Source organism: Vanellus vanellus (assembly GCF_965231255.1).
Source record: "Vanellus vanellus genome assembly, chromosome: 6".
NCBI classification, from domain to species: Eukaryota; Metazoa; Chordata; class Aves; order Charadriiformes; family Charadriidae; genus Vanellus; species Vanellus vanellus.
In genome coordinates, this window is record NC_138911.1 from 51851558 (window position 1) to 51980352 (window position 128795).

Here is a 128795-nt window from a genome sequence, read left to right on the forward strand (position 1 = left end):
TTGTGACAGACATGCAAAATGCTGTATCTGCAGGGCAGGTACCCAGTATTGAGCATGACCTACATCATCCAGAAGTCTTCTGTCTGTGTCACTGCATACTAGACTGGAAAAGAGGGTCCTCTCAGTGAATGCTGACAGACCATCTCCAAACCTCAAACTTTCTGGAGGAGACACTGGACTCAGTCAAAGTTCAGGCAGCTACTGGGGAATGAAACAAATTGCTTCCCGGGAAGATATATGCCATTCCTCCTAGAAGGAAAAGTGGGGTAGAAGTTGAGGAGTTGCTCACCATGGGACCTCCTGGTTCACACAGGCCCCTGAGATGGGCCACTCCATCCCTGTGAGAGGCTGTACCCATTGGCCAGCAGTAGGTGCCGTGCAGTGGGGGTTATGACCTCAGAGTGGACATGGTTGATAGCCCTTTTTATCAGGTCTGTTGTAAAGAGACAGACCACAACCAACTTCATTCAAAGCACTCAAACGAAGCATGACCAAGTCCCAAGAAGGGAACACGATTAGAAATGCAAGGTTGAGTGGAACAGGCAGCACTAGAATGAATGGTGGATACAACACTTGTGCATGGCTTGAAAACTCGAGTCCAGGTACAGGCAGCATTTGCTAAGGCAGTGTAGATATAGCTTCCTACATCATCTAGAGTTCACAGAGTACCCAACCCGAGTTATTTTTATTCTACATCAATTTATTCTACATTGGCATTACAGTTTTTCAAAGCTGCAATTTTATGATTCATCTAGATTGAATGTTATAATAGCAAATCTTTTAAATTAGTACAGTTTGTTTGCACTAAAGAAGTGGGAACAGTCATGTGAAGGAACCTACCAGCACAGTATGGGATTTTTCCTACGTTCATGCCAATTCAAACAGATGTATCAGTCCTGTGCTACCCATTAACATTTTAAGCGATGGAAGATATCATTTGCTGACATACAGAGAATATATAATTAAACAGCTGGCTAGTAAAAGAAACAGCTCGCTGAAGAACATGTTGAAAGTAAACTGCTAATAAATACATTTGGAAGCATACAGTAGGATATTAACTCATTTACGTGATCTAGAGGGAACTATGATTTGCCATAATGAGATACCTTTGGGGTTTTTTGTTTGTTTTAATTTACCTGACACACTACTACAATCAAGTGGCATTAAGGAGGACTTCAGTATATAAAGTCCTGACAAAATAAATGATGTTTAAATAATGAACTTAACCACACATTTATTAAAGTTCTGTCTGCAGTGCCCCAGCAAGCTGGCAAGACACAACCGTATTCCCTCTCATATGGTATCTACTGGGAGACTTTGAATACGATTTTTAGGGACTGGGGGGAAGCATGAGAATTGATGCTATAATAAAATCCACTGATTTATTATGAGCAGAGAAATTAAGATTAAATTTTTTATACTGAGGAATAACATCATCATGGAAATACCTATTCCATTTGCAGTGTTTTCCATTAGAAAGTCAGCAGTTACCCTCAGACATTTCACTACACCTATAGGAGCTGCTCTCAGATACTGTAAGGACAGAGGAGCACGTGATATCGGTAAGCATGTTTTTATATTCCGGATAGCTGGAAAAAGTTGCTGTAGTATTTAGTTCTGCAAAATATTAAGAACATATGCTTACATTTAAAATTTATACGCACGCAAAACCCCCTCTCTTCAGCAATGTGATGATCCTTAAGTACTGTTGAAAGACTTTCATACACATAGTTGCTTTCCTACTTTGAACGCTACATGTGTTCTCCAGCACTAAGTCAGGCTCCACCCCACTGAAGGAGCAAATGCACCCTGTCAATACAGCTTTGGTACTGAAGAGGAAAGTCCTCAACAGACAATGAAAATTCAACACTATTTCCTGCTCCAAATGCAGAATACTTACGAAAATCATGGCTGAGTATTGCTGTAATTCACAGCCAGCAAGAGCAGAACAGCACCATGCACCTGAGGTAGCCACTGACACCTGAAACACTGATCATTTCTCAACGATCTTTCACCCAAAAATGATAGGCGAGATTGTGGGCACTTCCCATTCCCCATATTTACGTATGATGGAAACCCCTGCAATTTAAATAAAAAAATTACTAACATATTTTTCCTGTGTTCAGTCTATGTTTAAGAATCTGCCCATGTCAGCTGGTATTTCTCAATTCTAGTGACGTTTTCTAACACAGTTCCATTCATCAGGATTAACTGCAAAGTATCTTACAAGCATGTTACAGACATGCACAGTAAGTTACCAGTTAGAGGTGGGTGTTTAGAAATAATTATAAACAACAAGGAATACATTGGGTTTCACAAGCTATCTTGATATGATACGTCATTGAAAGCTCCTTGACCTTTTCTCTTTTTCTGCTACCTGTTTAGGAATATTCTCCCGTCTTTCTTTCATGTCCTTTGGCTGTCACAGAATTAAATCCTTCAAACAAAAGCGGCGCGACTTGTAAACCAATGATTATTATTCACAAGAAAATTGTCCCCTCTCACAGCAGTTATCCATTTCTCGATGTGTAAATAGGGAGCTTTTGAGGTTTGAACATCACTGTAGAAGGACAGGAACTTATATACCTCTAAACTTGCTGTCAGTGTAGCCAAATTCTCTGCAACTTGGCCCTGGCAGGAATATTCACGCATGTTCAAACCAACAGCAAACCTATCAAGTCAGGGTTGCCCAGTGCTCTCCAGGCAGAGCTCTGAAGGGTGAGCTAGTGAATAACAGTGCTGTACACGTCTGCCACGTCAATACTGTGGCCTGCTGAAATAGCCATCTTTTGATGGGGCTGGAACAAGCCAGAAGACGTGAAACGTAGGAGAAAATGCCAAAAGCCTTCACTGAAAAGCTAAACACAGAGAATGTAAAAATGGCACTAATAACAAGTGAGGTTCAAATATGTTCCGCATCAGAGGACCTTTGCAATCACTGCTGTGCTACAAAATACATGGCTCAGGTTCATCTCGCTTTGAAACACAGCTCCTCTTGTGTTTCCTGCCTTTGCTGCAAATTTTGTTGCTCACACAGCAGGATTGTGTTGATCTGAAGAAACCAGAAAGCATCTTGGAATAAGTGGTCATCGCAAAAGAAAGCTGTCACACGGAAGCAGACATCAAAAAAAAGATTTCAAGACATGTTTTCTTTTCTCCTTTCCTGTACAGTCTCAGCTAAAGTTACACCATGACAAGAAATCAGGGGGAAGAGCTATCAGTATCTGTTTTCAGAAAAGAATCTTGGCTTCAAATCCAGAATCCTTTGTTCAGAGAAAGAGAAAATTTAGGAACAATCTAAGCATCACTGCAGTATTTATCATCAAACTGTCCATCTGAAACCTGGAGCTCTATTATAAATTACTGCAGAGAAACTGAGTTACTGAGGGAACAACAGTGACCAGACTGTCACTGTTCAGTGATGGATGGGGAATGCAGCTCAAGAAGCCATCAAAGAGCTAGACATTGCCACAGACAACTACTTGCTTCTTTACCTGACAGGTTAATTATTTTCAAAAAGAAACGAGGGCTAAAAGGTGCCGTGAAATACATACTGTGCATTTTTCTTGAACTGTTAGTTTTACTTAATTCTATAATTGTTTTTATCAACAGAACAACTATTGCTTTAGGACTGCGGCTGAAACAGTCTGGTAAAATATGTCTCCACAATCCACAAAGATCAATGGTTAATAGGGCTGAGAAACTTCATTTCTCATCTGCTGCTCCCGGCTAGGAGAAAAGAAAAATCAGGCAAGAAACATCATAACCTTCCTTTATATCAAATTTCCATTAAAGTCACTGTTACCTGCCAGCAGATATTCAAGACTACCACACTGACATTTATCTTTAATGCTTTCTACATTTCTGACATTGTTCCAGTCCTGTCTTTTTTATTTAGTTGCAGTCAGATTCTCCTTCTCAGCTAGAGCTCAGAGTTGAAAACTGCTGACTATATATGTGAGCAACATCAGATGAGAATGTAGTTCTAAATAAATTCATACTTCATTGCGTGCATACTAATTATAAGACACATGCCCACTTTAGGATTGATAGATATGAGCACAAATAAGCAGACAACCCAGCGACTACTGCGCTTTGGAGAGTGGAAGATCTTTTATTTCCAGTCCTGTGGAGAGTGAAAATTCTCAATTTCTGCTTCCAGTACACGTGAAAAAGGCATCTTACAGAAGGCTGTTTAAAATTTGGCCATCTGAATTGTTTGGCAGAAAACCTGAGCTTTGGGAAAATGCAGCATGTTTGCCCTGTAATTTACCTTTTAGTTTCGTGGGGTTTTAAAATATTTGCCATAAAACGGTAGCATTCCTTATCAATCTTAAAGGGGATTTTTTTAGCCTTTTTAGATGTTGACTTAGGTGCATCTGAAACAGTTTCTAAAGGATCAAAATTAGCAGGGCTCGTTAAACAGCCTTTGATCACTCAGACCTGTTTAAACAAACTTGTCTGCTACACTTATGCTCAATTTGGGACCTTGATGACAGAAAGCCACCAAGTAATAGCGGGTGGAGAAAGAAGATACGTAACCTGCTCCTTTATACTGTGAAATGGCTTCACTGGACAGCCTGCCCTTCCCTGCAACTAAATGCAAAAATTCTTAGGAAAGGAAGCAATAGACCCTGTTCCCAGAAATAAAGCAATTTGTGACCTAAGCAGGACAATACTAGAGGGGGTTTTACTACTCCCTGTAGTAGTTTTTCAGCTGTCTCCTTCTCCGCTTCCTGTTCAGCCAGAAATATCCATAGTTCCTGTAGTGCCCTTCTAAATCAACCTTGTGTCAATACACTGGTGGTCCAGAGCTGAGCTGGGATTCATCTTTCTTCTCCATTCTGCAATGATATCCCTCTGTTCCACTGGAGGGGAGGAACAAGCCATTTTTTTTTCTGGGTTGTGAACAACATAACGTCATATAACGAGAAGTGGAGAAGAGAGGCGCTTATGTAAAGAGCAATGGGGTATGATCTCCACTTCTGTTTTGGGGGCAAAAAAAAAAGAAACTGTACAGACAACAAAGAACAAACTTTTCAAAGAAGGGAGAAAGAATCAGCATCCTACTTCTAGAAACTTTCCTTTCAAAGGTGAGCAAAACAGGCTTCATGGAAAAAGAAAAAAAAAATATGTGTATCCATAAAACCCACAAAAACTTCAGAGGCAGTTTTCAAGAACTGCTATGTAACATCCGCCACTTAAGACAGAGACTCCTTTACCATGTCACCTCAAAATATGAATTTAATATGGTGCTTCTGATGCAGCTAAAAAGCTGTACATGACACAGAGGAGCATTAGCAAGTTCACTGCGGGAGTGTCTATACAATGCAGTTCCTGTTGGTTGAGCTAAACAAGTGTAACCTGTATTTGAGCTCTTACCTCATACCAAAACTGGCTGTACCTGTTTGCCCTAAGCCTGGAAATTTATGAAAATGTCAGCCACAATAACAAATCTGTGGCTTTGTGGGTATGCCAGGAACACGTGCTCGTAACAGGACTTCTCAAATGAATCTTTAGAATGCAGTTCAGCTGGACTTGAGCTGAGGGTAGCATATTCCCACAGTCACTCATGTTGAATTAAGTTTCCCAAAGTAATTTTAATTTCAATTTTATACGACTACTGTTTAAGTACTATGGATCCACTTCCTGGGAATTAATTGCCAGCTTAGATGAATGGACAAATCATTATTTCCGCAAAATAGTTAATTCCCCCCTCAACTCTCCTTTTCCTGGTCATTATTAAAAGCAGAATACATGCTCATCAAAGTAAATATAGCAATGAATCACCATTCAGGAGAGCCTTGGGGAGTGAGGGTTTTTGTTTGTTTTTTGTCTGTGTCTTTCAAACACTTGTTTATAAGAATTTGGTCAAAATTGTTGTTAGGTGTGCAATGTTATGGTCATCTATGCAACCACTTGATGAAACCGGGGAGAAATTATACCAAGGCCTTACTTTGGACACTTCTACATACACGTTAATCCACAAAAATATCATAAAATGGTTTTAATATAATTTATTACTTACATAAGAAACCTTATTTCTGTATATATCTATTCCTGCTGGCAGCCCAATCCCTGTTTATGTCTGAGGAATAGCTTGGAAAAAGGATGGGCAGGAGTAGGCTGCTTCCATCAAGGAAATATATTTCTGTCCACTTCCCCAGATATGCTCCTCAGATCTGGTTTGTATGTCAGAAGTTTTACTGAGAGCACAGGACTAGGAATCACAGCCAGACTGACGCCCTTTTAGTCTACCAAGTGCTACATACAAATCTACTTGAGAAGCATCAAAGGGAAGTCTACAACGTATTCCACCAAACAGCACACAGGCCACTTCCCAATACCTACAAAAAAATTAAGATCTGTGGTAAAGACCAAACAAATCACAGCTATGATGTGCCACAGGAAATGATAAGGAGACATCAATGCCACAGCTGATGCCACAGGTCTCTAATTAAGTTGTCGCTATTATAAATCAAGCTGCATCTTGAAGTCCCCAAGCACTAAATGACACAAAGCGCACACATGGTTCTCAGGCCAGAAAGGTTCATGCTCTGGGAGAAGTTCACAGAAAGGAACTGACTAGAAAATAACAATGCCTTCCATCACGTATTTTTTTTTCCCCCCCATCAGTCATATTCATCATCTATGGCACAACTTAAATGCTTTCCCTTCTTTAAACATTATTCTCCTTCCATCACCCCATCTTGTCCCTGAAATATACTTACAACAACTCATTCTAACCCTCTGGCTAATTAGGCTAAAGAAACTAGGGTTTGCTTCAAATATCAGGTTCCCCAAATCATCCTAGTGGACTTACCTGCATCTATTCTAATATAAATCCCTTCTTTGACAGCAGTATGCAGTATTCAAAATCAAAGCTTACTGAATAGTAAAAGCTGGTTCACATCAGCTAAAATTCTTTTTCAGAGACGAACCAGCTGAACATTTCTTAATCGTCATCCAGTCAACCCATCCACCCAGACTTTTCTCCTATGCTTCAAATTGGCAAGTCCACAGTTTAGATCAAAAATTCTTCTTAATGCATCACAATCTGGGATTTTATGAGGGTGAGCTCCAGTTAAAACTCCATCTAATTCTGCTTATACAGGAACTTGGTCCTTCTTTTGAGGCCAAAACCTCCCTACTTTATCTCTTTCTTCTGTTGACAAATCATATACCTATAAAAATGTATCATTCATCAAAAAAAGAAACCATTCTATAAGTCTAAGAATCTCTTTTGTAAGTATTTTGTCCATTTGGCTCTGGAAAGCCAAAGACTATTGGGATCCAATCTTTCATTCTGGGAAGACAGACTCAAGTTTAGGGCTTCCCAAGGAGAAGCGATGGGTAATAGGTATCAGAAAGTTCAGTGTTCCCTCCAAAAAGGAAGCACTGGGTGTATCTTGCCGTAGCTGTGTTCTTCCTCTCAAGAAGCATTACAAGAAAGCGTAGCACGGGTCAATCCTTCCTCTCCCTACCCCTTTGGCTAACCACTGTAGTGGTTAGTCACATGTTTCTACTGTGAGTTTAGTAAAGTTTTTCTCATGTTTTGGTTTCAGTAGGCTGGCAGTTTGCATGCATTATAATGAAATAGTATTTGATGCTCCATAGTTGAGACTGAAGGTGGATAAATTTCATCTGCACTTTTACCCCATTGGTTCACCAATCCAGAGAATAATGAGACTGAACCTGCCACAGAAAAGCTCTCAGGTCAATGCAACAAACAATGGTGTACATCAGAAGTGATTCTATAGCAGTGAGCCTGGGAGGGTCCTTAGTTTTCCGCTTCTTGCTTTTTTAACCTATTAAGGTTTGAGACTAGCGTGGAAGGGGTGTTATTTGCTTCACCTCTGCCCTACAACTGAAGGACCCTTGATAGCAGGAGAAGAAATGAAAAGCAAGGGATGGGCAAGTACTGCTAGACTTTGTAGATAAATAACACATAGAATGGCCTCTCATCCTGCAAACTATCCAAGGTAATGTTCAATCCAAGGTAATGTTCAGACTTGGGAAACCCAAAAGATATTTGGTAGATCTCAGTAAATTATTTACTTTAATTACCAAATCTCAATTTGGTAATTTGGGGGTAATTTTTAGGTGACAGAGGCAAAAAGAAGATATCCTTGCATTGGAAGGACCCAATATCAAAACATGAAGAAAAACCAGCCAAATTGTCCTGTCTGCCTTCCAGTAATTGCAGAAGACTTGAAGTCTATTATGAGCAAATTGTTATGGGAAGAGTTGTGTTGGTCTGTTTGATTTTCCTACATCATGACATAGATTTACAGGTCTCACAACCCATGAAATTTATGTTTGCCAGCACATATGCAGGTTGGTATAGATCAGATCCATTCTTGCCTAAGCAGACTATGCCTGTAATGTGAAGAGATACCCTGAATAGTATTAGCAGAAAAAAAAAAAAAAGCGCCCTGGGGTCTGCACATATTCTCCACCCACTCTACACTTTTGGCAGAAATTAGGAGCCCAGGTCACAGGCTAGTGCTTTGTGCAGCACTTACCTATCAGAGTGCTGCTCTTAATACAAATAATAAGTAGGAAACAATACAGGATATGTAGCACTGGCAGACTTTTAAAGTCTCTTTTTTTTAGGCTGCTTTATAAACTAAGGCTTAATAAGACTCTTAGCTTAAGTTTTATCATGTCCTTTTGACCTGAGAGGAAGGGAAATGTTCACAAGGAAGAGGAATCAGTAGAAGTGAATTTCTCACCTACGCGTTAGAGAGGATCCCAGAATGAGGTCTGACTAGCTTAGGTAACCAGAGATACAAAAATAAGCCTAAAGGTTAGAACTAATTTGCTTATTGACACTTTGATAATTTAGTTACACCCACTTATACCTGTAATGATGAAGCTCTCCATTAGTGGTCAGGTAATAAAGATGGGCTGTGTCCAGGCATGGCATTCCTGTGGCCCTGGACTCACGGTCAGTCATGCTGAGGCTCCTGCCCTTGCCACTTCTCAATTTAGCAAGCCCAGCAGCTTGGGTGAGGTTCAGCACTAGTGGCCTCGACACATATTAACTTTTCTCAACATTGTAAAGCTTATAAGGATTCCAGCATGAAGATGCTTATCTTCATGTGTTAAGTGTGTACGTGGTACTGCCTTGAGCATATCTTTAATGCAATGTTGGCGTTACAGTATTTCATGTTGCCATTTTCAATGATTAACATTTTCCATAAAGTTCTCATAAAGTCAGTTCTATGGGATACTTGAGAGATACTTGGGACATTGATTCCTTTTGTTTTGGTCCCCAGCTCATGTCTGGGATTAGCACAGTATTTCAACTCTGACAAACAGAAGATCCTTGGAAGTGGCTTATGAACTGCCTGGGGACGAGGAAAAGGAAGTCAAGATCTTTAAGGAAGCTCTTTAGCAGTCATGAGACAAAAAAAACCCTTGAACGTCACATCTACGAACATGAATCTGAAACTATAGGCCCATAAATGCCTTTGAGCAGGTTATCTGATGAAAATGGGTGATGTGTAGGTAACTTCAAGCATTAACGTTTTTTTCTTAATTGGTTTAAACTGAAAACAAATACAAATAGCATTTCCTTGCTTGTAATGATCACTCAAGCAGAATTCATCTACCCTTGATTGAATTTTTAAGAAAGATTGTTTCAGTATACAGATTTCCTCCATAATGTTCCCTCTGCCAATAAAGCAAGAGTTTATTATATTTCCATAATTCTCTTGGGAGGAGTTTGGTGGTTTTTTTTTTTTTCTTTTATGATACAGCTGCATCTATGTCTAATAACTTGCAAAACAGCTAAACTCTAGCTACACTGGAGTCACATGAGTTTCCCCACATTGCGTCATCGGCTGTTCTGGGAAAAGTCTCAAATAGGTCCATCCAAAATAGTTACTGTTTACAATTAGTTTCTATATTTCATAAAAAAATGAAATTTTATTTTCTGTTTATGCAAAAAATATCACTTGCATGAAAAAGGTGGAGATAAACAATGTTTAGCAATCACAGGATTAACTGTTTTCCTTAAAGGCATCTACATTCCTAATTGTATTTTGAAACGTAAAAAATACAGTGGGAGATTCCTCTCCCAAATCCAAATATTCATAATGTTTTGAAAAGTCCATTTATTATATATTGGCAGGGTTTGCATTTCAGCCATCAAACCTGTCTAGACTCCAGTTCTAGTATTATCTGCGTTTTCAAAAAAGTTGCTCATGACTTTCCTCCATCACTTCCATGTCCAGGGAGGATGAACATGCCGGTGTTCACCGTTTCAAAGAGAGCAGCCTTTTATCTCTGCTCACAGCACTAGAACTCTAATCCCTCATAACTTCTAATCTCTTATGCACAGGTCATTGCAGAACACAGTTATGAAATCACCTTCCCCTCTGGAAAAAACACTCAACCGCAACCACCCACACCCTACGGTATGAGTCTTTTGTACTGTAATATCTTCTCAGATCTCACCTTTTCAATCAGACAAAGCATAACTGTCTTGCAGCCTTACCAGCCGTGTTCCTCTCCACTTATCTCATGTAGCATGCTAACCCACACACGGGCGTCCTTCCCTCCTTCCTGCCACCGCCGCCAGCTCAAAGCTCTATCATCTGCATTCCCCACACCCACGTGCCCTTTCTACTCCACACCACCTGTGCACAGAAAGCACTTGAGGACTGTGATAAAAGAGCCCCTGAACATTTTGAGGAGAAAAAAAACAAACAGACGGACAAACAAACAAACAAAAAACAGTGAAAAGAGAGCAGGGAAAGAAATGAATTTAATTCACTCAAGAAGTGAGGAGCTGATCTTGCCCTTGAACTCTTCCCTTGCCCGGGACCAGCAGGCAGCCCTGCGTGCCTTTGCAGGAGAGGAAAGGAGGGCAGATGGTGCTGTCAGAGCTAAATACTGCGTAAGCAAATGAAGGTCTCCTCCTGCCTGCCCCAGAGGCAGCTTCAGCGCCAGTGCCACGCTGGTGCGTGGGCAGCAGAGGAAGCGTGGCTGCAGCCCTGCCCTTCCCAGCCCTGCGGAAGAGCAGCGAGTGAGGGGCAGCCTGCCGAGCCAGCCTTGACGGGATGTGGCATCTCAGGCAGTGGGTCCCGATCAGGACACTCACCTTTAGGTGTCTAATGGAACACTAAACACGCGATAGCCATGGGATACCCAGCAAGCACAAGCAATGGACCAATTTGTATCACCAAGACCTAAGCAGACACCTAGTGACTTCTCACCTCAGTACTCCCCTTAGCATGGAACATGAGTTGGGCATCTAAACTCTCACCTGATGAAGGCTTCTAATCACAGACGTCCCAAACTCAGAATGAATCCCCCTCACTTCCCCACCTTTCAGCCACCTTAAGCTCTTATACCATCCCTCTCCTTGTAGCATCTTGCTCTTCATAACACCCCGATGGAAGTCAGAGGCATGAAAAAGTAAAGCAAAGTTGTGGCAAGGCAAGGAATTGCACCCAGATTTGCCCAGTTAATGCACAGCTCTGAGGACTGTCATTTGGCCACTGCAGGCTTCCAGGGCTGGAGTCTGTTCAGAGCAAGCAGCTCCTTCAGAGTTTGGGAATGGCCTAACACAAAGAATGAAACCAGAAGTTTTCAATATTTATGACAGTCCAGAGTGACGGAGGCTGAGATTTCAAGTGCATTTTATGTTTTTGATATTATCTGGCTTCAGATGGGGTCACAAGCAGAGAGAGCTTCCCACGGGGAAGACAATTTCCACAGAGCAGCATGTCTGTCTGCTCTCACCGTTTGTTTCACTTCCCAAGGAACAAGCTGTGTCTAACCTTGATAAAGTTTTGGCTGAGGAAAAAGGAAATATATCCGTTAAAATCGATCCCATAGGTCATTGTAATAGAGAACAAGGGAACGTATCTTCATAGCAAGCTTGTGCAAAGCCCATGGAAATTGAGGCCTACCGGGGCACATCTACACGCAGGGCTGCAGGTGCGCGGCAGCAGGGACACGTATGCTGCTGCTCTCACCTTGTAGCACAGGTAGCAAGAGCAGGGACAGCGCAGCCACATGCACCCCCACACCACTTCGCAAGCCAAGCAGAGTGCGGATTTCCAGGGTTGGGGTTTTCCTCCTTCTTTTAGCACCAATCAGCTGGTGTATATACTTAGTCTTCTGGATCTGTAAGAGCCCCCTTCACCCCCACTTTCTAGGTCTGCTCCTATTTGCTTGTGCTAGCTCTTAGGAAGCTGCTACAGGGATGCTTAACTCTCCTGATGTATTTTTTTAGTGCTAAAAGGTTCACCATCACTGTTGCTACCTTCCAAAGTTCCAGCTCCTGCTATTGGCGGCAACAGAGTCAAAATGTTTCTTTGTTAAATCTAGCAAGGAACTAATTTATTTTAAATTTTTTTCTATTGCATTTTGCACTACTGCCCTGAGCCATCTGGATGATAAGTAGTAATATAAATGATTGTTTCAATTATTAACACTGGTGACCTTTGATAAAATGCAGCAAGGAGGAGAAAAGTATAGCCAGGCTGTTTTGCTAATAGAAATAATCAGCAAGGAGGTCTCAGTGGGAATGGGTAAACGTGGAGCTATATTACCTGCTAGTTTGAACAGGGAGGCGGAAGAGAAGCGGCAAGCAGGAGGAGGAGAATTTGGTGCATGTTCCACTCCTATCTCTGTATCTCATGGTACTGACATGTAAAACGTAACAGGGAGTTTCATGAGACATAAAGCCAAGATAGACACCTGGTATGGTGCAGCACAACAATATTCTTACTTGATATGGAGAAATAAAGCACATTTTTTAAAATGTTCTATGATCCTCAAATAGACAATTAGCTTGCCAGTCGTGTTCTGCAGTATTTATTTTCCTTGGACTGAACCTCTAAGGGCTGCACACCGTTACGAACCACTTGGGTCTTGCCAAGCTTAGTTCAAGTGTTGGGATTTACGACAATGCTCAGGCAAGGGACTGAATAGGTAAGCGATCTTTTGCCCCTGGGGACCATGGCCTTAGTTTGTGCAATGTGCAGCGCTCCCTCTTTTCTTCTTTTGATTGCGAACTCCATGCCGAGTGCCAGGTGGGGGAACTAGTGCAGAGGAGAGAACAGCAGGTTTCCCCCCCACACCCGCTTACATTCACTCCACTTGGGGGGTGAATGCTGTAGCTCTGTCTTAATCTCAGTCAGGCAACAGCCTGAAAACCACCAGAGAGTGAAGATTAGCAAAATAAGAGCCCATTACGGCTGGCTGCTCAGGCGGAGAAACTGCTCAGCTCCCTGGAGAACTTTGAAATTTACCATCCGGTTGTTCTCCAGTCCTCAGTCGACTTCAGCCACGTGGCTTCCCCAGGGGCTCTCACAGCGACTAATGTCGATTTTCTCTAGTGGAGACATCGCTGCCGTGTTACCACTCACTGGATGAAGTCCTGAGCGCTGGCTGGAGCAGGAACAGCTCAGGTGAGCTCCACGCACCCTGAGCAGCAGGATGAAGGCACAGCTTTGCTTCCCTGTGCGTGGAGCCCTGATAACTCAAACACAGAACAATGGCAGACTACTGGGATTTTCAACCTATCTCCAAAGACTTCTGGTTCAGAATTTAGGTGCCAGACTAGCAGTGTACTGGGTGCAATACAGTTAAAGAGGTTAATTTTTTTTTTTTTTACTGAAGTGTGAAAAATCTCTCTTCTCCTGTTGAGATGCATTGGTTTTGCTGCTACCAGTGACATTGCTGCTGTAAATAGCTGTGCTGGAAACAGCTTAGTCCAAGGCACTTGAGCCTCTTACCACCCACAAGCTAGAGCTTTCTCACATGCCCGGTTCCTTTCCCTGGCTCATCCGCTTCCCTAGAGTGCAGCTCTTCCTAACCCAGAGGATGAGGAGAGCTGCTTCATGGCCACTCTCCCCTTCCTCTCCAAACTGAATGAGGAGCACCCTAACGAGACTGGAGTGTATCAGACAGACCATCTGAGCTGACCCAGGCAGAGTGACTTCAGAGAGAGCATATACAACAGCACACCCACAGCTGGCACGGATGCTTTGTGCTGCTGCAGTGGGTCTGAGACACTTGGTAGTAGTTGGATGTCCTCAGCTGAACATTGTGGGTCAGATTTCCCAGATGTGAGTTTTTATTAATTCAGTCTTCATAGTTTTTAGCAGGGAAAGCACGCGACTTGATTTGCAGTGCTAACCCTGCTCTTCCAAAGAAGATAACAAACACTGATGGAACAGCTTAAACTGCACCAGTCTCTTTGACGGTGGGGCAAACACTTGATATATGCTCATGACTCAAAAGTCAGTCTGCTCTCTGAAGGATTCCGCCAAATGCCTGAGAAAGAATTTCACTCCTTTCCTTTCCTGGAATAGAAAACCTTATCAATAGTGCCTTGTGACACTTGGGCTGTCCCATGGGATTGTGAATTAAAGGGGTGATGACTGTCAACAGCACATCCTACAAGGATGCCCACAAGGGTGTCCTGGCAGCACTCCCTCCCCTTCTAACCCGAGCAGGGTCTCTGTCCACACACGAGTCTGGTGATCAGTGACCTTCCCTGGGAGCAGGTGGCAGCTCTCCCCAGCTACACTTTATGCAGCACCAGGTGCTGCAATTAGTTGTGATGTAATTAGGAGTGAGGAGCAGAACATACTTTGCAGGAACGGTTTGGGAGCCTGAGGCAAAAGGCTTTTGTCTATCAGCTGGTGGGCTAAGTAATTTAGAAATCCTTAAATAAGTGATGTTGAGCTCTAGCAAGGGTTCAGATAATCAGAGAAGGAATTTCATCTGTCTCATCTGAGAAAACAAACAACAAAGGGAGGTAATAAGAAGTTCCCAGCGGCTTCTTTTAAAAGAAGTATATCATGAACAACGTGAAATAACATTGAAAGCTTGTGTATAAAAAATCCACACATTCTGACACGGCTTGACTAGAGACTTTCCTCCGATAACAGGACAGTGGAAAAGCTATTTGAAAAGGGGATATTAAGCTATATTAAAACTACTTTAAAAGGTAAGATCCAAGGAACAATGGCTTCGTTGCTGTGTTTCTGATAAGTCCAGACAATGCCTGCAGTTTTCCCCACACTAAAAAGAAAGAGGTGCTTTTCAGTGACTAGAAGAGCATCCGATATCCTCTCACTCCTCATCATGGGAGTCATGAGAACATAGCACAGAAAGGGCAGGTGGGGACGAGCTGCCACCCCAAGAAGGGGCAGAGGAGGAACACCAAGTAGGCACTGCATGGCTTGGCACAGCAGCCACCCAGGACCACTCTCATCAAGGGTTGGCAATAAAGCCCAGAACCACCCCAACACATGCAAGGGCATATTCATGCAAAAAATGATCATCTCATCTTGGTGAGTAGATTCTGCTTTCCTACCATCTGCTAATTGTGTATTTACTGTACAGCGAAGGCTGAAACGTATTAGAATAAGTAAGCAAAAGACCAAGCCATATGGTTTCCAATAGTCCTTTGAATTATCTGCAGGCTCATCAGGAATCACTCAACCATCTAGCTGAACACTGAGACCTCAAGGAGCCAGTGACACTTCTGCAGAGACAATTTTGTCTCTCTCTCCCTTTCCTGTGGGTCCCTTGAGCTTAGGAGGAGGCCAGCATTTATTTCCTCAGCGTTGAGGAATCTCATGCTTCAGAGCCACAGTTAATCACTGCTGCAGAGCGGAGGGAATAGCATGCAGCCATGTACAGCACTAAGCAATGGAGGACAGAGCAGGTTGGTCAACTTGCTTGCCTAAAATCACTTTATCACAAAGCATCCAGCACGAACAATAGCATTGCCACAAAGGACAGCTGGTCCCAGGTGGTATGCTGAAGCCCACATTCAAATGAGAGGGCTCATCCCCTCTCTCCTGGCTTCTCACTACCTTTAGACCTCACCTTCTGGATACTTTGGTCCCTGTGACAGACACTCAGCACTTGCCAGGCACAGTGACAGTACATCCCTCTGGATGAAACAGCACAAGCCCTTTTTTGAAGTTAATCTTCAGTAAAAATGCATGAAGTCCCAAGAGGGGGAGGGAGACAGGCAGCCTCGTGGGCCTGGTTGAAAGAGGCAGACATGAACACCTCTAAATGACATTTTTTGAATTTGGCTCCTTTCATTAACCAAAGGCCTTTGTTGCCTTTATGCCTGCTTAGGAGACAACAGAAGGGAAGTATTATTGTCAAGCCATTCTGCGGCAGGCAGGAATCCACATTAATCACTCCATACTGGCTGCTGACGGTCTCGAAAAAAAAAAAAGGGGGGCACATCCCGCTTTGAACTAGCATGACAGTTAGAAGCCACTTGTAAATTAATGCAGAAAACCTCAGAAGACTATGGCTGGCTAACACAAATGTCGTGAGTGACTCGCAAAATGAAAAAAGAAGAGAAAAACGTAATCAATAATTCAGAAGATTTCCTGAATAACATGTTATATGATGCAATGTGCTCCAAACCCTCATCTCTTTTCTTTCTGCTCACAGCTCACTGAAGCAAGTTAAACATTTTCTGCTCCCCTTTGATGCATATAGAGACAGATAATCTCATGGCAGTGGCATGGCATGATAACATGTATTGACGATACTGGACATGTGCAGCCCTATTCTATATCTCTATTACCATTAGCAAGGGTCCTCAGAGACATATTGCCATATTGAAATTAAGTCCTCGTCCTCCGAGACACAACACTCTATACCTACCAGGTCTGTAAATCCAGCAGTGTAATTTTAGATTTACACAGCTAAGAGTACAGGAGCTAGTCTCTACACAGTACTCCAGGACCTCACTTCTTGAAAAGAATAAAATTTGCTTCAAATATTTTATTCTATACGTAGCAAAGACTATTAACGGTTTTGCTTTTCCCCCAGTCCTTATCCATTAACCCCACAGGAATATTTTCTGAAACTCAATTAAATAATCATATTTAAATTTCTCATTTTGAAATATGTGTTTTCCTATCATCATGCCTACCTAAACTCTTCAGTGAAATAAGTACAGTGCTGTCAGCAGAAGGAGTAAGAAAGACCTACGAACACTGGGCCCTGGAGAGCTACCTGGTAGGTAGGGTTTTTCCCCAGTTGCTGCAGGACCTGTTCTAGCAAATGCTACGCAGGACTGTGCCCTCTTCCCAACTTTAATTAAACTGACTCCTGACATAACCCTGCAGGTAAGCAAAGCTGCTGTGGTTCTCCTTTGGCCTTAATACCTGTCTTCATCTCTGCATGTTTCAGGTCATAAACATGTAAACAGTGTTGAGTGAAAAGACAGTGCAGCTGGAGTCCTGTCAAGAGCAGCAGAGAAAATGCCCAGGTACTAGTGGTCCCAACTTCATTGCCAAATCCCTGAAGATCTGGTGAATCATTAGTCACACCAAGGACAAGGAAGCATATGAAAAATCCTGTCTCTTCAAGTGTTTAGGTATCCTGCTTTGGGTCCCAGAGAGACCTCACTGCTCTAGGGAAAAAGTAGAGATGAAGATTCATCTGGAAGTAGATGTCTCTGACAACTGTTTTCCGCCACCAAATACAAGGAGGATGGATGTATATTCAGGGCTTCACTGCTCACAGAGCTAATCTCAGCTATGGGATATACCTGGAAGGAATTTTATTCCTCATCCCCCTCATTTCCCAGAAAAGAAATACCCTGGCCACTCATTTTTCTAGAATAGGGCTCTTTCAATTGCAAGTTTTGTATAGTATAAATTAAATATCATCTGGATCAGCAAATGGAAGCATAACTCTTTGACCTAAGGAGATACAGGTCCCCACTCCTGACCTGTCCCCTTTCCTGAAAGCGTCACGCTGGCTCTGCCATGCTCAGTTGTCAGCTAAACGTGAAAACACGGTGCATAAAGAGGTCTTTGAAAATGCTGCTTCAATGTCTTTGCTGTTTATGGCTGTAAATCAGAATATTTCCTGCTGGGACTGAAAGGTGAATTTCCATTTCTCTGTTCCTCTTTGCTCACAGAGGTTCACAAATCCCTACATTAACTTGAGCGACTTATATAAGAAGTAAAATTCCAAAGCGATTTACTCCCCTGCTTCCTCTGCATCGTTCATAAATGATTGAAATGTCCTTTGATAAGACTATGCCCAAGCCATTCCCTCAGTTTGAAACTGAGCCAAACATTTACTGTATAGAAATTTCTAACCGAAACATAAATCAGAACTCTTTGGCAAAGCCTTCTGTTCCATGATTAACAGCCTACAGGATTCAGAAATAAAGGTTTTCAAAGCACAGCCTGTTGGAGCTGGGCAAAAATGCGATTCTTTTTTCACTTCAAATCCTTTAAGGTACAATATCTGTAATAGGCCTTGAAAAGTTACAGGATGAGCCTTAAATTTTTCTCCTTGCAATTTTACAGGTGATATGTGATGTGTTCTACCCTCTTCAATTTAGAGAATGAGATTTTTTACACCTAGAAAGGACTAAATCGATGCATAAGTGACTTGATCTCAAAAGCAGCTGATAAACATTAGGCTGATAGCGTGGTTCTACTCTGACAAGTTGCTGTATAAAACCGGTAATTGAACTTGCCCACTTCGTGGTGTGTATTCAAAGCCTTAGCAAAGCAGTGCCGAAACTAAATACCTTCTGCTTCTTCTTCCTGTTAGCCCAGTACAATTAATGCAGCCAAGTGATAGGGAAACAGGACTCAGGTTTTTCTCTGTATTTTATTTGAACTTCACGGAGATCAATGGAGTGGCTCAACCATCACAGGAGTTTAAGCTGGAAGAGGTAACGGACTCCTAAGGCTGACAGAGCTTTAAAAAACAGACCTTCACTATGGCTATTGAAGTAAAGAAATGACTCTGTGTGATGCTCCAGATCAAAGACTTCAAGATCCCAGTTTGCAACAGCCATGTAAAAAGCAGTATTTTCTACAGGGTCACCAGAGGATGAATTGGGGCATTTCTACAGTAATTAAAAACAAACAAACAAAAAAAAAAACAATGAAAGAAGAAAAAGAAAAACAAAACCAAAACCACACAACAAAAGCAGAACAAATCACAGCCCATAAAAGAAGAGGTGCACTAAAGAAAAAAAACACAGACTGTCACTATATTTAGAAAGAATTATGTACTAATAGAAGGAAATATAATGAAGTATAAACAAGTGTGGCCAAGCAGTAGATTTCCAGTTTCAAAGCAGAGTGTTGCTGTATTGCTTAGTTTTTACTGCTGATTACAGAAGTTCAAACCAAATCCAGTTCTCACCGGGAACTGTGATTGAAATTGATTTGGAAGAGAAAGGCACCTTCCATAGGATCTCAATGCAATTTTTTCTTCCTTTGTAGGATGAAACAGCAGAAAAGCTATTGGGTTAAGTCCTTCTGAGCTTATCAAATAACTACAATACAGGGAGAAAAAGAAAAGGAGACTGCTGCTTAAAGTAAAGCTGTTGCCATAAGAGTGTATGGTCACAAAGGACTTCTCTGGGAAGGATGAAGATGGCGAGGTCTAGTTGATGGGAGGGGCTTTCAGGAGAATTTTGAATATCAAGCTTAGAGGGAGGCCTGCTACCCAGAAAGCTCTAAACTGGGTATATAAGGACATCATGAGAGACAAATATGAGGGTCCCCACTTCCTGCAGGATTGTTCCATCAGCATTTGCTGAGGGCAGGAGAGCAGCAGCAGAAGAGACGCTGGAGTGTGCTGAAGAGCCTGCTCCCTAGCTCCAGAGTGACTGGCCAGATTGATTTGGGAGGGTGGTTCTCATACCCTGCTGTAATCCGTTCTTCTGCCAGAAGGTTATGTTCTTCCCCACTTGCCAGGGCAACTGTTACCATGAGAAATCAAGGTCCTGTATCAAAACTAATACATCCCTCAGCTTCTAAGTGTCAAGTTCACTGGATGGCACAAGTTGAAAGGAGTACTTTCACTCTGCATGGGTAACATCTGATATTTGCAAAGACTTAGGAAAAAAAAAATTTAAAAAAGCACTGCAAAAAATATTGCACTTCGCAGGACAAAAGAGAAAAATTCTTGGAAAAAAAAAAAAAGACACTGGACATGTGTAGCAGGACTCTCTGGAAAAAGGGTCCTATTTCAGGACCTCTCTTGATAACTACTTGCTTGCTTCTCAGTTACTTCATCAGTTCTACTAGCCTTTGCAGGACACAAAGGGGTAGTCATGAAAAGACGGAAGTAGTAACAGAGGTGGAGAGAGAACGTTAAGAAATGCGAGGGCTCAGCGCGTTGACAGTATGGAAGGGAGTTCAAAAGGCAGTTCCAAAATGAGTCGCCATTTCCACCTTCAGTCAAAGAGTAACTCAAAATCCATGAGCACCTTGTGAAATATTTTTGGGTGTGGGGGAAACCAACATGCCGCTTTCTAGTTGAAAAGCCAAAAAGAAAGTTCTGCTTGAAGAGAAAGGAGTGCAAACTGTGCCATTTCTAGAGCTGATCTTCATGGCTGCATGTAAATACACACTTTAATGTCCTTCTAGAAATCTGAAACCCCATGACTTCCTGAATACTTGAACTGGGAAGGTGTCTTTTTTTTTTTTTTAATTGAGCTTTTGATTAACTAGCAAACATGATGGGTTTATGAAGCTTTTTGCATTCTGTTGATAATGCACTATCTACTGCAAATTTAAGATGTTATACAAGGATTTAAATTGAACTGCACACGAGGGTTGGGTTTTTTTTTTTTTTTTTTTTTGTTTTGTTTTGTTTTGTTTTTTTGTTTTTTTTTTTTTTGAGACATCCATGGTATTATCTATGTATGTGTCACTTTTCCTCCCAACTTGAAAACAAAGCAGCGGTATGCAATACAGCCAGGGAACAGAAAGGCTAGATATTCACAATACATCACCAGAAGTTAATTCTCCTTCCAGAGAAATATTTGCATTGTGCTACTGTTTTTCAAGTGAGAGAGCAAAGCTATTTTTTGTAAACTCTGTACGCTGTATTTCCTTCTTACAGATCATAGAATGGTTTAGGTTGGAAAGGACCTTGAAGATCATCGAGTTCCAACCCCCCTGCCATAGGCAGGGACACCTCCCACTAGACCAGGTTGCCCAAGGCCACGTCCAGCCTGGCCTTGAACACCTCCAGGGATAGGGCCACAACAACCTTTCTGGGCAACCTGTTCCAGTGCCTTACCACCCTCAAAGTGAAAAATGTCTTCCTAATGTTCAATCTGAACCTGTCCTCTTCTAGTTTAAAGCCATTCCCCCTCATCCTATCGCTACATGCCCTAGTCCTTCCCCAGCTCTCCTGTAGGCCCCCTTTAGGTACTAGAAGGCCACAATAAGATCTCCCCGGAGCCTTCTCTTCTCCAGGCTCAACAGCCCCAACTCTTTCAGCTTCTCCTCAGAGGAGAGGTACTCCAGCCCCTCGGATCATCCTTGTGGCTCTCCTCTGAACATGCTCCAGCAGGTTCATGTCCTTCCTATTTTGGGGACTCCAGAGCTGGATGCAGTACTCCAGGTGGGGTCTCACTAGAGCGGCGTAAAGGGGCAGAATCACCTCCTTTGACCTGCTGGCCATGCTGCTTCTGATGCAGCTAAGGATATGGTTGGCCTTCTGGGCTGCGATCGCACATTGCTGGCTCATGTTGAGCTTCTCATCAATCAGCACATCCAGGTCCTTCTCCTCAGGGCTGCTCTCCAGCCATTCCCCACCAAGTCTGTATTTGTGCTTGGGATTGCCCCAACCCAGATGTAGGACCTTATACTTGGCCTTGTTGAACTTCATGAGGTTGGCTTGGGCCCACCTCTGCAGCCTGTTCAGGTCCCTCTGGATGGCATCCCTCCCATCCAGCGTGTCTACCTCAAAGAGCTTGGTATCATCAGCAAGTTTGCTGAGGGTGCACTCGACCCCACTGTCCGTGTCACCAACAAAGATGTTGAACAGTACAAGTCCCAGTACTGATCCCTGAGGAACGCCACTCGTCACTGGTCTCCACTTGGAGATCGAGCCCTTGACTGCAACTCTTTGCGTGCGACCATCCAGCCAGTTCTTTATCCACCGAGTGGTCCATTTGTCAAATCTATGTCTCTCCAATTTAGAGACCAGGATATCATGTGGGACAGCGTCAAACACTTTGCACAAGTCCAAGTAGATGACATCAGTTGGTCTTCCCTTGTCCACTGCCGCTGTAACCCCTTCGTAGAAGGCCACCAAATTTGTCAGGCATGACTTGCCCTTGGTGAAGCCATGCTGGCTGTCACCAATCACCTCCTTGTTTTCCATGTGCCTCAACAGATTTTCCAGGAGGATCTGCCCCATGATCTTGCCAGGAACAGAGGTGAGACTGACTGGCCTGTAGTTCCCTGGGTCTTCTTTATTTCCCTTTTTGAAAATAGGGGTTATGTTTCCCCTTTTCCAGTCGGCAGCAACCTCGCCAGACCACCACGACTTCTCAAATATGATGGCTAGTGGCTTAGCAACTTTATCTGCCAGTTCCCTCAGGACCCGTGGATGTATCTCTTCAGGTCCCATGGACTTGTGCACCTTAGGGTTCCTCAGGTGGTCTCGCACTTGATCTTTACCTACAGTGGATTAGTATCTTCAGACAGTGATATTCATCTTGTACCATTGCTCTGACATGGGTCAAGATGGTCAGGCCTTAATTTCCTCTTGGAATTTGGAAAGAACATCAGGACAAATACAGTAACTCTGTTGGGCATCGAAAGGTTAGTGCTATAATATCTAACGTTTCTGATGACTAACCTGAAACTAACTTCCATGTACAATAAAGGAAAGGATAAGTCTCAAATATCATTCCTCAAGCATTTGGCTCAGAATGTCATGGAAACACTGGTGTCCTTTCAGGATGTGACATAGAGACCTTTCTCCTTCCTTCCATATGAAAAGTCCCCTGATTTAAGGAACAGAAGAAAACTTACTCTCAAAAGCAGGAAAAGATTGTATTGGAAGTATTACTACGCATCTGTAAGGAAGAGAAGGAGCCACTATTAGGGGAAATATAGAAATGGGAGAGAAAGGAACATGGCACAATCTTCTCCAAACTTTCAAGACAGCTGCCTCTTATTTGGGCCACATGATAGTTCTAGGGATGAATCAGCACCATGCAGTAAAGAGGTCTTCAAAATCTCTGATGCAGAAGCTACAAGAGGTCTCTTAGTTTGGGAAATTAAATGCCATGATAGAAAACTGGGTTCTTTCTTTTATCTCTGCTTGCAAATGCTGAATGAGTCACATAAGCAGGATTTTCTAAGGTAATCAGAATCTGTTTCATCCTCATTTTATGGACACTTACTTCTGGGGCTGATTTGCTAAAGAGCTGGATCCTTATATCCCAAAGTCTGAAGTGCTTTATAATACTAAAGTAAAATCTCAGATTCCCAGCTCCTCAGCCTGAACCCACAGCATTAATGGAAAGACACTCTTTGTGCTTCATCCTCCCCTCTGTTAGAGTGAAGGAATACCACTGCCTTACCTCCCTGTAGCACCACAGAAGAGCAGTTAATACTTGTGAATCATGCAAGATCCTGCATGTGGGTCAAGGCAACCCCAAGCACAAATACAGGCTGGGCAGAGAATGCATTGAGAGCAGCCTTAAGGAGAAGGACTTGCGTGTATTGGTTTATGACAAGTTCAACATGAACCAGCAATGTACGCCTGCAGCCCAGAAGACAACCGCATCCTGCGCTGCATCAAAAGAAACATGGCCAGCAGGTCAAGGGAGGTGATTCTGCCCTTCTACACTGCTTTCGTGAGACCCCACCTGGAGTACTGCATCCAGCTCTGGAGGCCTCCAACATAGCAAAGACATGGACCTGTTGGAGCAGATCCAGAGGAGGGCCATGAGGATGATCCGAGGGCTGGAGCACCTCTCCTATGAAGACAGGCTGAGAGAATTGGTGTTGTTCAGCCTGGAGAAGAGAAGGCTCCAGGGAGACCTTATAGCAGCCTTCCAGTACCTAAAGGGTGCCTACAGGAAAGATGGGGAGGGACTCTTTATCAGAGTTTGTAGTAAGAGGATGAAGGGTAACAGTTTTAGATTTAGATTAGATATTATGAAGAAATTCTTTACTGTCACTGTGGTGAGACACTGGAACAAGTTGCCCAGAGAAGTTGTGGAGGCCCCATCCCTGGAAGCATTCAAGGCCAGGCTGGACAGGGCTTTGAGTAACCTGGTCTAGAGGACGGTGTCCCTGCCCATGGCAGGGGGGTTGGAACTAAATTATCTTTCAGGTCCCTTCCAACCCAAACCATTCTATGATTCTATGATTCCAGAAAGCCTAGTGATTAATGCTAGTGATTAGAGCCCATGAGAAAATATCGGTCTACAGAGCATGGGTGGAACAGATTGCAGTAAATAAGGCCAGGGTGAACAACACTCGATAACTGAGCACAGCACAGAACACACAGCATGATACAGAAACCCCATGACAAGTATGTGGTGACATAAATCACAGATTGTCTCACGGAGCAGACATAAGATGAATTAAGGCACATAGACCATCTTAATTCTGGCATTTCCTAGTTTTGCGAGTGCCTGACTATAAATTTAATAATGAATTTTAAAAAACAAGATAGTACCTGGAATACTATCAATGTTTAATCTAGCATTTTATTTGTAGGGAAAGTTGTGCCTGTGAGAAAGTCATGGTATAATGAAGAGGGAAAGGCTACCCCACTGCCAGACCACATAGTAGCAAGTCAGAGTTAAAACCCTGGCTCAAACACAGGTTGCTCTGTAACCTCAAGATAGTTCATACCCTATACTATAAAGTAGGAGTAATGATATAGGTATTTGTAACAAGAATTATTTTTTACTTCCCAGCACATGAGATCTGGCAAGGAAGTGTTCCACTGAAAAAAAAAAAATATAAAAAAAAAAAGTAAATAAATATTAAACATCATGTCACTAAAAACGCTACCGTTTGTCCTACACTTCCCATTTTCCTGTCGTCTTAGTGCCTCATGGAAATTCTGTGACTATTAAAATACAACACAGTACATAAAAGGAAGTAAACATCCTCTACCCAGAGCTGAAGTAAATAGTCAGGTAGAATTTACTATGTTACCAAAATAACTTAAATTACTAAGATTTCTTATGTGCCCTTACCTTAGCATTGGCTGCTCACATGAAGATTGGACCATTCCATAAAATTCCTATCGGGAAAAGACTATGTTTCCCAAACACGAGCTTGTTTTTTTCTAGAGTTTTTATTAAACGCATACTGGTGAGAGCAGGCTTCAGAGCTGCTCAGAGATTTGGCGTACAACAGGAAAGAATCAGCCTTCTCCTACTTGAGCCATATATGCCTCCTGCTGGCTAAACCGTTTGACTCTTCTCACTTGGGCTGACAAACCGAAGTCAGCTGAATAATATGTTGATTTATTTCACCTGGAAGGAAAAACAATAAAAAAAAAAAAAAAGACGAAGTTCTTATTTTTATTTTGTAAGCCAAATTTTTTCATTTGAAGTAACAGAAGGTTCCTTTCACTTTCAGAAAAAAGTTCATTTTAAACGGAAATGTGACGTTTTGGTTCAGGTTGAAAAGACGTTTAATGCAAATTGAATTTCGCTGGAGCTTTTTACTGCTTTTGTATTTCACTGAGAAGATACTAATTCATTTTGGTTTGACCCTCAAATTACTTTTTGTCTTCCAGAGTTTACCTTTGAACTGAAAGATTAGTAATTCTGTGCTCCAGTTTTACCAAGATTTCTTCTCTTTTCCAGTCTGTTTTTATCACAGGGACTGAGGTTTTTCCATAGGATTTTGCTAGCCTTGTGCAATTTTGCACTTAATGCTTGATCAACCCCATGATCCAAACCTAGTATCCCTTAATCCAATCCACTCCCATTTTCTTTTCCTAAAATAAAATAAAAAAAAAAAAATAAAAATCAACTTTTTCTTTAGCAGAGTTTGCCTCTCTGGAAAACTGTTCTTAGTACCTGTCAAGATATAACAGCATTTTTGTTACCATGAAAAAAAAGGGTAAGACTTTGCTCATTAAAGTACTCAGAAATAAAGTGAGTATTTCTGCCCTCCAAATGGACCAGAGACGCCAAAGAAGGCCCCCCAGCACAATAGAAGAAGAAAGCCCACATCTGTCTGCTCTGCACTGTTTCTCATTGAACGTTGGCACTGCAGCGTCCCTAACCTCTGCCCGTCTCAGAGCCGATACCACGTTCAAATCTTTGCCTGGCCAAGGGACGCTGACATACCTGAGTTTCCTGCTTAACAGGCTGACATTTCAACCAACGTTTTCTGACCTTCTGCACTCCAGATACATATTGATTGTGACACACATTAATGGACATGAAAACCTCCCCCAAAGAGTCTGCAGGTTCTCTCTACGAGCTGGTTTTCCTTTCCAAAGCTCACGAGGCTGTTAAACAAAGTTCTTTTTCTGGCTCCATAAGCACCTGTAGGTGTCCGTTTAATTCTTAGTGCAAACTGACCAGTGAAGTGCCTGACTAACGAAGCAATACCAGCACACACAGAGGGGAAAAGACTGAACTATTTCACTGAGATACATTTTTTGGACATGCAACACTATATGTCTTTGAAATGTTTTTCAGCACCTGAGGACATCCCCAGTGTACTCATTTCCCCATAATCTGGAAGCTCGATGGGAACTTACTATACACGTTAATTACAGATACGTCTGTCTAGAGCAATATACAGAGATGCATGCAGGGGCTGAGATGGTCATTGCTTAACACAAACAGCCTCAGGACTGCAAATATGAGAGTCATCATTGCGTTTATAAACAGTATCTCGGTTTTCTCAGCCTTCGCAGCTTCCCCTCACAGATGAAAAAACATGTAGCAGCAACCACCTCGCAGAGAGCTTAGATTAAATTTACTGCAGGGGGGCTCCTTGCCAGGGGTGTTAATGAGGAGCAGATGAGCAGGAATAGGAAACCCAGGGAGGGATGTGTGACTGATGATGGGCAAGAGAAATTGCTAAGCACCGCCCAAACCTCTCTTGCTGTTGCATTAAATTGGCTTGTTTGGGAACTGCCAAATAAGGGCTAACGAGATCAGATCGCTTCATGCAGGATTACAAGTGGGCACGGCTAATTTATTAGTGCCCAGCCTGAGGGAGGGAGGGAGGTTCAGTCTACAGAGAGGAAAGCACCTATTTTAATAGATCAGAGCAGACTTGGCAAGGCAAGAAACTTACGTGATGAAAAGCAGAAGTGAAAGTATTCACTTAAAGCTCTTGTTAAGCTGTGAAAGATAAAATAGCTTCCTGCTAAAAGCTAATTCATATTTGCAGGGTGAGATGGTAAAAATTTCAAGACCAGCCTAGACTTCAGGGGGATTCCTCCTCTTTTCCTTCCCATGAAAAATCCTGTTATACACCTTCCCTCGAACAGCAAGACTGTGCTGTTTCTTATAAATCATTCTCAGCAGGCAGCCGTGCAGAAGGGATTTAAGGGAAAAAGGTGACAATTGTACCCTACAAGGAGGTTTTGTTGTTATTTTATTGTTTGTTTGTTTTGCTTTTTTTTTTTTTAACCTGAGAAACTATGTTAAATTAATCAAAGGGAGCTTTATCAGAATGAGAAATGGAAATAATATAATTGGCTTCGGAGCACAGCACGCATTCCCCTCAAGGTGCACCTGCTCTCGGAAAGCCTGGGCTGCAGGGTTGAGTGGGCTGTTGTCTTCGAGACCCCCTCAGTTGAAGGATTAAACACCTCAGTGTAAATCCGACAGCACAACTTGTATCTACCTGCACCTAAGGCTGACTGGAAATCTTGTTGTTACTTGGACAGCGCTTATTTTCTTTGTAGCAAAACACGCAGTCCTCGTTAGTGCTTAATCCCTCCGAAGCCTGCTGCTGTGTTCCCCCTGCGGAGGAGGATCCCCTAGCCTGGCTCCCACCTCTCCGCACGCTTTAACAGACGCCACAAGGATTGCCCGAGCTCTTGTTTCTCCTGCTGCAACATCTAAAGGGTGGGTTGAAGGAGGATGGAGCCAGGCTCTTTTCAATGGTTCCAAGTGACAGGACGAGGGGCAATGGGCACAAGTTAGAACACAGGAAGTTCCGTTCAAATACACGGAAACAGTTCTTTACGATGAGGGTGACAGAGCACTGGCACAGGCTGCCCAGGGAGGTTGTGGAGTCCCCTTCTCTGGAGATTTTCAAGACCCGCCTGGATGCAGTCCTGAGTAATGTGCTCTGGGCCATCCTGCTTTAGCAGGGGAGTTGGACTAGATGATCTCTAGAGGTCCCTTCCAACTCTGATAATTCTGTGATTCTGTGATTCTGTGATCTTCGAGGCACCCCCGGGTCTGTGACGTGACATCCTAAAAATGACCTCGTGAGGTTCCTGTCTTTCTTGAACGGTTCTTTGCAAAACAGCCTCAGTTTACGTGCTGTTTTGTTTCTTTTTCGATCCTCGCATTCTCAGCGTGCGCTCTGGAACACACTGGGTACTCTCCTTCACACAAACCCTCGTAGGAAGAAGAGATTTGTAAGCCAAACTCTGTCCTTTGCGGAATTTTCTGTGTCAGTTTTTCTGCCCAGATATTCGTGCAAGGGGAAGCAATTAACTTGCAATTGTTAGATCTGCACATAGTGCATCCAGGGGATTAAGAGGCAGCTGACTTTCTCCTTGCTGGATCAGCTCTGAAAGGTTAACAAGAGCAAAAATGCAGTGTGCGTGTCTTTATTTTCATGGATGCTACCTGCAAAAGCATGAAATGCACAGAAGTCCGGATATGCTCAGTGAGAGAGTGGCTTTGGGAAAGGGTTTTGCTCTGGGGTTTTTTGTTGTTTGTTTCCCACATACCCCGGAATTACAATATTCATGTCTTTTATGCTTTTGGTTGAACAAGAAAGTCAATTGTCTACCTCAAAGAAATATTCAGATTTCTGCTAAAAAGCAGGACCGTGTTGCTCATTTTACACTCTTCTGTTTTTAAAGTGATTCTGGTAGTTCTCAATGAGAGAGGAGGACTGCAGTTTTGGAACCCCACCAATTAACCTATTTGCCACGTTGCGGCTCAGTTTAATAGAGTGGATATCATAAACAAGTCCTCCATGTACACACCCAAGACTCGCAGTCCCAACATGCTCTGGAACATAATACAACCTTATTTTACTGCCTTATTCTTCCTAGTCATAGAATACTACCTAGAAGGAAATAGCGGCACAGGTGCATTTAGATAACTGCTTCAAGTCTTAGATAACCGCTTCAAGTCAAACCTATGGTGTCCATCCATCCTATTTAAATTTGGATCAGTAATGACATTTTCCCAAAAGAGAGAGGGAGGCTGTGCCCAAGAAATACGTCACCCTCAAGAAAGCACCATCAAGAAAAAAATCAGCACCTTGTGCCAGCAGGGAAGGAAGGCACGACCCAGAAGCAGTCTCCTACAGCGGGGAAAGTCTCCTACAGCGGGGAGTCTCCAGCGTCCTCCGTAGAAATGAGCTAAAGCTTTGCCGGAAAGCAGCTTGACACCTGCCAGCCCAAGCAATGTGTTGTGAAATTTGTGTGGGATCCTCCTTCCTGCGTTATTCAGTTTTAGTATGTTAGTTCTAAATTTATTATTTTTTAATGCGACTTTAATCTTTTTTCTACCATGTAACGATTTGTTTCAGAAATAGTTGGTGTTATGCAAAACAGCAGACTGTACTGACAAAATCATGTTTCAGCAAGAATCTTAGTGCAACCCTCACCATCCTGCATACAGATTGTGGAGTGGAAAAAAGGTATTTTGCAACTTGTCAACTTGTCACACATCCAACCTCTTGCTTTTTTTTTTTTTTTCATTGTCTTTCTCAATCACTTGTAGGAACAATTACTTGGGTCAGCTGGCTAGATAAATCAGCTTGCTGGAGGACTCAAAACCTTCTCTATATCCCAGGCAATAGGTCACAAAGTCAGAGCAAACAGCTGTAGCTAGATAAGGTCATGCCCTGGAAATGGAAATTAAGCGAACAAGCAGAATGAGAATGTTCACAGACTAGAAAATGCAAATAACTATTTTTGCAAGAAAAAACACGAGTAATACAGAGTAGCTACAGCAGGTCGGATTAAGAGACACATGCTCATAGGGGAAGAGAGATGATTTGAAAATAGGGGGTGGGCTTTGGAGAAATATGTCTTGACTGAATCAATTGACACACGAGTAGCAAGAACCAGTATGGACTGTGTAGCATAATCAGCATATGAAGAATAGCACAAAAACAGGAGAGATTTTTTTTGCTCAGTCCAGAGAAGGCTTTTCTCTTATTTTTTGCTCAAAGTCAAGGGAAGGTTCAGCCATGAGGGGTCTCTATATACACTATACAGAAGTACCAACCACGCTTGCAGGAACTTTTTGTCATTTGCTGACAAAAGAACCATAGTTCAAGAGTTTGCACCCTCTGTGAGCGCACTATGACTGGCCTGTGTTGCAGTGTCCCAAGTTGATGGAAAAACAGCAAGGCAGCAGGGGAAACTGAGGCCTCACATAGAAGGCAGTCAACGTGAAGGCACCAAAAAAGCTGCAAAAAGGCAAAAGAATTCACAGTAAAAGGCAACCCCAACCTTGTCTGTGCTTCAGAGGTCAAAAAGCTTCACCTCCTCCCTCCTCTCTGCGTTAGTAACTTCTTCCAGACATCCCGGCAAATAATTTCTATGGAGAGAGACTAGGAAAGAGAGATGGAGCCTCCTCGAAGCTCTGCTTCTTGCTTCCCTAGTGACTGGTCACCAGATGCAGAAACACGGCTCAGTACAAGTAGAGGTATAGCCTGAAGTTTGTGTCTCTCTTTTGAAACCAGCCCAGCACCACTGCTTCCCACGTTAGAGACCCAGAAAACACTGCAATCTGGATTGTGAGCCAAAGAGAAAAGGTAGGAGGGGCAAAACCAAGCACAACAATCCGGCAACAGTGAGATTACCAGCTATGCACTGTTTTCCACAGGGATACAGTGATACAGGGATAAAGGGAAATTTAATTACAGCTCCTCTGCCCTTGCTGGCTGATAAGACAACAGAGAGAGAAAAAAAAAAAAAACAACAACAAAACAACAGGAAAAGCGTTTTCATCATCCAGAAGGTCTTTGTTGCAATTTTTTTTTCCATCTTTGTAAAACATTACATCATTAAATAAAGACAATAGCAGCAAAACTTATCAAGATGGTACAAGCACATTCTGCTCTGTACCGTAGTAATGACATTTCTGAAATTGTCCCTTTTCTGAAAATGCCTTTCTAAAGCACCATAAATCTTACAGAGAGAGAGAAAGAGGGACAGAGACAAGAGAGTAGATAGAATGTCCTCACAAGTGGATTTACTGATTGCTTATACTATAATTTGAAGTTGATCAGGAAAAATAGCAGATCAGCATCCCACTGAAATGTTTCCCCAAATTTTAGGAAAGTTCTTTTTCAAATGCAAGGCTGAAAATAACTAATAATGGTTTCTCAGCCCTGTCCAGAAGGTCCAGATCAAATTCTATTAGAACTTGTAAAAAAAATTTAGTCTAAGACTACATTGAAACACTGGCCTGAATAAATTTCAATTGTTGGGAAGGTGTGATCCAGATACAAATCCTGCCTTTTTCTAATTCGAGCTACGACATGATTCCAGGATCTGCGAAACTGCTAAATGGTAGGCTGAAAGCTGGTATGTTTGGCTTACATCTCTCAACAGGCACCGTTAAGCTTTCCTCTTTAAGCACCCAGCTCTTACAGGGAAAAAAAAGAGTGTGGGGGTGGAATATATTTGGGAGATCAAAGCATTCTCTCTCACATGCCAGATATCACCTGCCTGTGATTTGCTCTCAAAGAGTTCAGCCAAGGAAAGTAGATCCTATTTGTCTCAAAAGCCCACCTGCTAGAGAAGTGTCCGCTTTCCCCTGAAAGCACCGGTACTGGTATTTCCTGGTGATAAGACTCAGCTCAGCCATGACCTGTAACCAGAGACGAGGGAGCACAGAAGTTCACATCTACCTGCACGGAGTGGGGAGGCATCACCACTAAAGCTGTGTGCAGGGGTGGGCACGTGCACGTCTTCACACAGGGCCTTTTTTCAACCAGTTCCTGAGAACTCGCTAGTGTTGTGGATGAGACCTGCCTTTAGAGTGACCTTCTCAACCCAGCATGATCCAGCTCACAGAGTATGTGCTGGCTACATCAGGACGCCCCCAAATTAGCTTTCGCAACTGCTTCCTCAGTGTTTGATTTCAGCAGCATGAGTCAACAGTCTAACATCATTATGTACTTCAGTTGCATTGGCAGGAGGAAAAAAATATGGTCCAGCTCACCAATGGCATTAAGGAGAGTAACTGCTACTGGTCATAAAGGAGATGGGGACCTCGGGAAGAATTAGGCAAGCTAAAGGAATTTTCAAATCTGCATTTTTTTGCTGATATATTTCAGGCAGCTATTTTCATACATTAATCTACAAGCCTTTATTTGAGTTTCATAGATTTGTGTTGATTTGCTTTGTCTTTTCATTGATATTTGATTGGCTAAGGAACTGTTTCTGAAGCTGGTACTGATATAATGCCATCCCAGTAAGTGTAAATGGCACTGCAGAGATGAGTTAAAACAGCGGGTCTTTGCTCTAAAAAGCCTAAAAATAACAAGCTAGTTCCACTTTACTGCACTGACGAGATGGGGGCAGATTTTGGCCTTAGATTAGACAAAGCATAGCTCAGAACAAACATATGTACAGGAAGGACTAAAGCAGTTCCCAGTCACCTTTAAAATTCATACCTGTTTAGTAGAAGACTTCTTGCTCTAGGTTAGCACGCAACACAACATAAAGCTTGGTCTTTGCCTGTTATTTATTTTTAGTGGGTGATGGGAAAAGTGAGACTAGCAGACATCATGCAACCTGACAACACAAATAAGCCCCTGAGAAAACCAAAGCTGGCAAACAAACAGCCATGTACAGCATAAACACAAATTCTTCAGGAAAATGCAGGTTTTATAAGGACAGGGTTTTTAACACCCTGGACTCACAGACATGCTTTCATTTATTGTGGGTTAGAGAATTTTGCAGAAAGTCTCTGGCAAAGCCATAGCTTTGGAAGAAGCAGACTTGTACTAGAGACATCATAAAGCCAGACAGCAGAAGCTCAGATGATTTATAATTTCACAGCAACAGCCAAAATCAGATTTCATGAATATAAATCACTGTTTTTCTTATTCACTATTATTTCTAATAACTGTTATTAGAAATAATATTTCCTAATAAAGGGCAATGAAATTCACAGACTGCCACATGGATGAAGATATAAATCTTTTCAAAAACACTATGCAAAATCTGCACAAGTTCAGTGATGGTTAATGGTTCAGGAGGATCCCCAAAGGAACATGCCAGAATTCTCCTGCACAAGACAGTAGAAAGTGGGACTGCAGAGCTGAAAGCTGTAGGAAAACAGAAGCTGAGTTGTCCTCTATGTGTGAGGGCTGCAGCTACGGAAAATACATGTTTCCTTTGTTCTTTCGGGTCCCAATTCCCATGTCAAGTCATATGCTCAGGGCAGGACCTGAGAGTTAAAGTCTGTAAGTCACCCTTTTGTTTGACTTTATATTTTCAGGATACTGTGAAAGGATGTAATTTAGAGCAAAGTTCAGACTACATTTTGCTAATATTTTTAGTAATGGTGGAACAGCCTCACTAGAAATAACATCACAAGTTTTTGATAAGTATTATTAAATGCCAAAGGATGAGTTTTTTAGCCATAAACACACTTGATGTTTGAACTGAGATTCTCTCCCAAGCTGTTGCATACTACCAAAACCGAGGGATGGCCTTTACAAGGAGAGAAGCAATTTAGGACGTTAAAATGTCATTTTAGTTGTCAGACATTTCTATCTGGCCCCTCTATGCAATACACCATTTGCATTTCCCATATTATAATAAAAATTACATATATTGAGGTATTTAGTAGGTAATCATACAGGAGAAAATATTTACTCCAGTAGCAGACTGGCAGCTTTCTCAGCAAGTTTCACAGACACAGAAATGGAGAGCAATGAAAGAGAGTGTTTTGCTTTCATGTAAAAGGTCATCAAATGCTCTGTTCGGTATCTCACTGGGAGTTTATTCAGCATCACCCTCTGTCCCTGAAACTAGCACATCCCAAACCAGGAGTTGCTGAAGACACAGCTGATAAAATGTCAGCCAATGACTCCTGCATGGCGCGGCCAGGCAGAAATTAGAGTGAGACACACACCCCATCAACTAGAATCTGGACAAGGGACAGACTGAGAACTCAGGAAGTTTAGAGATTAAAAATATGTCAAGATTTCATTGCCCTTCTACCCCATCAGAGCAAACAGTTCTGAATTTGGCCACCAAACTTTGCCTCCTCCGTCACATTGTCCATGTTGACCTGTTTTCCATGATTTGCCCGCTGTGCAGCTCCCTGCTTACACAGACAAGACCTACGAGACAGACTTCCGTTTTCCCTGATCCTAATCAGCAGAAACGCTGTGGCTATGACTAAGCCTTATATTTCACATACAGGAAATGCATCTCCCATATCCTTACTGCTGCCTGTGCATCTGTGCAGGACTTTTCCATTACAGGCAAACATTTCTTGCGAGAAAAACTCAGTTGAAGAACAAATAACACTGCGTGCATGATGCTGGCTTTAGTGTTTGGTAACCAAAGAGAAGCGTTAGCCCAATCTGTGTGTATTGCATGCTTTCAGAGTCAGATGAGACGCTTTTGTGAGCCTGATCCTTCATACAAGCAAAGTGCAGGACGGTGTAACCCGGCAGTAATTTAATTCCCAGGACCCAAATCGCGTCTGAGCACTTCTGAACCTTTTCTGGAATTCAAATGCAAATCTAAATTGTAGCTTTCGCTCCTAACTTCCCACCAGGCCACAGTAAAACCCCAGATCTGAACAACATTAAACCTTAGTACATCCAGGTATGCTTCACCCATCCTGGCACTACAGAATTAGCACAACAGGATTCACTGTATTTCTGAGTGAGACTTCACAAGATTTGCGCACTGTGGCACTCGGGGCTGAACTTCATCCCAGGCCTGCCCAAAACTAAGAGCAACAGGAGGGCTAAAGGACTCCGATGCTTGAACAGACCTGCATCTTGCTGGTGTCCGCCTGTGGCCCTGCCTCCAGTAAGCTAAAGCCAGAGCGCAGCCCCACAACTTAAGAGATTCATTGGTGAACTAAGTAGAACTCAATTACTGTTGGATCTCATTGTGTTAAAGCAATCCCAAATGACCTCAAATTTTTCAAACATTGTTTTTTCATCCTTAATTTTCAAACAGATAATGAAATTAGAGAGATGATATGATATTTCAAGTGAAGCGAACCAGGAGACAGAACATACTAAGAACTTCTTTCCTCCTCTGTACTGGTGGAATTTGGCTCACTCCTGCAAATCATGCAGGGTCAGTTAGATATGCAAATATGCATACTCAAAATTTGCATTTGCATTGCCATGCTTCTATTCATAGCCATGGCAATCACGTATTCTGGTGACCAGTTAGGTTTTGAGTTGGCTCATTGCGCATAAAATCTCAGAAACTATCAAAGAAAACGAAGCGTGCAATTTTGTGTATGGAGACATGGGCATGCAGATCCAAAGGTCTGTGTCTGTACGACCCGCGAGTGTCTGTTTGTTTGACTAGCTTGCAAGACTCGGTATGTCTCTGCCGTCTACATCCATGCTTTCTTTACCTATAAGCCTACAGTTTGAATTGCAGGAATATTTAAGATTTTGTGAAGGCGCAGGGAAAGCATCGCTGGTGCAGCCGTGTATCTCTTCCAGCATGCAAAATCTCCTATCTGCAATGGCAAACACAGGCTGAAGCTACAAAATTTTAGTGTGTTTTGCAATTCCCATTAATTATTTTGCAGCCTTTTCTTTGAATATTTACTGTGAAGTCTAGGGACATTCGTATTTCTTATATCCATATGTCCAGACAGCACAAAAGATTTTTAAAAAATGTCCACAGTTTGGTTACATTTCACTTTAGTCTAGAAATGCAGAGAGCTCATGTTTAGATTTTTATCAAGAAAAGAGATAGCAAATGTCAAACAAAGATAGTACCTGAAAGGAAATAAAACAAATAATTCAAAATACTTGCTTAAAAAGTTACAAAATATGACAGCATTAATGGCACTTAAAGCTATAAGCACTTAAAAGATTACCACCGTATTTTTTCTCAACTTCTTTTCCTAAATTTATTTTTTCTTTTTTTTTTTCTGAGATTATGACTGCAGCTTATGTCTAAACCCAAACCCAGCAAAAGGGGGCAGAGAGCCCTGAGATTCTGTAGTTGCCCTGGCCCTCATTTGAATAGCGTATATGCTCTTATGTCTATTTTTAAAAATTCAGATTCAGCTACAGAGAACAGCAGTTTGCTGACATGCAAAAGCTTTAGCTTTCCTTCTGTCATCATAGTCTTACAGCATTAAAATTGAAAGGTTTTTTTCAGTGGTAGAAAGTGTGAATGAGAAATTCTTTTAAAAACAGTTGGCCCACTGTTTTATACACCTAGCCAAATATCATTAAATTATTGTTTCTCTTCTTTTAAACAACATCGCATGAGATGTTGCATTTTCTTCATATGCACTTTCTTGCTGTGACTTTCCATTGAATATTTCCTACACGAGAAAAAAAATCCACTTGTTTCTTTTCCTTTCTTTTATCACTGGTTAGGATAAATACCCACAGAGTTTTTTTCTATTTTTTTTTTTTTTAATGAAAAAAGCAATCCGACCCTTAAATATGTCTGTGTTGAATTTTCAAACCAGCACCCAGCTGGTGGCTGTGTCTATTGACATTCTTCTGGAGTTTAGAAAGATAATGCATCTGATTCAAAAATGGAAAAAAAAAATCTAGCTTGGATCACGTGCCAAAACGTAAACTAAGCTTTACTGAAAGTTTCTAGTTCACTCCGATAATTTCTCCTCTTTTTAATCACCAGGGGAAGGCTTTATGGATGCATACTCCATTACAAAGATACTCTCTTTTTCATCCCTTTCAAAGGCTCTTCTTACATAGCTGCCCTTTGTCTAATATTATGCCACGGTAGGAGCACTCTGGTGATATTGCCATGGTTCAATCTCTTCCTTTGTGTCTTGCCCTGGTAATCTTATACAGGCTGAAATTTCCATGTGCGCAGCTTTCTGTTGCCATTCTGCAGTGCTGTGTTCCTGATTTGTTTTGGCAGAGCAAGCTTGAGTCTTTATGGCACAGTGAAATATTCTTCGATGCTATATAATTCAGACTGAATAAGGAGTCTGTATAAGGCACGTGTCTCAATATATATATATGTATATAAAAACACTAACGTTAATTCAAGTCAAGCATCTTTTACATTTAATTTCTGTCTTCAAGTAACGCATTGTTTTCATGTTCCCTTTCTTTGGTTTCATTGGGGATCACTCCATTCTCCAGGTCTGAGTGCTGCTGGATGCAGTTGGTCAGGACTGCAGTGCTAGAAGAGTTCTCAGAATTACACATCTTCTCCGTCTCCTCTTCCTTTTTTTCTTCATCCAAAGAGTAGTTTCGGAAGGTCTCGTAAATTTTACGCACATCCTCGGGGATCGTCTTTTTGAGGTCCTTGTTTTTCCTTTTGGTCATCTTAGCAGACGATCCAAACTTGTTAATGATGTTGTCCTCGGATGCCCCCTGCCCGTGCTTGTTGAGCTGATCTGACCCTTTAAGGCGCAGGTTGTTAGGCCTGTTGTTGATGCTTTCCTGAGATGAGGCCTTGAAGCGTCCTGTTTCCAAGGCAGTAAAGACAGAGCGCTTCTCTGGAGAGAGCATGTCTAAGGAATGGGCTCGCTGGTCCAGGCCCAGGCGCCTGCGCTCCATGCTCCGGATGGTGGCTGCCCGCTGAAGTTTGTCATGGATCTCCACACTGAGCCGCCTCCGTGTCTCTCTGAACTCAGCTGTGACGTTCGCTTTCCACTCTGCTGCGTGGGCTTTTATTTCTCCAACCTTTACAACAACAAGAAAGAGAAATGAATAATAAAAAAAAAAAAATAGCAAAATGAAGTGAAGTCTTTCGTCTAGAGCTGCAGCACAAGTGCTTTCTTCTCTGGCATAAAATCAGAGACTGGTCCCAGCTCCGGTGCATCTCATCTGGACCCAAACTCCAGCCACAAAGTGTTTACACTGGGCAAGCTCTAAACACACCAACTAGTGACTAACTAATGGCTTATGTGGCATACAACTTGTCTGCCTGTTTCACATTTTGCCACCCCACACATTTTATAGCTGTGTTACATGTTGGAAGGTGCTAATCCCTCCTTGGTTAAGAACAAAAATCCTGACTTAAATGTGAGCGGTAGATGGTCAGGAGTGAGCAAAATTAATCACATATAGTTACACCAATACACTTCAGAATAGCACAACAACCAGTGTAGCAATGCAGTAATGTATTTTACCATATTATAAAGTCATAGAATGGTTTAGGTTGGAAGGGACCTTAAACATTATCTAGTGCCAAACCCCCTGGCATGGGTAGGGATACCTCCCACTAGACCAGGTTGCTCAAAGCCCCAGCCAGCCTGGCATTGAACGATTCCAGGGATGGGGCATCCACAACTTCTCTGGGAAACCTGTTCCAGTGTCTCACCACCCTCATAGTGAAAAATTTCTTCCTGATACCTAATCTAAATCTACCCTCTTCCAGTTTGAAGCCATTACCAATCACTACGTGCCCTTGTGAAATGTCCCTCTCCAGCTTTCTTGTAGGCCCCCTTCAGATACTGGAAAGCTGCTATAAGTTCTCCCTGGAGCTTTCTCTTCTCCAGGCTGAACAACCCCAACTCTTTCAGCCTATCTTCACAGAAGTGCTCCAGCTCTCTTACTATTGTGGCCCCCCTCTGGACCCGCAACAACAGGTCCATGTTCTTCTTGTGCTGAGGATTCCAAAGCTGGACGCAGTACTACAGATGGGGTCTCACAAGACGGAGTAGAAGGGGAGAATCACCTCCCTCGACCTAACGGCCATGCTTCTTTTGATGAAGCCCAGGATGCGGTTGGCCTTCTTGGCTGCAAGCACACATTGCTGGTTCTTGTTGAGCTTCTCATCCACCAACACCCCCAAGTCCTTCTCCTCAGGGCTGCTCTAAATCCATTATCCGCCCAGCCTGTATTTGTGCTTGGGATTGCCCTGACTCACATGCAGGACCTTGCACTTGGCTTGGTTGAACTTCATGAGGTTGGCATAGGACCACCTCTCAAGCCTGTCCATGTCCTTCTGGATGGTATCCCTTCCCTCCAGTGTATTGACTACGCCATGCAGCTTGGTATTGTCAGCAAACTTGCCAAGGGTGCACTCAATCCCACTGTCCATGTCACTGACAAAGATGTTAAACGGCACCAGTCCCAGTACCAACCCCTGTATTGCTCATGGATGGAGCTGTTCAGTCCCACTGAAGGTTCTGTTCAGTGCCACACAGCCACAGAGCAATTAATGTTGGAAATACCTCTTAGATAATTTCAAGTGGACCTCTGACTGATCCAGTCTAGAGTTCATTCTCAGGGACAAATGTAGCTGTCTTTAATGGATGTTTCCACTGCATAGCTGTCCAAATACCAAGCCAGCTGGAGGAGTTTTCAATACATATTCTGAGTAGGCACCATGTGCATGTCCTTAAATGTGTCACTACTTTGCTCTGGTTTACTCCTTTGCATCTGAGAGCAGACTAATGGCTAAGAATAAAGCACCTACATGGCTGCTGTATTGAATAAATATTTCTTCCGAAATGAGAAAAAAGAAGATAAATGATCAAGCAATATCTCATTCAACACAAGACTTTTCCAAAGATCAGCTAAAGGAGAACAGATTCAGGAGTACGATGTCTGCAGGAGCCTACCAAGGTCGGTGGTTTGCTTGGGCTGCTGTAGCCAGAACTGGGTTTCTGCAATCAGTGGTCCACAAGGAAGTCATCTTTGGTTCCTCAGGCCAGATGACCAGGTGTCCATTTAGAACTGTATTACTTGTGGGAGCAGGCATCTCATATCCACCACGAGAGATCAGATTCCCATCTATAGGTGCCTGCTGATGATAAACCTGACAGCCACACTCTGTGAAGCCCCCTTTATTATTGGAGATGTACAGGGGATGTATCGGGCCACAGGTGCCTTCACAGCGCAGATGCCTTCATAAATGATAAATAGCACTACACGTCTGCCAAACTTTGTCTATGACTGCTTTCTGACTAACCCTGGCAGGTTAGCTTTGCTAGTAATGCAGGAGGAGATTGTCTTAAAAATTGAAATTATATTATTAACATCCTCCACAACAGGCTTTAGTTCTAGAGTCATGGCAATCGCCTTCCATTTTCCACCCTTATTTGAGTGAAGCATTAGCAATACCGTCTTTGAATCATGAGGGGCATGTTCTGAGTGAATTTAATCATGTTCTGCCTGATGCTGACTACTCAGTTTCTTCAATTTTTAATAACATGGTACCCAATAATAAGGGGCTTGAATCTAAACCTTTATTCAGAACCGTAATCCCTGGCATAGGGAAAGGTGGGAAAAGTCAATATAAACCCCTGGTTTAAAGGCAGATCCTTGTTTCATAATGAAGAGACCCAGCTAATATCTTCAAACCCTATGCATCTCCGATTTTTAAAGAGAGAAGACTGAAATTTTTATCACAATTTTTTAGCTAGTTTCAGAGTGAAGGCTGGCCTCTCTCATTCCATAATTGCAATCCTAGTGATGTGTTCTGTCTATTTGGTAGTACTGATAGAGGTGTAACAACCTAGGTTGCTTTGGTCATTTTTTTCCCTCCCCTTGTGAAGGAGTTAAAGATCAGAGGTAACTGGATACCAAAGGCAGCCATGGGAGTAAACCATGGGAAATACTGAGTATTGTTCATGCAGAGGAGCATCCTTTTTTAGACAAGCAGGTATCAGGCACTTAAAGTTCTCTTACAAAATGACAAACCACTGAGAAATTACTAGTCATACCTCTTCTTTTGTCTTCTTGGACAGGACTCTTAACCAGTCTCCAATCATACTCAGAACAGCAGCAAAATAGGCAAGGCCAACAAGGATCCAGAACCACACTAAGGGTTTATACCACTCCCGGTAATGGATGTCAGCATTTCCACCTGAAATAAGCATATACTTATCCTTAGGAATCATGAGATGTCAAAATTATGACAAAATATCTGCAATTCTGAGAAATTCCTGAAAGTGTTTCTTGACTCTTGCCAACACCACTGTAGTTCTAATAATAGACGAGAGGCCCGTCAGATGGGAGGAACACAATCTGTTCTTAATTTAAGACTCTTCAAAATTACGTATTGTTCTGCTGCTATGTGACCTGCCAGAGCACCTAGTAAACACTTTTCTTTATATTGCTCGTACTCTGAAGCAAGTCTGAAATTACTGCTTTGATAGTATTTGCAACAGCATGAACTCATTTCCAAGAAAAACATTTAATACAGCTAGTCTTCCTTATTCTGAACTGCCTGCAGTCTGGTAGTTGAGAAACTTTACAGTTCAAACCCCTCAGGTTATAGAGTGTCCAGATTTTTTTGGTTTTAGCTACAGGATTGAAAGACCTATGTGCAGGAGAAAGAAAAGTAGCTTTGTCTTCCTCTCCAAATCAGGATATCTGATAGGAAGCCAAGTGTGCATCAGCCCTGATAATAAGGATGTACTGTCTGCTAAGGTATCAGTTATAGGGGTGCATTCTCTGGCCAGTGACTTGAGAGGAAATATTGATCAAATGAAGCAACAAATATCCTATATAGTCTTCATGCAAGTCTCAGGATGAGCTGGCAAAACAAGCATGTGAGATATTTGGCAAATCTAATGGACTACAAATACCATAAAATAAGTGCGGTAACAGCCAGGCTGCTGCCTACCACAGAATAGAATAAAGAAAAGAAAGCAACCACAACCTCACTTTTGAGACTCCCAGTCCTATCACGGTGCTATGTGCACTGCAAGAACGAGAGCCAGTGAGAGGCAGGCACAGCCCTGAGCTGAAGAGAGCGAGCAGCAAGGACACTGCAGAGCCCCATGGGCACAGCCATTTCCCAGAATGCTGCTGAAGAAACACCACCTTGGTGGTACCTGTGTAAATCTCTGCCTGAAGAGCAAGACTACCAGGGGACAATCGAGGGCAGAGGACTGCATATTTCCTGGAATTCAGCCTTGGTTAGACAAGAGGCAGACACCAATCTGTACCTCTGTACGACTACAGAGAGATTTTAGGATTTTTCCCCATTAAAATCACCAGACAACACAGTTCAGCATTCCCCCCTGAGCTTTTTGTAATCTGAGATATTGCCATGACTCTCTAATTTTGTCCAGACTCAGTATGAGTGTATGTATGGTGTTCGAACATCCCCATGGAAGGTCAGACCCAAATATTGGGTTTGATGTTAATTTCTCCCCATCGACTGCATGAATCACTCTTTTTTTCCCAGTCTTTAAGAGTGTGAAACAATGGGAGGTGGGGATTGCTGTTGCTATGGTACAATGAGGCTCTTCTGATCATACATGTCCCTGAGGAAGCTTGCTATGAAACAGATTGTCTAGGTCTATCTTACAGAATAATCGGGTGACTGAGAAAGTATGAGACCACTTTCTTCAGCCTATCACAATATTCTGTTTTTTTCAGGCTCCACCCACAATTTTATCTCCAACAGTAGTACAAAAACTTTCCCAGTTTGCCAAGAGCTGGCACACATTCTAGGTGGAATAAATCAGAATAGCTCCATTGATGCTGTTTTACCCAGTATGATGTATTATTTTTTATTTGATGTTGAAGGGACAGAGATACTGAGAGATTAAAGTGACAGAAAATAAAAGTGACAGAAAATCTGTCCCAAAACTAGCAATAAACCCCAAATCTCCTGGTGATCACCTGACTTAAACTCTTATCATGAGGTCGCCTCTGAAGTTTTCTCACTCAGGGTCCTCCATTTGATTTTTGAAAAATCCTGGTTGTTAGTAGCCACCCAGCTGTGGATTATATTCTCCTAATCATGCTGTATATAGAACAATTTAATTTAATATTCATAGCTTTTTTACTATTTTATTGTTAAAGAAAACAATACTGGTGTGATATACTTAACAAAAATATTGTGAATGATTTTTATTTCATATTGTGATACCACAAAGACAGAATATCAGTGAGCTTCTCTTCACATTTAAGTGGTTAAAACGGACCAAGCTCATACAATCACTTTTGTATCTGAATGCTCGTAAAACACTTCTTTTTCATATCTGGGGCTGTCTTTGTTCAGTCCCTTTTTTTCCTCAATAATTCATATCTTCTATACCACTATGACATAAAAAAAGGAGGATTAGAGTCTTCCTTACAAAAAGACTTGTCTGCAGCTCTTCAGCAAAGAAAACTTTGTGTATCCCTGTAGTTTCATTTGATGTTTTTAGCTCGTTCGTATTTCACTGATTTATAGGAAGTAACAAAACAGTACAATAATACAGCTGTTTGTAACACAGACATCTTAATGCCTTTAATTAGGATGACTAACAAGAATGAGGAGTAGAGGTCATGCACTAATGGGGAAAAAAAATCCACATATTGTAACCACCTTTTCGTTAGCAAAGCAGTTGTGCGAAAAAAAAAAAGATCACTCATCTCTCCAGCCAACAATCTTCATGCCCTCTTTGGAAATTGATCAGGATGGATATTTATAGTTCCTGCTAGTACTGTATTAATCTTGCAGACTATCCTCCTAGCACTGAGATGCATACCCCATTAGTCTTTTTCTTCCTACGTGAGATTTCCTTAACAGCGCAACTGCAATGTCAAAATTTCTGCCAAGGTTAGAGAAAAAAAATGCAGTTTCTGAAATGCTGCAGTTCCTGTAGTACCAGCCCACTACTACATCCGACCAGAGATTTTTCCAGCCCTATGGCTCAGCCCTACTTTGTAAAACCTTCATCCGTTCGTCATTTCAGCTGCTTGCTTCTGCAGTCAGCCTCAGATTGAGCTGTAATGGACTAATACAAAACTTGAATTCAATGGGAAAGTCATTTGACTTGTGCATAATTTATTGCACAATAAAGGATAATCAGGACTTCCCAGGCTCCTGTTATCTACACTGCCGAAAGCTTGCAACCTGCAGATGGCAAGGCACCCGGATATTAAATCAACCCAGTGTCCTGTTGCACAGTAACCCCAACAGAAACACCTGGCATCATTTCACTGGAATATAATACATTGTGGAAAGCCTCCTCTCTACACCAGAAAACAAATTCCAAGAGCCCAGGCCCTCGTGCACAGCACCTAGACTCAAAGCTGCTCACCTGCTACGAAGTCACCGAAGCCAACAGTAGTCAGAGTGACAACCACAAAGTAGATGGACTCCAAGGCTGTCCATCCCTCGATATGTTTGAAGATAACTGCAGGAATGGTCACAAAGACAATGCAGCCTGCCAGGATGAAGAGGATGGTAGAGATCACCCGGATCTTTGTTTGACTCACTTGCTTCTTCTAGAAAAAGGAAATAACAAAAGAAAAAAAAAAACATTGAGTGGATTTCTGGGACTTATTCCCTGTGAATGGCAGACTGATCGTGCTGGCATCACCTGGTATGTCTCTATCTGCCTTTTGTGAGCTTATTAGGTGGAATACAACCCTCCCTCCCCATTAGTGAGAGCCCTGCGTGGGTGTTGTGGTTTAGGCACCAGGTAATAGTGAACCTCTATGTCTGGCCCCAGAAAAATGATTCCCATTTTCCATGCACTAGGCAGTTACTAACCTATCAGAAACACAGCCTGGAAAAATAGTCCTGAGTTTCAGAAAGTCTCCAGTACACTCCAGTTCAGGTTCAATGTATAAGAAAAAGTACACATTTACACCTCCATACATGTGTATGTACACCCACATTGCCTCACCAGCACCCAGCATTCAACAAGCAAGACGAAGACTAAAATAAAAATAAACCCTTTTTTTTCCCTCTAACACCTGAGTTTTTATGTAGAAATAATTCATGCTTTGGGTTTTCTAGACTCAGGATTTCCAGCTCTCATTCACAAATATGAAGGTTAAATTTTCTTTTCAAAAACAGATAGGTATGTTATCAGTTTACTCCAGAAATAAAGGATTTATGTCAAATACCAAACAATCTGAGATAAAATTACCTACGTAAATCCACACTGGAAAGCTCTTGAACAAAGGTTATGTGTGTTACTGGCTGCTATAAACTGAATACAAATATAAACAGTGTAATTGCAACATTTTACACCCCTAGATCATATAAACTCTCAATCTATGTAACATGAACTTAGATTTTGTTTCCATTAATATTGATGCAAACCCAGATTCACACAACTGATAGATTTATTTCTGGCAGATTTATTTCAGATTTTCTCTGCTGTAAATAAACTGAAAATTCAATAAAGTTCCATGAGAAACCTGGAAATTACTAGAAATCTTGCTGTGGATTAATTACAGTGGCAGTGTAAATTCTGTATTTATCCTGGAAAAGGAATGTGGAGGTCACTCTAAGTCACACGTTTTCAAATTAGTTTTCCAAATCAAGCATCTCCCTTAACCCAGAAATGAGATCTCATTTCAGATTAGGACATTGCCTAGACAGGAAATAAGGTCTCCGAAGTTATCTTTATAATATACAGAAGGGATATTGCCTGAACTGGTTAATATCTAGTCAGTTTGTGAGCAGTACTACTGCTTCCACTAAAGCATGAACATTTCTTTTAGAGGTGCAATGTCAGACTCTCATTAGGCACTCATCTGATCTGGGATGCTCCGCATTTGGAAACCAGGTAGCAGCATAAATGTAACATGTTTCATGTTCTAGTTCTGAAACTGTTTGCGATGATCCATACACTTAAATTTTTTTCTTTTTGTGTGTGTGCATTGTTTTCTGTGTCTGGCTGAACAGAAATGAAGTAGGATTAGTAATATAATGCAATAAGATTAATCAAATACAGATTAATCAAATAAAACCTGACTTGACTTCTTATTTCCTCTTTTGCTGGAGAGTCACTTTGACCAATTTGCTAAAATACCAAAGGATGATCTAGCTCCTTCAAGAGGTAAGGACACACATTCACAATGGCAGGATTTCAGACCTTTCAGACATTTCAGTGTGGTGAAGGGAAAGCAACTGATCACATGGCTGTTACGTGGTATCTTAGATTACACGCTTGCTTTTTGTCACGGAGGATGAGGATTTAACCAAGTTGCTGTTTATTTACTAGTTTGGCCAGGGTGACTTGTTCACTTCTACTAAATGCTTCAGTACACTTAAAAATGACATGGCAGACACCTTGCTACAGTGGAAGTTAGGAGGCATGAGCAGTGCTGTATAGTACGGGGAATCCTTGGACAAAAAGTACTTTGGAGCTGCCAAGCACTGGTAGCAAAGCAAAGTTATGCACAGTAATCCTTCCTCCAATCCCCACACAGCAGCATTAAAATGCATTTCAATACATCAGGACTGTCTTGTCTCATGGTAGAAACAGCAGCGGAAAGAATGGCCTGCAAATCAGTACCGAATGTTCAGGACATCCACTTGTTCACGAGTGATAAATTCAACCAAAGGTTGTTGGGTTTTTTTTAAGTAAAAATGGTAACGACGATAATGAGAGGATCTGCAGAAAGTCCTGACTCATAGTTGTGCACCTCAGTCACTCACACAAAAGCGGAGCAGCTAAGGGTCTATTTTTTCTTACTTTTCCACTGGTACAAATGAAGTCAGAAAGCAATGGTGAATTAGGCACAGCATTTGTAGAGCTACTGAAAAGAGCACAAAAGCAAGACTCAGAATTAACTAATGCTGGAATGCAGCATAAAGAAATACTAGCCACACCAGCCAGAAAATTAGCTTCATCGGGGGCCCAACTTAAATACCTCTCTGGAAACGCACGTAGCATGGGGAATAAACAAGAGCAGTTAGAAATGTGCGCACACCTGCAGGGCTGTGATCTTATTGGCATCACGGAGACGTGGTAGGATGGCTCCTATGACTGAAGGTTGGAATGGAAGGATGCAGGCTCTTCAGGAAGGACGGTCGGGGGAGACAAGGAAGGGGTGTCACCCTCTATGTCAATGATCAGCTGGAGTGCATGGAGCTCTGCCTGGGGATGGATGAGGAGCAGACCAAGAGCTTATGGGTCAGGATTAAAGGGAAGGCAGGGACAAGTGATATTACAGTGGGGGTCTGTTACAGGCCACCTGACCAGGAAGACTGAGCAGATGAGGCTCTCTATAGGCAGACAAGAGCAGCCTCATGTTCACAAGCCCTGGTCCTCATGGTGGACCTCAATCACACTGATATCTGTTGGAGGGACAACACAGCAGGGCATAAGCAATCCAGGAGGTTCCTGGAATGCATCAATGAAAACTTTCTTCTCCGAGTGATAGAGGAGCCAACAAGGAGTGGTGCCATGCTGGACCTTGTTCTCACCAACCAGGAGCGGCTGTTGAGGAATATGAAGCTCAAGGGCAGCCTTGGCTGCAGTGACCATGAGATCGTGGAGTTCAAGATCCTTAGGGTGGCAACGAGGGTGCATATTAGCTCGCTACGCTGGACTTCAGGAGAGCAGACTTCAGCCTCTTCAGGGATCTGCTTGGCCGAGTACCATGGGATAAAGCCTTGGAGAGAAGAGGGGCCCAAGAAAGCTGGTTAATATTCAAGGAACACCTCCTCCAAGTTCAGGAGTGATGCATCCCCCCAAGAAGAACTTGGGGGTGTTTGTTGATGAGAAGCTCAACATGAGCCAGCAATGTGTGCCTGCAGCCCAGAAAGTCAACCACACCTGGGCTGCATCAAAAGAAACATGGCCAGCAGGTCAAGGGAGGTGATTCTCCCCTTCTACTCCACTTTCATGAGACTCTACCTGGAGTACTGCATCCAGCTCTTGAGCCCCCAGCAGAAGAAGAACATGGACCTGTTGGAACAAGTTCAGAGGAGGACCACGAAGATGATCAGAGGGCTGGAGCACTTCTATGAGGACAGGCTGAGAGAGTAGTTGTTGTTGTTCAGCCTGGAGAAGAGAAGGCTCCAGGGAGACCTTATAGCAGCCTTCCAGTACTTAAAGGGAGCCTATACGAAGGATGGGGTTATCAGGGAGCGTAGTGATAGGACAAGGGGTAATGGTTTTAAACTGAAAGATGGTAGATTTAGATTAGGTATTAGGAAGAAATTCTTTACTGTCACTGTGGTGAGACACTGGAACAGGTTGCCCAGAGAGGTTGTGAAGGCCCCATCCCTGGAAGTGTTCAAGGCCAGGCTGGATGGGGCTTTGAGCAACCTTGTCTAGTGGGAGGTGTCCCTGCCCATGGCAGGGGGGTTGGAACTCAATGATCATTAATGTCCCTTTCAATCTAAACCATTCTATGATTCTATGACAACAACACAAGAAATTCAGGATATAAGTGAAAAGGGGAGTCTTCTTACAGTTAGACTTGCATTCAGAGGACATCAACAATAGAGTGTAACTGCCATAGATCCAAAAAATGCTAAGGCATAAATGTCATTATTCACGGACTATATAAATTGTAGTAATCACACATTACAAAAAGGTCGGTTTGCATGGGTTTTCTTTGCAGATGGAGTTGGCCTTGCTGTTTTCCGACAAAGAACATAATTTTTTGCTGCTCGGATTCTCAGGAATAAGGAAACAGCCTTATGTTCCAGTTTTGGCACAGTTGTATCAAGATGAGCCTAGATTAGCCTAAACCACTGTGGTATTACACTGCACCAAGTTCTTATTAAAAGAGATAAATATATATATAACACTATATATATATAACATTAAAGTTTAAGAAATCTAGAAAGGTTCATACAAACTTCTCTTTTAAATAGTATTTACAATCTGGAGCCAAACACTGGCAAATAGCTGAGCAACTCCAGCCAGGCTAACACATCCTCTGAGCCCATTTTGTGGCATAAATACGTAATTTTCTATAGGTGTCAAAATGAAACAGTAAGAGAGGCCTTTCTCCAGGAAAAGAAGTTAATCTCATAGCAGTTTAAGTAAAATGAAAACACTTTTTAAAGAGATGTTTTCTAATTATTTTTTTAGTTTTGTTTTATCAACAAGTTATCTCCACATTGATGAAGCAGATAATTTGTAAGACATTCACAAATATAAATAAATTAGTGCCTGCTAATGAGAGAGACTTCAATTTAAAACCATCTAGACCTAATCTGGAAAAGATTAAAGGAGGAATCTAAGAAGAAAAGAACGCAGAGTTTCCTGTGACATAACCACCTATGAGGGGTCATTTGCATTTGCTAATCGAGGTGCTGATTTTACTCTTAAGGTGGCTAAGTGCTAAACAGGCAACATCACTGACATCATCTTCCTCATATTAATTCAAACAACCTATTGTCAACCTGCTCTAGTGCCCAGAAGGGTGAGGACAGATATTCTCATGAAAACACCCTTATCATTGGAATTTAGTTTTTATGCATCTTTTCCATCACTAATTGTAACCTCGCTTTTTCCTTATTTTTTATTTTTTTTATTACATACACGCACCTTGTTGATTTTGGCCTTATCCAGTAATTTCAGGAGTTAAAAGAAAGAAATCCTTTTTTTTTTGTTTGTTTTCCTTTTCTCCCTCTGGTCCTACAGATCAAAGCTGACGAACTGGATTCTTTTACAGCTCCTACCCTTTTCAGGTGAAGTAACTCAGGCACAATTTTTCTGTCCTGACTGCTGACAACAAAAGGACCAAACAAGTTTCTTAAGTTCCCAGGCTGAGACCACAGGGACGATACATATTCCTTCGAAAAGGGTGTAGGAGACATTAAGTATGCAATCAAAAGATGCTACAGCCATTTATCAGACTAGACTAAATGCTAAATATATGGAACATATATGTTTCCATGAACAGCATATTTCAAATATGCTTATTCCAAGATTTTGTAGTGTCACCTCCCATTTCACAGAAACTCCCACAATATACAGTACTACTTAACCAAAAATAGTACTGGAACATTTGCTGCTTCACAGTGAGCTCAGATGGTTCCTCTGTCTTCCAAACATTTTCTTTTCTGAATTCCTGACAAATATCCCCAAGACTCCAAGCAAGTTGTTTACCTTTTTGGCTAGATGACCGATGTCATATTTTTAGTGCTAGTGTAATGTGCCTGCATGGAACATGCTGTCCTCATCTCACCACAAGTCTCTGCATTTTGCAGCACTCCTCCAAAGAAAATACATTTCTTTAACATTTCTTTTGTCCTCTTCATCTACTCTTAACTTTATGCCCTCTCCCATGCTGCCAATATTCTTGGAACAGATTGTCTTTGCCCGTGCTCTCATTAAACAGCTTGTCTTCTAAATCACTTTCTCCAGATCAAAATATTTTAACAAGAGGAAAGCTAGTCTTTGTACTCAAAGCATATGACAGAATATCGCATATATTAGTTCTATATTTTTCTCTGCCACAAACATTAGGCATGTCCTTAGTCAAAACATTTTTGCTGGGCGAGTGTAGACAGTGCAGACAGCCATAGGTTCACACTGCCTGCCTTTCAGCTCAGTCAAATGCAAGGCAGCCCCGGTTCAGAGCCTGGCACATACCTCAGTAAAGTGTGATGCCCATCTCAACAGGCTGTACTGGCACAGCACTGGGCTCACAGAGCTCTTTGGTGATCAGCAGTATGGTCACATCAACCCCACTGCTGCCTATACCTGTCACTGTGGATTTCTTTCTAACTTGTCCTGGCTCCTTCACATTAAAAATGAGACTGAAACTAAATGTATTTTAAATATCACTGGCTTAGAGATAACATCGAAGAACAATATAACAATCTTTTGCTCTTACGTGTTCTCTGAACACAGCTGATTCCAGCTGGCTCCAACGGACCCACCACAGGACACTGCTGAGCCGCTTTGATAAGACGGCGGTGCCTCTGGGAAAGTGTATTTAAGAAAGGGCAGAAATGCTGGATGGGCAGAGGAGGATGGAATGGAGGAGGAAATGAGGGAATAACAAAGTTAGGGGAGTGGGAGGTGCTCCATGGCAGAGCAGGTACTTTCCTGGAGGGACTGCAGCCCATGGAGGACCAGTGAAAGACCAGAGGAAAAGGGCTGAGAAAGAAGGAGTGACAGAGAGAAACCACTGTGTCCGCACCCCAACCTCTGCGCCACTCACAGCTGCACTGGAGGGACTGAGTGTGACCTGCGGCAGTAATAGGGGCAGAGGAGAGGTGTCTGGAGCGAAGTGAGCCTGGGAGTGAAGCTGAGCCTGAAAAAGGGGAAGGAAAGGCATTTTGAATGTTAGTCTTTTTTTTTTTGTTTCCAAACAACCAACTCAGTAATTAAATACTTGTGCTAATTGGCAATAAATTAAGTTAAATTCCACAAGTCAAGTCTGTTTAGCCCATGATAGCACTTGGTAAGTGATTTCCCTGTCTTTATTTTGAACCAGCTTCTTGTTCTTCCTATTTTCTCCCCATCACACCAGGGGAGGGGAGTGAGCAAGAAGCTGTGTGGGTGCTTGCTGCCAGCCAGGGCCTACTCACACCATCAATGAAGAAGGTAACACCCCTTGAAAGCATAGCAGCAGAATTCTAAATAATATATTTTAAAATATGTACCACATTTCAGACACCTCCATGGGTTAAGAACAGTGGTTTGAATCATTCCACTAGAGACGGGCTTCCCTTCCTGTCTAACCAGCTCTCTTGCCTCAGTGCTATTTTATTTCTCATGTTTTATAAAGAATGCTGCTATTGCTGCGCAAGAAGATGCAAAATCCGTCCCCTATTTCTTAACTGCAGTGAGTACCATAGGGGAGACAGTTATAAAAAGCTGTAAGCACTCACACTTGTTACTAAGATTGGGAGAGACAACCCTGAACGCATACAGTGCATGGGTCAGAGTAAAGAAAGATTTATTTTTTTTTCACATTGCTGTTTTTCCCCATAAAACCACAGTTCTGCGGGGTGTTTGTCTAGACCCAGATGGAATATGCAGCAAGCTTCTCACAGAGCAACAGCTTTTCCTAATGTTATTTTTGTAAATCTCTAGGCATAGATCTTGCTGCAGTCATAATGTGAGTACTGATACTGTGTTATGAAAATACAGAAACACTGGCTTGGAAATGTTTTAGGCTTGATATACCCCTTTCCAATCTTCTTCCTCTCTCTAGAGAGCACACATAGGGCTTTCTGATATGCCCCAACTAATTTTTGCATATTGCTTATTATACTACTGAAGAAACAAAAATAACATTAATGAGCCGAAACCTCTGTTCTGGTTGAGGTGTATTCAGCCCAAGAAAAAAGAAATGTTGAATAAGAGGGATCCATGTATATATATGCTTTTCTCAGACACTGGAGCAGACAAAGGGCAACAGAGGTTCACGGTGCGGGCTTAAGCAATTTCAAAGGATGCTTGCAGAGGAAAAATTTTAAAAGTATTGCTCCTTCTTTCCTTCCTTCAACTCCCTTCTGAGTCACGCCTATATTCTCCTCGCTCAGGGAGTGCAAGAATGGGTTAATAATGGTTGTTCCACATCACTTCCCCGTACCTGAATGGATTTTACCTTGCCATTCCTGGTAACCCTGATTTTGATCAGTATTGAGTCAATGCTTTAATCTTGTTCATCAGTGCAATTCAGGAGAAAAAATAAAATGCAGTTATGGTGCTGCAAAGAAAAGTTCTACATAGCAGCAAGGCTAGATTTATGAGTATATGCTCAGCATCTAATTAAGAAATGCACTGAAACAGAGAAAGACAGTGTAGCTAGATCAATGATAGATCTAGTTATCTATTGCATGACATGGCCACTTTCAAAGATGTAGGAAGAAAAAGAAAATTGAACTTCATGTTAGAGGTATCTTCTCTTAGCAGAGTGGAGAAATTAAATGTTCCTTTTTTTAGCTCTCTTTGGGCTTTCATTTTTTGTTCTGTTTTTTTGTTGTTGTTGTTTTTTCTTCTCCTACAGTGGAATGTAGCATCCAGGTTCCTTCATACTGTTGAGTTTTCAGAACATTTCCCTAGTGATTAGGAATGTAACAACATCAGCATTCGTAAGGCTAGAGCGGATACTTCATTGGAATTAGATATTGAAAGGTTAAATAATGACCTTTTGAAACAGAGAGTAAATCTTCAGGCTAGACTTGTATCTGTTTCTAGACTGCAGTTTTCAGTTTCTGCTTAGTTTGGAATAACTAAGCAGGCTTCCCTTGCCTTCCTTGGGTACAATAGCATACATCATTCTCAGCAAGAAATTCTTGCAGAAGCCTCCAAAGCGTATTTTGTATTTACCATGAGATTTCTTATAGATATTAACACTATAAAGATAGCAATATGCAATTTGTGACTAGTCAAGTAACCAAAGAGCATTCTCTCAGGTAACTTCCCTCAGGGAGTGAATACAGATCCCAGAAGAGTGGAAGGAAAGTAAAAGGAGAAAGACACAGCAGCTCTCCCCTGGCAAAAACGTGGAAAGAGTGGAAAATGTCTCACCCCTAGAACCTCCCTGCCACCTCCCTGCCACAACTCTCCCCCTGCTCCTCCCAGCCTTCTCCAACATTTTGCAGGAGCTGCCACTGCTTACCTGCAAAGGTAAAAGGAGGGCAGAGACCACCTTCAAGAGGAAAGGTCTGGCACAGGGTGAAGGGTGCATCACTTTGTCCCATGGCTCAAAACAGTTCTTATTGCTACAATGACGTGTGTATGTGCCAAGGGAAAATATGAACATGTAAATTACATTAGAGTGGTTAATAGGATAGATTGACAGTCCTGAAAGGTGAAGGTTGAATACATAAAGCAACATAACACTAAATTCACCACCTCCATCCAGCCTGTTCATAACCTTGAAGTAGCATCTCTTCAGTGAAAAAGTAGCAGAGTCCTCATGCCTGGGATGAGGCACCACGTACAGGTACCCTCACCAAGTAATTTCTATCTATTGCCTTTCAAGATCCAACACCCCCCTCACACTCAGTCTCTGATGCTTCCCCCCTAAGGTTGCCCACAGGAATTTTGGAGGATATTCTGAAGAACACTAACTAGAATGGCTCTATGTATTTGTTGCGGGACAGGGGGGATCGATAATCACTTTAGTATGAGTGATTGTGTGTTGCAGTTGCATTTCTGTCTTGCTTTTCCTTCACTCCCTATATTGCAAACCAAACAATCTTGAGGTTTCTTTAGGATTTCAGGTTTTCAGAGTGGGCAACACGTGCATCAAAACTCTAGCACATAGGATTTGGTATTCCAGCACTGCACTGTCAGGAACACAGAGAAGTTTCCACAGCAACAAGACCAACACTTAAGGCAATAACAAAATGAGGATATTCACTATTAGTGCTTAGGAAAGAGTTTAACTTTCAGGCTGATGGTTGAAAAGTTCACATGCTCTTTGGCTTTAATCAGCAGCTTCCACTGAAGTATGTTATTTTTTAAGCTTCATACAGAGTATCTAAGAAACCCTAGCGGCTCTGTAAACTCTTAATCATGCTTGCAGCTCCTGTTTGTCTTACGTTTCATGAGAGATAATTGCTTGAGACCCACAGGGTTTATTTCCAGTGCACTTCACTGCAATTAAAAGTTATGTGACTGATACTAACTTTAGCAGGAGGCAGGCAGGTGTAGTTTTACCCTTTGGAATAATGGTTTCGGAACATTTCAAACCACAAAGAAGGACCGTTTAACTCACTTCCTTAACAAGAAAATTGGGATTCAGGGTCTGCATGGAAATGCAGCTCCTTGCCACAGCTTATACTGAGATCATTCTGAATACTAACCTGGTTTCAAACCAAATGAAAGGTGGCAAAGATTAGGTTTTCACGTAGAGAAAGAAATAGAGCTCATCTTTTTTCACCATAGACAACAGAAAAGAAACAGAGGGAACAATTGTACTTGTGGGGGATTTTAACCTCCCCGATATCTGCTGGGAATACAACACGGCAGACAGGGAACATTCCAGGAGGTTCCTGGAATGTGTGGAGGATAACTTCCTCATGCAGCTGATAAGTGAGCCGACCAGGGAAAGTGCCCTCCTAGATCTGCTCCTTGTGAACAGGGAAGAACTTGTGGGGGAAGTAAAGGTTGGAGGCCGTCTAGGGCACAGTGATCATGAGATGATTGAGTTCTCAATCCTTGGAGAAACAAGGAGAAGGGCTACCAAAACTTCCACCTTAGACTTCCAGAGGGCAAATTTTAATCTGTTCAGAAGACTGCTAGACAGAATCCCTTGGGAGGATGCCCTTATGGATAAAGGAGTCCAGGAAGGATGGACATACTTCAAGAAAGAAGTCTTAAAGGCACAGGAGCAGGCTGTTCCCATGTGCCGAAAAACAAGTAGGCGGGGAAGGAGGCCAGCCTGGCTAAATAGGGATCTCTTGCTGGATCTCAAAAAAAAGAAGAGAGTCTACGACCTTTGTAAGAGGGGGCAAGTCTCTCATGAAGACTATAAAGATGTAGCGAAGCTATGCTGGGAGAAAATAAGGAGAGCCAAAGCGCAGCTAGAGCTCAACCTGGCTACAGCTGTTAAGGATAATAAAAAATGTTTCTATAAATTCATTAATAACAAAAAGAGGATTAGGGAAAATCTCCCTCCTTTATTGGATGCAGAGGGAGACATAGTTACAAAGGATGAGGAAAAGGCTGAGGTGCTCAATGCCTACTTTGCGTCAGTCTTTAGCAGTGGAACTAGCTGTTCCCTGGACACCCAGCCTCAAGAGCTAGGAGACAGGGAGGGGAAGCAGAATGAGAGCATCACGATTAAAGAGGAAGAGATCAGTGACCTGCTATGCCGTTTGGATGCACGCAAGTCTATGGGACCAGATGGGCTACACCCAAGAGTGCTGAAAGAGTTGTCAGACGTGCTCGCCAAACTGCTTTCCATCATTTAGAGGAAATCATAGCTAACTGGGGAGGTCCCAATGGACTGGAGGGTGGCAAATGTAACACCCATCTACAAGAAAGGCAAAAAGGAGGATCCAGGTAACTATAGACCTGTCAGTCTAACCTTGATACCAGGGAAGGTCATGGAGCAGGTCATCTTGAGTGCCATCAAAACCCACATAATGAGCAACCAGGGGATCAGGCCTAGTCAGCATGGGTTTATGGAAGGCAGGTCCTGCCAGACGAACCTGATCTCCTTCTATGACAAGATTACCAGAATATTGGATGAGGGAAAGGCTGTTGATATTGTATACCTGGACTTTCGAAAAGCATTCGATACTGTCCCCCATACAATTCTCGTGGAAAAATCGGCTTCGCACAGCCTGAATGAGCATACGATCCACTGGATCAAGCACTGGCTAACTGGAAGGTCCCAAAGAGTGGTGCTCAATGGATTTAAATCCAGCTGGCGGCCCGTCACAAGCGGTGTGCCTCAGGGCTCAGTGTTGGGACCATTTCTGTTCAACGTCTTTATTGATGATCTTGATAAGGACATAGGGTGTATCATCAGCAAGTTTGCAGATGACACCAAGTTAAGCAGGAGTGTTGATTCCCAGGAGGATAGGGAAGCTCTACAGAGAGACTTAGATAGATTGGATCATTGGGCCAACATCAATGGTATGAATTTCAACAAGGGCAAGTGCCAGGTCCTGCACTTGGGCCACAATAACCCCAGGCAGCGCTACAGGCTTGGGGAAGTGTGTCTGGAAAGCTGCCTGGCAGAAAGAGACCTGGGGGTTCTAATTGACAAGCAGCTGAATATGAGCCGGCAGTGTGCCCAGGTGGCCAAGAAAGCCAACGGCATCCTGGCTTGTACTAGAAATAGCATGGCCAGCAGAAGTAGGGAGGTGATTGTGCCCCTGTACTCAGCACTGGTGAGGCCACACCTTGAGTATTGTGTCCAGTTTTGGGCACCTCAATACAAGAGAGATATCGAGGTGCTGGAGCGAGTGCAGAGGAGGGCAACGAAGCTGGTGAAGGGCCAAGCAAACAAATCATATGAAGAGCGGTTGAAGGAGCTGGGACTGTTTAGTTTGAGGAGGAGGAGGCTGAGGGGAGACCTCATCACTGTCTACAACTATTTGAAAGGACACTGTAGAGAGGTTGGTGCTGGTCTCTTCTCACAGGTAATTAATGACAGAACAAGAGGGAATGGCTTCAAGGTCCAACAGGGTAGATTTAGACTGAACATTAGGAAAGAATTTTTCACAGAAAGAGTGGTCGGGCATTGGAATAGACTGCCCAGGGAGGTGGTTGAGTCACCATCCGTGGATGTGTTTAAGAGACGTTTAGATGTGGTGTTGGGGGATATGGTGTAGGGGAGAACTTTGTAGAGTAGGGTAGATGGTTGGACTCGATGATCCCAAGGGTCTCTTCCAACCTAGACAATTCTATGATTCTATGATTCTAACAATAACTGGCAAATGGACAGAGATCATATTCCAGAGACAATCCCTAAAGTACATAAAAAATAGCCTGAGTACATTCAAATTAACAGTGAAAGAAAACCCCTTCCTGAAAACTTACTTAATCATTACTCTATAGTTTTTACGTTCTTCTTTAAGGATGATAAATCATCACCCACAGATCAATCCATCATCCACAGAAGGGTTTGGAAACCCGTCTACTGAGTGTCAATTGCCAAATACTATCTTACCTTGCACTTAAATAAGTTTTTTAGCCACTGATTGCCTACTACACCTGTCTCTGGTTTATTAATTAATTCTGTGTAATCATTCAAACATGTCTAAAATATTAGGCACCCTACAAAAAAAAGCTGAATTAGATGAAGAAAAACCCTGAAGATAACAGAGGATCTTGGGTTCATATACTACAATAGCTGCAGTCTATCCACAGTCAAAAAGCAACATAATGAAAATTGCTTCCCAAATGGAAAATGAACTATTACAATTTACTGTAATACAGACAGACACCTGAACAGCGATAAATAAAGCCATTGTATTAATCATGGATTCCTGAATAGTTTTCTTACAATATTCTGGTTTTAAGAGCTGCAAAATATTATGAGCACTGCAGTTCAGTGACAAGAGTATGACTCCAGTAATGAGAATTATTGAAGGTTTGAACCCCTAATAATTTTAAATAATCAAAAAAAAATATTAAAAGGCCTTACATAAGCATGCAAAACAGTACAAGATTGCCCTGTAGCCAACAGCTATACTGTGCAGTGCCTAACACTCACAGAAAGAGGTGTTACAGTAACACCAGTGATAATTACTTTGGGGGATGGACTTCAATGCATTTTGGGTTTCAGTTTTGGTGCGCTGGAGCTGACTTGAGACTTCCAGATGACACTATACTCTGGATTTAAGCTAGTTTAAGCCTGGTTTTAGAAAAGTCTTTCCCCCTTATGCTATCAGCTTTTTAGAGAGACTGATTTGATTCTAAAATTGGAGCAATTACTCTCTCTTCCTGGTGTTGAGATGTTCTCCCTTCTTAGAGCTGCTGCCTTCTCTTTCTAGCAACCCCAGGAATGCCCTTTCAACTACCACCAGGCTCAACACCTCCTGGGGCTCTCTTTAGAGGCAGACTCACTTCAAGACCTTCATGATCCTCTCTTTGAAGTTGCCTCAGGCTGGTGCTATACTTCTCACAAGCCCTTACAGGCCTAACAGATATTGTTGATAAAACCAAAATGTTTAAAAGATCTTTCAGAGATGTCAAGATGTGAATTTAACTTTTCAGGTTAATATTAACCTTTAATTATATGCCAATTTGCAAGAGGTTATTGACTTGCAGGATTAAAGAAAGATGTGCTCCTCAGCCAGCCCACATAAGCTTTAGACTCTAAACGTATATTCAGCAACAAAGACCAGTGGATAAGAAAAAATCAGCAAAAGTTTTGCTGCACTTAAGTTACTTTCCCTGAAGCAGATTAGCTGTAAGCATCACTAACTGAATTAAATGCCCAGTTAGGGAAAATAAAATGCCAAAAGCTGGGATCCAGAGATTTTCTCATTAATTTTTTAGTACTACCATACTATCTCAGCACTGTGCAGAAAAAGATACTTTCCTGCAGCTCAAATATAATGGAGGGGGAAAGTGATCCAAAGAGTAAACCCGACATATTTAAGACCATACCACAAGCCAGTGGCTGAACCTAAAACAGAATTCAGAGACAAATTTGGCTCTGGTGGATGAAGAGTCACTGCATGTAATGAAGTCATAGCCCGCACTATTAGTTGTTTAGCTCACCTGTAGGATTATCATTTGCCTGTATCTTCTATTGGCACTGGAGCTCGAGGGCTACTAAAGCAGGTGATGACCAAAAGCAAAAATAAAACTTCCTGCTATCTTTCCATCACTGTAATTAAAGCACTGATTAGAAACATAAAAGAAGATGTGGCCTGCAGTATCTCAAGAGGAAAAGCATTCCAGAGACAGGCATTGTAAATTCACCACTCCTGCCTTTCATCCTCCAGTTCAACTTTGTAAGAGTCTACAGTCACACTTCTGCCATTGCTAGACACACTACAGTGAAGTGTCCAGATGGCCCTGGGTCTGGACTGCTTTACATCCAAGAAAAGCAATTAGAACAACCCTTGTTAAGCAGGGCATTGAAGGAATCCAGACAGGAAGGAGCAGAGAGAGGAATACATTTGTAGAGTACAGAGAGACGAACAGTCCTCTTTGTAACAGATACGTTACTGATGAACTAGAGTAGAATGCACCCAGAGTTTTCCAACCTGCAGCACCTTGACAACGAAGTCCTTGATTTCAGGAATGTTCATGCATTTTTACTTAAATAGTTGTCAGACAAGACTTTTTGAAAGGATTGAAACATGCTTCCTCACTGGGTCCTATTGTTTTCTGCATAGGGTAACTCCATTTCAAGAGGATAGAGGGAGGAAGGCATCCATCAGAAGTGGTCCACACCCCACTCCAGCATGGTCAGAGATACACTGAATTTCCATACAGTTAAAAAGTCATTGTGCTGAAGTCTTATTTTCCTGAGGAGAGCACATCAGCCTTAAATTGCTAGAGACAAATGATTCTGACGAGTCTAACATCTCAGCACTAACTATGTTTTTAAAGACAGTTCCTTTTGGTCTAAATAAAGTTTGATGAGGAAGACAAGCTGAAATAAACAGAGGTAGAGCATTAGCTGACTCTTGTGTGCTCATGCTCAGTATGCTAGCTGCTGGGTAGTGCTCTTCTGAGCTGATCTTCCTGTCACGCTCTTTGTATAGAACTTATGAAGTTGCTGCAATTTCTGGATTCTTACAGTACCTGCATTCTTTAATTTCACTTTTATCATCAGCTAATTTACAAAAAGCATGTCTTCAGATTTAAAACAGAGGAACTGAAAATGAAATTAAAATACCAGATTCATAAGGCACTATGGATGCATTGCTGGTAAGCACTATAGTGTATCTAAATTTTTATTATTATGTTGTAAAGTTCATTTTTAGACAAATATGCTTTATAAGGATTATGAAGGGTAACACACCACATGCAGATCTCTTCTGTTAGTATTTGGCTACGCGTGTATCCATAAACTTAGTGTTAACTCACTGCAAAATTTAGATCTGTATCTAGGTTTTGTTTTAAATCACCCTTAAATTTCAGGATGCTCAGATTTGAAACGTACATTCAGGTGCATACCTACTTGAAATAAACACCACATAAGTAGCTACTATGTAAACCAATCCTTTGTTGACCAGCAAGCACCCTGCTTTTAACCTTGCTCAAGGAACTGTGACTCTCAGATGGACCTTTAAGGTGTTACAGACAAAAAAAACAGATAGTGAGCTGAGATTGTTTTACATCCATTTGTTCTGGGTTTGTAAATCAGTACTCTAAAACACTTCTTTTTATTTGTACAAGCTCTCACCACAGATTATTTTTATTTTTTTCCTGAGCAAGTTATTCTGCAGCATGGGGAACAAAAGAGAACCGGCTTCAGAGAACTAAACTCCCAACTAGTAAGAGAGGCACAGAAACACAGGAATCAAATGAAAAATATTTGAAGTCAGTATACTCTATGCTCTGCGTAATGTTTCTCTCCAAACCCACATCACCTTTGGTCTTTCCATAACACAGTGATCTTGTGTACAAGGAAAGCATTTGCATCATTTCTTCCTCAAAGTTTTCCTGCAGGTAACTTACCAAGTTCATACGCAACATGACTTTTGCCAGTGAAAGGGAATTCTGGGAATTATGAGAGAAAATTTCCTCTGCCATAGAATCATAGAATAATTTAGGTTGGAAAAGACCGTTAAGATCACTGAGTCCAACCATCAACCTAACACTGCCAAAACCTCCACTAAACCATGTCCCTCAGCACCACATCTACATGTCTTTTAAATACCTCCAGGGAGGGTGATTCAACCACTGCCCTGGGCAGCCTGTTCCAATGCTTGACAACCCTTTCTGTGAAGAAATTTTTCCTATTATCCAATCTAAACCTACCCTGGCGTAACTTGAGGCCATTTCTTCTCATCCTATCACTTGGTACTTGGGAAAAGAGACTGATTCCCACCTCGCTACAACATCCTTTCAGGTAGTTGTGGAGAGTGATGAGGTCTCCCCTCAGCCTACTTTTCTCCAGGCTAAACAACCCCAGTTCCTTCAGCTGCTCCTCATAAGACTTGTGCTCTAGACCCTTCACCAGCTTTGCTGCTCTTCTTTGGATGGGCTCCACCACCTCAATGTCTTTCTTGTAGCAAAGGGCTCAAAAATGAACACAGTATTCAAGCTGGGACCTCACCAGTGCTGAGCACAGGGGGACCATCACTGCCCCAGTCCTGCTGGCCACACTCTTCCTGGCACAGGCCAGGGTGCTGTTGGCCTTCTTGGCCACCTGGGCACACTGCTGGCTCATATTCAGCTGGCTGTCAACCAATATCCAAAGGTCCTTTTCCACTGGGAAGCTTTCCAGCCACTCTTCCCCAAGCCTGTAGCATTGCATGGGGTTGTTGTGACCCAAGTGCAGTACCCGGCATTTTTGAGTCTTATACATACAGTTAGCCTTGGCCTATTGATCCAGCCTGTCCAGATCCCTCTGTAGGGCCTTCCTACCCTCAAGCAGATCAACACTCCCGCCCAACTTGGTGTTGTCTGCAAACTTACTGAGGGTGCACTTGATCCCCTCATCCAGATCATTGATAAAGGTACTAAAGAGAACAGGCCCCAATACTGAGCCCTGGGGAACACCACTTGTGACCGGATGCCAGCTGGATTTAACTCCATTCACACCACTCTCTGGGCACAGCCATCCAGTCAGTTTTTTACCCAGCAAAGAGTACATCCATACAAGCCATGAGCAGCCAGTTTCTCCAGAAGAATGCTGTGGGAAACAGTGTCAAAGGTTTTACTAAAGTCCATGTAGACAACATCCACAGCCTTTCCCTCATCCACTAAGCAGATCACCTTGTCACAGAAGGAGATCAGGTTTGTCAAGCAGGACCTGCCTTTCATGAAGCCATGCTGACCAGGCCTGATCACCCGGTTGTCCTGTATGTGCTGCATGATGGCACTCAAGAGAATCTGCTCCATAACCTTCCCTGGCACCAAGGTCAGACTGACAGGCTTTTAGTTCCCCAAATCCTCCTTCCGGCCCTGCTTGTAGATGGATGTCACATCTGCTAACCTTGAGTCAGCCAGGACCTTCCCCGTTAGCCAGGACTGCTGATAAATGATGGAAAGTGGCTTGGTGAGCACTTCCACCAGCTCCCTCTGTACCTTTGAGTGGATCTCATCTGGCCTCATAGACTTATGTGTGTCTAAGCGGTATAGCAGGTCACTAACCATTTCCCCTTGGATTGCGGGGGCTTCATTCTGCTCACTGTCCCTGTCTTCCTGCTCAGGGGGCTGGGTACCCAGAGAACTACTGGTCTCACTATTAAAGACTGAGGCAAAGAAGGCATTAAGTACTTCAGCCTTTTCCTCATCCTTGGTCACTATGTTTCCCCTCACATCCCATAAAGGATGGAGATTCTCCTTAGCCCTCCTTTTGCTAATGTCTTTATAGAAACATTTTTTATTGTCTTTTATGGCACTAGCCATGTTAAGTTCTAGTTGGTCTTTTGCACTTCTATTTTTCTCCCTGCATGAACTCACAACATTCTTGTAGTCCTCCTGAGCGACTGGCTGTTTCCTCCTACTTTCCCATTCTTCTAACACTACCTTCACATCAGCTTCACTTAATTTCTATCATCCCTAACCACTTTTTCCAACCTGTCAGCCTCACTTTGTCTTTAATTTCCATCTGGCTTCTTCCCTCCAAAACCTTCTGCCTCAAAACCAACCTCCCACTTGCTACTATCACATCCTTTTCTCTGCCTATATATTTTCCTGTCCATTTAAAAACATTGTTTACAAAGCAGTGTTTCCGTAGAGTCTCAATACACTGAGGCCCTGTTCCTGGCTGGCTTCTATGGTATCAAAGTTCTAATAACCAGCAACAGACTGTAATTAGCTACTGTCCTTACTGCAACAATAAGAAATTATGGAAATGTAGGATTCCTTTCTGGTAACTGAATTTTTATATTTCTCAGCCATTTTGTTTTCCTGGAAATGACCCAGTAAATAGTTAGGCTAAACTCTGAACACTGAAATTTCAGCTCATAAATCTTATATCATTTTGGAATAATACTGTGTATGTGCACCAGTAGGTTGAATTTCACACCCTGTCCTGACAGCTCTGTCCAGAGACAGGATGCCAGCAGACAGCAGATTGATCATTGTGCTGGACCATTCTCCTGTGGAAGTTCTTGAGTGAATTAAAAAAAAAAAAATGTAGCTTTTTTCTTTACAGAAAATCACAATGAATAACACTATATTTAAAAAGAAAAGATAGGGTGTTAATATCCTCAGTGGGTTTTTAGCAGCTGATGTAATAACACAGTGATGCTGGCTAGTAATGAAATGCAATAAAACAAAATAAAAGAGATTATGTTTATTTTTGGTATATTTTGATTAGATGTCAGGAAGTGGAGAGGAAACTTTTCCATCAGCCTTCCATTAACTTAATCTGCTCAGAAATGCAAGTGTCAGGCCATATATTCAAAAGTACAAATAGGATCTTACTAGCTAGCCTATCACTTAGGTTATAATACATTTATCTATTAACCATATCCCAAAATTTTTATTCGGTTACAAGAGTGAAAATCCAGAATTATTTCACTGGTTTGTCTAAGCAGTGATCTGGATTTGAATTTCTGGCTTTGGCAACGATCTCATCTGAAAGTTTGATTTAGCTGCCAAAAATGAGAAGAACTGATGCCGATGTTGGGCTGGAAGAGGAAAGCGCAGGGTGGGCGCTGCCTGGCAGGAAGCAGGTAGGGTCCCTGGGTATGGCATTCCCCTAGGAAGAAGAGGTAAAGGTGGTACTTCAAGGAAACCTCAAACAACTTCTTTGAACAGGAAACTTTGCTGAGAACTCACTCGCCAGTCCCACACTGGTGTCAGGTATAATGGTACAAGTTCAATGTGAGCCAAGAGAAAGAAGAGGAGGAGAGAGAGCAAGGGGAGAGATAATAGAGCAAATAGACAGAGAGGAGACAAAGAAGAAACACTGTATTTTTAAGTGTTCCTCCTCTGCACACTAACTCTCTTGTACAAAGTTTCTTTCCCAGGATCTGTTTTCCATTAATTTTCAGATACTTAAAGACAATTCCTGTCACTTGTACAGTAACAAAAGGGATCAGAGAAGTCAAAAAACTCTAAAATAAAGTTGAATCTCTAAGGGAAAGAGTAGCTAGGGTAGACCTGATGTATTCAGAAAGACAAAATACAAAGTTTAGGAAAGACAGAGCTTTGGCAGTCGCTAAAAGAAAGCTTTCTACCAGCTCAGTGGGACTTCTCTTACTCCTGCCCCAGCCCCAGCCCCATCTTCCAACTAAGAACCGCTTTTCCTAGGACCGTTTCAAGGTTGAGGTAATGCCTACTGCTGTCTTTCAGAAAAAGAAAAAAAGGTGCATATCATTTTCATGAGACTCTCACGTCTCTCAAATCTAGAGCAAACCATTTCTCAAGAGTTCAATGGGCAAACAGGTTCTCTAAGCTGAAAACCTGAAAGAGAGGTAGCAGATGTGTCTGTTCTGACAAGTCCCTGGTTCAGTGAAGTGTAAGTTGTTTACAGAAGCACAAAGTGGTGTATTGTCTGGAAACACGCGCTTCAGGGGTGCTGCCTTGCTACCATCCATGTCTCTGGCTGCTGGCTCACATCCCTGTATTGCAATTCACACCCTACCAGCTGTGTCGCCAGACTTGTCCTCAGCCGTCATGCTGTAAACCAGAGGAGCGAAAGCAGTAACCAAGTCCAGGAACTGCTCACACTGGCTTCACCTTAGATGCCAGAAAATCCTGAAGTGCTCTCAGAAGCATGTTGTGCCGAGGCTGAATGACTGCATCTGTACTGAACTGCAAGATGAGGGAAGATCTGTCAGGTTACACTCATCCCATCTACTTCCAGTGAGAATTTAAACACTCATTACAAGGTTTGAATAAAGACTGTCTGAATTTAGACTATATTTAACTCATGATAATGACAGCTGCTGCGTTCTGTAACTGTGCACTCTGCCTATGGAGTGCTTTCCTTTCTATCTTTAGATGCTTGCAGTCTCCGTGCGTACAGAGCAAGCCAAAAGAATGGGGTTTGTTCTGTTGTTTATTATAGAAACTGTCTCAGGTCGTTCATGGGACCCCTCACATATGTAAAATAACAAGACTACTTTTGTGGTTTTATATCACCTTGGAATGCATATTTCATTTCTGTAGTGGCTGGAAAGCTTTTCCAGGTGAAAATTATTTATAAGAATTATCAACTTTTTAATTAGATTATTAGTGTGTACATGGTGTTCTCAGATGGGCTGGAAGAACTGATTCATCACTGAATCCAGATATTGAATGCTTGTGACCAGTGCATACAGTGAATCTGGTGACCCTATACATATCCATCTTCTCAGGAATCACACTTGTGTACATGTGAGAACAGACTAGCAGCCAGGTTCCGCCCCAGATTATTGAAGATGGGACATACAGGCATAATCAGTAGCTGAGCAGGAAGGTCTAGCGTGGGGGATGCTTTTGTTTACATCTCTGACCTGGTTGATGTTCATTTCCTTGTACCAAACATGATTACTCCAGTAGGACAGATGGCATAGACTAGCCAGTGCATGGCATTTGGGATACCTCCTCGTAACCCAGGCAGCGTCACTGTGCCAGTGCCTCCATTTCCTAAAATGGTACATGAAAAGTTCCTGTTTTTACAAAGCATTATTTTGCAATGCAATACTTCCAACCCTACCTAGTCATAAATGAATAGTTGTTTTCCTGGCTATCTACACACCGAAATAGTGGCAACATTCTGGATTACAAGATGAGCAGTGCCATGTGTCCAGCTCCTCCACTGAAATATTCTGTCAATACTGTGGGGGTAGTGTGTATTTGATAAGATCAGATCTCTTTCCCCCTTTATGGAGTTCAAACTGTTTTTAAAATTCCCACAGAGTGCGTGGGCTGATCTCTGCAATAGCTAAATGTGGCATTCTTAGGCCATAATTTGTGCTGCTAATTAATGTAGGTTTGGTGAGGCTCCACACAGGTCACGTCAGCGGCAGCAGAAGTGCGCTAGCACAACTCCTCTGGGAGAAATCCCCCTTTCATCTTTTCAGCTATGCTGGGGGATGCCAGTGGCAAACTGTCCCTTGTGTGCCATGGGCTCCATGCTCACAGTTACGCTCTTGGATGGATCAAGAGACCTCTTAAGGAAAGTGAAAAGACTGCTGTGCCGACAGAGAAACCTTCCTCTCCTTCCCACCTGCCAGTGTAAGCATACTGCCTGTTACCTAGCTTCAAAATTGATCCTAACCACAATGCAAGATCAAGTCGCCTTCAAGTCCCATCCACCTGTGCAGATGATGACAAAGTTGCAAGGATTTACGGAACTGTTGGCTACCCTGACACCAAGACATGTAACATCTCTCAGGGTGAACCGGGTAAACAGAGGCAACTGGAGACAGACAGAAGCAGAGTGTTTCTTCCCATTCCCTTCCCCAAGAGTAGAACCTGGACTGTCCCGAATTGCCCTTGAGGATGCACTAGAAAGCAAATAATACAGGTAGCTGGTGAATGTCATCTCAGAGACTCAGTTACAAGGCCTATGGGGGCAGACCTAGCACTGATTTTAATTTCTGACATCTGCTTTTCAAAATGGGACGATTAGAACTGCATGTGATATTCATGGTGCAAGTACATCATGAATTTGTGCAGTGGTAAAACAGTCTTTTGGTTTTCAACTCCTTTGCTGATGCACTTTTTTACCTTTTTAACTGCTGCTAAGTTTCACAGTGTTATTTTCAGACAACCATCCATAGTAATCCCAGGTCCCTTTTGGAGTAGCGAAATATGATGCTATCCCTGTATGAATATATTAGGATTTCTGTTCTCAAACTTAAGAAATATGCATTATTTTGTATCACCAACACTGGATTCCATTTATCATCTTATCATCCTTTTGCAGTTTCCGTTTTAGCTATCCTGAAACATTGAGAGACATAATTTGCAGACACTGTCACCTGCATATTTGTATTCTTGTCTGAACCATTCCAGGCCATCTCTGTTAAAAAAATACAGTAAAATCCCAGCGAGGACTCCAGTAGAATCATACCATTAATGCTACCATCAATTCCTAATCTCTATTTACCCTTTAAACATGTACTGAGTGTGAGACCTTCTCTCTTACCTCATCACAGCTTCATTTCCTTATAGCATTTGATGAGAAAACTTGTCAGAATCTTTCTGGAAATGAAATTCGTTATATCACTAGATCATTGATACACACGCAGCAACCCCTCAGCTAGCTCCAAAAGATTTGTGAGGCACACCACCCAACATTTTATTAAGCTTTTCAGTCTTTTTAACCTATGTTTGTTCCTTTTAGTTTCCTCCTAACTATTACCCTAATTTTTATGTTCTCTCTTTAAAGATTGTAGCAGGTTACTTTACGCCCACAAACATGCTGAATTTGAGTTAATTATGGAGGAGACAGTTATAAAGTAAGAAACAAGAGTTATATATTGAACTAAATTTTGTTCACTTCTCAGAATTAAATCAAGAACCGTTACTCCACTTTTGGATTCATCTGATTAGATCCAAATATTTATGGTGCCTAAGAATGTAAACACAATGTGATAACAAATTACATAATTACGAAAAGTATAATGATTATTATATGCCGCATTAGCTAACAATATAAAGTATATATCATGTATAATATATTAATGATCATTTATAATACATCAAATGTTAGTAAATAATAATATAAAGTGAAACAACTGATATTAAGACTAGTTACTAAGATGCATGTAAATAGTAAACTATATCAGGAATATTTCAAATAGCTGAACCTCGTTACTAGAAATATTGAAGGAAATTATGTACAACCCCATCCACCAAATCACAAAAGAAGAGATATAATGGATTTATGAAAATCAAAATAAAAGGAGTAAATATACAACTTGACTAAAGATGGGGACCACAGATTTCTAAATTGCTTTGAAAGCTGACAAATACCAAGGAGAAAAAGGAATAATTTAGATGGCTAGAAACGATAAGCAACCGCATTAACTCAAGAAAAGGAAGTACTTTGAATACCAAAAGAACTCCCATTATGTGCCAAAGGGCTATATTCTGTATGAAACATTAGTATCAGCATTCATCTGTGAATCTTGAAATGCTTCAAGTAGGGTATGTATTATTGTATTCATAAATTATCATCCTGACAGTTTAATGATCCTGTCCATGTCACCCGGAAAGCCAATACTATAGCTGACAATCAAGAATTTTCTGACTCTCAATTCATATCATGACTTCAAGATTGTAGCTTTTCTTGAGCAGAAGTAGGCTGGAAGGTTCAGAGATTCTTCTGAAGTGAATCAGGTATAATAAGAAGGAAGGTACAAAAGAAACTAGGGATCTTAGCTACTTCTGGTTTTGCAGGCCCAACTTGACCCACCTTCCAATAACCTTATTTTCATTTCATGAAAATGTAGGCCATTTTCAAGTGCTCTTCAGTCAGGCATGTACATGCTTACTCACCCATAATGACTAGTCACCTTTTTCTACATTCAGCCTGAGATACTCCTTATGGCTGGTCTGGGACACTTCACAGTAATTTAATCAAAAGGGAAATTGCTCAGACTCCAGTCTAATTCTCAATTACTTCCTTTCAAAAACAGTTACAAGTAATCTGCTCTCATCTGTGGGAATGTTTTAGAAATATACACCTATTAAACTAACCAGCTTGGACAGTTTCTCATCCACTCAGTCCCTAGAAAGACTTACCTCCAGTTACACCGCCTCCAAGGGAAGCATCACACAGGTCACTTCTAGAAGTTTTGCTTCAAAGAGAGAATCCCTGAAGTGAACCATCGGCAAATTAGCAAAACAGCAATTGCCGGGTCTGAGGCACTGCTTGCAAAAGAATTGCTTACAGTGATACACTCAAAAATAGAGGGTGCTGGCAACATGAAGGGAAATTACATATGAGAAAGACTATACAGAAATCTAGTGTAGGATGGTAGGCAGGGCAGGTTAATACCACGAAGACGACTCCAGTCGGTGGCACTATGCCAATTTTTGCAGCTGCAGATGTACTCCAACGCATCTGTCCTCTTGCAGTGTAAGTGTATTACTCAGCCATTTCTCTTCCCAAGTTCACATTCACCCCAGTAACCCCGCTTTCCAAGTTTTTAGGGCTTTATTAGTAATACAGTCAGGACATACTCTGCATCCCTGTTCTTCCAGAAGTTACACTACCTTCTCTCTGTTTTCAGTGAATGGACATACATGTCCAAAGTAACCTGTGGTGTTATAAGGTTCCTTATAAGGAACCTAGCTTAAGAGATACATTCCCCAGACATAGCCTCAAGAAGGAAATTCAGAGCCTGATCTATAACCTCTGCATCACCATCTAGAGAAGTCTATTTCTCTACACTGACTACAGAAGCCCCTAAGGACGTTAAGCATCATCTCAATTAGACATGTAAATATTTCATGGTGCCCAACATGGAAAAAGATCTGCAGGTAATAGCAACAGAATTAAAAGCAAGTTATACAACACAAGCAAAAAACTGACAGTGAACTTACTCTGAAAACTTTTTCCACCCTTGCGATACCCTTCCCAAAGATGGTTCCAAGTTGGTCTCCAATCCCAGCCAGCAAGAAGCCAAACAGTGGAATCCCAAAGATGGCATACAAGATGCAGAAAACCTTGCCTCCAACAGTGCTTGGGGCAATGTTCCCATACCCTGAGGAGAAAAACAATCACCAAACTCTCAGAACTTACACATGACTTTTTAGAAAAACTAATGGGTTTAGAAGAACTGTGGTTCCTGCAGGCATACCTTTGTTCCACGTGTAATTCCTGTTTACAGAATTTCCACAGCATGACGTCATTTCCCAGGCAGGCTACCCCTGTGATTTAGTTCTTCTTGTAGCCTCAGTTACCCATGTTTTCCATAGATTCAGGTCCTATCTAAAGTTGTGCTTGATTAATTAATCTAGTTTGACTTATCATGGCACAAAATTCCCTCCGTGCTGGCCTGGTGCCTGCATGCTGCTGCTCCTCTTGGAGTCATTGGCTGTGCCCATGACTTCCTGACGGGAGTGTGATTCACCTGACAAAGCTCATTTTCGGTGGTTAGCTCATAATTTCCTCAGCCCCTCATCACACTGAGTAGTTACACTGCAGCCTCCAAACTGTACCCACAGTACACAAATCTGCCCTTGAACTCTTTATTCAGTTCCTCTTTCAATTTGACAATAAAGAGCCTAACATTTGTATTTCCTGGGGGTTTTGTGGCAGTAATATTTGCACCTCTTTATTTAAGATCAGGTTTCTCTATTGAACTGTTACAGAGATTTGTATTCTGACTATATATAATTATTTGAATATTAAAAATGACCACAAAATCATAAATCACTGATAAAATAAAGTGTAAACACAGAGCATCCAGAGAGATGAAGATCTAAGAGAGTGTCTGCTTCATCTACAGCAATTCCTCCTGGTCCTTGGGAATTAAGGCTGGGCTTCCAGTTCCTAATCATGTTAGGTTTGTGACACTGGCACTGGATATATCTCTCTGTCATGGGAAGGTGAAAGGACTATCTGTGATTCTAATCTGTGATTCTGTGATTCTGTGACTACGCTGCCACACAATAATGCCTCCCCCGCAACCCACAGTCCTTTTCATGGCTGCATCTGTGATCCCAGATTTCTCCTAAAAGTCCAAGAAAATTCAGGCTCCACAGACCAGTGGACTGTGGTTAACCAGGTAGTCAGACAAGTGTCTGCCTAAGAGGAGCCCTAACAGGGCTCTGGTGGATAAAATAAAATCATTTTCATGCCCAGACACAATATGTAGATTTTATGCAGCCTATAAAAATCTAATTCATGGAGAATTTAAAGCAAATATGGGCAAAAATCCAAGCTCTTTTCAATAACTTATTTAAATAGCAGATGTCAATGAATATGCCTACATAAACTATGCCGCCATAGTGGCATTTATTTTAATGAGTAATTTAAAAGCTTGTCATTTGGGTCTATTGAGTAAACAAATATTAAGGGAGGGTTTTCTTACATTTGATTCAGAAATGTTTTCTTTCTCGCCACCCGCTGGTTTTATGCTACCGTTAAAAATACATGGTAATGTAGCTTAGTATACAGAGGAACACAGGGAGGAGTACGCTCTATACAACCGCTCTTTCACCCCCACTCTGACAACAAAGAAAAGGCAGAGCCAAAGGCACAGACTCCACTGTTTGAGATGATCACCACAGCAAGTCTTTAACTGCCACAGGATATTTTTTGTTGCATTACCTGCATAAAAATCTTGCAGAATTCACTCAGATTCTCACACTTTAATGAAGGGCTATGTGACTGTCAGATTATTTGTCTATACAGTCACCAGTGTGTGTATCACAGCTGTAATATCAAGAAGCACTTTATCCAATATTTAAATCAGAAGAATACTCAAAAGCAATACAAATAAAAAGCAACTATTTGCCAGTGATTTTCAAATAATCAGATCTCTTGGCCTCTAACCATGATGGCACTGAAATCAAGCTTTAAATTATAAAACCACTGTATAATTATCAGCAGATTAACTTTATCAGCAGTGCTGTTTATCATTTTTTTCCTTCAGACCATCTTCTGAAACCCCAGCTGCTTGAACAATCATCTTCAAGATCTTCTGGAGGAGAGGATAAAAACCTTAGCATATCTAAGCACAGATCAAGAGACATTTAGTCTCTTGGGCACAATGCATAGGGGGGACAGATGATAAGGGCCTGAATAATGAACTTACTAAAATTAGTGGTTCAAGAAAAGTAAATGATATAGTTCACTATACCCTTCATCTAATACAGAGAAATGTGTCAATATTCCAAGGCCATGAATTCTAGAGTGGAAAAAAAAATGTGTTGGTTTTTTTTTTTACAAAATGTACAATTTGTGGAATTTCTTCCAATTATTAGTATGAAAGTGAGGAAGGATTTTAAAAAGGATGTGATACCTATGTGAATACATTTTCAGTTACAAGGAGTAGGGTATGAGAAGAATTACTTATATCAAACTTCAGAGCATAAGCCAAAATTCATTGAGGTAATTAGGGTGTCCTGGTTTGAGACAGAATAAAACCCATATGGGTAAATTCATCTATACTATTAAAATCCAAATTCCCAACAACCACAGAATAGCTATTTCATTGGGTACTGATCCTTGATCTTTTTTAGTGAAAATTAAGACCTCCTGCATCTAGATCAAGAACAGGGTTATAAAGCCTTAGTTATACCAGTGCTACCTATTTTCAGTTCAGCATTGCTACTCTACCCTAACTGCGTAAACAGCTTCTGATATTTATCCAGATGCTCGATGCCCCTGACATATACCAGAGGCATGACTTTTGAGAAGTGAGAGAAATACAGTTCGTCCACTTTATTTCTTTGTGATCTAACTTCCTCGAATTTATTTCATTATCCAGGTCTCAGTGTGACTGTGTATTTTAAAAGATAATTGCACAAGATCCTTGTTTCTAAATTGGAGAGACATGAATTTTATGAATAGACTACTCAGTGGATAAGGAATTGGCTGGATGGTTGCAGACAAAATGTTGCAGTCAACAGCTCAACGTCCAAGTGGCAAGCAGTGACGAGTGGCATTCCTCAGGGGTCAGTACTGGGACTGGTGCTGTTTAACATCTTTGTCGGCAACATGGACAGCAGGATTGAGTGCACCCTCAGCAAGTTTGCTGACGATACCAAACTGTGTGGCGCGGTCAATGCACTGGAGGCAAGGGATGCCATCCAGAGGGACCTGGACAGGCTGGAGAGGTGGGCCTGTGCAAACCTCATGAAGTTCAACAAGGCCAAGTGCAAGGTCCTGTACATGGGTCAGGGCAATCCCAAGCACATATGGAGAATGGGCAGAGAATGGATTGAGAGCAGCCCTGAGGAGAAGGACTTGGGGGTATTGGTTGATGAGAAGCTCAATATGAGCCAGCAACATGCGCCTGCAGCCCAGAAAGTCAACTGCATCCTGGGCTGCATCAAAAGAAACATGGCCAGCAGGTCAAGGGAGGTGATTCTGCCCTTCTACACTGCTTTCGTGAGACCCCACCTGGAGCACTGCATCCAGCTCTGGAGGCCCCCAACATAGCAAAGACATGGACTTGTTGGAGCAGATCCAGAGGAGGGCCATGAAGATGACCAGAGGGCTGGAGCATCTTTCCTATGAAGATAGGCTGAGAGAATTGGTGTTGTTCAGCCTGGAGAAGAGAAGGCTCCAGGGAGACCTTATAGCAGCCTTCCAGTACCTAAAGGGTGCCTACAGGAACGATGGGGATGGACTCTTTATCAGAGACTGTAGTGAGAGGACGAGGGGTAACAGTTTTAAACTGAAAGAGGGTAGATTTAGATTAGGTATTAGGAGGGAATTCTTTACTGTCGGTGTGGTGAGACACTGGAACAGGTTGCCCAGAGAAGTTGTGGAGGCCCCATTCCTGGAAGTGTTCAAGGCCAGGTTGGATGGGGCTTTGAGCAACCTGGTCTTAGTGGAAGGTGTCACTGCCCGTGGCAGGGAGGTTGGAACTAGATGATCATTAATGTCCTTTCCAACCCAAACCATTCTATAATTCTATAAACAAGAAACATACCTATTGTTGTGATGACTGTTCCAGCAAAGAAAAAGGCACTTCCAAGGTCCCAATGACTGCTGTTGTTAGATGAATTTCCTATGGGACTGACTCCTGCATTATCAGCATCAATAGCATGCTGCAAAGAAAGAGACAACAAATCAGCCTTATGCATGCCTTAGTATATCCTATGCATGTTGGTATAGGTTCCAAAGGGAAATTTCTAGGACCACAGGAACAGCTTAGATTTAAGCTTTTCAACACCTGCTGAAAGTATAGTAGCATTCTCTGTACTGAAGAGCTGAATATGACTGAACTACATAGCTATTAAGGTGGAAGAAAAACATAATGCATATACAAATGACAAAAGATACAAAGCAACTGAGAAGTAGAGGACCAACTACACAAAGAGATCCATAAATATCATTCTTACAGCAATAACTGCCAAAGGAAAAATTCCCCAATGGGAACAGCTGATGTTAGAAGCAGCAAGAAGTGTGGTAAATCCAAATAATGGTTGTGAAGTCAACTGAAGCTAGTCAGTCAAGGATTTTAATTCCCAGACAATTAATAATTGATTAAGTTATTTATACTTTATGCTAACTAAAGAAAAAATAGGATATGTATATCCCATTTGAAATGAACAAATAGGATGGCTATGGAAACATCATGAAACAACTTTGTGATCAACTAGGATTTCCCATTTGCCACACTGGACAAGATTGCATGTCCACAAATATAGCATGGTAGAGAGACTCCCAGCTAGTCCTTGAATGAACTAAACCCAGAACAGAAGCTGAGGTAGCTATACTGCTTCCAGGTCCCTGTCCTATGTCTCACACAGCACTGAATAAAACCAGGCAGACAGCCTGCTGAATGTTTGCTTTGGAATTTCTAAAAATGCACCATATTGTATCATGGGGACATACACATTTGTCTTTCATTGACTGCAGCTTCACAGTTGAAAGGAAGATAGAGCTAAATGCACCAGGCTCCAAAGCACAGAAATAAATATCTCATCAGCATCTGGCACATTCAGCTGAATTGCTCAAAGTTCACTTTTGAGATGCCCTTTGGTACATATTCTCTAGTTGCTTGTAGATCTCATGCAATCTATTGCCCGTTGTAGAGAAATTCAGACCTCACTCTGGAATAGCACCTAAAATGACTGCTTTTCAAAGTAAACCTCTCCTTCCCAAATGTTCCCAACTGAGATTAATTTCCATAAAACCAGCACAAAGGAAGCAAGCTTCTCTCTTTCTGCCTCTTACCATTTCCAGATCTTTGCCTTTCTCCCGTTCTGTTCCAACCTCACTTCATGTTGCTGTTATCATGCTACTCATGCTACTGCCAGATCTTCCCCTTCGCTCTCACTTTGATATTTGCTCCTCCTCCTAAATATTGCCACCAGCCTTTAGTCTTGGTTATTTCAGTGAACTTATTGTCGGACGTAACAAGAGAGGCAAAGTGCTGCCTCTTACATCCTCTCTTTCTTTGACTTTGTTCAACACAGAATTCCCACCTATCAATACAAGTTTGTTTCGACTTTTCTTATTCCATTTTTTTAACCACTTCTCATTTCCCTCTGACTTATGATCTATGAATTGTCACTGTGACTTTTTATTTCACATTTTTCTATACAGTCCATTTGCCAAGCAAGGTTAACCATTCTATTTTGCCATTGCCCCATTTCTCACCAGTTCATGTCTATGATTTCTCTCCTGATCTTCTCATATTCTCTTGTGCTTTTAGCACTGACTTTTAAATACACCCATTTAACACCTCTTCTATCCCTAGCTTTAATGATACACTTTTCTCCTCATTCACCTCTTCCCTCTGACGGCTCGTTTATCACATTTTTTCTTTTCTTGCCCTCCCATTTTGCACTTTTCCTCACTCATTTTTTGCTTATATTTCCAACTGACTTCATCATCACAAATGTTCCTCTACACACTTTTTTTCCTTGGGCAAATTTCAGCTAATCTGCTCCCCAGTTTTTAGTTATTCATCACGTTGCCTGCCAAAAAGGGAAGGGACTGGGAAAAGAGATGCACGGGCAAGAACAGAGGCCAGGTATGTCTAAATACATCAGTACGGGACAGCCTTTTTTAACACTAGAGCTGCTGCATGCCAGGCTAAGCTGATTGTGAAAATACAGCATGAGCAAGCTCCAGACTGGACTGCTTGCATTTCACATGGGCAGAAAGCCAGGGTTCCTCAGCACCTGTCCATATCTCAAGAAACAGGGATATAAAGAAAGAGTTTAGGACCAAACCTGTTGAAACAGCTTCTGTACCAGTTGCTGGCATATTGCAGGTGGTGTGAAAGCAGAGATCATTTGTTTGTTTACCCAGAAGAGCGTAAATCAGCATAACAGACAGGTTGCCTGTTTAAATAGGCCATGACACACTGTCAGCTACCCCGGCATGTTACTTCTGCCAAAGAATGCTGCTTGCCTTCCCCTTGAGTGTGTGAATGTCATTGAGCTAATTACAACACTTTAATCACATATGAGTTTACACAGTTTAGCAAGTCGATTAGGGCCAAGAACTAACCCCCGAAGTGAAGGAGCATCCCGTTGCCTCAGGTAGCTTTGAGCTTCTCAGGCTCCCTTCTGATCCAGAACAAATTCATTTTTTCTTTAAAGCTCGACTGACATCATTCATTTATAAATATCCAACTATCCCAATGCTATCTATCTCTTAATACACAGTATATATAGCAATAGAGGACAGAAAGTAAGCAGCAAAAGGAGAGCAACCCTGCAGTTAGCAGCACTTAAATATGCAATTTCAGGTCATGCAATGAGTAAAGGATGCCTTACTACCACCACCACAAGTCCACCTACACAGAAGTATCCTGCTAGATGAAGACTGACACAAAACTCAAACAAGGACACTACGACTGGTAAAACTCTCCCAGTTCACACAGACCATGAAATTTTACAACAGTTTCCCATCTGTGAAACTTCAGATAGGCTTTGCAGCATGACCTGAAGAGCTGCATCCTCAGGTTATATCTTGGAGTAGGGAAAGAACCGATTTCCAGAGTGCTAACCACTCTGTTGGCAAACCTTCCACATTTGAGACATTTTAAAATAGCAGTTTCAGGTATTTTTATATTTGAAGTATAGTCAAAAGTAGCAGCTCATCGAAGTACCCATAGCTGTTTCACACTTCCTCCTTTCCTGATCTCTTCTTCATTATCAAGAGCAGTTACATGCACAGTGCACAACATTTTTTCAATATTTTTAATGAATTCAAAAAGGATTCTTCTTTAATGAATAATTATTAATATATGATAGTATATCTTTTGAAATGCCACCCATTCAGGGAAGGCAATAATTTGGAATACCTCAAAGGGCTGAAATTGTCTTTCTTGCTGTTCAAGTAAAGGATGTGTCCTAAAGCCAATAGGCAGATAGGAGTGAGGGAAATGACAAAACCACTAAAGTAAATCCAAGTACTCAATATAATTTTTTTTCTAAAACATATATTTCTGATCACCATTTTTAGTTTGGTTGCCTATCATTGCATAGACGTGTATTTTACTCTCGGCCCTTCTGGCATCAGCACACTACGGTCCCTCTGTAATCAAAAAGACATGGTCTGGTGACTCTTCATGGAATGGAAGGCAAAGCAAAATCCCAGCATACGTAGATACTGGGATGACTGAATCCTGTATTTCCGGAGAGAGTGCAATCCAGACTCCATCTCAATCTGGAATAGGCTCTGTCAGTTCCACCTGTTGATATTCAGGCAGCAATATTTAAGGACTACGAGGCATGGCCCACTCTGGGCTGCCTAGTTGTTAACATAAAGGACTCAAAATCGAAAGAAAGGTATAGTGAACACTAACTTGTGTTACCAGGTGTCAAGAGTTTCCCCTCCCAACATAAGGTCGAAACAGTATCTATTCTCTATGAATAAAATCAATGATATTCTCCTTATACCAAACAGAAATTACTGGGGTTTCACTGTCTCAGTCCCTGCCGCAGCAACGCTGTACAAGTATTGGGCTCCAGCTCCCAGCAGCCCTGTCCTGCCCAGCTACAGGCTCTGCCGAGCTGGGGCCTGTCCCATGGGCTGATGCCCCAGCCCAGCCTGAGCCCATCCATGTCCCCAGGAAGGAGCCTGATAGTCTGGGCTGGGGGAGGCCCCTGGTTGCCCCCAGCCAGCCATGCTCCTTGGCTGGCAGTGGTGGGGTCCACAGCTGCCAGCTCCCTGTCCCCTGGGGTGCAGGTGGTCCTCACTGTGCCCAGATACTCACATACCTGATCTTCCTTGGTGCGTGAGTGAGTACATGCCAGCCTTCACTAATGTATTAGGTACCTTGATCACTAGTTAAGACAATTATATCAAGAAAATTCTAGAGTTGTGCCCACAGGCAACAAGATAGCTGGGAGTTAGTGCAGCTGATGAGGAGACAGGAACCAAACAGGCTTTCTGGTTTCTTGGGAAAAAAGGCTTTTATCTGGTTCACTTGTTCATGTTTCTTTAATTTCTCCAGTAAGATCCCAAGCATGAAGAAGACAAATCTTTTCCAAGAACAAGCACAATACTCTTCTTGAGTGCTGAGCTATTCAAAGGATGTACCCTACGTGTAACCAAGGATAGGAATTTGATAAGAAAAGAAAATTCTTGTCATCTTTTTTCTAGTTCCATTAATTCCTCTCCACAGATCATGCTAATCCAATAATGATTATTTCCCTCTACAATTCTTTTCCAAGCAGATTCCTATCAAGCACACAAAAAGTTGTTTCAATTGCCTTTCATGCTCTGATGTTTCTGCATTATGATTATTAGGATGCTCCTCATTAGCAAGTAGCTTTTAAAGACTAATTCGCTAATAATTTTTCTCTATACTCCCCACTTCTCTACTTATTCTCACCACCTTGCATAGTGATTAAGGGATCCTCATTAAAAATTCCCATTTATTCATTTTTCCACAACAACATTTTTGAAGGACCAAGGCCAGCAATTTTTGTTCAGGTATAATCACAAGTAATAAGCTTTGAAAGCTTAAATGTTTCTGCCTATCCTATAAAGGTCTTTAGGTGACAATCAGCCAGATAGTGATCTACCTACACTTACAGTGATTTGACTCTTGTGCATGCATTGTGCCTGAAGGCAGACCTACAGCATTCAACAAGGGACATACACAGAGACGTAAGTCCAAATGGCTTATCTCCCTGCAAACTACTTAGCTAAGTTCTGGAAGCAATGTAGCTACAGGACAGCTGCAGACTTCTGCAGCATCCTAGGCTCAGTCTGTCTCCTATACAACTGGACTATCTCTGGACTGAAGTTACAAACTAGGGTGCCTGCACCAACTTCGACAGGACCCAAGAGATCTGAATTCTTTTTTCATATCCTTTTAGGGGCAATAAGGTAAAACAAAGATCAAGGGGCAGAGGAGAAGTTGGGACCTATAGAGGACAACCTCCAGAGGCACAGGCAGAAGGTTCAATAATCAGATATTTACCATTGTTTTTCTTCACAATTCAAACAGTCTTTCCCTGTCTTCAGCACCAGGCAAGTCTTCCCCATAGTTAACTCAAAATACTTTTTTTTTCTGCTCCATCTAGAGCTTTCTTTTAGCACATGAAAGCCATCCAAGTTCTCTTCATTTTACAAGGAAACACCCTGAAAAGACAAGCTGGCTTATGACACTAGTGAACCAGTGAAGCAGATGAAAACTGAAGCATCTTTACAGGATGTTCCTTTTCTTGCTTACCTTCAGGGCAAAAGTAGTTCAGAACACTAATCAAAAGTGCCTGTCCAAAATATGAACTCTTACTAACATAATTAACCAGTAGAGCCTGACTACCTTATTTCCAGCTCTGCTTCCTTTTCAGCTTACAGGCTAACTCTAATGAGTTGTTGTAGTCATTAGTGGACATTGATAATATGACTTAGTTCCCAGGTGGGTGATATTTTTTTTATTATTCTATAATCACTCAGACTTCTAAATTAAACCCTGAAGGAAAAGGAAGAAGAAAGCAGCCTGCCAATAACCCAAGTAACTTCTTACGCTAGCAAGCCACTTTATCTTACGTCATCGTGCAGGGCTCGTTATGAAAGCAGGGCTCATTACAAAAGTTTTTACTCATACACGGTGCACAGGCTACATAAAACCACAATATGAATACCCTTATCAGCTCCATAGGAATTACTTTGCCAAAACACATTGGTGGTCTTCCTGCCTGCCTCTCCTAATGACAGATAACATCTGATCTTTCTGAGAGGCATAACCTTCCCATTACACACTCTAAATGCCCATTATTACAAAGGCAAGATGACTTCTTTTTGACCCCAGCTACTAATAAGCTTATGCTATGACATATAAGAACAAAAAAAAGTTTTGTAATATGTTGGCAGGTGTAACTACCAATGTTATTTTTCTTTTCAACTGTATGTCCAGTCACTTGACTCCTGCTGCCTTCTGCTATTTGTTCAAAGGGGTACAATACAGCTAAATATACTTGAAGCATCTGACGTTTTATTGTCTTTTAGCATATTCTAGATTTCACTTCTCTCTAACTTTGAAAAGTCGGAAGTGTTGAGATATTGCACAGGATTTTTTCATTTTCTTGTTCTGGCATTCACCACCGTACCAAGTTGTAGATCACATAAGGCATTAAATAATGAACTTGCTTCACTGCAACAAATGTCTTCAGAAGCGAAAATGGGCTTTAAAAATGTGCAATTAAGATCTTCCAATTCAGGTGAGTTTGGAGAATATAGACTGCACTGTGAATTGCTATTGTTAAGAAAAAAATATCTGTCATTGTGTTGGTATCAGACAGACCTGAACCAAAACCCAAGAGGTAAATACAAATTTAAAATACTTTGAATCTTTCTAGGGATTTGCACTGTTTTCATCACTATATTACTACTGAAGCCTATGAATGAACTTCACAGTCTGGACTCAGCAATTCAATTTGTGCTACCAGTACTAATATTTGCAATGGGTTATTGGAGATCAAGTTGGAAAAGATGTCTCATCCACACTAAATTTTAACAGCTTCCTCATACAGTGCTGTACATCTTCCTTATAGGTTTTCCAAAGGAGAATCCTTTGAAAGATTGAGTGTTAGGCAAAGAGATAAATTTTTCCATCATTAGCCTTGTAAAGATCATGACAGTCCTTTCCTTTTCTCCTTAGAAGATTGTTCCAGAGACAGCCCCACAGCAAAAGGACACAAGCCAGTTCTTTTGTATTTTTTCCATATTCTTCAAAGCACCAAAATGAATCAACACAGTCATTCTGTAGAATATGATCTGTGTTCATCTAAAGGATTTCAGGTAGTCAAGAAACATTAATTATAAATAGCTCCCTTAGCAGTAGCCAGGTGCTGACTGCACACAGCGCAGCAGCCAGGACCCATGGAGGTTGCCACATCAGTCTGAAATCACAGTTGAAATCACAGTTGTAAAGGCAGATGCAGCATTTGGTGCAATGCAGAAATGCATTGTGCCAGCCAGAGAGATGTCACTTTTGAGATTATCGACATGAAGGCATGAAAGCACAATGTTAACCCCCTGACATTATCTTCAAGCAGTGGTTCCCTGTTCTTCTGTGCAAGTCAGTTACAATCAGAGTTTTCTGTATCAGCATACCCAACTACATCCCTGGAGCCAGTTTCACCCCTAGACATACAGAAGAATCCAAAGAAACTTGTTCTTTATTGACAAATCTGTTTCAATATTTCACACCACTCGGCCTTAAGACATTCACATGCTAAGCTGCTAAACCCATTTAATTTACCTTTGCAAAATGATTTCCAGTTACTCAGTGTAATGCCTGAGGACATACTGGAACCTCAGGAGATTACAAGATTTGTTCAGAATATCTGTCTTCTAATGACACAGTATGCCTGCTTTTTATTTTAGTGTCGCCACTTCTGAGGTGAAAGAAGGAAAAGTATTGTGTGAAATAAAGAATTAAAACTAGTACATAGCTTAGGCTAGAGAATAGGGGCTTTTTAGAAATCCTTGTACTGCAGTCGGTGTGCAGGAGTCTACCATCTTGTTGAGGTATTTTGCTTGTCGTGCCTATTATGTGTTCCGCTTTCTGCTACGAAAGAAAGCATTTTGCATGTCTTTTAATAATGACATTCCCATCAAGAGAATACAAACTTCTTGCTTTTAGTATTTTTTAAAAATCCTTTAAACAGCCAGCACACGTTAGACCTAAGGAGTTGAGGGAAATACGGATCATCTGAATCAATATCCCTGAACAGAATTCACCGGGCAAACCAAACACGTTCACCTGTCTTTTGCAGACAGATGAAGGATGTGATCCAAGCCAGACCTGATCCAAAAGCTGTATAGTCACATCAGCACAATACCGCTTCTTGCTGAAGCAGGTTTGGCTTCTTAGCTACAGTACCAGGCTGCCCCCGAGGTACAGGTACACAGCTTCTGACTCAGAACTGACCTGTCTTCTGTGAACACAGAGCACAAGCAGGGAGAGCCCACATCTATCTGCAAAGAAACAGAAAGAATTTGTTTTGCTTAGAAGAAGCAGACGAGCATTGCTGTCTACACGTGTGGGCAAGGGAGAGGAATCAATTAAGCAATGGGACATTGTCTGTGGAAGACTAGCTATAGGGAAACTAAAAAAGTTTAGGCTGAATAGGAGAATGCTTCTTCCATCACAGCAATGAGATACTGGAACAGCTTCTTAAAAGAAATACTAATCTTATAAATTTGATTTACTTATAGAGAGGGTTTTATAACACAGTTGGGTGGATGTACACAAGAATCCAGGGGATAGCTCTGTGTTCTTTCAAACAGCCTGAAATCACAACGGAGCTCTGGTCCGACACCCCAGAGGGAAACATATTGTGATCTTGGAAGGTTCAGACACAAATTCAGGTCTGAAATATAAGGCTGAAGTTCAAATTTGGAATATATTCCTTAGATACCTCACATTTCTTATCTAATCTCTATTTTCTCCAGGCTAACTGATAGGCTTCTAGATGGGATCCTAGAAGATACTCTACTGAAGTCTTGCAAGATCCATAATACTTTCCTTGTCTAGAGTTTTAATCAATGAAAGATAATAGACCTTTCTTGCACGTTATTCCATTTTCCACTTATACCTACATGCTTAATAATTATTTCCTTCAAAATTGATTCTAAAGCTTTGCATACCGGACCAGACTAAAAATTCTGTAGTTCTTAAATGCCAATTATTTTCTATTTTTAATTGTATATTTCATCATTGTTCATTTACCTAAAATTCGCAATAGTAAACCTGTAAATTAATATACCAGTAAGTTCAGAATTCTTGGCTGAGTATTTATTTCAAAATTGTCACCTATCGTTTTCTGTCTGCTCTCATGGTTGCTGTGTTCAATTTTTGGGGAAGAATTAAGAACCCAATATAATTTGAAAATTTACAGAGATGATGGGGCAATGTCTTGCAAATACGACACCTCTCACAAAAATTTCTTCCAGATACTAAGTTCTGATTTTCTTCGCACACATTTTTCATTATTCTAATGAATACATTTAACCTCTATTTATAATGTTTTGGAGACATACTTTCTGCTTCCCGGACTTTAAAATGACTGGGAAAGAGCCTACTCTTCACGTTGCCCATTGTGAGGGCTCTATGAACAGTTTTTCTCCCCACCGATTCAGCTGATCAATGAACCACCAAGCTGTTTATGCTAACTTTCAAGAAGTACTATCTTCTTCACATGGCCTACCTGAATCAGCGTGTCCAGCTCTAGCTGGGTTACACAAACATGCTCCCGAAGAAAGTCAGCCTTCTCTAGCGCAATTGTGTTCTTCTGCTTGCTTTCAAAGGGCTGCTCTAGGGCACGGAAGACAAGTCCTCCTGTCACCAGGTAAACTACCACCACGACAAAGATGGCCACCACTGTTTTCCACTTCATGACTGTCTGCAGGCCTTGAGAAGGGGCTTCCATGGTCGCAACAACAGTGGCTCGGGAAGAAATGGAGAGTCGTGGAGCTGCGTAATGCCCGTTAGTTTTGGGCTCGGGTTCACAAGCTGGCACCGGCGAGGGAACAGCCACTGAAACACAAAGTAAAAAAATCTTATTTGAAACCAAATCCCTAAGGGTATGACCTTAATCTTCATATACAACTTTCTTAAATACCATTTCAAGACTCTCGCATAAACCATGTTATTCACAAAGAAGTGATTCTTCTCATCTGGAAGGCTCCATGTGTGTTTTGTGCATTCATACACAAGCCACCTCAAGGGCTGACTTCAACCTTTACCTCTTGAACTGGGCAGGCCAGTAACATAGGCAAAATTTTCAGAAGGATGCAGAAAACCATTTATCCAATAAGAACATGAAAATTTTCATTAGTTAAGATATAAGTTACACAAGGTGGTGTTTGATAAGGGACCCCGGCAGTGATTTATGTCCTTAAATCATAATACTAATAGTATTAATAGTGCTAGGAAATTGAACTGTTATGATCAGCGATCACTACCTGGCCTGCTATTGACAGAAACAGAAAATGCTTTGCAAACCACAATGCTGTTTGGCTCACCAACATAAACAGGCCCGTATTATTTACATGGATTCACAAAACCATCACTTCTGAAAATGTTTCTAAAGCTTGGAAGCTTCACAAATTTTAGCATAAATCGTTCTTCAGCCAAAGCATACTAGATATCTGAGGTGAAAGTCACTGACATGCCAAGCGCAATGATGGACCTCCCAGCTTGGGACCGTGACACTGTATAGCCCACGTGACCTTAGCAGTACATCAGAGCCAATAAGCCCTGACTTCCAGCCAGACTTATCAGCCTGACCACTGTGTCAAGCTACCAAGGCATTCAAATCAAAGCTGGCTCACCTCCAGATAACTCAGGTGTCTCAGCACCACACTTCCCCACTCTCTGTCGCCAGTGTTTGCAATGGCAGGATGAGACCGGTTTCCTCAGCATCCATTGGTATAATGGTACCACATGCAGGCTTTAAAGATGCTGGATTCATTTTAAACCAAATCCCTGCTGCAATCTTACCATGGTGCAGCTGTCACTGGCCTGTAATTTTTTTGAAACCGGATTGATTTATTCATATCAGACCTAAATCAGATTACAGTTAAAGTAGGCACTTTAGCTGCATTGTCTGAACTTATTCCCAAAGTGTCTTTACTGTTTTACTCAGAAATTAAAGCAGAAGGATTTACAACATCCGATCAGAGTGGGACCATAAACTGATTCTATACATTTTGAACATACAACGTGATTAAACCTTGAGTTTGAAGTGGGCTACAACCCTGTCCCAATAGGAACCATTTTATGATACCGAATAATTTAAGAACTCAGCTGTTTACTACAGTCACATTTTCCTAGAAGTTAATACATCTCTGAAGCATTGCATTGAGGATAGAGCTTCCAGTTTACTTGCTAACCAATAAACTACAGAAACCTATAGTTACTTTACACTCACAGTTAATATTTCTTTTCATATGTGACTTGGAGGCTTCAGATACTAAATAGATCAGAAAGGATCCAGGATCAGATGAAAAGCCTCTGTGGTTGATCCCCTTTGTGTGCATCTCAGTTTTGCAACACCCTGTGGCACAGCTGCTCAGTTTGACCACCAAAAAGTCGTTATGGTTCCCAACACTTATCAACTAGGATGGAGTGACATCAAACTTAAAAGGATACTTTCTCTTACCTCCACATATATTTCACATGAGTTCTAAGAACTTGAAGTGACAATAGGGAGAAGAGTGACAGTATTAGAAAGAAGTATTAGAAAGGAAAGGATTATTGTAATAGATAGAGTGAGTTTCAGCAGGAAATACCACAAAAGTATTCAGATGAAACGTAAAATAGAGAGGTTGTATGAAGCAGTTAGAACCTCGCTTCCTCTATATGCAAATATCTTAAATCTGAGTCACAATGTCTCCTTACTAAACTAATTAAATTTGAGTATTCCTAGAAGTGGCTCAGCTGACGTAAATCAGTGTAACATAACTTCCGTGGATTCCATGGAATTCAATAAATTTACGTTAGTTAGAGCCCATAACTAGTGTGTATCTTGTGAATCAACACAAAATCTGCAAGCCTGAGGGCAAAATCAGCACTCTTGAGATTACTCAGCAAAATAGTCTCAGGATCTGAGGCTTGCATGGTAAGGAGAGAGCGGAATTCATATGACAGAAACAGCATGCTACAACTTTTTGAAACAGCCATCCACCTTACCATGACTGCCATAGTCTAGTGTAGGCTGGGTGAGCCTTCCGGTGGAGAGAGGTTCCTGACTTTGATACCCCACAAATGGTAAGTCAAGAGGAAGGAAGTCAAGAGCTGGTAGAGTTAAACTAGCTTTTGTGAGTTTTCTTTTCCTCTATGGTAGTATAAACGTTTCTTATTCAAATCGTATTTCTGACAAAGTGTTAATAACAGCTTTACAGTAAAATCATGGCCTGTTTGATTCTGTCTTCAAAGGAAAATATGTTGTACTGATTTAAGAACAAGATGGGAAGTTCAGGGTAGGGAACATAAAACGTTCTTATAAATATTGTGTCACTTAAACAGCTCAGTGGATTACTGTGCTTGGCTTGCTTACCTCTAAAATAAAAGATGGCTCTTTTCCAAAGAACTGTGTTAAAGTCTTGCATCTTCTGCCATTAGTAATAGCTACCCTAAGCGTATGTAGAAATGCTGATCCTAAAGTATTTTATATGATATAAATTGATACAAAGGAAGACTCTACTAAAGCAGCTAGTTGAGCAACTGATGTATAATGGAGACGGTCTTCTTGCAAAGCTGATGCAGAAGTCACAACTGCAGTCAATACCCCAGAGATGTTTCAGGGCAGATTTTAAGCAGCAGTTAGGTAGCTGCCATCTAGCAACTACCTCACTCTTTACGAAAAGAGAGTGGAGTTAGTGACTTGAGCGCATGGTAAGAAGTCAGAAGGCCCATTATAATTGGAACTCTGCCTCCATGAAACTGTGCTCTCAGAAAAGTGCTACAATTTGCCTTTAAACCATGGTTTCACCAACTAGAAAAAGATAAAATAGTGCTTACTTTTCTAACACGAGTGTCCTCTAAGAATCCATGTCTGTACATTTTTTTAACAAATATATAGACATAAAAGTTATATAAACTTCCAGAAGTTTAACACATAGTTTTACTAAAATCAAACGATGGACTACAGTGGCAATTCAACAATGTGCAGAGATATACAAAGAGTTTAAGAAAATGAAGGGCTACATAAATTCTTGGATTTGTAGAGATAGTTTAGACTATAGTTCAGGACAAACGTAGAGCAAAAGAGAAGAGGATATGTTTACAATAAATGCAGAACAATCCCTGTTTTATTTATCCACCTTTTTTCAAAACAAGCTGCTGTCAGAACAGGCTTTTACCAGAACAGAGCCTCATCCAGGTGTGTTTGTTAAATCATACCAGAGATGACTTAATCTGCCTCAGTGAAAGCAATGATGAATGTCCATTCACATGCATGCACTAAATTAGTAGACAGGTAACCTCAAAGGAGCAGGTACCCTCAAACAAAGACACCAGTATTTCGACACAGGCCTTACCCCAGTAAGACGATGCCAGTGCGGAAAGAAAGGTGAGTTCCTGTTTGTTCGGATAAGCTTCAAAATAAAGCTACTGAATATACTGATGTTGCAAGACAAATTAAAATGTTAGCATCTGCACAGCTGTTCACCTCCCCGAGAGTATCGCACTCCCTGCACTTGATTGACACACTTCGTCTGTACGACGAACAGTACAGGCAGACCTCCCATTGGCATGCGAGGAGCTTAAATACCTGAGATTTCTGCTAATATTGATGAAAATTAAGGAATCAAAACTCTTACTGACCGGCAGGAAGACTGGGGCAAAGCTTAACCCAACATAAGCAGTTGGCAGTTGGACTAGATGACCGTTGTAGGTTCCTTCCAACTGAAATATTCCACTCTAAAGCAAAACGCTGTAATGTAAAACACTGGAGCTATTGAAATGATGCACCATAAGACATTGTTTCAGGTTAAAAATTGCCCTTTATTACTGCAGGTATGCTTTGCTTTAGGAAACTGATGTTTCTAAGAATAAGTTAGACTCATTTCTGACAGAAATATTTAGGTATAGTTGGCCTTGCTTTACAGCAGCAGGGTCAGCTAGATAGCCTGTCATGACTTGTGAAAATAGTTCTAATTTAAAATTAAAATCTCCAGACAGAGAAATTCAAAGTACAGCCACCTCAGAAGGACAGCTTCAAATAAGCCAAAATGCTGACAGGATGTTCAACTGGCTCTTGACTATGAAAACGTTAAGCACGGCTTTGCCACGCTGACCTATATCCTGGCAACTATCTTACCCAATATGCCAAGAACATAGGAGATACCGAAGAAACCTGGTTTTAGAGGAGAGTTTCTCAACTGGTTTAAACCAAAACCAATTTTTTTTAATTAATATACCCTCCTCTGTGCTATTGCTGTGACAACTTTTATCTGTGAAAAAATGTAAGTCAGGTTTAATGGAGTGCCTTATTTAGTACTTTTTTTCTTTCCATGTTCCTGTGTTACATGAGCACACAGGAATGTATGTACATTTTAGTGAGAGTATAATAGTGTATTCTTGACACATCTGATGCAAGTGTTGCTTGCAGGATTTAGCACAGAATTAGATTGAGGCCATACACACTTATGCATTCATAAACCCAGCAGCTGGCTTTAAGTTTAATACCTGAGTTGATCAAAAATGAAACTGGACATTTCATCTCCCCTTTTAGTGGGTCCATCCAAATAAGACAACAAAGTACTTTCAGCTCAAGTAAAAAGGTTCTTTGATGTGCATCTGAAGGTAAGTACCAGTATGTTTCTCAAAAATCCTCATAATGTGATGGGAGTTTTCTTTAAAGAATGGAAATTATGCTTTTTTCAAACATTTACATAGTCAAGCACTCAAAATTTCCCATGGAGTCTTCCTTATCTTTGTCTTAAAATCAGAATTTTAGTTTGAATTATACAGTAATCTTATCATGCAGTCCTGTTTTGCTGAGAAAATTCATGAGCAAATCATACTCCCTACAGCTTTCATAAGATCCTACATTGGGTTATCAGCACTTGTACAGCCTTCCTGTAGTACTACTTAATAAGCCAGCATTTACTCTTGAAATAATTTAGAAATACAATATTTTGTCAAGTGTATGAATTTGCAGGACAGAGATCTGGAGCACCAAGGCTACGAAATGCCTGTGAGGTGCTAGCAAAGTCCATTATAGCTTCCCTGAAGCGGTCACTAAAAGTAGGTGGACCTACCTTCTCTGAAATGTATTGCAAAGGACTGGGGGGTGAAGGGACTCGACTGGCCATAATTGTTTTAGCATCCTAGCAGGAGTGTCATTTATTTTGTTTTCACTTGACAGAGTATTCTAGCTGTTTGCATTCCCCCTCACCCCTCTTCTGAAACGGCCACACGCTGAAGTTAACATCAAAAGACTTCCTGATTGAACAGTGTGGAAAGGCAGGAAAATGAGCAGCCCACCAGTAGATAACATATGATCTAGCACTCCAAGGCTCCGGCTCATCTCCAAACAGAAGTTCCTGGGGAATATGGGTATCTAGCATTTGCTTCCAATCTCACAACCTTCCCAGAGACTCCCCAAAGTGATTTCAGCTACTGGCTGCTTAGGTTAAGATAGCAGGGCTGTGCCTGGAAATCGGAGCAAGAATAAGAGGTATGTTAGAGGAAGAGCTGAGGCAATCAGTGTATTAAGCTATCAGCTATATGAACTTCTCATGAATATGTCACAAACGGAAAATGCATACGGGTTTATGGATGAAGGGAATTTGTACGTCCAACAGGAAGCGGGTGGTTGTAATATGCATGACGGAAGTAATGAAACGTGGAAGTTTCTGTCCATGTGTAACCAAAAAATCATTAAGCCATTAAAATTTTGCATTATGAGGACATAGCTAATCATTTCCACCACCTGCTTTGCTTGCTATTCCAGCCCCCTCCCCACCCCCATTCCTTATCTCTGTCTGTTGTGTTTTTTAACAGGTTTTGTAAAGTAGAGAGAATCCATTTAACCAACACAATGAATGGTGGATTTTTACACACTGGGCACTCAAAAATCTGACGTTGGTTTAGAAAGTCTGGCTTTGAGAGCAAAAATCCCAGCAGACAATGATTGTGTCGTCCTTTGTGTTTGTGCAGCATCTTTGCATGATACGGGCTAATTAACAGGTGACATTTCAGCTGTGATCAAGAAATGGGAGACAAAATCCTGCCTGCAGGCTATGATTATATATGGGGCAGAACACTAGTATCCCTGTGGCTGTTGTTCTGGATTGAGGCATAATAATAAGCACTGCCGTCTGGGGACCACGGGATCCATACAGCCATGGATCAAGAAAACTGCTCTCAGCGCTGACATGTTTTACAGCGGTTTGGCCCTGGTCCCTCTGCATATCCCCAAGGTGTTCAACCACAAAAGGGGAATTTCACCCTACTGTTTGTACAGCATTTTGCTGCAAACTGCCATTGAAGTGAGAAGCATTACTATTACATTTACTGTTCATGAAAGCAAAGCTTGACATATTGTTTGTTTGGAAAATGCACAGAGTGCCTCCGAGCATATAGCTTTTCAGTGCAGCAGTACCCCACTGGTTAAATCTAACATTGTTTTCCCTGAAGTGGATTCTCTAATGCAGTATTAGCGCTGCTGACTTCAGCAACATCTCAGCAGTCTGCTGCAAATGCAGTCACCAGTGGCAAGGCGTTCAACAAAGTGTGGAAAGAGAAACAGGTAATGGCAGAAAGGGCAACATACATTCAACAAAAAAGATTGAATATGCTGTTAGAAAGTAAGTAGCACTGATTGCTCCCAATTGCTCCTTTTCCAGAGCGGGGTGGAGAGAAGGGAGGAGTATGTTAGGTTACAAAACTGCATAAGAAATAAAGTCACTGTTTGCCTCCTATTATAGGATCATGCTAGTGAAATAGAGTAAAAGTTCATATATTGAATTCTCTCTGTTGGTAGGAAGAGAAATATCAGTAATATGTGCCAGAGGGAATTATGTCTAACCGTTGCTTTGCCATCCTTGACAGCAGCTTTGGGGAAAATGTCATATAAAAAGGCTTCTGTAATTTTTGTATCATTTGTCATATATTCCCAGCTAGTGCTCAAAATTATGAATCTCGGTAAGTTTCCAAAAAAATCTACATAATTCTGCTTCATCAGTTATAATTGAAACATACTAATTAATAGCTCTTGGAATACACCAACTGCTTAATTGATTTGGAATGCAGTTGTTACGAGAAAACAAAAAAAAACCCACCACTGTTTTATAATGCAGCTTTCATTCTTCTTCATTAGAAAAATATAGCTTAGGCAAAACCAAAAAATCTTAAACAGCCTAAATTGGAACATGGTAGAAATTAAATCAGTCTGGTTTGAGCTAAGGTCTCTCCTTCTGCAGAAATAGCTTCCCAACTATGAGAGTCTTCACAGAGTGGTGGTGCTGATGCACTGGAGATCAGAAGAACTAAGGGGAACTTAAGCCTCTTCTCTGTTCCTGGAGAGCTTCCTTAGTGGCAGACAAGAAACTTAGCTATGCAGTATGTCACCAGAATTAATCTTGTCTTCCACTGAAGGACACTGTAACTCCTACCTGATAGCAGTTTCTTCCAAAGGACAAATCTTGTGGGAAACTTCTCCAATTTCTACTGTCCACACTACCAGAGTATCGCTGCTTCCATTTAGTTGTGTAGCAGGTAGCCTGACTTAAACCAAGCATCTGGCTATCTGGTCTTCATCGTAAAGGATTGCAGCCCATAGGAAGGACCCATGCTGGAGCAAGGGAAAAGTGTGAGGAGGAAAGTGCAGCCTAGAGGAACTGTTATGATCTCACCACAAGCCCCCATGCATCATGTGGGGTGAGGAGGAGGAAGAGGAGTCAGGAATGAAGGAGTGAAGTTGGGCCTAGGAAAAAAATAAAGGAGGAGGAAGATGTTTTAACCTTTCTCTTTGTTTCTCACTATCCAAATCTATTTTAACTGGCAATAAATTAAATTCATTTTCCCCAAATCAAGTCCGGTTTGCCCATGACTGCAATTACTAAGTGATCTCCCTGTCTTTATCTTGACCTATGAACTTTTCCATCTTATTTTCTCCCCCTCTCCTGTGGAGGAGGAGGAGTGAGAGCGCAGCTGGGTGGGCATCTGGCAGCCAGCCGAGATCAACCCACCACAGATAGTTTGCACAGGGGCAATAAAGGTGAGGACCGACTCAGGCTGTATTGCTCAGCACTGGTTTTCCTCTGAGTCTCACCAGTCGTGGACCACATATGGATTTTGGTGAAAAAGTCGTAAGTCCATTACAATCCTGTCCTGAGAATATCAATGTATAGATTAGGACCTAAACTACAGTGATGAACATGAGCTAGCTACAGAGAGAGCAAGCAGCCTTCCAACAATAATGCCTTTTTGTCACTGTCTACTGGAGTTGGGTCAATATGGAACAAAAACATTCATTTGTCTTGTTGAGTGCATTTGATTTTTTCAGTTTTTATCATCTTTCATTCTCATTCTTTCTTCCCATGTGTAAGCACTTTATTTCACTCATTTTCTGTACACATTTAAGAAAATGGATGTTATCAGCATAAATTTTCACATAAAGCTAAATGTCAAATTCATTAAATATTTCATGCTGGCAGAAAGTGCATACACTCTAAACCAATCAAGGAAAAGTAGCAATACAATGTGGTATCTCTGACTGACAATTTTAAAAAATATAAGAAAATCACAATCTGCTTGCAGACGTTAAATGGTTAGAAATTGGGCACTGGGTAAACTTGACTAGTTGGATTACTTATTATTCTAGTTGTGATTAGTTTCACAAGCGTGTAAAAGATTTAAAAGTCTATGCAATTACAATTCCTCTGAGCTATGCCATGTCCCTTTGCTTTGTTTTCAATGGATTTTGTGAGGCTGTTGAAAGGCTCACTGGTATTCTATCATTTCACTTTAGCAATTCTGAATCTAGTCTCCCTAAAGTGATAGAAAAGAAGTATGTACAACCTAATTTCACTTTAGTCAAGAAAGTATAGTGAGAGAGAGAGAGGAGGGTCTGAATGCCATTTTTATATTTACTGTATTTCAAAAAGCTGCTGCCATTTCTAATTGTAAATTCTTTAAAGCATGGAAGAATGGCAATCCAAGCATCCATCTCACAAGGAGCTTTCAAAGCAGGGAAAGTAAAAACTTGCAATGGCTGCTAAGGAAAATAAAAACTCTGCAGGATACAATCTCAGTGCCCTTAACCATATAAAAACCAGAAAATCTCACTATGCCAACAAATCCAATCCGAAATCAGTTTCTGTATATGTCTTTATAAATTATAATTCTTTATTTCATAAAGAATAAACTCTTCAGAACAGGGGCCCTAACATCAGCAGTGTTTAGAATGCGAGTGTCACTGCCTTATATATATTACCAATAGCAATAATTACCATACATCACTGTCTTTCAAATCATTCTGGAAACATCTGATGCTGGACAACAATAATTTTCCTTAATCTTTCATGTGAGGAACTCAAAATTATTTTTAGGCTCCTTCTTGCAGACTGATCCCACTTTTATTAGATTTCCCAGAAACCAGGTTCAAGCCACGAGAAAAGCTGTCTAGCTTTGTTAGCATAGCGCCGAGCTTCTGTTTATAGGCCTAGCCACTCAGCAGGAAATACTTGGTTCAAAACAGTGCTGTACCAGATAGGTGCAAGTTCACAGTTTCCTTGGGCTGGCCTAGCTCAGACAGCAGCATTCAACCCTCGCTGAATACAACTGTGTATGTATAGCCTAGACTAAACAGAAGTCACTTAACCAAGATCACACAACAAATGGCAAGGCCGGAGCAGAAATCCACTCTTCTGCTCCCAGGCTTGTGCGTTTAAAGACCTATCCAAAAAGAGCTACTCCTATTTTGGATATCTGTACTTTATTTCTTTACCTTTATGTCCATTTTTTGGCTTCCACACAACCTTTCATATGACTGCATATAGTTAGCAACCAGTGAAGATGAAGACATGTTTTTCTTTCTTCAGGCTAATAGAAAAGGGAAGCAAACTCTGAATGGCACAGAAAAAAGGCTGTTCTATTCACCATCTTTCTCCACTTCACTTGTCACCAAAATATTGAATGGTGACTAAATACTGACACACTTCATTGTAACTGTTTGTTAGAAGTATAGGGATATAGAAGGAGAGATTGAGTTAGCAAACTACAGGAGACAAATGCTGTATCTGTATTTAAAGAATATGGGAAATACCAGTCTCTTCCTTCAATCAGTTTTGACTGATCTATTATCTTGGTTTGAACCACAGGAAATCAAACTCCACCACATATTCAAATGTCATTTGTCCATGACACGAAATTATTATCAACGCAGTCATCTTTTCAACATCCCACTGTGATTTTCATTGCAACTTTCCAAAGTATTATCTTAATATAAATGAAAATGCTGTTCAGACTAAGTGTAAAAACGTGAACTGTAATCTCACAAACGAAAAGAAGATACTGCCTAACTGAAGACAGTGATGAATTCTTCCCTAGATCCCTTAAGAATAGGGCAAGAAATAACTGATTAATCTGTACAAAGGAAGTAGGGGATTATATATTAGGAAAAAGTATGGCTACAAGGATAGCTAAGCCTGGGAACAGCCATTGCAATATTCAAATCTTCATTGGAAGTATCTAAGAACAGGGCATGAAATCATCTGCCAGAAATCATTTAGGTCAGTGTTTTCAATATGTGCCTTGCATACCCCTGTGGACCCAAGAAGAAAAGCTATCAGTGAAGGGTAACAAAGAAAAACAACTTAATGTTGTAGGCTTGTATTCATCATCCAGGTTCTGTAAATAAACTGCTGAAATGTTAAGGGTATATTAAAAAAAAAATAATTCAAAATCATTCATCTTGATATTCTAGTCCAAACTCACACCAGAAAAATGCTCTTGAAATCCTTTCCCTCCCCTTCTGTGTAAGATAGTCAAACACATCTCAACATTTCTCTTTGCATCAGTTGTGCCAATTCTGTAATAATCTTTCATGAACATCTAAATATTTCAAAGCATTTCACAAATAATAGATAAACCTTTGTGACACTGAGGAAAAACAATATCGCATGTGTTCACAGTTTGTCTCATGTAAACACTGCCACAGAGACGTTAGCAAATTAATTAAATTCAAGAGTAATTTTGAAACTTGATTAAAACAAGGTTTTTGTCATACGTGCATCAAGCAGATACAATGATTTGTCATCTCTGTATTAGCAAATCTTCAAGTTTTTTTAGGGGACATGCTCTTCTCCACTATACATGACAAAAGGCTGCCCTGTCTGCTACGAGATTAATAGACAGCCATAAATCAGACTCCTTTCTTTTGTTGGTTATAAAGGAAAAAATACGAAACCCATGTGCAAGCTGCTTTTGCTAATTATTTACAAGAACTTCCAGATTCTGACCCAGCCCCTCTGCTGTCAGAACTGCAGTGAGAGCCTGCCCACGAACCTAAAACGGACTGCCCAAGAGTTACTCTCTTGCAAACACAGCCTTAGAGCTCCTGCCTACTGAGGCTTTGCAAATGGCAGGAAAACAGGAAGCCCTAGGCTGGCTTGCGCAGGTATCAGCCAGAACTTATCCACTGACATTAAAAAAATCTCTGCGAAAGTCACGGTCATGGGATGCTGGGATACTTTCTCCTCCCTCCTCCCTCTCCCGGGCACTGCACTTTTCTAAGGCATACGTGACAGCTCACTGGTCGAAAGAATGGATGGGCTAAGGCAGGACGTGAATTCAGGAACAGCTGAAAGCATCTTCATTTTTTTCCTTCTGGTTTGGCTTCAGGACAGCAGTCCTCAGGGGGTTCCTAGCTAACACTTACTGGCATTAACATGAAGATGCACTGCTACTGACACCATTTGTAGCACTACTTACAGAGCTGCCAAGTCCAGATGAATACTTGAGGGACGTTTGTCTTGTGCTGGAGTGAGATTGCACACTGCTGGAGGGCAGTTCGAATTTTGTTTCCCTTGCTTTGCTTTCTCTCTCTCCTGACCTCTCTTCCACCCTGCCCTCCTCCAAATCCATGCATCTGCTCTTGTCCCTCACTTGTCTCCAACCGTGCTGGCAGCGGGGGAGGCAGCATACCCGTAACTCCCTGCTCAGTTCCTCTTCTCGGCACTCAGCTACCCTCCCCGTTGCCTCCGACACTTGAGCCCAGAGCAAGAAGCCAAGCACGTGCTCACATGTGACGGGACTCATCAATGAACTTCAGATACTGGAAAATGTAAAATAGAGTAGAAGAGTATTGCAGTGAGGAGCAGGAAGAGTTGAGAGGAGATTAGAAGTGATTGACAGGGGCAAATCCCAAATAAGGAGCCCTCCTGCTTCAAGATTGGTGACTGTTTGTTCCAACACACTCACTGGCAGCAGCGTTATCATTAGGTTTATGAAGCTATTTTTAGAGCAACTGAATATGGAGAAACCCAAGAAAAATTCTCACCTTTCCCCTTCTGAAATAAGACTAAAACCAACAGATCACTGCTAAAACCTGTTTCCCCAACATTAGATCGGTATTTCCTGCTCTTGCTAAAATCGTGAGTTCTGGTCCATGCAGGTGTCTGCTCAAGAGCCAAATAGGAAGCAACTGCTTTTGGCTCAGGATCTTGGGGTATCGAGATGACTTTGTGAAAAAGAGTTCCTGTCAGAAGAGATGAACATACCATTGAACAAACCATTCTATGACATGATATTGGTTTTCCTTATTAGGTAATATATAGGAAAACTGCTTTCTTGTCAGTATGTCACAAGCCTCGAGTACAAGCACCAAGGAATAAATAGCTGCGCTCTGGTTCTGTGCAGACTTCACCCGTCAATGAGCAACTAACAGATTGAAGCAGCGATGATGATACTTATCCATAATCTTCTTTTTAAAGACTAATAAAAAAAATTCCGTTGCACCATGACATGCCATTGCATGAAATGAGGTGATTACTTTTCCTCACCAGGAAGTGTCCCAGGATTCCAGTAACATTTAGGAAAAGTCTGAATCTCCCACCACAGGAGTTCAAGGTGTTCTCCTTCAAAGTGCTCATAGGATGATGTAGAGTCAGGGTTTTAGCTGGTGTCCTTCTGCTAGAGCAGCTGGACTGGGATCTTGCAAATATCCAATCTCAAGGATTCACAAAAAAAATTACGCAACGGTCTCATGGCCAGACCAACCAGTGAAGGAAACCTAAGTCTTGCAACGTAGCATAAGAAGGCTGTGTACAAAGGGAAGAACATTCCTATTGACAGAAACCTAGTGGTAAAACAAGCAAGTGGAGGAGACAAACAACATAGCAAAGATTCATGCTGGCCTTCCTAGCAGGAAGCTATCTAATCTACATTTGAAATGTGATTGATGCTGGCTCTTTGCCAGGGGTACAGCCTAACAGTGGAGTGAAGGAATCTCTTCATCACCTCAGTCATGCAAAGGGGACTTGAGCAGCACTACTGACTTTAGTATAGACTGTAACTGTGAGATGCCAATACACCGCTCAGCTGGGGCAGTACAATGCCTCTTGCAGGACTCCCTTACGTTAATAGCCAAGGAACAGATCTTTCACATATGGTTAAGACCAGAAAAACACATGCAATATAACCTCTAACCCCAGAATAAGAATAGTGTCAGCATGAATTGTTCCCCTTCAAAGATTTCTTGGGGCGTCCTTACAGATGTATCTTCATATCACTGACTGTACCTAAAGAGCTCATACTCATGTTTCTCTGTAAAAACAAGAATTTCTGCATCAGTGTAGTGGTGTCTTCCCCAACCTGGCTAACGACTGGAATCTACAGAAAAATACTTTGAATTCAAGCAAATCTCATTGATCCACCACTTCAATTCAGTGATAATTTTTCAAATTTTCTGGGCAACAGCAATTAAAGTGGATCTTTCATCGTGTGATAATGGTCAGAAATCTTGTAAAGAAGCATATCAGTTGGGCTATGTTTTTAGTTCACTGGAGCTATTTGCATATCCTCAGGATTCAGTCTGTTTAGCAGTGTTATATACAGTAACAGTCTTAGTTAAAGTGAGCAAAGGCTTTTCAATACTTTGAAAACCTATTCTGGAACAAGACAAAGAATACAAATAATATAACTACTACAGAATTACTCTGTGCAGAAAAGATCTTTCACAAGGAAGAGAAAGTTGCTGTTTGAAATGCACTTGTTCAGCATAGCCATTTTTATTTTCTCTTATTCTAAATTATTTGTAACATGTACATTTTTCTTTTACACTTTTGGTGTGTAAATTGCACCAGTAAAGTTGCCACAGTCAGAATGATTTACCTGTCCAGTCTGCATGTAAGACAATTATTAGAAAGTGACTGTGAATCAAAGAGAGGTCAGGTAAGCAAAAGGATGTAGGTTAAAGAGACTTCAGACCCATTATGCTGCTCATGGCAGTATACAATAAACAGAACAGATGAACAGTGTCACTGGGAGGCTGGTCAGGCACACAGAGCTCCAGGTCAATGCCAGGCTGATTCTGGCTGTGCAAAGCTGGCTTGGAGTTTGCTATATAGTATATAATTTAGGGTACCTTAGATGGTAAGGAGTCTGGTACAACAACAGAATTACACAAGACATCTCTTATCCCATGCTCAGCTTCTATTCCGATAATACTGTAGAAATACAGTCGTAATTTGAACTATGATAAAACTTTATAGCTACACAAGGATGGCATCTACTGATACAGTATGGCTTCTAACATCTCACAGTACTTCACAGTGTTGCCATACTACATCACTGACATGCATTCATGGATCAGACTTAAGAAAGAGACAGGCGTGGCCCTCTAATCAGTTTTGCCCACAATTAAGGTTCACCTAAGCAAAAGTATGCCTGCACAGTGTATAGCAGGTGGACATGAACTCATTCTCCTGTGCTCAGAGCCGGAGAAAACAAATGAAATTACTGCTAATAATGACAAGCTTAAAGTAGTATTTTATAACTTTCAGCAGAGCTGCACTAACCATGATGGTGTAACTTCTTGCAACACCAAAGCATGCACAAATTGAGAATGAGTCCACCAGGATCCCTCCAAGTGAGAAGCTACCCAAAGCTATTTGAGTTGAAGTTCAAAATGTGAGTGGGAACCACCCTTGCCTCATTTCTTTGCTTTGCTGTAGTTTGGAGTGCATCCCATTAGAGTCAATACAGATGTGGTCCAATTGGTCAGTGCAGCCTGGACAGTGCTGACCTTAAACCAGTCATCTACTGGAAGTTCTCTGTGCTCCATGAACCATATTGGACTATAACTCCCCTAGCCATAGCAGGTACTTCGAAGTTTAGAATGCTTCTGCATTTCAGATCCCTGTTTTATTCTCCAAGTCACACTCAAATGGTGTAATTCAGTTGCCCATCCATATCATACAGTACCAAGTGAGAGGTCTTAGGATATCCTAATTGGCCTTAAGCTGTTGTTCCAGAAGGGCAGACGTCTCCTTTAGGTCCATTATCATATATACCAGGCCTATGCAAATGTCTCTGCAGCCTTACAGTCCCTTAAATGGACACCTATTTTAGAAAACTGAATCAACATATAATGTCTGGTAGCAATCAGGAATTCAGGTCACAAAGTTACATGTCAGTATACCATTGTAACCCAGTAATGAACTCTGCTTCTCATGAAGGCAAATTAGTATGGTGGCTGTAGCATCAAGAAGACATGGCTCGGTGTTGTTTCTGTAGCTGTCATGATTGCTGCTACCCAAGGCGTCTCTGCACAACCCTTTCTTGTGCAATCCAAACTTAGTAGTCTTAACATTTAAGTAATTGGTGATGGATTAGAGTTAACCTAGAGGAATGTCTTTTTGAGATATGTGAGCTGCTTCCTTCATTTCAACTGTGAGTTTCTGCAGCACCATTTCTTTTTGAATTCTTTCATCATTGAGGTTTTTCACATATAGTAGCTAGTGACTGCCTTTTGTTTCTCTAAAATGAAAAGCTGAAATTTGAGAGGATAAAAGCCCTGGACAAGCTGTCAGTATGTATTTGCTGTTTTCAAATCATGCCAGTACTATTATATTACAGTATTGAGTAAGAGAGAAATAATCCAAGCAGTCTTTAACAGCATATCGCCAAATCTTAAGAATCTCAGTGGCACAAATTTAAGGTGCCAAAATCCAAAATCCTCATCCAGTAAAGACAGTAACATGTTGTTTTTTCTTCCTAGGGAAGAAAAGATGAGTCAGTCCTGCTGAGATATGAACATATGGCTCTAACAAATCTAGGTACTCAAAGCCTGATCCTTAAAGCACTGTGATGATCCTGTAGGATAGTGATACCAAAATAACTTGTATTGCTTTCTAAGATGTTTTGCAGGGTGTTAACTTTTGTTATCCCCTACTAGTTAAACAACCTATTGTCTTCAGCAAACAATAGTCACACAGTCGCGCATAATCTATGGATTATCAGAATGACAGAGAACTGAATCAATTTAAAGATCTATTGAATGCATCTTTTTGGGAGCAGAATTGAGGAACAAACAGAAGAAACATAAGCATATTTCTCCAATCATCATCTATTAAAGATACTTCATGAGATGAAGACATTTTGTAATGTGTCCATAAGGTTATTTACACTGTGCTTTAGTTTTGCTCGCAGAGGAGAACCCCAATACATGCCTGAAGAGCCAACAGAGAACATACTTTTTTTTTTTTCTAAATACGCCCTAGGTTACGTGCTTACTTCTAAAAGGTAGAAAGAACTTCATGTGCTTGAAAACAGTGAATTCTAGTTAGAGGCAGCCACGCTTGTCTTCATGTCCACCTATATTTTTTTCAGAATATTTTTGGCCTTAACATGGGTACACTCTTTAATTCTGCATTTTCTGAACCTCTGGCAGCAGATCTGACCCAGGCACACTTTGGGTCCATTGGGTCCATTCTTTTGTAATCTACATTATCTGAAGCATCTTTCCTTTGTCTCTCCTTGCTAGGTCTTTATTTCTTTTCAAACATCCTCTAAAATTTCAAATAGCAAACACAAACAAAATGCTAGACCTAACTATGTATGGATTTCAGCAGGATGTTCCCCTTCCATTTTAAAAACAGAAAAATAAAATGAAGCCAAGCTTGCGTATTCTCTTCCACCTTTTTTTCCCCCTATATCCAGGCTTTGATAACAGGTTCTCCCATCTTTCTGACTTTCTATTTCCAACACCAAGATACACCCACAATGAAGTTTCCACTCTAACCTCAAAATCTCACCAGTGATCTCCTATGCTTGTATTTTGGGACATCTGAATAACGCATAGTAATACATGCATTTGGGGCACTTTGCCAAGAATAAGATTTGTAATAGCATAAGAATTGTATTAGCAATTAAAGAAAAAGTTGAAATCTGAATTCTTGGTCTCAGCATTCCTAGACCAAGGAAATATTCCCTAAATTCTATGGTTAATTTACATGGTAAGAGATTCGTAGTTCACTTTTGAAATATCATTTTGTTTAAATAATCTGAGTTAATGTTTAATTGTAACTGTGAAAAGCAGCCCAGAAAGTATGTTGGGAGAATAATAATGGTCCATAGACTAAAAAGGATTGTTACTACCACCCTAAAGTGCAAAGGTATATGACACATGCTGTTCTCACTTGTTTTATCTAATTGGGGTAACCAGTGAGAATGGCATGGCACATTATTTATAAAAGTCAGCAGGTTCATGTTAGAGCACATTTTCCATTATAGGTAAAATGTTTTTCATATACATTCTTTATAGACAAAAAATAGAAGTGTAACCAATGTCTCTGGAACCAGAACATGAGCAGCCTCTGTCTGACAAAGGCCAAGTCCCAGGATGTTTTCAATTTCTTACAGAAAATAAAAAAACAGAGGCATTCCTATAAAAAATATTTCAAAAGGTAGTATTTAGCCTTTTGCTGAATGACACTTCTTTTACGTAAAATTCTATAAAAAGCAGACAACCGTTCAGCATTTATATTCTCTGTTTTGGCTTTTTGAGATTACAAAATGAAGATCAGGCATTCCTATCACACTAAATTCTGTAATTCTCTCTCTGTTGTATAGTAGTGCATTTGCTACCTTTTTCTTATCTTGACCTCCTCATTGCTCCCTTCCCATTTCACTCCAGGTACTTACCCTACTTACAATACAACATCTAGGGCCCCTGTTCTCCCAGTGATTCCAGGCACTCCTTTACTTTTAACTCAGTAAAGCCTGCAGAGACAACATAGTTTTGATACTTTTAACGTAAAGAATCTCATGATCTTCGCACTGAAGTGAGTGGTAAAATTCCTAGCTCTGGATTAAATCAAAAGAGTAAGAATTAAACTGTATCACCATATATATGCACTCTTCTGTCTCAAGCTGATATAGTCACACGCTAGCTACATAAATCCACATAAACGCCAAAACCTGAACCAAAAGCTATCCAATTAGAATTGATATCATATATATTCCTCCCAAAAGCAATCTCCATTACTTCAGGTAGCATCAGTTTTCAAGAGTTGCCCAAGGGACTTTTCAGTTCAAAAGCCTATTAATGGATTACTCTTTTACATATGTGGCAAGAAATAGCATTGGTAAACTTCACTGAAATAATAATTCTGTCTTAACCTCTCCCACTGCTGACAATTCTACTGCTGTCCCTGTCTTAGACTTACAGCTTCATATTGTCTTTGATTCTTTTAATTTCCTTTTTCTCACAGTACAGATGACATCTTAATGATACCCTACCCTTCATCTTTCTTACCTTGACTGGAGTTCAATCTTTCCTTACTATTATTAAAAAAGCTGCTGTCCAGGCGTTCACTCTTCACTTTCTTATTACTAATTTCACTTTTCTAATCCTTAGTTTTTCCATTTCCAGGGCATCCCAAAGAGAACAACAATGAAACTAATACCTCTCTGCTCTCTTTCTTCCTCTCCTGCTAATTCAATCATATCTTCCTATCTCTTACCACATTAGGGTCCACAGTATTTATCTGCCTCCCCTGCAGGCTCCACACAGCCTTTAGTAAAGTTCTGATTTCTTCATTCTCTTTTATCCGTTTTCCAAACTCTTCAAATTTTCCACCTTACTGTATTTGGCCATATTGTGCCTACACCATGCACTGCCAGGAGTGTCCTCCTGTTTATCCAATTTCTATTCTCCTTCAAATCTCTCTTTAAAACAAACTCCTTGCAGTTGTTCTGCAGCCCATGCTAATTTGGCACAGCAGAGTCCTGGTCTATCAGATGGTTTGGCAGCCAATGTGATTTTGTGATACAAGTAGCACATGGCCAATATCCTGCTGACCATGGGTCATTTGCTGGGATCAGAGCCGCTTTTTTACACATTGTAGGTTCCCATAGCAGTCATCTGACACTGAGCTTAATTAAATTAAGCTTAATTAAAAAAAGCTTACACAGTTTAATTTAAACTGAGTAGCCGATGCTGAAGATTTTTCCAACAAACAGGCATCAAGGGATGATTCAATCCTGATATCTGCATGAAGGCATTTGGGACTCAGCTGGGTTGCCCCAGATATAGGTGTCCAGTGGTGTTTGAGGTGTCTCAGGTGAAGTGAGAAATCCCATGGCAGGTGACACAGGACCTATGGAAGACTCGAGCCCCTCTGGAGCGGCAGCTGGGGAACATCAAATGTCTCTAGATACCTCTAATGGGAAACTCAATTGAGTCTTCAGTGTCTGTAAAGAAGCGCAAGAAATACTAGTTTCCTCTAGTTGTAAAGTGCAGAGATAACCTTATTTCTTAATTGATGTGATCTGTGTATGATGACAGGCTGTTTTGCTCCCTCCTAATTCTTTTAGCATTTGATTGCAATACATATGCTCTTCTTTCAATAGCAGATCTTAGATTGCTCTAAACAAGTTAATTATATTTCACAACACCCTTGAGCATTAGGGAAGTATTAATATTCACATTTTGCAGTCAAGGAAAAAGGGAGGAAAAGAAAGGGTAAGTGGCTTACTGAAGGTTAAACAGTAAGTCAGTGGCAAAATCTGAAAAGGAACTCCAGACTGTCAACCACAGCTTGAATTCCCCACAGACAACTAATTCCCACGCTAAATGGAAGGATGATAATAAAGGCCTGGTTTTAGGGTTCCAAACTGCAGAAAGCCATGTCTTTGTGAAAGGATACAGGAACTTGTATCAAAACTTCAGAGTTCTGAAAGGTCAGATAAACATCTACCTGGACATTCAAAAGGTTTTGACAATCCATATCACTGCAATGACAGCAAAAAAATGCAGGCACAAAGGATGGAACAAGACTGAACTCCTTTTTCTGCATACTAAGAGCATCACCAAGATAGACATCCTTCTCTTCGAAAAGACATCTCACCATCACCCTGCAAGACAGTCATGCTTGGGGATAATTCCTGAGCATATTGGAACAGTCTCATCTACCCTTTTCTACAAATAAACAGCAATTTTACGCAGATAATTTGTAGAAAAAAAAACCAAACTGATATTGCTGAAACATCCAGTTGTCTCAGTCAGGATAACGGACCCACTGTGGTTTAGGTACTGAATAAAAATATATGTGCAAAGAGATTAGAAGCCAGTTTAAGCACAGACAACAGGTGAGTGTAACAAACAGCAGGAGGAATGCAGGAAAGAGGAGAGAACAACAATTACAAGAATTAATGTCTTCATATGCTGCTATAAACCCAATCTTACATTCTGAAAACTAGAGATGGGAAGTTGCATGAGGTATGAAACTAAAAATCTTGTCTTTCACTGATTTCAATTATTGCTTTACCTGAATTGCACCAAATGGGAGAAGCAAAAATAAGTGACAGGGTGATCAAATGTTTTATGATTGTGTATATCCAGGCTGATTCCACCAGTAACAGAAATGGCAGGCTTGTTTTTTAAAATGTAAGGCCAGGTAGTGTGAGATCTTGTGCCCCTAGTCAATGTGCCCAACTCTCCCTAAAACATTCTTGAGGTGCCTGCATGGGTCTTTTACTCATTTTTTACCCCATTCACTCACTGTATATGAATAGTATGTTTTTTGGTCAATATATATGAGATTCTAGGACATATTTCCCTCCCTGGGATGGTTATGGAACAAACCATGCTCAGTGTCATTATGCAGCACATGCAGGACAACCAGGTGATAAGGCCCAGTCAGCAGGGGTTCATGAAAGGCAGGTCCTGCTTGACAAACCTGATCTCCTTCTAGAACAGAGTGACCCACTTAGTGGATGAGGGAAAAGCTGTCAATGCTGTTTACCTGGACTTCAGTAAAGCCTTTGACATGGTTTCCCACAGCATTCTCCTGGAGAAACTGGCTGCTCATGGCTTGGATGGGTGTACTCTTCACTGAGTAAAAAACTGACTGAATGGCCGTGCCCAGAGAGTGGTTGTGAATGGAGTTAAATCCAGTTGGTGTCCGGTCACAAGTGGTGTTCTCCAGGGCCTGGAGCTGGGGCCTGTTCTTTTTAATATCTTTATCAATGATCTGGATGAGGGGATCGAGTGCACCCTCAGTAAGTTTGCAGACAACACCAAGTTAGGCGGGAGTGTCAATCTGCTTGAGGGTAGGATAGCTCTACAGAGAGATCTGGACAGCAGTGTGCCCGGGTGGCCAAGAAGGCCCGTAGCATTCTGGCCCGTATCAAGAAGAGTGCGGCCAGCAAGACTAGGGAAGTGATTGTCCCCCTGTACTCAGCACTGGTGAGGCTGCGCCTCGAATATTGTGTTCAGTTTTGGGCCCCTCACTACAAGAAAGACATTCAGGTTCTGGAGCGTGTCCAGAGAAGGGCAACAAAGGTCATGAGGGGTCTAGAGCACAAGTCTTATGAGGAGCAGCTGAAGGAACTGGGGTTGTTTAGCCTGGAGAAAAGCAGGCTAAGGGGAGACCTTATTGCTCTCCACAACTGCCTGAAAGGAGGTTGTGGTGAGGGGGGGGTCGGTCTCTTCTCCCAAGCAACAAGTGACAGGAAGAGAGGAAATGGCCTCAAGTTACGCCAGTGGAGGTTTAGATTGGATAATAGGAAAAATTTCTTCACAGAAAGGGTTGCCAAGTATTGGAACAGGCTGCCCAGGGAAGTGGTGGAGTCGCAGTCCCTGGAGGTATTTAAAAGATGGGTAGACGTGGTGCTGAGGGACATGGTTTAGTGGTGGTTTTTGGCAGTGTTAGGTTGATGGTTGGACTTGATGATCTTCAAGGTTCCTTCCAACCTAGACAATTCTATGATTCTATTTCACAATGGATTGTTAGGTGCAAGTCCCAATGACTTTTGGGATGGAGTTTGAACTGTTTGTTAATGGGATTATATATTTTGATTGCCTGGGATAGCAGGGGACTTCACTGGAGGAATCTGGACCCTATATACTTTCAGGTTTATGAAATATTTGGTTTATCTAGAAAACACACTCAGCATTTACAGGGAACACACAGATATAATCTATACCCAAGACAAGTGAAGATACTACACAACAGGATAAAAGCACAGTTCAGTCTCCACGCCCTGTTTGTTCCAGTTAAATAGCTGAGAAATCAGCCTCCCATTAGCTGTCTGTCAGACACCATCCCTCATGTCAATTCTATTCTTTTAAACCTGTTCTCTCCACAAAGTCTTTCTATGGTGTATTGATCTTTGCTGACGTGAACTGAGAATACCAGTTTTATGCCGGACAAAAGCTACCAGCAGACTCTAATCTATTTATCTATGTAAATATTTATAGTTCAGTCAGCATTATGGAGTTTGAGCATTAATTCATTTCAGTAACTATCATTCTGACCTGGGTTCAAACCAGCAACATAATCAGTCCCAAGCAAGCCATGTCTCCACAACAAGGGCCCTGGCCTTTAGAAATGTGTATAGTTTCTAGAAAATATTGCCTGGAATAATCAAATCTAAACAATCTTCAGATACCATAGCTCTCACTTACATCATTGGACTGCTAGCTTGCTTGCCAGGAACATCAGTTGATATATTTCAAGTACTGTTAGCACAAGTTAGCACAATTTCTACTAGACAGAACTGTGGAAACTGCACGTTCTCTGTCTGACGACCAGAACAGGGCATGATCATACAACACGTACTGAAATAAGCCTAGTATTTGTGTGTGAACATTAACTGGACAAGAGCTCTGCTTTTAATACTTAGGACTCTGTATCCTTGCACCACCAGCTTTCTACGTATTGATCTTTGTAACTAAGAAAAGCTACTTCAGTTCATAACTCCAAGGTTGTCACATAGAATGCAAAACATCTCATTCTTCACATGTACATGCAAAGAACAGACTACATATGTGACTGTAAATCAAATTTATTTTAGGGGTCAAAGTAATTTTGTGTAGATCTTTGCTAACATTTATATCTACATAAATATAATTTCATTTCAAAAAGAACAGAACTATGACCTACCTTGTCTTCTACGCACATCACTAATTATTCAGTGAGACTATGGGAGTACAATATCATTGCACTGTTCCTCTACTGGTTAAAGGATTGGGCCTGAGACAACTTTTCCTTACCAATTTGCCTTTTTCCAGTCCACCAAATTTTATCTATTTCCCGAGTCCCTTGGAGAATTAGAAATTAACATATTTTGCTTCCTTCCTGGCTATACATCAGCATCCTTGCTGCCTGGCTAGCAAAGTCAATACACTGAGGGGAAATAACAGGTAGGATTCTGCAGTACTTAGCAGGGATTCAGCTTGACAGAGAGGAAACCTGCTGGGTTGGAGGTCTTCTACCTGTTACAGTACTCTACAGTTTTGGACACATTAGTAAATTGTGCCCAACCACCTGTTGGATCCATATGCTTTAAAGCTGATTGCCAAGCAAAGGAGCTGCATGAAGAATGCCATCAGCACAGCCTCCTGTGTGCCTTGTCAGGGGAAGGGAGGAAAGGGCTTTTTGCATTAAAAGGTATTTTGGAATACATAAAATAAATTAAAATGAAGTAACAGCAAACACATATTCAAAAAAGCACCTGGGAAGAGCAAGTTTTCACCACACAGAATTTTGACCCTAGGACAAGGAATACAGGATTATTAAAATAATCAAATCTCTGTTAGCACTGCTATCCGTGTGTTCGTTGTGAAGCTGAGAGCGGAGGAGGCTGATGTGTCGATTTCAGCCTTCATCTAATTAAAGATGTAGTAAGACTTAAACTAAAGCTTAATTGTGTATACTATTCAAACAGCACACCAGATCTGCTCAGCAGAAAGATGTCTATTCTGATATTTTCCTTTTATGCCAGGAGAAACTGTTTCTAAGGTTTCATTTTGTAGATGTGAGGGCACAGAAGATGACAGGCAAATTGACCACTAAAACCAAACCTGCAGAATAAAGATGAATAATCAAAGCCCGTGCTATCACTTCATACTTCCTGCAAGCACTGCTGTACAGTGACTGGCTGCCAGCAGTTCTGCTGCAAACCTGAGCATATGGCTTCAAGTTGCTCTGCTCCTGTACCAATGCACAGAAATATGACACACCAGTATACAAATTACCAGTAGGGTTTTTTTCAGTCACTTCTTCTGTAGGCTGCATACGAACCTCCTCCCCATGCCAGGAAAGGAGAGCATTTCATTATGGTTTATTTTAAAACACCACTTGGATCGTTTTATTGAAAACCACTGCACTGGCGTTAATCTCCTTCCACCATCACACAAACACACTTCCCAAGACAGGCTCCAAACCTAACTATAGAGTTAATGAAACTATTCACTTGGGCTGATAAATTGTTAACAGGACAGAGTAAAGAGTCAAAAAGTCCCTTTGGGCTCCATTATTTAATGGGTCTTTTGATACTGTCAACACTATGGGTTATATTGCAGCAGCATTTTGCTCCAGTTGCTTGCCAACAAACATTTGCCATCCAGGAGCCCTGAGCAGTCACATCTGTGTCCACTCCTGTACCACCCATTTAGCAGAGACAATGATCACTTGAAACAACAAAGGAGCCACAGATAAAACAAACAATGCTGTGAGCCAGAGATCACTGCCATCCCAGGCAAGTTTGCCATGAAAATACTCAAGAAAAGGAGAGGTGAGGGAAGACAGATATCAAATATAGAACTATAGAACTTACACATAGAAGAGGTTTTACCCACGTACCCACCCAACCCCACGTCTGAGGAGCATTTTCTAGCGCACTGCTAGGATTGAGCAAGAAAGACTGAACAGTGCACATGGGAAGCATACAAGCATCCAATGTCTCCTCCCATTTGGAGTCAAATAGTCTCCTACGAGTCACTAGACACAAGGAATAATAATAATTGTTATTATTATAGTAATGATAGTAATAGAGAATCACCAACCTTGAGGATCCCAGTTCACCTGTTTTCTTGGAGTCTCGATTGGAAATTTCATCGCTTCCTTTTTGCACAGGGAGGAAAAAGAATTAAATAAATTCCCAACCTTCCTGTCTCAATGCTGCAGTCAAACAAATTAATTTCAAATTATAGGGAGCCTGCGCTGTTTGACTGAGGGGAACTGGTGGTTGCCAAGGAAAGAAATACACAAATAAATCAAAGAAGGTGGGGAGGGGCGGGGAGGGGAGTGGAGTGGAGGGGTTTGTACCGGTGAGGTGAGGAGGGGTGCAAGCACCCCAGCAAAGAGAGGGTGAGAAGGGATGGAGTGAGGACCGGAGAGGGTTGGGGGGGGGGGGGGAGCGGGAACGGAGCAGGCTGAGATGAGCAGCAGGTCCAGGGTGCTGCTGGCTCCTGGGGAGGCTCCCGCATCCGACTCGCCCAGTCCACCTGCAGATGTCAGGGTGGCGGGTCCCCGCTGCAGCCCGGCCCCTCTGCCGCGCCCACGTTGGGGGGGTGCTAGCAAGGCTTGCAAGGATCGGGGAGTCAGCCAGCCCCCCCACACCCCCAGGGCAACCTCCCACACGCGCACACTCTCTCTAGCCTCAGCCACCCCCCAAAAAAATGAGCCCACCTCAGTTCAGCCCCGGGTACTAGAGGGGTAACAAAAGTCAGCCGTGGGGGGTGAGCCGCAGCGGCATGGCTGGGGCGAGGCTGGGGACCACCCCGGCTGAATGCAGCAGCAGCCTGGCTCGCCGAGGAGAGCCGGAGCAGGAAGAGGAGAAGGAGGAGGAGGAGGAGGAGGAGGAGGATGGAGCCACCCTATAGCTTTGGAGGGAATTCGCCGAGCCCCTCTCTGCACTGGCTTCAAAAGGGGGTGGGGAGAGGAAGCTAGGGCAAAGAGGCTGCGAGTCCCTTTGTAAGAGGCGGTGGCGGAGTGCCCTAGGGAGGGGGCAGGCTCCGGCTGGTACTTACTGGGTATCCTTCCCAGGAGGAGGATGCAGGCTTGTTTGGCGGAGTTTGCAGCCGGAGACACGCTCGACTAAGCTACGAGCAGCAGTAGCGGCGGCGGCGGCACATGGCAGGAGCACGACAGCATCCAGAGCCTCTGCGGCGCAGGGGGAGGGGAAGGGCAGGGGATCGTCCGAGCCCCCGCAGGCTCGGCGGGACCAGGATCGGGCACCCCGAAAGCCAGAAGACTCCGTCTCCCCTTTCTGTTGCCGCTCCTCTCCGCACTGTGGACAGGGATGGACACCTGGCGTCAAGGAGAAGGCTGGCACGGCGGAGCTGAAAGATGTGGCCAGGCTGCTGGGAGGGGGCCGGAGAGCTGGGAGGGAGGCTGGAGGCCTTTCGGAGCCCCCCGAAGCTCTCAGGGAGGGTCGGGGAAATGGAGGACACTTGGCTTTATCTTGTGCAATTACCAGACACTCGCTGCTTTCCAAGTCTGCATTCTCTCTGCCTCCTGCTCCAAGCTTTCCCTCAAACCCATAACAGGCTGGTAACACCAGAACGGTCTCCAGTTCCACTCACAATACATGCCCCAGCTCCACTCCCTTAGCCAGGAAAACAAAACCCCAGCCCCTCTGGGGGCCTGAAGGAAGACTGTACGAGGTTAACCCTGTCCTGCCTCCTCTCTTCCACAGTGGAAATCAACTCCTTGTGTGAAGGGGATTGTTGGCTGGGGATGGTTTGGGGGAGACATCCACAAATTCACATGGACCATGAGTCAGAGACAGAATCAGTCCTGAGTTCTGTAGCCAGGACCTTCCAAATTTTCAGGAAACATGGTTGTGACCTAAACTTGGTGCTTGAGACAATTTGTTCTTTGCCTTTTGCTCAACCACCCTCTCTGTCTTCCTTTCCTATCTGTTGCTCAGATGTTAGTTATCCTTCTAAGACGAAAAGGGAGACATTTGCCCTGGTGAAAAAAAAAAAAAAAAAGCTGTCTGAAATGTGTGGCTTTCCTCAGGGAACTCTTACTGTGGAGGCTGGCACACTCTTTTCATATCCGCATTCAGGAGCTAAACAAAGACACACGTCCATGCTTGTCCCCAGTCTTTGTTCAACCCTAAACAGGAAGGGGAAATCAATATTTGTGAATCCACACCTTCATTTGGTGTTGGTGTGCAAGGTCCTGTAAAGCAGTATGTAGTTTGAAGGAACTGGATGGAAGTGCTGCAGCAAGTTTTCTTGGGGGGAGGTGCTGGGTGTCTCTCCTTTCCCTAATCCACGCACCCCCTGTGGCTCTTGTTTTGTGCTGTACTAGAGGAGGCGGGAGAGGCTGCTCTAAGGGTGGACATGGTGAGAATGATAATGAGCCTGCTCAGTCAGACTTGAATTTGAGATGATTGCAATGATGACATCAGGAGCACAAGGTATTTCCTTTGCAAGCAAACCACTACGCATTCTGAACAGGCTTCAGGATTCCTGTTGACATTACTCCTGCAAACTGAATGGAAACAAAAGTGAGAGTAGGCTTTGCTAATTGTGCTGTGTGATCACTTGAATCATGATTGGGTAATCTTTTCGTTATCCTAATAACCAAAAAGGCTTCAAACAAAATTTCTAAACCCCCCAAAAGATCACTTATCAAATATGTAAGAATAAAGAAGTACTTATATATTTATACACACAAATATATCATCTATATATGCATGTATGTAACTTTTCCTCAACATTCAAAACAGTTTCCAGTTTACTGGCATCGTCCTTGTACATTACTGGGAAAAACTAACATACAGACATATATTACTCAATTGTGATTTGGAGCTCAGTCACCCTAACCCAAGCACTACTTTGTCTTTGTGACATAACTATCAGCAGTTAATTGATGAGGTGGGTATTTTGCCAGAGACATCTGTCCACTGAGAACTCACCTAAGATCACCAAACTCAAACAGGCTACTGAAACGCCAATAGCATTAAATTCCTGCTAACATATGCAGGAAGTCTATGGTCTAGAGGTGCAATCTTCAGGTAGTTCATGACCAGAAACAGATGCTGATTGTTTCTGTCTAAAGAAAAAGAATTTTCACATAGCCATGTGAAACCTTTATTATTAAACTGACCTTAGAAAGTCATCTCATATTTGTTTGACTTACAGTAACATGAAGTAGATAATAATGACACAATACCATATTCCCATTTTTTTGTATCCTCTTAGTGTTCCCATATTACCAAAAAATGTCTGTAAGCTCTACATAAACATTTGCTCTAGCTATATGGTTTAAAAACCTTGTGGAAAATCAATTGTGATCTGTCAGGTACGTAAATGCATGACATCATGTAACTGTTTTGCAATTTTTTACCATGTTATGATCATGGAAATCTTGCTCAATTATTTCAATGCCTCAGACCTGCAGTTTTATCTAGTGGGCCAATTTATTCCCAAAGTAACTCATTTGAAATCAATGGGGTTACTCCAGAGATGGATTTGGCACAATGAGCGCATCTTTCACTGACAGCACAGCTGTTGCATAGAAACGTAACTATTATCTTATGCAAATAAAAGGCCTTTCACCCCTCAGTGAGGTTGAATTCTCATGATAGGGAGAACTGGTGCCTTGAAGCTATAGTGTTTCAAGCTGTTACTCTGTCAACTTTTATAAGCTAAGTGGATTCAGTAATTTTTAATATTTCAATGAAAGACCACCAAGACAAAAAACTAAATACAGCATGATCTACTTCAGTACCTGCATAAGAATTTTCAGGACTCAACTAGTAGAGCTATTGGTAGTTTATCAAACTGGTCTGCTTTCTCATTTAGAGCTTATTGTTCAGACTTAATGCCCTCAGAGTTAGTGTTGAGAATCAGCACCTTATAGGACTGGGCCTGTGACAGTCACAACACAACAGACAAGAGGCTTTCTATTACAAGCAATCTCACTGAAAGAAAAATAAAAAGCTAAGTGCCCTTTTACTGTTCATTAATAATATGGCATGAATGATTAAGAAGCTGCTCTGATGTAACTCGAAGCAAGCCATAGCAGAACAGATGAATAAATAGTTCTTATACCTACTTAAATCCAGTGAGCAGAAACTGAAAAATGCATCACTAGTAGATAGAAATAATCTGTAACTTTTATGTTCCTTTTCTTGGATGCACTGAAGAGCTGAGACATGCTTAGATGAAAGTCTATACAGTCTTTGTGGTGTCACTTTGCAATATGCTCATTTGTGTATATAACTATTCAGTTTATGCTTAAGTATATGGTTGTTTGAAATCTCGTGTTTCTAATTGTGAAGATCATTCTTCATTCAATTTATTGCCATGGGACTGATGTTACTTACACTCAGACCAAGAAAGCCAGAGAATAACCCAAGTGAAGTGCATCCTGTTTATATGCCGTTGACCCATCCTTCCATAGTATAAATTTGGACAGGATCCAGTGCAGAATCCTTTCATAACTTCTTTATTCTCTAGGAAGCCTTCTGTCTAAAAGGACATTAAAAGACTTCCCTCTAGGGTAACCTGAAGATCTTTTTTTTCAGGTGGCTTTGAGAAGCTTTAGTGTAGTTAGGCATCAAGAAGTTAACTAAGAATCAAGACCACTATGTACTGTGCAAGGAAAAACAACTTACTATTTTTATTGTCTTCTACTGCATGCAATTTCTTAGCACTTTTTAAGTCATAGCATGCAGTGCTGCGTCTTCATTCATTCAGGGATGAATCCACAGAACAGAAAATTTACTTATTGGCAGAAATGGTTTCAATGAAATCAGTGAGTCTACCCGAAGCAACTATACCCCAGTAATAACCTTTGCCAGGATGGTATCTTCTGAGATCTGACCTGTTTGAATTACCACAGCCTGTCTGCAGGTTCCTTTGGCCAGTGACACTGAACAGAATACACTATGGATCCTGCCTCTCATATCCTAACACATCATTCATATCCTCAGATCCACTTTAAGCATCCACATGCTATATGTCAGAACATGAGAGAGGTACCTGGTTCACAGTTTGTAACATCTTCTTCATCCTCAGTTCTTTTCTGGAAACCATTCATTAGCCAGACTCCAGATTTCAGACAACTGTTATGTCAATCCCTTTGTATGGCCAGCAAGGACTACAATGGAGTAGTTACCTCACATTTTTATTCTATCTGAAAAGGTACAGTACATGCACATTATTAGTGTAATAGTATAATGTAGCTTTTTTTCATAAAAGATCTGCCATGTAAGAAAGTATTAACTCAAGCTGCATAGTATTGAGTCTCTAAACCCACTTACATCTGTTTCACATTAGTTTAATTTGACTTCAGTACAATTACTCCTGAATCATAGTCATGGGAGAATTACAATCTGGCTCTCAGTTTTTCCATGATGTCCCTTAAGAATCCTCATAAGATCAAGGGCTGATATCTGACAAAAATAGCAAGCCTGATTAATAAAAACAAGCCGCCAAATTCATTTTATAGCAGGGCTATTCTTTTCTCTCGCATCATTTTTTTTAAGATTTCTTACTAGATAGATAGATCATGCTTTACCTTAGCAGGCTGATAACTTTCCTCTATATTAAACAGGAAATTTGGGGTTAGCTTTCCGAGATACCTATGTTTCTTTGACATTCACACCACTAGCAGTTACGAAAGGAAGAGTACAGGCAGAAGTCAGCCCAGCCTGCTGACGGCCTTCAGCACCCTGGACAGTGACGAGCCGGAGGGCGGCCTTCCGCTACCCGCCTGTCCGTTTACCCACTGGTCCCGCTGGCACCGGGGGTCTGGGCCGAGTGTATGGGGGAAACGTGGGTAAGAACCTCCCTGGTGCATGAGATTCCTGGTCCCATGTGAGAGTCTGGCCTGCCAAGGCAATGCAGTGCCGATGCAGTGACAATGCAGACTTTGTAAAAGAACATAGCAGCAGGCACAGGGGAAGAGTAGCACACAAAATATCCAGAGAGGGAAAATAAGGCGCAGTGGGTGAAGGGCAGTCAATATCAGGAACATAATGACAGAAGTATAGGCAGCCATGCTAGTGACGAGGCAAAAAGGGAACAGGAAAACCCCAAAGCCTGTGATACAAATGAAGGGCTGGAGAATAGATGGCCTTGACATGAAAAGGATAAATGGGTGGGACACAGACTCTATAGCTTGAAGGCAGAACAAGGGGATAAATGAGTGGAAGTGCTTAATGCACTACAGAAATATATTAAATCACACCTGCACATATAGGAGTCATTCAAGGAGTAGTATAAAATTGTATTACTTGAGTAGATCAAGGAAAATAGAGCCAAATAACAAGGTTTTACATGTATACTCCTTGCTCTAATGATGATTTTTTTTAAGTGCCTCAAGGTGTAAGAAATACACTTATAAAGCTTTGTACTTAGAACATGCAGGGATCTTGGGCAAGACTTTGGATTATTTTCTGTATTGGTGCATAGCCTGACTATTCCCTTCTTAATCTGCAGGACTAGTAGAACTAATTCAGCCACATGGAAGAATGCATATCCTGTACTGTGACCTTCCTTCCTGGGGACATGACAGCAGCCTTATCAGCCAGCAGGGCAGGGTCAGGGGCCATACACACCAAAGACATTAATGCCGCTCTCAGAGGCATTGTCTTACCACCCATTTTACGGAAAACTTTCATAATTTCTTAGAATCAAGTATGCTACTAACTGCAGCTGCTCCTTTCAGTTTTTTTCAAGGCAGTATATCATCTCAGCAGCCTATTAAATGCAGGGATTAATGCAGCTATAGAATAGTTAAAATAGGGAGGAACAGTCTATACAGACACCATTCACAGTTACCAGTCCTCCTATAGCTTTCAGTCGTGCCTATTTCTTTTCTGCTCTGAACAGCAAAGGAAGAAAGAAGCTATACTGAGCATTTAAAGGGCTGACTACAACTCTTGCATTAATCATCATCACTTTTACAGTACTTAGAAGAGCTTTACTACTTTCTAAATTAAGTAACATATTTCTCACATGGCTCATGTAGTAAGAAGCTATTCCCAGAATATGAAAGCAATGGTATTTGGTATGGAGCTGTGGAATAAGGAACGAGATGAGGCTTCCTATTCAGTTTCACCCCCAGCACTCTCCTCCACCTTCCCTCAACTTTGTAGCACAGGACATACATCTTTTCAGCCACACAGATGCAGAACTTTTGCAACCAGTATTTTGGCCATTGTTTGAAAGGCTAACACTGAATTGCCTGCGTCTCCGTACCTACACACCACTAGCACCTTCAGTGCTAGATCCCTCAGGGGAAAATAACTTTGAAACAGGATGATATTTCAAGGAAAATTGAATCAATAATTTATTATTCTGTTGTAGGATGAGTGGGGGCTATGTTCTGAGTGTAAATTAGAAAACGCTAAAATTAATTATAGGCACAGTGTGCCAGGCACTGTAACAACAATCAGGAAAGCAGCTCTTGACTGCATGTCTTACTATACTAATACAGAAAAAGCTAATCCTGCATTTCTGAAGATGCGTAACCTAACAGTAGGTGCATCCCAATTTGAGTTTCTACACAAATTGTACACACACACACACACACACACACACACATATAGTCATGCATAAGAAACAGAAGTACAAACCTGTGACTGGAATCTAGCGGACTTGATAAAAAAAAGAAGGCAATTAAAAGACTAGATTCATACTAGTCTATAACATCACCTTCTACAACAACTACCCTGAAGAACATATTCTCCATTTCATTAACTGTTTCATAGTATTTTGTGGGAGAAGATATAGTGGAATTACAACAGTTTAGATGTAACATGGCAAGAGACTGCAGTGTTATTCACACATGGCATACTCTCAGCTAAGTGAGAAGCTCACTGTGAATCAACCCATAGGCAGTGGCTTCTCACAGTTAGCAGATCCGCTACAGCCTACAGACCAACAGGTGACATGCATTTCATTCTGCCACCCATGAAAAGAAATGTGTCACCATATATAATTATAGTAACCCTTTGGATTATATGTAGTCCAGGAATATAAAGGCAACAAAGAGATTATGTGAGGTGGGAATTATACTCAGATAACATATCTTTATGTTGAAGAATGGAAAAATGTGATGTACGTTAACTTTCTAAGCTAACGGTTGCAGAGTATTTATAAGCAGCCTCCTTTATCCATTTACATTTTGAATGCACACATTCTTTAAGCCTTTTATGGAGTAATTCAGGTATGCATCCTTACAGCTTTAAAACAGCTGCAGTTACTTCTGTATGTAATACATAGAAAAGACTTGAGATCTTCTGTTTAAAAGGAACAATATAAACCACTATATATCTTTTACATCTTTACATTGTATTTGTCTGTAAAGATCCCATTTAGTAGTCCTAATCTGCTTCTTTACTATACACAATAGTATGATGCAGTTAATCTCTAGTTCCCAGTGACTTAACATGTTTCTTAAACAGTCAGATCAAAATTACTTGTACTACAAAAATGCATGTACAACTCCAATAAGTACTCTGGGTTTTTCTTCCTTTTTTCTTTTTTTTATTGTCACAAACACTTTCACAAGGCTGTCTATTAAGTGAAAGACCTCCCCCTCATTTAGAACACTTCTTTGAAATACTAAAGAGTACTGGAGATTGGTGACTGTTTTATTATAGCAGCTGTCAAACAAAGATTTCAAATGTGACAAGTGATTTTCCATCCCCAGCTGAAGACACCTTGAAAAAAAAAAAAAAAAGGTGCTGAGTATTCATTCTAAAAAAAAAGATACCCCTTTAAATCATCTCCATTTGACCATTCAAGAACTCATGGATCCAAAACAATTAGTCCTGATCCATAGTTAAAAATTACTATAGCACAGGTTCCCAAAGGTATTTAGGCAAGCAATTCTGGTTGAGTTAATGGCAGTTAGGCACCGAACTATCTTGTGGAGCCCATTTTAAGCACGCACCACCCAATCCATCAGTCCTGTAACCACGCTAATGGAACTAACAAAGAAAAGAATTCAGCACAAAACTATGTTGGCAAGCATTTTGAGTAAAGGAAGGAGATGGATTGAATGAAGGCTGTCACCATCATAATTAGCTATCTGCACAGACAGCGATAAAAGTGGACTCCATGAGAGTTCACAAAAAGTGCAAGAGTGTACATTTATGGTGCAAGTTTTCTGAATGTCAAGTTGGAACTCAGAGCAGCTACGCTTATAAAAATATTGACAGAAATTTGACTCTACTAGCATTAGATGCCGCTAAATATATAAACAGGTGTGGAAGTTTGCTATTACAGGTCCTTGCTAGATAGATCAATAACTTGCCTTTGCCAGTGCCTGTACTTGATATTTCAAGGAGAAACATAATACAGCTAATGCTATTTTCTTTAGCATCTTCCAGCTGAGTATCTGAAAACACTCTACCAACAAAAGTGAATCACAGAAACCTTTTAGAATAAATATTATTACGGACATTTAGAAATGAGGTAATTTGTGTATAGAATGGTCTAGCATCTCATCTAATTTCATGAGAACTCTGAATACAGTGAAAAATGAAAGTGAGATTTTCCAAAGCCCAACCACTTAATCAGAAAAAAAAGGTAATTTTATGACATAAGAACCAGACCGGTATACTGAAAAACATTGTTGTTAAAGAAGTAGGATAAGAATCAAGACACATACATATCTGTTACTATCATTTTGCTTGGTAAAAATATACCTCTTATTCCAGTAGTTTATTCTATACAGAATCTTTGCATAAAACCATCCTCCCTCTCCATTACCACAGACATCTATAAATTATACATGCTGGCTATTTGGTTTATAAATCAGCATTTCATATTACTTTCTGGCAATATAGCATCAGCCTTTAATTATAACAAATATCTCATTCTTGTTATTGTAACAAACCAAAAAGAACAAATCACAAAGGCTTTTTAATTTTTCATCCTGTGGAATCACAGAAATCTATACCTGTCAATTTATTCTTGTATGCCAACTTCCTCTTTCTCACTCCCGTAATTCTCTTTGTCTTTCTGATCTTCATTCTGCTGTCTTGAAAAGCAGTGGTGAAAACTGAATGAAACAAAGATATGTTCATTAAAGGTTTATTGCAACTGTATTTAATTACAAAGGAAACTTTTTTGTGTGTGTTATTTTCCATGCTTTTCAACATCGTAACGCATTTTGTTTCTCTCATAACTGGGCGAAGACATATACTTAAGGCAAACTACAGAAAAGCTGGGATCCTATTGTTTCTTCATTTCTTGTAGGAAACTCACTGAAGCACTGAAATCAGTACTTGCTTAAGCTGTGACAACTTCTAAAACATATGAGATGATATCTGGCATTTGACTCTTCAACATGTTTTTTCTGCTTCAGAGCTATGGCATCTTCATGGCAGATAGGACTTGGTTTGGTTCTGCTTTACTCTGATTTGGGATGGATATTTAAACAAGTTGTTTTTTTCCTTTTTTTATGCAACAAACACAAAATAACAAGTTTTGAGATAGAGTAAATAGGTGTTTTGTGCATGAAAATTCTCTAAGATTGTGGCTGTTTCTCATGAAAATTTCCAAAATGAATAATATTTCGGTTTTGGCTTTAGCAATGGTGTCATTAAAACAAACATCTATTTTTGGTTTACTTTATCCTCTACCATGACATTCATTATTCATTAATCAGGGGTTAGTAATAAAAGGCAGTCAACTTCCTTTTGTTAGTTGTTTCTGATTCACACATAGTGGTAGGAGGAAATCCAGCTGTTGCAAACATTGGATACACAACACTGACAGCCCATAGGATCTTTAGAGCTGGAGAGGCTGCCATGGGAACTGAAAAAAGTAAACCAACACAGCTATACCTTTCATTATTTTGGAGAATCGTGTTTTCAGATCAGTAACACTGCAGCAGCCACAACACAGCAAACATGAGCTAGTTACCAGGAATGTAATCCTCAAAACCTACTGAGATCCAAAAGAAACAGCCACTGAAATCTTCAGATGAAACGAAAATTATCGGTAGCCAACAAAAAGGCAGCAAATGAAATGACAATCATTTTTTCTTACACACAAAGCAAAAGCAGCAGAATTTCCATGGCTGAACTACCCCCATCCCCATTTGTACTTTGTAAATCAAAGATTATCTTGCTACTGTCTTGACTTCTACTAAGACAACCAATTTTTCTTCAGCCATTTCCAAAGCAAAAAGGAAAATGTATCTCCGTATCTGCAAATCTAAAGACAACGGTCTTACAGGGACCCTTGCATTCACCTCCATTTTGAGGTGAAGCATGAGTGCTTTGTTTTTTATATGTGTCATCTTCCTTCTCAGATATTTTACTCCACCTAAAAAATTGCTAATGTTGTTAAGGCCAAGAACAACTTTAAGCATTAAGATTTAATCAGTCAAGTAACTTGTGTCTTAAACTGCTATATCCTCAATCCCTAGACTTAGAGACATGATTAACAAACACCACTGAGAATCAAATTACTACACCTTCAGTACAGTGAATAGAAATTCCTTCCCTAAAACTTCTGCTAAGGTGGAAAGAACCTGCTAATATTTTCTAACTCCTGGTATTAACACACAGTTTACTGGGTACTTACTGAAAAGCGTGTTGCCTTATGGTTGTCAGGTGTCCCAGCCCTTTACAGATGAAGATGAGCACACTGGTCCTTATCTAACAGACAGACCGAGCTGAGGAAATTTCACAACACAATGAAGTTTCTCCAGAAATGCTTCCATACTTCTGAGAAATCTGAAAAAAGGAAAAAAGAATTGTATGGAGGAGAGGAACATGACTAGCCATAACCAAGCTACCGTGGGGATACCAAATAACTGGAAAATTGTGAATATAGTATCTGTAATCTAGAACGGAGGAAAATGATCCAGCTAGTGACAGGCCTGCTAGTTTGACGTCATCACTCTTCACGGATATATTTTAAAGAAAGCAGAAAACAAGGGCATGTGGAAGTAATTAGTAAATGAAATAAAACCTAATAGGTTTTATTAACCAAATAGAACCTGAGAGGTTCTTCAGATGCACTTAGCTAGAAGGGAGACAACACAGTTTTTCTTGATAGGTAGATTACAAGAAATGGAGACAGGTTACTGGTGATGAGCCTGGAAGACAAATTTTGGAAGACTTCTGATATTTTCACAGTACATTTTGTAAAACAGCTAATTGTGCATATTTCTAATGTATGGGATGTGGGAATGACAGAAGTTGGAAGATATTGCCAATACCAAGAAAGAACAGACTATAATTTGGAAAGTACTTATTAAAGTACTTATTAATTTGTGTGGTACAGATTAGAACACAATTAGTATTAGTATTACCAAGTGGAAACGCATATACTGGAGGACAAATAATAGCTGTTACTATGCACAGTAGATTATGACACAGGAGGAAAGTAACATGGAAATATTAACTGAACATAGGAAGTCTTGGAAAATAAAATTCATATGAATCAGGTAAACGTTTCTAGCACAGATGTCATTAGAACAGGTGAAGAAAAACATGAATTGGGGGAATGGGAATCCTAACTTCTGAAAAGTGAATAGAAGAGCATGAGACTAACACTGGTACAACATTAACTGAGTATACACTGATCATTAATTTAGAGGTTTCTAGTCATTTAAGGAACTGAATTTTTGAGCAAATTATTAAAGATGGCCGCAAGAACAAGAGCATAAAACTTTTAAGACAGAGACTGAACAGCTTATGGAAGAGATTTAGAATAGAATCATAGAATTGTCTACGTTGGAAGGAACCTTGAAGGTCATCAAGTCCAACCATCAACCTAACACTGCCAAAAACCACCACTAAACCATGTCTCTCAGCACCACATCTACCCATCTTTTAAATACCTCCAGGGAGGGTGATTCAACCACTTCCCTGGGCAGCCTGTTCCAATGCTTGACAACACTTTTGGTGAAGACATTTTTCCTAATACCCAATCTAAACCTCCCTTGGCATAACCTGAGGCCATTTCCTCTCGTCCTATCACTTGGTACTTGGGAAAAGAGACTGACCCCCACCTCACTACAACCTCCTTTCAGGCAGTTGTGGAGAGCAATAAGGTCTCCCCTTAGCCTGCTTTTCTCCAGGCTAAACAACCCCAGTTCCTTCAGCTGCTCCTCATAAGACTTGTGCTCTAGACCCCTCATGACCTTTGTTGCCCTTCTCTGGACACACTCCAGAACCTGAATGTCTTTCTTGTAGTGAGGGGCCCAAAACTGAACACAGTATTCAAGGCGCAGCCTCACCAGTGCTGAGTACAGGGGGACAATCACTTCCCTAGTCTTGCTGGCCGCACTCTTCTTGATACGGGCCAGAATGCTACGGGCCTTCTTGGCCACCCGGGCACACTGCTGGCTCATATTCAGCCAGCTGTCCACCAACACCCCCAGGTCCTTTTCCACTGGGAAGCTTTCCAGCCACTCTTCCCCAAGCCTGTAGAGTTGCACGGGGTTGTTGTGACCCAAGTGCAGGACCCAGCACTTGGCCCTGTTGAGTCTTATACCATTGGCCTCAGCCCATTGATCCATCCTGTCCAGATTCCTCTGTAGGGCCTTCTTACCGTCAAGCAGATCAACACTCCCGCCCAGCTTGGTGTTGTCTGATGATGTTGCCTGTCATTAAAGAAACCATTATAACACAAAAGACTTCTCCCTATCCTAGTCTTATTTTCCTTTATTTCTACATTCTGTATCTGATTTGCTTACTCAGAGTAAACTGAACCCCTTCTAGTCTTGTGTAGAATTGCTTTACTTCATTACACTATCCTCTTAACAACCACAGATATTCATGTTTCATATTAAAAATCACTGGCCCTACTGGCTTCTGCGACATTAGATTAGGGATAAATATTATTCTATGTTTAGGTCTCATCCATATGATGTAATCTGCAGTTTTGTTATTTTTTATTCAAAGCATATATGTCATTTCTGTTTTTATCGATGATAAGCATAATGCAAAAAGACTCAGCCCAAAAATGCAGACAATTGCATTAACTCTAAGTGCGTACAATTTTACCACCATGAATCACATTAAGGTAATTCAGACTGCAGCCTACTCAGGCACCCGAATTGGTGTACACAAGGTCACACAAGTCACTGACAAAGCTATAAACAGACCCTGAGCATCCTGGCTCTTGGGCCTATGAAACATCCATCAACCTGAAGTCCCTTTCTGTTCTGATGCATGTAACATGTTACGACAAGAAAAAAAAAAGATTTTAAAACAGTAAAAATCAGGTTCTGTGTAAATCTGAACATGGATATTCCTGAAGTCTTACGATGTCAGTATCAACATACAAATTTAGTAAGTAGCAGATGTTTTTCGTGGAATATAACTTTTAGCTGAAGGGATGTCCTAGGCCATGTAACAGAAAGTACTTACGGTATTTCTTCCTCAGATTTTTTTTACTATTAATTATTCCACAGAAAAATTTGTCTTAGAGGATTTCATTGCAACAGTCAAACTTCACACCCTCCATTTTGATTCCTGTCATTGTCTTGCCCATTGCTTTCTTTCACACATAGTTACAAGTGCAATTACAAAATTGCTATTACTTATGAAACAGAGCATGCAAGAGGTTTTCTCAGTCTGTTTCCTTCATCTTCCAGCATGCATACACACAGAGGGAATGTCATTACAGTACCTTCTAAAACAAAAATAAAACTCCCAAACTCTTATAGTTGGGAATTTCAGCCTATTCCTAATAAAATTGTATTTCACTTTCACTCAAATACTAAAAATGTATTAAAGTGGAAAATCAGAATATATCTGTATTGTCTTTTGTAGGCAATTCTAAAGCTGCCCTCAAGAATTCCTCCTCTTAACTTTGGCAAAGCTGAAGGAACGCTCCTCAGCACATAGGATCATATTTGTTCAAGCACTTGCAGGGATTAATACACTGCTAGGCAAGCATGAGCATGCTGCAGTAGCTCTGTAGAATGTGGATGGGCTGCACAAAATGCCACACTGACATTCTCCTGTGTGCCTGCCACAGGCTGGGTAGATGTAGACGATCCATCTCAGACTAAGCAGGAATAGCTTCACTGGATTTAATAGAGTTACATCACTTATAGATGTCTAATCTCAGTTCTAATTTTGTGATATTGACTGAAATATTAAAAATGTTTTCATCCTGTTTCTTATTAATTACTATGAGTAAGCATTTCCATGTGGCACAACAGATTCATAGAATCAATTAGGTTGGAAAAGACCTTTAAGATCATCAAGTCCAGCCATTAACCTAGCATTGCAAGACCACCACTAAACCATGTCCCTCAGCACCACATCTACGGTGATTCAACCACTGCCCTCTTCCAATGCTTGACAACACTTTCAGTGCAGAAATTTCTCCTAATATCCAATCTAAACCCCCCTTGGCATAACGTGAGGGCATTTCCTCTTGTCCTATCGCTTGGTACATCGGAAAAGAGACTAACATCCACCTCACTACAACCTCCTTTCAGGTAGTTGTAGAGAGCGATAAGGTCTCCCCTCAGCCTCTTCTTCTCCAGGCTAAACAACCCCAATTCCCTCAGCCGCTCCTCGTAAGACTTGTGCTCTAGACCCTTCACCAGCTTTGTTAATAAAGCATTTCTTATGGTCTAGAAAACAACATTTACATAGCTTTTTCCCTTTAAAATTCCAAATACTCCATTAGTTACTGCAGTCTTCATTCTTTAATACCTAATAGTTCAAGTAAAGTCATGAGAAAAGAACAGACCTCAGCAGTCAGCCCTAATAAAGGACAGTTTTTCACGTAAAAGCCTCTGGTCTGCAAACTTTCATGGGAACAGCAGATAAACAGAAAATGACATAGTGTAAGAACAAATATAAGCAGATCTTGAGTCACCCCAGCTACTAGTTTTTGCATTACAGCTGTGAATAACATCTTATACAATTTATAGAGGTTTCCTCCTTGCCACATTTAAAAATACTCTTGTATCATGGGGATAGATGCATTATAAGACTCCACATAGATCTGAAGAGAAACAATAGTTGTACAGAGTGTGTCTGCAGATCAGCTTCCTGAAGGGGTTTTGGTAGTAGTTACTCATACTACAGGGGAGACTTCTTCTTCTAAGCTGATAAATAATATGGCAGTTTAACACTGTGCTCAAAGAAACCTTTTGTCATAATATATTCCTCTACTTCCCCTCATCTTCCTTATCACATTTCCTCTTACTTTAAGTTAGCTCCCTTACTGCATTCTAAATCACATGGAACTAAAGCCTGCAGTTTTTAAGACATGGACCATCTCCTCTGAATTGTTTTTGCATGATCTTTCCCTCCGGAGCCCTAGCTTTACAAAAACCTCTGACTACAACTGCCATGCAGACAATAACAAAACAACTAAATGCGTTTCCATGAAGAAAAAGAGTCTCCAGCCTTGCCAGAATACATAACTTTATATCATCTAGAAAGCTGCAATAATATTTCAAGACTGTACATGATTTTAAATAACTCAAAGACCATTATGACCAAAGAACATGCAACAAACACAAGGCAGAAAAGAACCTGTGATTCCTCCTGGAAAAGTATGCTTAAAAAACCCCGCTATTTCAGCAGTTAAGTCTTTTATTTTTTCCCCTCAGACCAGCTGCATGAGAGCTATACCAATTGTTCGACAGGAGAACTTCCTAAGTAGGTAGGAAAAAAACCTGCTCAGACAGCCTGTTTAAATGCACTTAGAAAGCACTGCCACCTCTGATCTTTCAGTGAAACATTTTTCATTTCACATAGTTGTAGAGGAATGAATTGCAAGGTTAATGGTCTCAATATGCTGGCTGGGGATTGCTGCAAGCCAGCGGCAGCCTGGTCCAAGCAGCAGTGAGGGGCTTGGAACACTGACACCCAGAGCCATGGGTGGGTGACAAACCCGACTCAAAGGAGGCACTGATGCCATATAAAAACTCAAATAAACCCAGGAGATTTATTTCCATCATAAAGTACACAGTATAATAAATTCAGGGCTTTTCTAGAATACTCTGTGAATATGGTGTGCAGATCTGGTTGTTGGGATGTTTCCTGCCTGCATACGTAGGCTTACTTTGATAGACAGCTGTAAGGAAAAGCAAGCATGAAAGAAAATAAATGGCTTGAAATAAGCAAAGACTCTCCAAAAAACTGCAGATCTGAATTTTCCAGTGTACATACAATTTTTACAAGAAAGCCAAATCCCACAAGTGCGGAGTTCTGACACTTGTCGTGGTTTGGCCTCAGCCGGCAACAAAGAACCATGCAGCCGCTCGCTCGACTCCCACAGCCGTGGGAAAAATCGGCAGAAAAAGGCAAAACACGTGGGTTGAAATAGTGTAATTTAACAGAACAGCCAAAAGGAAGAAGAAAGAAAAACAATAACACCGATAAAGGAGTATAAGAACGCGATTACAGTACCGTAGCGCACCGACCGGACCCGCACCGCTGATGCCCGCCCCCAAATGGCGACTGCCCCCCCCCCCCCCCCCCTCCCGGCTAGGGCCTCTTATAGCTGGGCATGGGTCGAGTGGTATGGAATAACTGCCTCCCCTGCCGGCTCCTTGGGGAAATTAACCCCATCCTTGCTGGAACCAGGATACACTATGAACAAACCTCTGTCCCAAGTGAGCTGCTTGAGGTCCTGCCAGTCTTTTTCAGAGGAAATTCGTCCTGTCTCTGGGCTAAGTGGGCAACAGAAAGTGGGTATCATATGAGGTATTTACTTTTTTTGAAATCTTTTTCTCTAATGACTTTGTTTCTTCCACAAAAATAAACACTACACTGGTCTTAAAAATGCTACTTTGTTGATGAATACTATTGACTGTACATTTCCACAGAGGCTAGGTGTCTACATTGGACGATACATAGGGCAGAGGTAGCAGACGAGGGCAATAGTTCTGTAGGTCTGTGTCAGGGCAGGGACGGATGCCCACCTACACTTGCAATCATGACTCTCATAATATATTCCTGCTGCTTTCATTCCCTCCCTGGGTAGGTGCATTTTAAAACCATGTTCTGTTGTAATGCATTCCAAGGAAAAGGGGAAAATGCCCTACTGAAAAAGACAGACAACAGCATTCAGTGCTGTGTCTCCTCTTTTCAAACTGAGAAAGGACAAGTTTTACAGGTTTTGTCATTTTATTGCTTCTTTGACAATGGTAGACTCTCTGCAGCAATCTGTGTTATTTATTTCTATACTTGTTTGGATGGCTCAAAGTCCAAGACTGATTCAATTTCTTTTAAAGCTTATTTTTATTTAGTACATGTTACAGTACTTACTGTGTTAGTGCATTGCTATACATCTGGGTTACTTTTTAATTACACTTAAAATATATATACTCTCTCACAGACCAAAGGGAGCCAAAGGCCAAAGAACCATATGTCAGACCAATTATAAATACATAAAGCTTTGGTATGTGTTGCCATTGGAGGTCAAAAATTTCAGAGCCAGGCCATCTCTAGAATGCTGTGGCTGCTGATTGAGAGGAAACTAGTGGAAATCACTACATTCCCTCAGCGTTGCCTAGAAACCAGGGGAATAGTTGTGATATGTTTCTAAAAATGCTCACTTACATTTGGGTGTTTTAATTATCTACATGGTAGAAAAAAGTATAGGAACAATAGGGAGGAGACTATGAGAAATCCATCATTTAGGTTGCACAGAACAGCCTACTTACTGCATGTTGGGTACCGCACACTGAGAATTTGGGAACCTGAAATTCAGAATTCAGACAACAACAACAACAAAAAAATATTTTAAAAGTATAAAAATATTACTATGAGCAGCTCATTTAAAAAAAAAAAAAGAAAAAAAAAAAGGAGAGAAGTGTTTTCTGTAGCATGATCTCTGCAGCCAATAGAGAGTATTACAGCTAACAGTTAGGATACCACGTAGAAGCAGTAATGTCATGCACTTAATTCTCTCTAGTAGGTACCTGCAATGGAAACTGTTTTAAGACAATTGCTACCTCTACAATTTACAGATTTAACTATTTGGATTATATCAGAGAAGTTTAAACCAGAGACCCTGAAACACAAGAACTACGGTAACTAATTTCCTGAACATCTTTCCCCAAATCTCTAATTTCACATGCAACCAAATACCTGCTTTAGGGAAAAAAAAAAAAAAACAACAACAACAAAACCAACCAAACAAACAAAAAACCCTGTTGGATTTGGGGCTTTCTAGGTTTGTAGGTTCTGTGTAGAGGAGTCAGGAGAACAGATACTCTCCATGACATTGCCCTCACATACAAGAGACATAAGAGAAAATTACAAAATGCTATCAAATTACTTTGATTTGACAAAAAGGTACTTGTGGCATCATGGTTGATTGTAGTTTAAATGCCACGGGAACAGATACTTTATAAAAATAGCAGTCAGAGAGAGAACCACCAGAGGACTGAGGACTGACAGGTTTCCAAGGCATATATTTGCTCTTCTGACCTTGCCCAGACAAATTTAACACCAACCATATTTATAGATGATTTTACAGAAAATGGAATTAGACCACCAAAACAATCACTACAATGTGGAGCACAAGAACTAATATTCAAAGAGTACTTCATATAGCTAACGGGAGTATCTAAAATCATAAGAAGAGTCACAGGCTGACCACCAAGAGCTAAGGGCTAGCAAGACATTTCAGTTGACATTCAATAGTTGACTAC

The 128795-nt window shown here is 41.3% G+C and overlaps 1 protein-coding gene across 1 annotated transcript; it reads right to left on the reverse strand.

The window, feature by feature from the left end:
• Positions 1-37214: 37214 nt before the first annotated feature.
• Positions 37215-109280, reverse strand: KCNK10 (potassium two pore domain channel subfamily K member 10; the record flags this gene model as incomplete). The annotated part of the gene is made up of 7 exons (XM_082485145.1): positions 37215-37838; positions 40829-40971; positions 44150-44336; positions 69863-70023; positions 73927-74044; positions 83627-83955; positions 109229-109280. The coding sequence occupies 7 exons, from the start codon at positions 109278-109280 to the stop codon at positions 37215-37217; spliced, it is 1614 nt and encodes a 537-aa protein (XP_082341271.1).
• Between the last annotated feature and the right edge of the window lie 19515 nt (positions 109281-128795).